A 121,896-nucleotide genomic window follows, 5' to 3' on the forward strand; every position below is an offset into this window, starting at 1 on the left:
TTGTTTCATCCAATTACAGGTTTCCAATCAAGGAAGTGAAAAGTAAAGCCAACATTAAGCCAATCGAGTGGTGTTCAAATGAAAAATGGGAAACCCGGGTAGAATAACTGGCCCGCACTAAATGGAACCAAATTAAAAGAAAGAAAATCCAACCCCTAACAGAACTCCATTGGGAACAAAAGAGTTTGGATTTTCCCATGCGCATTGTTTGGGGAAAAAAGCTAGATGCATGCAAGTTTGCGCACACCCTTGTGCACGAAGAAGACCTGCATGGCCAACTAGAAATTGATAAGGTACGTTTCAATGAGTGATGCGTTGAGGCGGGAGAGGAGAAATATTCACGAAGCCCTGTATTTTTTCATTGCTCAGGCTTGAGTTTCACAACCCTTCGTTCTGCCAATATAGAATCAATAAACAAAAGCTAAAAGATTTCATGTAAAGTTGTTGGACCCAAACCTGCCACAATCAGTTTTTTCACTGCTTAAGCTTTAGATTTCATGTAAGAAATTCAACACTAACTGAACATTATCATGCAAAATAAGACTACAAGTTAATTTGCCAATTGCAAACAAATTTATTGACCCATCCAGCATGTCTCCACAGCCCACGACCAGAACAAATCCACCACCGGAAGCCCTACTAGGTGACACCGTGAGAAACCAAAACCAAGCAACGCCCTTCACACGGTGAGCCTCTCCTCCATAAACGAGCAACCAACGACAAACCAGAGCAACCATAATGACGTAAGACATGCTCCACCATGTTCTCTGTTTTGGGAAGTAAAAAACAAAGCAAATTCTCTTGGCCTTTAGCCCAACTCCGCCTCGCACAGAAACTTCCGACCACCTTGTGGGTCAGCGTCTCAACAGACCAAGCCATTGCATACTCCTCCACAAACAACCTTGACTGCCCCAACCCTACTACGTTGCCAACCTGCACCATGACCCACGCTACCCAACCAGCACCCGAGGCCAAACAGCATAGAAACTGCCACAACCCTGCACCATGAGCCACCATGGAAACAACCGATGAAAAGGCCCTATTTTGCTACCCCAAAACAGAGCACCCCTACGCATAACCCAACCGCCATTACACCCTGGAACTGCCGCACGTAGAGGCCAACAACCATGGATGGAGAAGATTGGCCAGCCCCACTAACGCCCTACCCGAGTCCTTGTTGCACAACCACCCAACCTCGTGTACGTACAACTTGGCAACAAGAGGAAGAGAAGCCAACCACCGTGACCCTCACTCCCATGTTTCAAGATTTGAGAATGAAACATGGGTCGCGGAGGAATGAGGAAAGTGAAAATGGGGTGCGAAAATCAGTTTAGGGCTGACGAATGGAACCTAACCAGTTCTTCTAATTAGATCTGGGAATGGACACAGTGAACGAACCTATGTTGTATTCTTTGTCGTGTTTTTGTTATTTTGTTTGTTTGTTTTTTAAAACAGAACTAACATGATGGGTCATATGGGGCATGCACAATTTCGTGCACAAACTCGCATGTATGTAGTGGGATTGTTGGTTGAGACTATAGTCTACTTTCTAGACTGCTTGTTGAACTTCTGTCATGATTCCAAGATTTTCAAGTAGCCTTGGCATTCCCTATTCCAGTGTCATTGATGCTGTACCAGTTCTTGCAGCAAATAGGTCCTAAACTCCAAGGTGAGTTGATATGAGATGGATTAAAATGAAAGTTAAATAAAATATTGTTAAAATATTATTTTTTTAATATAATGATTGTTTTGAGATTTGAAAAACTTAAAATGATTAAATGAGATAAGATGAGTTAAGATCAACTTTAAATCCAAACGAAGTATAATATATATATATATATATTATAATTACATATTAAGTTACATATGCATGTAATTCTAAACTGAAAATAATGTTTTAAGTTCTAAAACTGATATGATTAAAAAGATTATTCGTTTAGGTTAGAAAAACCGATAAATCCAAAACTGAATCACACCTAGAAATTCTCTTTTCCCTAGATAATCTGGCCCAAACCTCTTAGGGTTTGTTTGTTTTCAGAGATGAGATGAGTTGAGATTAAAGTTAAAAAATTGAACAAAATATTGTTAAAATATATTTTTTAATATTATTTTTGTTTTGAAATTTGAAAAAGTTAAATTATTTATTTTATTTTATATAAAAATTTAAAAAAATTATAATAATAAAGTGAGATAAGATGTTTCTTAAAAATAAACGGACCTTAAATTCAAGAGGAAGTCCATAATTAAACCGAACTCAACTCCCCTAGTCTAAGGGTAAGTAGTGCCTTTTTAAGCTGCTATGTTTTCAAATTCTCTCCACGTGGGTTTCCTTTTTAAACAAATGATCAATTATTAGAAGTAGGGTGCAATTATTACTGAAATTGGGCCACATCTATTTCTCATTGACTTTAAACCCGCGCGCCTCCCCTAACTTTATCCTTCATGTTATCCATGTTCATTACACAGCAACTAATTACTAATTATTTATACAATATATATGCATATATAGAAAATACTATTTATAATTTTTATTTATATAAAAATACATACTTACATATAAGTTATTAATATGCAGAAAATTATAAAATTTAAAATTAAACTTTTAAAAAATAGATAAAATAATCTTATAAATAAAATTATAAATACATATAACATCTTTCTTTTTATTTATTTTGAATTCACATAAAAGTAAGCATAGCCAAACTAGTAAATTAAAACAAACATTGACTTTAGTTATGTGATGGAATGGAGCCACGTCAACAAAACAATATAAATGTCTTTTTCAAAAGAATAAAAGCGCCGACAAAGTCAATTTGTAATGCCGTAGCATTGACATGTATAAAGGTTAGACAGCTGCGTGTACTTCCGTGCTGTGTTTTTACCGTTGGTTTACCAAGGAATAAAGTCATCTTCGTTATCGGATCTCTCCACTGAGTTTCCATAGACAAACATGGATTTCTTGAGCAGTATCGTGTATCTTTGCCTCGCCTGGACACTGATCCAAACCTTCCGAATGTTTACAAGAAGCAAAGCAATTCCCAGAAAGCTTCCACCTGGTCCTAAGCCTTTTCCAGTAATAGGAAACCTCTTCGATCTCGCTGCTGAAAAACCCCACAACTCCATTATCGAGCTTGCCCAGATTTATGGCCCCATAATGAGCTTAAGCTAGGCCAAGTAACCACAGTGATCATTTCCTCAATGCACACGGCTCAGCAAGTTCTTCAAACACACGACCAACTCTTGTCCAACCGAACCGTCCCGGATGCGCTCCGAGTCCACAAACATGAAGAGTACGACTTGCCCTGGATGCCCATTTCGACCCAGTGGAGAAATCTTCGGAAAATATGTAATGGCAAACTGTTTCCAACAAAATACTCGACGCCAACCAAGCTGTCCGGTACGACAAAGTGCAAGCGCTTCTCGCAGAAACTCGTCAAAGCAGTTTAATCGGTGAGGCGGGTTGATAATGGCACAGCGGCTTCCAAGACTGCACTTAGTCTGTTGTCGAACACGATTTTTTCGCGGTGGATTTGGCCGATCCGAATTCTGACACGGCTAGGCAGTTCAAGGAGACCACGCGAAATATCTCTACCGTGGTAGGAAAACCAAACTTGGCAGATCTTTTTCCTCTGCTTAGGAAGATCGATCCCCAAGGCATAAGGCATCTCATGACGGTTCACTTTGGAAAGCTAATAGACATCTTTGACCGAATGATTAGCGAACGTCTGCAGTTGAGAAAAGTGTCTGGTTATATCACGAATAATGACATGTTAGATGTCCTTCTCAACATTAGTGAAGAGAACAATGAGGTACTGGACAAACCTAAGATGGAAAGTTTGTTCATGGTAACTACTGTTACTCTGTTCTTCTTGAACTTTCTCCCCGCTTGGAATCATTTGTTTACTTCAGTTTTGATGACAGTTTCTGATGTACAAAAAATAATCTTAACTTTTTTGTTTTTGGGTTAGGACCTATTCGTCGGGGGCACTAATACAACTTCATCTATGCTAGAATGGGCAATGGCAGAGCTACTCCACAACCCAGACGTGGTATCAAAAGCCAAAGCAGAGTTGGAGCAGGTAATTGGCAAGGGAAACTCAGTAGAGGAATCGGATGTTACCTGATTACCTTACTTGCAAGCAATAATCAAAGAAACATTCCGGTTGCACCCGGCACTTCCTTGTTGGTTTTTAGAATTCAGATTGCAGAAAAATAGTGAAACCAGAGGAGAAAACAGGGAGAACTTCAAACAATTGTTTGATTGATTCTATAGGTCTGCAGCTTACAATTCACCAAAATACATCTTATAAGCCATCTTGAGAATAACAACAATTAATAACGTATTGTTCCAAAGCAAAGTAATAAAACAGATGACTATAATAGTAGAAAAATAAATATAGCTTGTATAGAAAACTGCATCAGTCTTCAATACTCCTCCTTGATGCATTTTCTTCAACTCCAAGCATCAAATGCAGCTTCTGAAATTTGTCTCTAGGAAGTGCCTTCGTAAAGATATCAGCCAATTGTTCTTCTGACTTGCAATACTTCAACTCAACATCTCCATTAGCAATTACTTCTCTAATATAATGATACTTAATAGCAATGTGTTTGGTTCAGCTATGATAAACTGGATTTTTTCCCTTTGCAATTACTGATTTATTATCACAAAAAATCTCAACTAGAAGTTGTTGCTTTGCTCTCATATCTTCAAGTATTCTGGTCAGCCATATACCTTGATTTACAGCATTTGCAGCAACAACATACTCTGCTTCTGCTGTAGATTGAGTCACAGAACCTTATTTTTTTAACCCCATGAGAAAATTCCAGATCCCAAATTAAAACAATAGCCTGATGTACTCTTCATATCATCAATAGAGCCAACCAAATCACTGTCAGTGTACCCAATTAATTTTGAATAAGAACATGGTTTGAAAGAAATACCATATTTCAAAGTTCCTTAAACATATCTCAACACTCTTTTTGCAGCACCAAAATGCACTTGACTGGGATTTTGCATGAACCTTGACAACATGCTTGTAGCAAACATGAGATCAGGTTGAGTAGAAGTGAGGTATAGCAAGCTACCAATCAAGCTTCTATAAGTAGCCCCATCAGTTAATTTTTCCCCATCTTCTTTCTTAAGTTTTTCATTTGCAATTGGAGGAGCTGCCACTGGTTTGCAATCAGCCATATTGAACTTCTTAAGTAAATCTTCAGCATACTTCTTTTGACAAATGAAGATGCCATCATCTTGACATACTTCCATACCAAGAAAATAATGCATTAAACCCAAGTCACTCATTTCAAAAGCCTTCATCATCTCTTGCTTGAATTCTTCAATCATCTTTGAGTCATTTCCAGTTATGATTAAATCATCAACATATAAGGAGACTATGAGTAGATTTTTACCTTTGATTTGAACATAAAGTGTAGGTTCACTCACACTTTTCTTGAATCCTTGCTCACCAAAGTAACCATCGATCTTGCTATACCATGCTCTAGGTGCTTGTTTAAGCCCATATAGAGCCTTTTTTAATTTAAGCACCCTGCCATCTTCCTTGTTAAAACCCTCGGATTGCTCCACATATACTTCCTCTTCAAGTTCTCCATTGAGGAAAGCTGATTTAACATCAAGTTGAAAGATCTTCCAACTTCTTTGAGCTGCAAGTGCACAAACAGTTCTTATAGTATCTAATCTTGCCACAGGAGCATAAGTTTCATTGAAATCAATTCCAGCCTGCTGTGAATACCCTTTAGCAACTAATCTTACTTTGCATTTCTTTAATGAACCATCAGGATTAAGCTTCCTTTTGTAAATCAATTTAACCCCAATAATTTCTTTGCTGTCAGGACAAGGAACAAGCTCCCAAGTATTGTTCTTTTCAATCATCTTAATCTCCTCCTTCATTGCATCAACCCAAACTGATTCTTTTACAACTGCTGCAAAGCTTTCAGGCTCTAAAGACATATAGTTGCAAGATTCATAGATTTCACTCAAAGGTCTCAACCTTCTTGGAGTCGTTTCAGGAGTAAACTGATCTGAGATCTCAAGGTTACTGTCAACCCTTTGTTCTAAAGTTGGAGTTGCTGGTTGACTGTCATCATCATTTTCCATTCTTGTCTCGGGTTCTTCAATTACTGGTATGGTAAGTGGCTGAGTTAATTCTTCATCTTTCTCCCAATTCCAAGTTGAATACTCATCAAATACCATATCCCTACTTGTAACCAGCTGTTGTGATTTTAAGTTGAAAATCCAATATCCTTTGGATTGAGAGCTATATCCAAGGAAGACTCCCTTTGCTGACTTTTCTTCCAACTTGTACTTTTTTTGTTCAGGAATATGCATATAACAAATGCATCCAAAAACTTTCAGATGCTCAGGAGATACACAGATGTGTTAACAGCCTCAGTCCAAAACTTTTTCGGAAGTCCTTTTGCCATTAGCATAGACTTGGCCATCTCCGTGACAATCCTATTTTTCCTCTCCGAGACTCCATTTTGTTGTGGAGTATAGGCAACAGTCAACTGGTGTTCCAACCCTTCATTTTTGCAAAACTCATCAAACTTTTTAGAGTTAAACTCAGTGCCTCTATCACTTTTCAAAGTTTTGAGTTTTCTACCACTTTGGTTCTCAACAAGCAATTTAAATTTCTTAAAATTTCAAATGCTTCTGATTTTTCTTTGAGAAAGTACACCCAAGTCATTCTAGAAAAATCATCAATAAACAAGATGAAGTACCCGTTTTGACTTTGTGAAGGAGTTCTCATAGGACCACATAAATCTGTATGCACAAGTTCCAAAACTGTTTTGGCTCTCCATGCTTCTCCTTTTGGAAAGGATTCTCTATGTTGTTTCCCCAACATGCAACCTTCACACACGGCCATATTCTGATCCAGAAGAGGTAAGTTTCTAATCATGTTTTTTTTATTTAACAACCTTAGTGCATTAAGGTTATAATGTCCAAACCTTTGATGCCATAAGGTAGTTTCATCATTTTTAACCATAAGTGCCTTCAGGTATTGCCAATAAATAGAAAAATTTCTCCCATTTCCCATCTTCACTTCAGCCACCACATGATTGTTGTTCTTTATATCATAAATAGTGCACTGATCATCTTCAAAGTGAAGGGAGTATCCATTTTGCATCATCTGTCCAACACTTAACAAACTTTGATCAAGGCTTGGAACTAGCAACACATCATTTATAAATCTGGTTCCCCTTTTGGTTTCCAAAACCATTGTGCCTTTCCCTCTTGCCTCCAAAAGATCACCATTTCCGAGTTTGATTTTTACCTTAACAGAATCATCAATCCGAGAAAATAGACTTGAATCTGGTGTCATGTGGTTGCTACAGCCACTATCGAGAAACCATTCCCTTTAGAAACCATTCCCTTTTTTGTTCAGCAGCCACTTGACAAGCATAAAACAACTGCTCTTCCTTATCCTCTGTGAAATTTGCTTGTTGATTCTTGTCTTTAAACCTACAATCCTTTTCTTCATGGCCAAACTTTTTGCAATTTGTACACTGAGGTTTACCACGATGAAAGGAATTTTTCTCCAAGTGATTAGTTTTCTTGTAAATACCACAAGGTTGAAAATTACCTTTTGTAGCATATTTTTTCTGATGACTCTCTCCAGCTTTTGTCTTGCCCTTATACCCCTTTTTTGAAATCCTTTTGCTTCTAATTTTTGAGATTGACTTTCAACTGAGATGCATTTTCAAGAGTAGTTTCATTCCTCCTGTCAAGCCTTTGTTCATGTGCTTGCAGAGAACCCATCAGTTCAGTAACTGAAAGTATAGAGAGATCCCGAGATTCTTCAATGGCAGTAACCATCGAGTCATATTTCTCAGTTAAACTAATGAGGATCTTTTGTACGATTCTCTCATCAGTTATGTCCTCTCCATAAGCCCTCATTTGATTAACTACTTCAATGAGTTCTGAGCAATACTCTTTGGCAGTTTCAGAATCTTTCATTTTGAGATTCTCAATCTCCCTTCTCAACCCTTGAAGCTTAATAGTTTTAACTTTGTTATTTCCTTGAAACTCAAGTTGTAAAATTTCCCATGCTTGTTTAGAAGTTGTAGCTCTCATTAGTCTTGGAAATATAGATTCACTTATAGCTTGTTGCAGAGTGAATAATGCATTTGCATCCTTCTGTTTTTCCAGCTTGACTTGACTTGAATTTGAACTACCATCACTTAAGCTTTCACTGACTGTTGGAACTCCAGACTCGATGACATCCCATAGATCAAGAGACAAGAACAAAGTCTTCATTTTTATGCTCCAGTAGTCATAATTTTCACTAGAAAAAATAGGAATTGATGTGGGTGAACCAAGGGCAGCCACTTTTCCCAAGAAGATCGAAACGTGCTCTGATACCAATTGTTGGTTTTTAGAATTCAGATTGCAGAAAAATAGTGAAACCAGAGGAGAAAACAGGGGAGAACTTCAACCAACAATTGTTTGATTGATTCTATAGTTCTGCAGTTTACAATTCACCAAAATACATCTTATAAGCCATCTTGAGAATAACAACAATTAATAACATATTGTTCCAAAGCAAAGTAATAAAATAGATGACTAATAATAGCAGAAAAATAAATATAGTTTGTATAGAAAACTGCATCAGTCTTCAATATTCCTTTCTTGCTACCCAGGAAAGCCGAAGCAGATGTGGAAGTCGATGGCTACGTTATCCCGAAGGGTGCTCAAGTGCTAGTGAATGTGTGGGGTATAGGTCGAGATCCAAGCACATGGGAAAATGCAAACTCATTTATGCTGAAGAGGTTCTTGAGATCAGAAATTGATGTTAAAGGAAGGCACTTTGAGCTTATACCGTTTGGTGGCGGAAGAAGAATATGTCCTGGGATGCCATTGGCGATGCGAATGTTGTACTTGATGTTGGGTTCACTTATCCACAACTTTGATTGGAAGCTTGATGACGGTGTTAAACTTGAGGATATTAGTTTGGAAGGTAAGTTTGGCTTAACATATCAGATTGGTAATCCAGTGAGAGTTGTCCCTATTCCAATCTAAAATTTGTTTAAGAAGAAGTATTGCCATGAAGTGTGAATTGTCCCCTCTATCCAATAAATTTATTATTTGGAAACAATGTTTTGTATGATTTAAGAAGTATGTTTATACTCCAATGTGAAGTTGGATGCCTCAATATATTGATAAATAAAACTCTCTCCCTCCTCGTGTGGGCATCGCAAGGGGTGGTGGAAGGCATTGGAAGGATTCCTCTACCAATTTTCTTATATATATATATATATATTGTTATCTTCTACTTTTAGATCTTCTTGTATATTTTTAAACTTCTTTTACTTTTAAATTTAAAGTTTTAAAATTATGCTATATAATGTAGCATTTGATGTGACATTTGAATTCGAAATAGTTTCATTTTATGTGAAACTCGCTCTGCTAGGGTTTCACCACTTGTTCTCGTAAGCTGCTCACGTACGCTGCATGGCGGCCATTGATGGCCAGCCTTCCAAGGCTGGTCCTCCTCGTTCTTTCACTAACCTTGTGTTATCTGTGCCCCAACCACTGCCAGAGGTGGTTATTCCGTTTAGGCAACCGAAATATATGGAGGGGAAGTGTTTTTCTCTTTTTCATCTGAGGAAATGTTAGATCTGCAGAACCATTTAGGTTTTCAATGGTTGTGAAATTCCTACGACAAAGACCCTCCCTCGACAGTATCCATGCCTTCATCCGCAGCCGCTGAGGTCTCTCATCTATGCCCGTCATTTCGGCCATGCAACATCCCAAGAATATTTTCATACACATGACCAATGAATCATATTTTCATAAGGCCTTGTCAAGGGAATCGTGTGATATAGAGGGTGTCCCCTACCGGCCCTTTGTATGGTCACTGGAATTTTATGAAGATTTTGAGCAGCCGTCTGTTCCTGTTTGGGTTTTTTTACCCGGTCTTCTGCCTAACTTCTATCATTCTTCCCTCCTAGAGATGCTCACGGCTTCAATAGAGAGATATATACGCCGTGAGAATCCGACGACGCGTGCCACTCGCATAGATGGGGCTCAGGTTTGTGATATGAACTCGCAGGAATGCAATCCCTTGAACCCACAATTAATTTGAAAACTCTCCAAGAAAGCCAAAATCAAGTCAATGGATGGAAAACCTAGACCCGATGAGAACTCGTTTCAAGAACCTAGATTATATTAAAATCTAGACCCATTGAAGAACCCGTCTCAGGAACCCAGATTACAAAGGAGGAACGCCACAAAGGTTGTGATTTACGTTTGATAAGTTCAAAAGTTCTATCAAGAACAAGAGGAGTAAAACTCAACTCACAATGAATAAATTCATCAAATTTCATAAACTTCTTAACATGAGGCAACAAAGAGTATTTAAAGCAAAACCTAATCAAACCCTAGCCAAAATAAATCCCCATCTTCCATAAATACCCCTGGATGAACAGTGTCGCGTCTACAGTAACGCGGCTACAGTACTCGCTACAGTAAAACCCTAACCCTAGTTCAATAAAATAATAACTTTCCAAATAAGCTCTTGGCCAAAATACAAGGCCTTCCCAAAAAATCATAGTTCATAAGAAATAAGATATATGTGGGCAAAGCATCCTCAAACCCAATTATTCTAGACTAATTCCTATAATTAATAAAATAAGCCCCATTAATGAAATAAACAAATCCATGGCCTTCAATCACATAATCATAATAATAAGCCCTAATTTATGTTGTACTGATCCATTGCTTCTACCACGTGCATGATCACTAGATCTCCTTCTCTCAAGCCCATATTAAATATTCGGCTCTTGCTAGACTCGCCTTAAGTGGATTGTACTAATCCTTGCATTGCTTCCTTGATCTTCTTAGCTCTTGATCTTGAAATTGGTTTATCTGAAATTTGCAAAGAATCTTTAAGTCTAGGCCCACTTTGGTTCCCATCATTCCCCCTCTCCTCAAAATGATTTGACCTCGAATCTCCACCTGGATCAAAGGGAAAAATGTTAATAATATTGAAAATAGTAAAAACATGATACTTACCTGGAAGATCCACTTTGTATGCATTTTCTTTAATTTTCTCTAGTATTTGAAAAGGTTCATCCAAGCTAATCCTGTCATCAACAAGCAAAACCTTCAAATCTGAAAGAGTAAGTGGATTAAAACCATAAACAATGTCAAACAGAGAATAAGAAATAGTTGTATGCAAGGTTTTATTATATGCACACTCTAATAAGAGCAAATGATACTCCCGCAAACATCCATGTAACCATTCAATGAATGGCAAATGATAATTCCACAAATGTACGTGAAACACACCTAAAGCTTTCGTTACCCCAAAATGATCACTCCAGTTATATGCAAACTCAATGAATGACAAGCAATACTCCCACAAATGTTCATGCAACATGTTAATCAATGACAAATTATACTTCCACAAACGTTTATGTAACACGTCAATGAATGGCAAATGATACTCCCACAAACGTTCATTCAACACATCAATGAATGACAATTGATACTTTCACAAATGTTCATGCAACACGTCATTGAATGGCAAATGATATTTCCACAAAGGTTCATGCAACACAACATAAGTTTTCCTTACCCCAAGGTTACCCAACAAACCACCATGTCTATCACACACAAGCAACTTATGCATAAAACTAGTAGGCATACAAAATCTATTCTCTCTAAACAAGTACCAATCTAGTTTATAAAACTTACCAAACGATGCTTTCTCACATGTTCCATACATACTAGCAAAGTCATCATCATTAGCATACAATTCTTTATCATATTAAAGTCTTAACAATTTTACATCTAAAATGAAGATAAGGACATACCTTCTTGTTAAAGCATCAACCACAAAATTTTCCATACCTTGTGTGTATTTAAATATAGGAGGAAAGGTATCAATGAATTCCTCCTACTTAGCATGTCTTCTGTTCAACTTACCTTGTCCCTTCAAGTATTTCAAGGACTCATGTTCGTCAAGGAAAGGTCGGTTATGAATTGTCGCACCTGGCACAAAATTAATGTAGCGCTCTATCTCCCTAATAGGTGGCAATCCACTAAACACACCGCTAAGAAACACAACATCATATCCCTGCAATAAAGAGACAACAATATTAGGCAAAGATACGTCAAGTTCGTTAGTATTAAGACTCACCTTAGCATAAAAACTTACTTTTCTCTTTGTTTTTATCTTACTTTCTTCACTCTCTCTTTTCTTTCCACTCTCTTTTAGTTTTTCACTCTCTTTTTCCCTTTCACACTCTTTTTTCCTTTCATTCTCTTTATTTCTGTCACTCTCTTTTTCTTCATCTTTTTTTGTACTCTCGATCTCACAATTATTTTTCAACTCATTCTCTCTTTTTCTTGCGATCTCAGCCTCACCCTCATATTTTTTCTCTTTCATTTTTCTCTCTCTCCTTTTCGGCTTCACTATTTCTTTTTTTCTCAATCTCGCATTCACTCTTTAGCTCAATCTCACTTTTACTCTTACTTTTTAACTCAATCTCTTTTTTACTTTTTCTTTTTTGATCACTCTCACTTTCATTCTTTCTTTTTTTATCACTCTCATTTTCACTTTTTCTTTTTTGATCACTCTTACTTTCACTTTTTCTTTTTTTATCACTCTCACTCTCAATTTCAAAGTAGGTAAATTCAATTTCTCAACTAAAGTAGTGCTAGCTAAATTAATACAACTCCTCAAATCAATAATCATACTACATACCTTGTTGTTGATGTGGCATCTAGTATGAAAAATGTTCTCGCTCTGCTGCTCGGTATCATCCATCTTAATTTGTGTAGTAATAAGAGAATCATCATACTCTTCTTTCTCATACCCATTTTCAACACTAGACTCACTTTGCCTCATATCTCTCCTGCCTTGTAGATTTCTAATTACCGCATCTTGATGATCTATCATATCCCTCACTTCACCCAACACCAAGTTCAACCGCTCAAACTGTTGTTGCATGGATTGCAACACAAAGGATGAGTTACCTACCATCCCCTTTGATGAAGAGCCACTCCGATGAGACATTGTAAAGTGCTGCACAAAAGAATGTTAGTGGAAAACCTCACACACTCCCTTACGTGTTTACACTCGAATAATGGCACTCCACTCGTGTTTCACTCTTAATTGGCTTTTTCCCGATAATAGTCTTACACTTTCTTGCCTTTTACCTCAATAGTTTTCTCGCTCAAGTTCTTTAAGAACTAGTTGAACTAAATCAAGACGATAAAACCTTGAATTATTCCAACCAGTAATATAGATCCAAGAAACAAAAAAAAATGAATGAATAAAATGACACGAGATTCAAGGAATTTATACGAGGGAAAGAGTAATTATAAAACAAGATACCAACTAGAAAGATATACTCAAGGAATTTATGAACCCGCGAGAATGCAATCCCCTGAACACACAATCAATTTGAAAACTCTCCAAGAAAGCCAAAATCAAGTCAATGGATGGAGAACTTAGACCCGATGAGAACTCGTTTCAAGAACCTAGATTATATTAAAATCTAGACCCATTGAAGAACCCGTCTCAGGAACCCAGATTACAAAGGAGGAATGCCATAAAGGTTGTGATTTACCTTTTATAAGTTTAAAAGTTCTATCAAGAACAAGAGGAGTAAAACTCAACTCACAATGAATAAATTCATCAAATTTTATAAACTTCTTAACATGAGGTAACAAAGAGTATTTAAAGCAAAATCTAATCAAACCCTAGCCAAAATAAATCCCCATCTTCCATAAATACCCCTGGATGAACAGTGCCGCGGCTACAGTACTCACTACAGTAAAACCCTAACCCTAGTTCATAATAAATAATATATATGTGGGTCAAGCATCCTCAAACTCAATTATTCTAGACTAATTCCTATAACTAATAAAATAAGCCTTATTAATGAAATAAACAAGTCCATGGCCTTCAATCACATAATCATAATAATAGGCCCTAATTTATGTTGCACCGATCCATTGCTTCTACAACGTACATGATCACTGGATCTCCTTCTCTCAAGCCCATATTGAATATTCAGCTCTTGCTAGACTCGTCTTAAGTGGATTGCACTAATCCTTGTATTACTTCCTTGGTCTTCTTAGCTATTGATCTTGAAATTGGTTTATCTGGAATTTGTAAATGATCTTTAAGTCTAGATTGGAGATTGACGCCTCACAGGAGCCCATTTCCCACTTCTGGATTGGAATCCCTGGGATGTCAAGAAGCCGTAGGCAAGAGATCATCTACGAGACTTTGTCGGCTTACTGTTTGACGTGTCGTTGCCAAGGTCATAATCTAAAGACCTGTCGACATGGAAGTGATCAGAAACAAAAGGAGAAAGGAAGGAAGATATGGGTGAAGAAAGCTGGAAAACCTAGTGCTAAGGGGGAGAACGTGGATGGAGGCTTACTGAATACAGCTGTAGTGTCTAATCCGGATAATATTGAGCAGAATCTAGTGCCTTTTGTTAGTGTGGTGATTGTTGAACAGGGAGAATCTAGTCAAGAAGCTCCTCAGGATGTTTCTAAGTCGGTGGTCCCTGAAAGTCTCCACGACTTAGGGGTTCTTGAGCAAGTGCATGTTGTTTCTGAGAATGAGCTTTTGATGGAGGTGGTTCCTGCTTTGGTTGATGAGACTCAAACTGTGACCATTCAAGAAGGTGTCCCGAAAGCTATGAATTTTGCTAATCTTCCATTCGACAGGGTTACTGATGAAGGTGTTGTGGGTCTAAGGCCTCTGTGTTTGCCTACGACTGGGTCGTGTGAGGAAGCTCTTGGCATTGGGGCTAGTGTTGGTCTTGTGGATGCTACCTTGGGGCATTGTGAAACTGGGCCCAGCACAAAGATCCAATTGGACCCGATCATCATTGAAAAGCTTGATGCTGAACGTAATGAAGAACTTGTCCATGATGGGAATGTATTTGTCCAAGACGGAGGGGACCCAGTTTGTGCGGATGTTGAACGTGAAAATGACTATCATGATGGGCACGTTTGCTCATCAGAAAGGGGTCTTGGAACATTTAGCCAAGAACACCCTTGTGGTCTCGAACTCGGATATTCAGTCGGAAAAGAAATGGCATGGGAAAGGTATTAAGTTAAGGGGTTCTACTAGGGTTGTAAGCAAGCCCTCCCGTCTTAATTTATGAAGATTTCTTACTTGTATTAGAATGCTCTGGGTGTTGGAACGTCGAGAAAGCAGCTTAAAAAATTGGTGTCGAAGTATCATCCTAAACTTCTTGTTATTGCAGAGCCAATGGTAAGTAACTCTCGTTTAGATATGTGGCGTGATAGATTGCGTTTTGATTGTTGTTGCTCTAATGTTGATGACGGCGGAAAGTTATGGATGTTTTGGTCTCAGGACTTCAATCTTGTGGTTGAGTGTATGGGAGATCAATTCTTGACTGTTCGAATCACTAATCTGAATGATTTCCAGATTACTTTTGTTTATGCGAAATGTTCCTAGTTGGAGCGTAGAAGACTGTGGGGTTCGTTGATGGGTGCTAATATTCATCATTTACCTTGGATGGTTATTGGCAATTTCAATATTATCAGAAATGACTCTGAGTGTAGAAGGGGTAGGCCAAGGTTGGTCTTGGCGATGGAGGAGTTTAATGGTTGGGTGGGTTCTTGTGGGCTTCTCAACATGCCTTTCTGTGGTAATTTTCTATCTTGGTGTAATGGTCATCCTGGTAGATCCAGGCACTGGGCACGACTTGATCATTGTTTATTTAATATAGTGGCTCTTGATGTTTTTCCTGATGCTAATATGGAATACTTGGTGCGCACTTCTTCTGATCATGCGCCGATGCTGGTTTCGTTGGAGAATTAGTTTGTCAGGTATGGCTATCCTTCTTTTAAATTTCAACAAATGTGGGTTTCTCATGCTTAGTTTTTCGATTGTGTTTTGCACTCTTGGAATGGTGATGTTGTCAGGGGATCTCGTTTGTATATGCTTGTTACTAAACTTAAAAAACTAAAAATTGTTTTGAGAGCTTGGAACAAGCAAATATTTGGTAGAACCGATACTCACATAGCTGCGCTTGAGGATCGGATAAAGGGCTTGGAGGCCAGCTTGCAATCTGAGTATAATGAAGACGTGGAGGATGGCCTCGTTTCTTCCGTGCTATGAGTCGTCGTAATCATAAAGAGGTGAAAGAGATGAAGCTAGAGGATGGTACTATTCTCTCCTCACCAGAGCAGATTCACAAATGGCCTATTTCTTATTTTTCTCAATTCTTGGAGGTTGGAAATTTCCACGATGAGCCGCGTCTGGGGGACCTAGTCCAACCAATTATCTCGCAGGATGACAACGATTTCATTTCTCGTGTTCTTTCACCTCAGGAAGCCTATGATGCTCTTTGCTCCATTCCGGAAGTCTATGATGATCTCATGTTCCTTCACCTCAGGAAGTGTATGATGCTCTTTGCTCCTTCACCTAGTCCAACCGATTATCTCGCAGGATGACAATGATTTCATTTCTCGTGTTCCTTCACCTCAGGAAGTCTATGATGCTCTTTGCTCCATTCCAGAAGATAGTAGCCCCAATCCTGACGGATTGGGATCGGGCTTCTATCGATCTTGTTGGCAAATAGTAGGTACTGATGTTGTTGATACTGTGGCAGAGTTTTTCCAAGGTATGGCTATTCCATGATTTTTCAATGCAACTTTCCTGGTTTTAATCCCGAAAGTGGATAATCCAACGAGTTTTGACAAGTTTAGGCCGATTAGCTTGTGCAGTGTGTTCTACAATATTTGCACTAAAATTATGGTTAATCACCTCTCCCCTCTACTTGCTCAAATTATTTCTCCTGAACAAGGAGCCTTTCTTCTGGGTCGCAGTATCTTTGAGAATATTAGTGTGATGCAAGAGATGATTCATTCTATTAATAAACCAGCTTATGGTGGGAATTTTGTTTTGAAGATTGACATGGCGAAGGCCTATGATAGCATCGACTGGTCATTTCTCTTGCATGTTCTTAAAGCTTTCGGGTTCTCTGAATATTTTTGTATGTTGATTCGTCAATGCATCACTAATCCTTGGTTCTCTGTGGTCATGAACGGTGTCCCCAAAGGTCTCTTCAAAAGAGGCCATGGGTTGGGTCAAGGTGACCCTATCTCTCCTTATTTATTCATCATTGTGGAGGAAATTTTCTTGATGATGATAAAAAGTCAGGTTCAAATGGGTAAGATCACTCTGTTTTTCTATCCAAGGGGTACTCCTATTATTTCTCATTTGCTTTATGCTGATGATATGGTGCTCTCTTGTAATGGGGGTAAGGCTTCCTTGAAAGCTATTACTGATGTGTTGAAGACGTATGAAAGAGGGTCGGGGCAAGTAGTGAGCAAAGCCAAATCCTCTATTTTTTTTCTCTTCTCAGATTTCTAATTCTAGACGTCGGGCTCTCCTTCGCTTCACTGGTTTTACGGAAGGAAATTTTCCTTTTAAATACTTGTGTGTTCCTATTATTTCAGGAAGACTGAAGATTGCTCATTTTGATGAATTGATTGCTAAAGTTCAATCCAAATTGGAGGGATGGCATGCCAGATTGTTATCCAGTGGTGCGAGATTGATTCTCATTAAGCATATGCTTCAAAGTATTCATGTGCATAGCCTTTCTATCTTAAGGACTCCTACAGCTGTGATTGAGAAACTTTAAAGAATCATTAGCACCTTTTTTTGGGGTGTTAAAGATGGTAAAGCTTAGAAAAAATGGTGTTCTTGGGTGGATATTTGCAAGCTTGTCTCGGAAGGTGGGCTGAGAATTCGCAGCCTTCAAGATGTGCAGTCTTCTCTTCACATGAAGTTAGCTTGGAACCTTTTGCAAGGTATATCTCTTTGGTCCAATTTTTTTCTTGGTAAATATGTTGGTGATAAACATATTTCTATGGTAGATCCAAAGAAATGGTCTCTTTTCTGGAAGATGATCTTACAAAGTATTCCTTTGGTGCAAACTAATTCTAAATGGAAAGCTCGGGAGGGTAAAATTCTTTTTTGGCATGATAATTGGGCTAATGATGGCCCTCTTTGCGATAAAATTCATATTTCTGATATGCCAAATCTTAAATTGGAAGATTGTAAAAATGGGTTGGGTTGGAACATCGATCTTTTTACTCGGTTGGTTGGTCATCATAAAGCTAAGGAACTTATTCTGAATCTGGGTCGGGTTAAAAATGGGAAGGATATGCTGATTTGGCTTCCTAATGCTGACGGGCATTTCTCTACTAAAAGCGCGTGGCATTGTATTTGTTTGAGGGGTCCGGATTTCCCTTGGGCAAAATGGGCCTGGCATCCTGCTCTTCCAAAAAAAAATGTCGATCACTATGTGGAAGGCCATACATGATTGTCTTCCTGTGGATGACAGAATCCGCAGAATTGGTATTTCTATTGTCTCCCGTTGCAATTGTTGCTCCAACTCTAAGTATGAAGATCTCAATCATAGTCTTGCGCGAGGTGATTTTGCCGAAAAAATTTGGCGTATATGTTCAGTGGCACTTGGAGTTCCTTGGATGGAAGGTGGTTCATGGAGTCAGCAGGTGGGGTGTTGGTATAGGCGGGCCAAAAATTCTAATCGCCCTGGTCAATTGCTGGGTCTTCTTCCGGCTATAATTACTTAGCGGTTATGGGGGCGTCGTTGTAAGGCCAGGATGGAAGGTTTGATAGAATTGGTCCAACAGGTTTGGTATTCCATAAAATATTGGGTTTCTTGGATGCGTTAAAACTCAAGGATGTTAATTTGCTTTCTAGGCGTGATGAAGGTGTCTTACAATGTTTCATTATGCCATTAAATTTCTTGAGGAAAGAGTTTATTATTCCGGTCAAGTGGAAGCTTCCTAAGCAAGGTAGGGTTAAATTGAATGTGGATGGTTGTTCTTTTGGTAATCCGAGTCCTTCGGGTGCGGGAGGGATCATTCGGGATGACAAAGGTAACTTGCTTTGCCAGTTTGCAGCAGCCATTGGGCACAATTCTAACAACCATGCAGAGTTGATGGGCTTACTTCACGGGCTTCGATACATTGGCTTGTTGGGTGTTTTTTCTATGGAGATTGAACTTGACTCCATGTCAGTGCTTAACTGGTTGAGGAATCAGAGATGTGGCCTGTGGTACATGGAAGATTATTGGGATGAAATTCTAAGTCAGCTAGTTGGGCTTAATGTTTCTCTTATTCACTACTATAGAGAATGTAACTCGGTTGCCGATGGGCTTGCTAAAATGGGTGCTAAAGGTCAATCTGGCTCTTGGTTTTCTTTATTTGAGCTGTCTGCTCCTATTAGAGGTAATATCCGGCTAGACAAAGGGGGTCTTCCCTATATTCGAAAAACTCAACGACGTTGCTAATGGGTTATATGTGCTGGTTTATGTCCAGGTATGTCTTTCTTTGCACTCAATCAATTTCTTTTCTTACTCTATGTTCGTGCAGGTTTTTTTTTTTTGCAGGTGTGGCTTTGAGTTCTTTTTATTTTATTTTGCTTTTTTTTAGTTCCAATTATACTGTGGTTGAGTTTATTTGGTTTTTTTGGAGGTCTGGGTTTTTTTGGTTCATTTCGATATTTGTATTTTCCATGCCTCAGGTTGTAACCACGGTATTCCTCCACCACAAGTGAGGGTTTATTAATAAAATTGGGACGTAGATGCTATGTGGGTGGCTTATGACTCTTCCTAAAAAATAAATAAATGTGACATTTGAATTCAACACCACACGACGAGTTTTTAAAGAGGTGGGAAATAAGTTATAACGCTTGATAAAAAGAAAAATGAAGTGTAAAATTGAAGAACTAGGTAGATTTAGGCACAGATTGGATAGTGAAAGTATTTCATCACATCGCATCTCAACTCATTTGATTTTATCATTACAATTTTTTAAATTCCCACATAAAATATGATAAATAATTCAAATTTTTTAAATCTCAAAATAATAATAATATTTTATTCAACTTTTAATTTTCATCCGAAACCATCTTATCTCTTCTCACTATCCAAACTGCACCTTACTCACAAAGTTTGTTGTTGGGAATATGGGGATAATGATTCTTTGGAGGATTAGCTTTTTAGATAGGTTGGTTGCTTTTATTGTCATAGGAGAACTGTTTTAATTGTAAAAAGATTCCTCAAAAATAAAACTCATAAACTGATGTGACTTGATGCGGTATATTAGATTGTATAACTATTTTTATTGTAAATGAGATTTAACCAGTGGCGGAACCAGAAATTCTACGTTGGGGGGCCATATTGATCTATTCAATGCCGGTGATGCTTGCATATTTGCTTATCATGTGTATGTGTGTGTATATATATATAAATATATATATATATTATACATTTTGTTGTTTATAATTATAAGAAAATACATTGTAGACATAATTTATTTTCATATTCATTCAATTTATAAGAAATATTTTTTGGATCGTATATGTTTTAACTCATATTTTCAAGTTTTTAAATTTTCGATGGTATATTTTTGATATTTTTTATGTATATATACTCATTTTTTATATTTTGGATGCAAAAAATATTCTTTTGATCAATAATCTTGTTTACTGATAACGAATTATGAACTTAACAAAATATAGAAACTACTTTACTCATACTTTTAAGAAGACTCAAGAATTTTAGATGGGATTAGGGTTATAAAAATAAATCAGAGAACTGGAGAATCGGCCCAAACCGTGGTTCGGGCCGGTTCCTCCATTTTAAAAACCGGTCAAAATCGATTCCGGTTTTAAGTTTTTTGGCACTAGATCAGATCGATTCGTGTGTCTATATATATATAATTAATTTTTAATATTATATATAATATTTTTTATATTATATATAATTTTATATAATTTAATATAATTATATATGAAATAATGTTACATTATAATTTATAACATAAAATTATAATCTTAAACATGAATATTTGTTTGATCATATGTTTTAAATATAAAATATATATATTAATTACATTTTATGGCCTAATAATTCTTAACATATTCCTTTTGATAGATACATTATAAAATACTAATATTAAAATCGGAAAACCGGACCGAATCGATAAAACCGGAAGTATCGATTTAGGAGGATAACCGGTGTGGTATCGGCTCTTGAAAATGTAAAGTTGGCGTATACCGGTTCGGTCCTAAAATTTATCCAAAACCAAACTAAACTAGACCAGTTACACCCCTAGATGGAATTAGAAGAAATTTTTCATAGTTTTAAAAGATTTTTAAGAAAATTTTTAATTTTTTAGATCAATATTATTTTTTATCAAAATTTTTTTAAATTTAAATAATAATAATGAATATTTTTTGAGAGGCTAGAGGGGCAGGGCCCCCTCTAACCTCAATGTGGTCTCACTACTGGATTTAACGTAGCATATAAAATTATGTTTATTTGTGAATTTATTTTTATGAGATCTCTTTATAGCTAGCACTTCTCGTCATAGAGTTTCACCAAATTCAGCAAATGCAGACTAGCAGAGCCGAATCCTAATTCATATCTTTCAGATAGTTAAGAAAACCAAATCAGTGTCTACAGTTCATCGTTCAACCCAGAATAATATCTCAGTCAAATGCATCTAAAAAATATCAGGAAGACTCCAACATGTCATTGACCCGAAGACATTTGAATTCAAGCGAGCTTTTTATGATTCCAGGGAAAGGCAACTGCAATGCTGCATCATAGCTGCATTTTCTGCACGGAAAGTCGCCATACATTTGAAGGCTTGAAGTCTCATTGATTACAAGGAGCCAAAACGGTAGAGAACCTTGAACTTAAAAACGGATACTCAATATCTGATAGTCTCCAAGAATACCACTTCATTCAAAAGGCACTTCTAATTATTTGATCATTAGTCCGCAAAGAACTAAATGGATGTGAATGGTACATGTGGGCCGAGCCAGCTGCAAATTGATCCTAAAGACTAAAGTCATCCATCCCCCTCTTATTTCATCCCATTTTTAGGCTTCCGATCAAGACTCATTCTTGTTTCATCCAATTTATAGGCTTCCAATCAGGGGGTGAAAAGTAAAGCCAACACTAGGCGAGTCGAGTCGCAATCAGATGGCAAATGGGAAACCAGGACAGAATCACTGGCCTGCGCTAAATGGAACCAACTCAAAAGAAAGAAAATCCAACCCCCGACAGAAACCCATTGGAAACAAAAGAGTTGGGGTTTTCCCATGCGCATTATTTGAGACTACATAGCCGCATTCATCTGCATTTGCTACAGTTCTAAAAGACAAAGGGCAATCGCCTCTCTGTCATGATTCCAGACCTCTTATTGAACTTCTGTCATGATTCCAGGATTTTCGAGTAGCCCTGGCATTCCCAATTCCAGTGTCATTGATGTTGTACCAGCTCCTGCAGCAAAAAGGTGCTATGACAGTCTTCAAGGTGAGACCCAAGTAACTAGATCACATAGTAAGAGAGGTCTGCGGACAAGAAATCAATTAGGTGAAAAGTCAATATCTCAGAGTCGTGCATTTAGTCTAGTCAGGCGTAATGAATCTGTACTCCGTGCAGAAGTCGTATTTACTCTTTCCATCCCTTCTACTTTTAGCTTGAGCACAAAGGTAAGACAATGACTGCAGCCATGAAACTAAACTGAGTTTGCGTGTGACATCGTCAGACTCTGCAACCTGTGAATATAGCTCACTGAGAACCATATTCTGGCCATCTTTGGATAGCTGGACCGCCAGCTGTGCCAACAACTTCATCAAGTGTGGTAGCACCTAGACAATTAAGTAAATGCAAACATTAAATAAGTGTTTTTTCTCTCAAACAATATCAATATTTGTATCTTTTCAACTTTCTAAACAAGAGTCTCTTGTATGCATCTTGCTTACTTGAATTGTGTCTTTTGGACTTTTGAATAAATTATTACTTTTTAATAGGTGCTTTTTAAACAAATTCATCACAATACATACAAGAACATGGAGAACAGAAATTCAGAAAAGATGGTGGCAGTTATTTTCTACATCTTCTACCTCAAGCACATTCAATAGATATTAAGTCAATTGATAACTTCAGCTGAAATATATAGAACCCATAATGGGGACACAAACAAAATTGAAGGGACCGACTTTTCACAGGATAGAAAGAAATGGAGGAAATTGACACAAGAAGTTAATAAGTGTCGTTAACTAAATAAATATAACCTGTATATCAACAAGGGAGATAAGCCGTAGAAGCAACTCTAGAATTTTCTTGCAAGGCTCCGACTCTCCATGCCAGTTCTTCCCCATACCAGCCTCCTGAGAGAAGATGTCACCGCATTGTTGTTGGCTTTTTCCACAAGGCTGGGGACGCAATAAAAAATGGCTGGACTTCCAGCAGGAAGATAATGAACCAAGGCTGCAACTCCTGAAGCCATACCCTCAAAAGGAGTGATGCTGGGATATCCCTACATTACATTAAAGTTAGTATCCAATCTTTTGCTGGCAAGTTCACGATATGCTTTCAATAGGTTTTGTTACCGATAAAGATCTCTACATGTAATAGAAAGCAAGCTGCTTCTTTAATGATACTCTTTCACCCTGATCAGAATCCTTCCCTGAAGATATGAATGCTGAAAACATGGAATGTGATGCTCTGGCTACTTTTCCATTTGGATGTCCCATATGTCTAATTGCATTGGAAGTAAAATGTTCACCATGATCTAGAATGCTGAGGTTCTCATAAAATTTGATTGTTTACTTCAAGGATACAGAAACATAGTCGGAGCTACCACCTTCCTAAGTACAAAAATAGGCACATGTTCAATGCAAGTTGGAATGACACGTAGGTAAAACAATATGCAAGCAGTTTGCACACCATCCTTGTACCATACATATTCCATCTTTTGAGAGGAGGAGAAATCTACAAAACAACAATTCAAATCTTAGCATGGACACCAACTAAAGGGAGAGAGACAAAAAAAAGGGTGGGGATCATTAGAGACCTTGAAATGGCAGATATAAAGTTAAACATGAAAATTACAGTTTAAATGGCATATAATCCATACCTGGTCCATTTGTCAAGTCCGTGTAAGAAGGCATAGATTCCACAAAAGAGACTATAGCAGATTCATTCTCCTGAACACTCCCTACAACCCCTCAAATTGTATCCATATACTCTGGTAAACGAATGCGGCAAAAGAACTCTAGACAAGAAAATGAAACTAATATGCTTACTGCTATGTCCTTGTGTGTTTCCTGGCTGAATTTTGTATTTAATTTGTATTTTGTGACAGACAACGCAAAAAGTACAACCATAAAGAAAGCAGATAAAGCAATTTTCTCCATATCCCGAAGTAGTTCATCCTCTCTACCTCTAAGCAACAACGCTGCCCGCCTATGTCCCAAGTAGATATCTTGATAGTAATCCCATAGGAGATTCTCCACCACACATTTGCTTTCTACATCTACTGAAGCATACAGATTGCAGAAAACACCAGTTATGGCCCCTGCTTCCTTAAAAGGAACACTATCCACATGTTTTTTTTTTAACTCATCATGCCCTAGTCTTACTGAGTTGGCATGTGGGAAGTCAAGTAATTTAGTATATAAACGTCTTAAGGGAAAGATTTCAGTCGACAATGCAGATGCAAGGCATATAAGCAGAGGGGCCGTTGCAGAAACCAAAACACTTCGAGCAAGTGCTAATGAAAAACACTGTAGTAGAAAACTGTTTGTGAGATCATTACCTAAATTAGTAACACCACTTCTAAAATGATATTTCTTGCAACAGATTCTATCCGATTCTCTGTAGAAATCCTTAGTCTGGTAATAGTCTCTAGAACCTCTTGTCCCAGACCACTCATTGTGGATTTATTGAGAGCCCTCAAGCTTCATGGGCAAAAACATTAATTTTATCAAAAGAACGGACACTGATCAAACCAGATAACACTCATTCAATCAAATGCAGAATCATTAGCCCATGAGACACATTTCCATGAGGCCCACCTTCTCTCCCCCAAATTCATTCCCATAGAGAAATCTAAAATTTTAACATAATGAACATTCACAGAAGAAGATAGAGCATACCCCATCCCCGCAAGGATATAAGAAATAAGATCTTCTGACGAACCAATCAACTGGAGTATGCCTACAGAGCATATCCAAGCAGACTATTTTAGAGCTTTCAGACACAGAAGGCACCAAAGATAATGCACCCAGAAGGAGAACACCCACAGATAAGAAGAGTGGACTCTTTATAGAATCAAACTGAGATTGAGAAGTTGATAAATGATGTCCACAGTGGAATCAATTAGAACCAGAGAGGTTTGAAGGATTTCCTGACCCAGATATAAAGAGCCTTAGAAAGAAAGGATATGATTCAGGTGGAAGAGAAGAGAGAGGTTTGCAGAGGAAACGATGGAAAGCATAATCTTTGCTTGCGGGTCAGCCACATGAAGAGACGTTTGGGAGTTGAGAAGGGTTTTCAAAGACCGGAGGTGATGGGGGCGAAATGAATGGTGTTGAAGGGAGTCTCTAAGCTCAGCCCAGGCTTGAATAATACCTCGGGCTGATGAGGGGGAGGAATATGAAGAGCCGACGTTGCTGCTACCGCCACTAATGCTTCTCAGCCATTCTTCAAGGAAAACGGTACTGGCTTGTTTTGCCATCTCACAATTCCCAACTGAAAAAAAAATACTACATTACTCATCCCCACAAAAGAAAAAAGGGCTACAAATATCAAATTTAAAGATGTAAAAATCCCGAATGTTCGCTGGTTGAAGTTTTACAGCCCAGTGATCGTATTACTGGATAGCATACAAATTCGATATATTCAACGAAGCACGGTACAAAAATAACTAAATTTGTACCTTGTCAATAAAATCACCCATAATAATGTCCTCGGAATCACTTTTATATAACAGTACTGACAATACAGATATTACTTATTGGGTTTTTTCGATTCATCTCTTACTGAAAGTTCTATGATGCTAAAAAAAAAAGGAAAAGTCTATTTTGTTTTCTTAATTTGACACTTCTATTTGATCTCTAGTTAAAATTTATTTTTTTATTTTTTATTTTTTTTACTTAGCGGTTAAAGAAGTGATTTTAAGTGTATTAGTATATTTTTTTATGTTTTAAATATATTTAAATATGTTAAAAAAATGTAAAAATAAAAAAAAAAATTATGCTGGTTGATATGCCCAGCGGTCAAAATGGGACGGCATGGTAACCGCCCCCAAAAAAAAAAACCTCTTCGGAAGTATATTAATTGACACTGTTCATAACTATTAAAATATTTACACATGCATAATTCAATATAATCAATTTAATTATAAAAATATGTGTTTGCATTTACATATACAACCAATGCTAAAGAGAAACCCAAGGCGGGTTAGTCGAGGATTTATGCAATCTGGTCCGAGTTCTAAACTCTACTCCAACATCTGGAGTTCTCAACGGCCTTTCCCTCCCCCTCTTGGTCGACTCAACTCGGACGAAGCCTACAAAGAACTAGAAGTTCACCCAGTATAATCTCAAAGGTCTCTCTCCCTCTCAATTTCCCCATTTTGCGGAGATTGTACACCTTCGTGTTGTTCTGACGGGTAATTCTTCCCAATTTCTATCTCTTATTGAGAGAGCGTAATTATTCTCTCGTATGCGATTCATGTATTTCTACTTTCAAATCGGTTTCTACAATGTTTGAGGAGCTATCGTTTTCTTTTGCCAATAGTCTTATATTTGAGAAGTGGTTCTATAAATATCAAGGTGTCGTGGTGTAGTTGGTTATCACGTCAGTCTAACACACTGAAGGTCTCCGGTTCGAACCCGGGCGACGCCAATATTTCTTATATTATGCTTTTTCTTTGAAGGGGTTAACACACTGAAGGTCTCCGGTTCGAACCCGAGCCACGCCAATCTTACTCATATTATGCTTTTTCTTTTTCTTTTGAGCAAATCCGGTTTGGATACAAGGCAAAAGAAATCCTTTAATGTGAACAAATCCGGTTGGGATATAAAAGTCCTCCCACTCATCTCAATTCATCTCATCTAAATATTATAATTTTTTAAAATTTTTACAAAAAATATAATAAATTTTTTAATTTTTTTCAAATCTTAAAATAATAATAATAAAAAAAATAATATTCTAACAATATTATGTTTAACTTTTAATTTTCGTCTCAAATCATCCCATCTCAACTCACTATCCAAACCTCATCTCAAGCGGTTCTGATTTTAATAAAAACATTCATCTTGACCAATAAAGTCTTTGAGACATGAATACGGTATAGAGAAATGATATTTTTAATTATAAAATGCATAAGTGTCTTATACTTTCTTTAAAAAAAATAAATAAATATAAAATTTACATAAAAAAAATTACTTTTTTAATAATAAATTCTACTATTTTTAAAAAATATATATCACTATACCTAACTTTACTCGTAATTATAACTTATCATATAGATTGCGAGTCTGGGCTGAAAGTTCAAACTGACACTTTTAAAACAGAAATCGGAAAACGAGTAATATTAATTAATATGAATTTTAATCTATCTTTTAAAATTATAAAAAACTTAAATATTTAAAACAAAAATTGATAGAGAATATCAACCATAACCCCAAATCATACTAGCCAAATCGCCCAATCAAAAATATTATAAAATCATAAAAAAAAAATAATTCATCATTCATATATCATACATTATATATATATTTATTTATTTATTTTATTAATAAATAATTTATGTATAAATGATAAAAAAAATTATTTTAATTTAAAAATGATGAAGTGTAGTGTGATGTATAAGAAAATAAAAGTAAAAGCAATTGGATTTGTTTGGAGACGTTGGACAAGTCTTTTCAATCATTTCATATCCTACCTAATCCAATAATTATCTTGGATCTTGGAATTAACCTAAAGCGGATAAGCATATTACACTTGTTTTGAGCTGCAAATTTCAAAAGGTTTCTTAAAATATATTACTATTGGATGATCGGGCACTCAACAGAAAACGGCTTTTCCCAAGAAAAAATTTGGTATAATTTTCAATGTTCTTTCTCTTTATGTCAATAACCTTCTAAGTTTTTAATCTAATTAACTTTTCTTAACTTAATTATTTAAAGAAAATTATTAAAAAAAATTGTCAATTAATTTATAAAATAATTTTTTCTTATAAATGGTTATCGATAAATAACGTATTACTCTCTTCATTTTTTGGTCAGCCTGCCATCCAATACATAACGTACCGACACTCGGACCCCCTTTCTCTCATTAAGCTCCCGCTGAGAATCTAATCACGACGTTTCTATTCCTCCCCATAATCCAACGCCTCTCACCAGTCCTACACTTCAAATCCGAATCCCCACCCTACTTCTTTTACACGCATACACTCTAATCCTCCATCCTTCTCGTTTTCGATGCTATCCCCACTTTCTCTCTCCTCCAGATCTGATCTCCTCTGAGCCACCATTTTCCTGCTCTCTCTCTCTTCCTCGAAATTCAACGCTGAAACGGGAACAAATACATATAATTTATTCATTCAGAGGAAGCAGCAGCGCTAGCTCTCACAGGCTTCCGATTTGGTGTTGCCCGTTTCATGCTTTTTGGCAATGGTGGAGGCACAGACATGGACGACGCGCCGCATGAGCAACCCCAGGCTGGACACCCCCGCCACCGACCTAGTTCTTGACGTTCCGGTCACCCCGCCTGGCGGCGTTCGCAATAACACTACCTCCACCTACTTCCCCTTCTCTCCCAACGTTTTGACTGCCCTCATCGTCGCCTCCTGGTACCTCTCCAATATCGGCGTTCTTCTTCTCAACAAGTACCTCCTCAGCTTCTATGGCTTCCGTTTCCCCATCTTCCTCACCATGCTCCACATGCTCTCCTGCACCGCCTACAGCTACGCCGCCATTAACTTCCTCGAGCTCGTCCCCTTCCAGCACATCCACTCCAAGCGCCAGTTCTTCAAGATCCTTGCCCTCAGTGCCATCTTCTGTTTCTCCGTCGTATGCGGCAACACTTCCCTCCGCTACCTCCCTGTCTCTTTCAACCAGGCCATTGGCGCCACGACGCCGTTCTTCACCGCCATCTTCGCCTTCGTCATCATTTGCAATAAGGAGTCTGCCGAGGTCTACCTCGCCCTCCTTCCCGTCGTCTTCGGCATCGTCTTGGCGAGCAACAGCGAGCCCTTGTTCCACTTATTCGGATTCCTCATCTGCGTGGGGTCCACCGCCGGACGAGCATTGAAGTCCGTTGTTCAGGGAATTCTCTTAACCTCGGAGGCCGAAAAGCTCCATTCAATGAACCTCCTCCTGTACATGGCCCCCATGGCCGCTCTGATTCTCTTACCGTTCACGCTTTACATCGAGGGCAATGTGGCGGCGATTACGGCCGAGAAGGCCAAAGGGGACCCCTTCATAGTCTTCTTGCTGATTGGGAATGCGACGGTGGCGTATTTGGTCAACTTGACAAATTTCTTGGTGACCAAATACACCAGCGCGCTGACCCTCCAGGTGTTGGGGAACGCCAAGGCGGCGGTAGCGGCGGTGGTGTCCGTCTTGATATTTAGAAACCCCGTTACGGTCATGGGGATGACGGGGTTCGCCGTTACTATCATGGGCGTGGGGCTCTACAGTGAGGCCAAGAAACGTTCCAAGATTACCACTCATTGATAGTGAAAACAAAGAACTGAAACTCGAAAGATTTTCACTTTTGATTTTGATTTGCCATAAACACGGGTGCGGCTTATTTCCTTCTTCTTTTCTTCAATTGTTTATCTGATTTTTGTGTTTCGTTTCAATTTTTGTTATTTAATGGAAGAAAAGGGGAAATTGGATGATCGAAGTGAAACTTGGAAATTGAACTGTAGAGGATGGTGGAGAGAAATGAAAACGGGGCCTTTTCTTTCTAATGTTTGTCTCCATTTTTTCATTTTATGTGGCTATAAATAGTGGGGGTAGTAGTCTTAAGAGAAGAATAGTAAGGAGTTTTTCTCTGTATATTTTCCTGTGTCTAACCTTACATGTCACTTTATTCTGGTTAAAAGAGACATTCTCTGCCGTTATACTTCCGCCTTTTGCTGTCATTACACCATTCCATTTCTTCTAATATAACTAGCATATATTTGTGTTTTTATTTATTTATTTTTTCTTTTCTTTTTCCTTGTTATCATCTAGGACCTAAATCGCCTCTGAGTTTTAGAAAAAAACCAGTTCGATTGATGGAAGAGTATAAGAATAAAGTGATAGTTTATTATCAAAAGGCATCTAAATGCTTTTCACTTTTGTATTTGTAGCATGATGGATGCTCTTTCCAGTACACATGTCAATTTATTTTTGTTAAAAATTGATTTTTGAAGCACAAAAAAAACTTGGATTTTGATAAACTACCAAATCAGCCTACACCAATCATATAGATTGATAAGAAGCAAAGTTTTTCCAATTTCTGCCATTTTACTCTGCTGATATTGAAGTTTCGGTTACCTCCCAACCAAATGTTTTGCAACTATTACTTCTTCCTCTGATCCCAATCTTATGTCATTCGAAGTAGGAGATAGTAATATATTTGATTAGACAAAATCTAATGATTTTTATCTATATTCAATTGGCACCGAACCAAAGGAATCTTTCTGTTCATCGATTTATAGCTCTTCTAGTAAAAGTTTCAGATTTTTTACTGTTGCTTTGATGGTGCAGTTAATGAATGGCCTCTTCTGATGAAAGCTTTCCTACCGAGGAATGGATTCAAGAGAGAAATATTAGTTTCATGGTAGCTTCGAGTCATGACTAAGCTTCTTGGCTCTTGTATTTGACTGGAGTGATGATGGCAAGGAGGGAGTCAAACTGTTGATTCACAAATCATATCGTAATTCAGTATTACTTCTTGCTGGAAAAATGAAATCCATAAAAACTCGAGGTATTCGTTCTTGTATGATTTTGAGAAACAGACTCATTGTAATGATTTGAAGAAGTAAAAGAAGCTCAGGTCATTTGATATGTGTGGATTAAACTAGTTCAAACGGGAACAACAGATTCACCCTGTTTTTTTTGTTTTTTGTTTTTTTTCCTCTACATAAATTGTAATCACCTGCACTAGTATACCATACGTACTGTAAATAACACTGTCTATGATTTGAGTACGTTATCACCTCTATCCTTACAGTTTTTGTTCATCTTCTTCCCCTTTCTTTGTGGGCTATGTTCTTTTTTTCATGTCAGCAAATGGTCTTCGATTTCACCTTTGGTTTAGACAGAATATGCGTGATCATGATCTACTGTAACAACTAACAAGGAATGCTGTTTTTCAATCAATGACAAGACTATTTAGTCGATTCCTATTCTGAACGAGTCTAAACATGGGGATTGTAATTATATCCCAAGTCTAAATATGTGTGCGCGAAATTTCTCTCGACGAGTTCAACACGTGAAATATTTAACTAAATAAAATACAGTGTATAGTTAGCATTTCTTTTGATATTATATGAAATTATTATTTGTTTTAAAAGTTTAAATTATTAAAAAATTTAGATTTAATTATTTATATTATATTTTTATCATGAATTCCTTGGTATAAGAAAAATTCCTCTCTCAAGTCCTGCAGTCCTTACCAAAAGTCCCTCGAGAATACTTGGATTGGTGGGCCTGGCCGTCGAATATTGTCCCGTATCATCCGGGTCCACTAATTGAAAGTGTATGAACTGGACTGGACTGGTGAAGAAAAATGCATTTATGCAACTACGTGTCTTGAGGGTTGTGGATATTTTAATACATAAGCTGGAATGGGACATGTTTTCAATCCATTGCTGAGGTCCCGGGCTTTTCTGATCCCTCCCCACTTTATTAATTTTTGCCAGTTGTTGGAGTTTCCTTCGCAGCTAACTTCAAATTCTACATAAATGATTTAGATGGAGATTAGGGCCGGATTGAACGATAAGATAAGATGAATAAAATATTTTTTAATATTATTATTATTTTTAAATTTGAAAAAGTTATATGTAAATTTGAAAAAATTGTAATACTGAAATTAAATGAGTTGAGAATATTTTTGCATCCAAACGGCCTAAGATAGTAATATATGTATTTGGTATTCTTTCATTTTTCTCAAAGGTTTAAATATTAAAAAATAAAAAATAAACACGATGGAGAAAAAGAGAAAAATCCAACCTCGAGGGTTTGAGAAGACCAACCTGGCTCGGAACAAAGCGGTGTTCTGTTGTGCCTTGGCCATATAGAACGTCAAGCTCAAGCTTTGAACATTAGTAAACTCAAGCTATATCCTGCCAATTGTCTTAATTACGCACTCTTTTTAGAAGAATGAACCTCTCTCTCTCTCTTTCTCTCTCTCTCGGGCTAAAGATATAAAGGATGTTGAGCAAACTTGATTGGCTGCTGCTTTAGCTTAGAGATTAATTACAAAGTAACAAGGATGTAGGCCCGATTTCTTTGACCTGGATAAACATGTCCCATGCATCCTTGTTACTTTCTTACTTTCCTCTCTCAAATCCGGTTCTTTTTCTCTTTTCCATATTGTTTTTTTATAATTTAAAGTGGTACGTAACCCTTTAATCTTTGAACCCCACTTTCATTGATAACTGATTAAACCCAATTTCAAGCTTTGTGAACAAGTGTTCCCTCATTGCAAAGTATTAAAATTATGTGAATAAGAGAGCCCAAAAGGTGTTCTGTGAAATGCCTCAATGGGCGAAATGTATTGAATAAAATCTGTCTCTTTTCACACACTACTTCCTTTACGTTTACATGTATTTTATATATAGAGCCATAACAAACTTTTCCTCTAGACTGATGACACGTGTGTGATGTAATACATTTCTGTTACAAGGGTATTCCATTTCTCTGCTCTGATGCGTTTGTTGAGTGCTCTTGAGGCCTTTGCCGTGTGCCATGTCCTTCATTGCAGAATATTTGGTGCCTCTGATTTGTTGAGTGCTTCTGGTCCTTTTGCCGTTGGCCGTGTCCTTTATTAATGAGAGGATTCTCTTCGTCATTTGAGTTGGTGCTTATGACAGTGGATATTCTTTCTTTAACACTAAGGATTTAATGCCATAAATCTAACAACAAGTACTCAAAGTGATCAATGGAATATATAATATTCCATGTGACATTGTCTTTATTTCCATTAAATATTCCATGTGACATAGTAACAATTGCAACATGAAAGAATTTGAATCGAAGCTCCCTCAGTCCCGACAATACCATCGGATCTTCTCGTTTATTTTTGCAGATGAGATAAGTTGAGATGAAAATTAAAAATTAAATAAAATATTGTTTGAATATATTTTTTTAATATTATTTTTATTTTGAGATTTGAAAAAGTTGAATTATTTATTTTATTTTGTATGGAAATTTGATAAAGTTGTAATGATGAGATGAGTTGAGAAATTTTGTCATCTATTCGGCATCATCGTCCTTATTAGCCAGCGCTTGGTTTGTAAGATTTTGTAACTTAATTGGAGACTGTCATCTATAGACGGTTGTCAGGTGAATATTATGGACTTTAACATGATAACTTTGGCGATCTTAAAAATAAAAAATAAAAAAAAGAATTGATATTTCTAATTTTAGAATGTGTAAGTCTCGCGCACTCCTTTTGAAAATTAAAGTGGATAAATCTATGACCCACATAAAAGAAATATATTTTTTAACAATGAGACTCCACTTTTTGTCAAAGATAGTACGTGAGACTTGCACATTTTAAAATTGTTATTAGTGGAAAAAAATACCTATCATGAACCTAATAAGTCAATTAAGCACAAAACCTACACGAAAATTCTTGCCATAGATGTGTGGTGCAAGAGCTATCGCTAATGATGAAAGCAAAACACCTATATGATAAGTTCGGGAAGTGAGATGAGATGAAAATTTTATAAACAATAATAAAATAGTTTAAGTTAATGTTTTATGAGATGTTGGGAAATGATTAGAGAGAAAAATCTGAATAAAAAATATTATAAAATTAAAATATTGTTAGAATATAGTTTTTTAATATTATTTTTGTTTCGAGATTTGAAAAAATTGAATTATTTTTTATTTTTTGTTTAAAAGTTTGAAAAAGTTGTAATGATTAATTTGAAAGTATTTATATTTGAGTGATGTTTGGGAAAGAGGTGAGATAAAATAGGAATTTTGGAATGGAAACTTTTTCCAAACAAGCCATCTCCTTAAGTCTTGTGTATTTTATTTTTTAAAGAAGATGACGGAATGTATAAATTTTAGTATCATATATAGCTGACTAATATATAAATTTTAGTATCATTACAATTAGTATATATAAATTTTACGAATTGGATGTATACGACTAATATATATTACTTTTCTTAGCTACGTTGTTATATTTACACACTCTCTTTCCTTTCTCATTTTGGTTACGCAAGGATAGATTTGGGAGGAGACTAGTCTTTACTCTAGATTTCGAATGTCGAGCATGTTGAAGATAATATCAAATCAAGAACTGAATTTGATATTATTTTGATTTGATTTTTATAATTATTATATTATTTTGATTTGATATTATCTCCAACCAAAGAATACGATTAACCTCATATGTAGGCATATAAATTTTAAGAGGAATTGAGCTTCTCTTTAATCGTAAAATCATTATTCAGAAGAACGTAGTATTATATATAAATCATTAAACCGGCCAGAAAGGTTAATACAAGAATGCAAACTTTGAATTGAATACACTCCAAAAACCATAATTAAAAACGAATTTGACTGAAATATTTCCAACATTTAATTAATTAAAACATGACCATCATTAAGACGCCAAAAATAGCAACGATCCACCCACGATATGCAGTTGCAGAACATCCCCAAGCTGCTGAAGTCGGAGACGGTGCAGATGCCGGAGATAATAGTGTCTGAGGCAACACTGTTATGAAAAGCTTCTGGTTTCCAACCTCACAATGCTTGGAAACACCACAGATGTACCATTTTCTTCCTGGGGTTGCTAGAGTTATAACATCGTTTCCACTTGTCAAGGCTTCAGTGCCAGCAGGTGCAACGCAATCTTGGAAGCCGGTGCCATTAACTTTAAGCACATTGTGGGAGTTCTCTGTGTACTTAAAAACTGCAACAACAAGTCAGATTTCTTCAATCACCAGTAATGAGACTAAAATACAGAAAATATTTTTAAGTATTATATATATATATATATATAGAAAAGAATATCTGAGATTATATATAGAGCTAGGGGAGATTTACCAAGTTTGTCACCGACATGGAACTCCTTTCCCTGAGCCCAAGTTTGGTAATCAAAGTTAATGGTCCAACCCTTGTCATCCCCGACGACGAATTCCGTGGCCAAACTTGAAGGGACAAGAATGGCTACAATGGCGAGGATGAAGATCATGATCCGATAATTGGAAGAAGCAGCCATTGATGAGAATCCGAAGCTTTCTTGTTCTCAAATGGAGTAATAATTCTATCTCTTTTGTTGGCCAATTGTCACTTGTGTACTGCTAGTGTTAAGTGCTTGCTTGCCTGCCTATCGAAGAGTTGCAAAATGTGCTTATTTATAAGCTACAAAATCTTTGGTATTGACCGTCTGTAGACGGCAATATTGCTGCATATGCCGAATGGCACATTAACATGTTCCAACAGATACGTACCTTATAAGAGTTCGCATGTTGTAAGATTAAATTAAATGATTTTGTCCTCTATATCATTGGTTGAGCTGTACGTATTTTTTGTTTGAAAAAAATTCCAAATATCTGAAAGTTTTCAGAGTATTAATTTAAGACTAATTAATATAGAATTTTTTTTGTTGAATAAATTAATTGTTCGCGTCGGCCATTTTTGTGACCTGTTCACTTACGCGTCTTGGTATTTTTTCCCCTATAATTTTTTTAGTATATAGTTGGTGAATATCGTCTTATTATTATTATTTGTTATATATAAATTATATGTAAATAATATTAGTTCTACAAAACAATCAATTATTATGATCCAACTAGTCGCGCGAGCCCAACGTATGATCATAATTATGGTATTTTTAAAAATAAATGATCAAATTTAGGGTAGTTTGATACATGAAACCATTTTTTACACGCCATATATTGATGGCTTTGAACACAGTAGGTTAAAATAAATCAACACTGTTGACTAGTGAAGTTACTGGAGATTGAACACAGTAGGTTGATGGCTTTGGCAACCATTTTTTACCCCATATATTGATATGTTGTCCATTCCCTACACCCCACATCAGTCCCTCTTTCATTAGATATTTTGCCATCCACACACTTCTCCATATTAATGATGGAGAAGTCCCTAGTTTGGCTAAATATACTGTCTTTGTTGAAATACTTTTATAAACCTTTGCTACTAAAGAAGAAGGATCATGTACGTAAGAACCTCTTACGTATGTTTTGCTAGCAATGTCAAATTAAAACTTTCTATATCTCTAAAACCCAGCCCTCCCTTATTCTTTGGCCCTCCCATGTAATTTCACATCTTCCAATGAATCCCCTTCCTTTCTTGCTTATTACCTCACCAGAACTTTGACAACATAGTTGAAATCTCATTGTAGAGTCTCTTAGGAAGTTTAAATACAGTCATGCTATAAGTGGGCACAACTTGTAAAACTGCCTTGATAAGGACTTCTTTTCCTACCTTAGACAACAAACAGTTTTTCCAACTATTAATCTTCCTCTATAATCTTTCTTTAATTCCTCTAAATGTATTATACTTAGATTTACCAACCATAGATGGCAAACCAAATATTTTTCATAATTCCCACACACAACTACACCTGTTGCATTATTGATCTGATCCTTTACCCCTGCCCCAGTATTTGTGCTGAAGAAAATGGAAGTCTTATTTCTATTTAATTTCTGAACTGAAGCTCTTTCATACTTCTCAAGTATTTTTTGCAAGTTATTCCAGTCGACTAGTCTAGCCCTACAAAAGATGACACAAATCATTTGCAAATAACAGATGATTTATTCTTGGACCATTTCTTGCTACTTTCACTCATTTTATCAACCTCTTCTGTTCTACTCTATTTATCAAAGAACTTAAACTTTCAGCACATAAAATAAATAGACAGGGAGATAGAGGATTTCCTTACCTCGAACCACAGCTAGGCACTATCACTTCACCAGGATCTCCATTTGCAATTATTGAGTATCTTACTAATTTAACACACAGCATGATCAAATAAATCAGTTTCTGCTTGAACCCTAGCTTCCTCATTAAAGTCTCAAGATAATCTCATTCCACATGATCATACGCCTTGGACATATCCAATTTCAAAGCCATACTACCCTGAGCACCCTTCTGTTTTGACTTCATAGTATGGAGAACCTAAAAAGCTAACCATAATATTATCTGAGATTAGCCTACTTGGTATAAATTCACTTTGATTGCATGCAATTATATCAGGTAGTATCTTCTTCAGTCTATTTGATAGTCTTTGAAGCTATTTTGTAAAATACGTTACAAAGACTTATGGATCTAAATTCCTACACTACTTCATGGCTATTAACCTTTGGAATTAGAACAATATATGTAAAATTCAGAGTTGGTGAAATAATTCCATTATTTAAGAGATCAAGAGCTGCAGAACACACCTCATCCTTCACAGTATTCCAATGTTGTTGATAAAATCCTACTCCAAACCCATCAGGCCAGGTGATTTAAGAGGGGACATTTGACTTATTGCTTGTTCTATCTCCTCTATTGTAAACACACAGCCCAGTTCATCATTCATCTAATCAGTGACTTTCATCTCAACAGCATCTAGTACAGCTTCAATATCCTCAGCCAAGGGTTCTGATGAAGAGAAAATGCCTTCAACGTAGTCCTTAAAAGCCTTTTATATTGCTTTCCTTTCTATTTGTACATTGTTTGAGACATCTTTGATCTATCTTATATAGCTTCTCTTTTTCCTTTCAGATGCACAAGCATGAAAGAATTTGGTATTCATTTCCCCCTGCTGGTACCAATGCATTTTTGCTCTTTGCCTCCATCTACTATCTTCATGCTCTAGTAAAATTCTCAACTCTCTTCTTAAAGCTCTTATTTCCTTTACATTTGTGGATTCTTCATTCAGTTGTAGCTATCTTAGTTGCTCAATTTTCTCCTTTATCACTTTTTCCCTGCCCTTAAAAGTCTGTCTACTCCATCTACTCAAGGCTGAGCTACAAAACTCTAATTTTTTTCTGAACACTGTCTACAGTATCTGAAGATTGCACCACTTTCTTCCATTCAGTCTCAATTACTGTACACCCTTCCTCAAGTCCCCAACTGTTCTCATACTTGAATTTTCTTCTTTGAGCAAAAACCTAGTTATACCCCTTACACGAGTGCAGTAAGATTGGTTTGTAATCAGAACTACATGCTGCCAGTACTTTTACCTTAGAATCTGTATAGAATTCTAACCAATTGGGATTGGCTACCACCCTTTCAAGCCTCTCTTTTGTAAATGTTTCATCACTGGGGTTGTTACTCCATGTAGATAAGCACCATTTCCATCCCAAATCAAACAATTTGCAATTCTCTAAAACTCTTCGAAACATTTCCATCTGATTCTCACTTTTTTGTCTGCCCCCTAACTTCTCTCTATGTGATAATATCTCATTGAAATCCCCTAGAACACACCACAATTGGTCACTAGGTGGTCTAAGAGATTCCAACAATCCTAGTTGCTTCTCCTCTTATTCACATCTAGTTGGCCATAGATACCAGTAATAATCCACCTACAGTTCTCTCATCAATCACCCAACCACTAATATGCCTTTGTGAATAACTAATAATGTTAATTTCCACTTCCCTTCTCCACAATAACACCAGACCTCCACTTCTCCCCACTGCATCTACTGTAAAATAACCATCAAATCCCAATTTGTTTTTTAGAAAAGCTACTCTTCCTGCATGAAGTTTGGTTTCCATCAAAAAAACCAAATTGGGCATCTTGTTCTTTATTATTAAGTAAAGTTCTTGAACCAAAGAAGACGATTAACCTCATATGTAGGCATATAAATTTTAAGAGGAATTGAGCTTCTCTTTAATCGTACAAGAACTATTGAAAAAGAAAGTTCTTTGTCGAAATGAGTTTTGCTTCTCTCTTTCAAAAGTCCTTAGCATTATTGTAACTCATGTGAGTTGAATGATTTGGCATTGGTATTATTATATATATAAGAACACAGATCGTAAAATCATTATTCAGAAGAACGTAGTATTATATATAAAATCATTAAACCGGCCAGAACCATTAATACAAGAATGCAAACTTTGAATTGAATACACTCCAAAAACCATAATTAAAAATGAATTTGACTGAATATTTCCAACATTTAATAATTAATTAAAACATGACCATCATTAAGATGCCAAAAATAGCAACGATCCACCCACGATATGCACTTGTAGAAAATCCCCAAGCTGCTGAAGTCGGAGACGGTGCAGATGCCGGAGATAATAGTGTCTGAGGCAACACTGTTATGAAAAGCTTCTGGTTTCCAACCTCACAATGCTTGGAAACACCACAGATGTACCATTTTCTTCCTGGGGTTGCAAGAGTTATAACGTCGTTTCCACTTGTCAAGGCTTCAGTGCCAGCAGGTGCAACGCAATCTTGGAAGCCGGTGCCATTAACTTTAAGCACATTGTGGGAGTTCTCTGTGTACTTGAAAACTGCACCAACAAGTCAGATTTCCTCAATCACCAGTAATGAGACTAAAATACAGAAAATATTTAAGTATTATATATATATATATATATATATATATATAGAAAAGAATATCTGAGATTATATATAGAGCTAGGGGAGATTTACCAAGTTTGTCACCGACATGGAACTCCTTTCCCTGAGCCCAAGCTTGGTAATCAAAGTTAATGGTCCAACCCTTGTCATCCCCGACGACGAATTCCGTGGCCAAACTTGAAGGGACAAGAATGGCTACAATGGCGAGGATGAAGATCATGATCCGATAATTGGAAGAAGCAGCCATTGATGAGAATCCGAAGCTCTCTTGTTCTCAAATGGAGTAATATTCTATCTCTTTTGTTAGCCAATTGTCACTTGTGTACTGCTAGTGTTAAGTGCTTGCTTGCTTGCTTATCGAAGAGTTGCGAAATGTGCCTATTTATAAGCTACAAAATCTTTGGTATTGACCGTCTGTAGACGGCAGTATTGCTGCATATGCCGAATGGCACATTTACATATTCCAACAGATACGTACCTAAGAGTTGGCATGTTTTAAGATTAAATTAAATGATTTTGTCCTCTATATCATTGGTTGAGCTGTACGTATTTTTTCTTTGAAAAAATTTCAAATATCTGAAAGTTTTCAGAGTATTAAATTAAGACTAATTAATATAGAATTTTTTTTGTTGAATAAATTGTCGCGTCGGCCATTTTTGTGACCAGTTCCAGGAAGATGTACAAACATTATTTTTTGTGACCTGTTCATGTACGCGTCTTGGTATTTTTTTTCCCTCTATACATTTTTTAGTAGTTGGTCATGAATATCGTTATTATTATTATTTATAAATTATATGTAAATATTAATTCTAAAAAACAATCAATTATTATGATCCAATTCTAGTCGCGCGAGCCCGTATGATAATATATAGTATTTTTAAAAATAAATGATCAAATTGATGGTAGTTTTTTTTTTTTTTTTTAAAAATTGATGGTAGTTTGATACATGAGAAAATGACGCACAAAATTAATAAAATTTTTATTTAAATGATTATATATACATGTTAAGAATATTGATAACAAAGTTATATATAGACTATATTGATCATAATTAATATTTGGTTGTGAATTTTGTACATAGATTTTGTGCGAATATATACTATTTAATTTCCTTACTTTTCCCGTGTGACAGAAATGAAATTCATGTACGTACGTGCGCACCACATGAATTGGCACGTGGAATCGTGTACGGCGTAACGATTGACGGTCGTTTAGGGTTTTTTTTTTTTTTTTTTTTTTTTTTTTTTTTTTTTTTTTTTGCTGAATGTCGTTTAGGATACTTGACAATGACTCAAGGAGTTACCCCGTTTCCAGTGTCACTTGGCCTTTTTTTCATCTGTTTCCACAGCATAACCCGTGAAGCATTGAAAGCTGCGTGCATGCATGGAAGTTGGAACATTTGGTTGTTCCAGTGATCGATCTTCTTCCAAGTTCGTCTGACGCTTTAATACGATGCTAACTACTAAGCTGATCCAGAGCCACAAAATTTGCGTATCCCTCTCACGGGATCTCTCTCCAAAGACTCTTTAACTTTTCTGAAAAAAAGCACCGGCTCCCATTTGATCATCTACCAAACAACCACCTTTAAGGTTATACCCTTTCTTTTGCCACTTCTCGTGAAGCATTCCCACGCATAGAAAACACAATCAAACTTGTAAAACTTTCCTGTCTATATTTAGTGCATAGTACTAATTAAGAAACCAAGCATGAAGAGTACTGGCTTTTGGACAGTTTTGCATTTTATTTGCTAGGTCTCGGAAGAAGCAGCAAAATGAATAGAAAGCCAACTTCTGGCGCTGGTTCTCTTGGGACCCATTTTTTAGATATCCCTGAAGTCTTGCCAGAAGAAGAAGACGACCAAGAAGAAGAGAAGGAAACCACCCAAAAGGCAGATAAAGCAGATAAGCGTCTAAACAGAATTACCAAAGTCAGAGAAACAAGGAGACCACCTAGGAGTTTAAACAGGCAAGTGTCGCTGGAGACGGGGTTTGCAGTACTAAATAGGGAGTCTAAGGAAAAAGATGAGAGGAGTGTTCTTCCAAGAAGTGGAAGGAGTTTCGGAGGATTTGATTCGGCCAACAGGGTTGGTTTGGAAGGCCGGAAAGGAGACTTCAGCATGTTCAAGACGAAAGCAAGTCTTAGTAAGCAGAATTCTATGTTGCCATCAAGAAAAGATCAAAGGGAGATGGAGCCTCATGAGAGGACTGATGGCTCTGCTGGGCTTGATGAATCAGTTAATAGAAGTGTTCCTGCTGGAAGATACTTCGCTGCTCTCACGGGACCTGAACTAGATCAAGTCAAGGTATTCACATTTGAACGCGATTAACCTGTAGATATTATTGTTATCTCTTGGAATTCTCTTCCTAATATACTGCTCTTCATTCACAGTTATATTCATTTTTTCCACTCACATTTGTGTTTGTGCAGGACTATGAGGACATTCTCCTCCCCAAAGATGAGAAATGGCCATTCCTCCTCCGGTTCCCAATCGGATGCTTTGGTATCTGTCTCGGTCTTAGCAGCCAAGCAGTCCTTTGGCGTGCCCTGGCAACAAGCCCTGCTACAAGATTCCTCCACATTACCCCATACATCAACCTTGGCCTCTGGCTATTAGCAGTTGCAGTCTTAATCTCTGTCTCCATCACGTACATACTCAAATGCATCTTCTACTTTGAAGCTGTCAAAAGAGAGTACTTCCACCCTGTACGTGTTAACTTCTTCTTTGCCCCCTGGGTCGTCTGCATGTTCCTGGCCATTGGTGCACCTCCTACGCTAGCCCCTAAAATCCTTCACCCAGCAATATGGTGCACCTTCATGGGTCCCTACTTTTTCCTGGAGCTCAAGATCTACGGCCAGTGGCTTTCTGGAGGGAAGAGACGTCTTTGTAAGGTGGCTAATCCCTCTTCTCATCTCTCAGTGGTTGGCAACTTCGTGGGTGCTATCTTAGCTTCTAAAGTTGGGTGGAATGAGGCGGCCAAGTTCTTGTGGGCCGTAGGATTTGCACATTATCTTGTGCTGTTTGTGACTTTGTACCAGAGATTGCCAACTAGTGAAGCCTTGCCCAAGGAACTACACCCTGTTTACTCCATGTTTATTGCTGCTCCATCTGCAGCAAGCCTTGCTTGGCAAACAATCTATGACGAGTTTGACGGGTTGTCAAGGACGTGCTACTTCATCGCATTGTTTCTTTATATCTCCCTGGTTGTAAGAATAAACTTTTTCACGGGTTTTAGGTAATTAAGCTATTTCTTGATAAATTCAACACATGAAAAGTTCCCACTCACTCACTGTTGAAGCTCCCTCTAGTTCTTGCCTGCCTAGACTGAAAGAGATGAGACACGGGAAATAGGTCGTACAATATTTATGAGACAACAACTGAAATCTTTTTTCCCAAACTCTAGGCCTAGGTTAAGAATTTGGATTAGATTTGATTTTAGATGAAAGATAAAAGTTATAAAAAATATTATTAAAATATTATTTTTTATTTGAATTTAGATGAGATAATTTTAGATAAAAAAATAAAAGTTGAAAAAATATTATTAGAATATTATTTTTTAATATTATTATTATTTTGAGATTTGAAAAAGTTAAATTGAAATTAGATAAAGTTGAATTACTTATTATATTTTGTGTGAAAATTTGAGAAAGTTCTAATAATAGATGAGATGAAAGACCTTAATCCAAACAGGCCTAATCTCTTATTGTTAATGGTGATCTCCCTAAATCGCAGGTTTTCCGTGGCATGGTGGTCTTACACCTTCCCCATGACAACTGCATCAGTGGCAACCATCAAGTACGCAGAGCACGTCCCTTCTGTTATAAGCAAGGTCCTTGCGCTTACCCTCTCTTTCATGTCATCAGCAATGGTGTTTGTGCTGTTCATTTCTACACTCCTCCATGCCTTTGTTTGGTGCACTTTGTTTCCAAATGATCTCGCCATCGCCATCACAAAGAGACGACTTATCAAAGAGAAGAAACCCTTCAAAAGAGGCTATGATATTAAGCGATGGACAAAGCAGGCCCTAACCAAGCACAACTCAGTTGACAAGGATTCTCATAATGTGTAGTACTGACAGTATATGGTCAGAAGCTCCAGTCGCCATTCCTGCATCGCATGGAGTTTCCGGACCATGAGAAGCCCTCCTATATGCCAAAAGCTTCTAGGATTTTATTTTTAGCTCTATTGCGAAATGAGCAAACATCCTACTCATACGTAGATTCAGCGAAAGGACTGATGCAGAAAATTAGTTTGGAATAAGATAATTGCTGTCTGTCTCTTTATAAGCTGTGCAACAGTTGCTTTTTAAGCCTAATCTGGACATTCGAGCAAATGGAAGACTCTACGAAATGGTAAAAATATACTTCTCCTAGCTTAAACTTAACAAACAAAATATACTTCTCCTAGCTTAAACTTAACAAACAAGTGATAATTTCACAGGATGATCTCAGACCAGGTCTTGAATTCGAACCACCGTGTCGCTTAAACTTATAAGACAAGTGACAATTTTATATACATTTACATTTTTCTTTGCAAGACCACTCTAATCTCATATGTTACATGTTGCAGCAAACCATGCAAGCAACATGCATTAATCGATCAAAATGTCAAGTACAAAAAAGAAGCTGCAATAATTCATCAGCATGAGCAATACGTTTCACTGGAACATAAATGTATTTCATATATTCCTTGACTTTAGTCATTACATGTGTTGATGCTACATAACAATGTAGAAGATGCTATCTGGGTGTGAGGTGGATTTAATACCTATACACAACACCCCGGCTTTTAACATTTTATTGGATTATGAACTGAAACCTAGAAAGTGTATGAAAAGCAAAAGGCTTGTGAGAACGACATCAGTTTCTTCAGAGGTGAGATCACTATAGACTTCGATGGGTTCCATATGCAGCAAGCGAGCTTGAATCTTTGAGGTGTAGTACATTTTTATGTACGAATGTCAATCTTCCATTCTCAACCGGAGAACCTCAAATTTGCTTCCCATGCCGAACGCCTTCTGTTGAAACTTTGCCCTTTTTTACTCTCAGCGAATGCCCAAGCTCCTGTGGCAATTTAAAAGCAAGATTATCCAATTCTGAATCTAAAAAAATTCAAGGCAATGAGTGAGAGAAGTACATTCTAGCATCATCTGTCGTTTATTCAATTGGCATACCTCGGACGCATCACACAGGCTTCAGAGATGCACCCATCACTCCCACATTGAAACTGCTTTCCACCAAAAATTGAAGGTTTTTCTTTCTGCAGTATCTACAGGCACATTTTTCAGCAGGGTTATTATCACTGGAATGGGAAAGAAATGAAACAAAAACAAAAAACAAATGCTCTTTTGGACCAAATGGCATCTTCTCCGTTAGAAAGTGCCGAAGGGTGAGGTAACAGGATTCTGTGTGGGTGCATGAGTGGTGTTTGCTTATAGACATAAAATAAACGAGCAAAAATAATAATAGAGTGGCATGCTCACCTCATGTTCTAGTTGAAAATGATTTGATCTGTTTTCTTTTGAGCCCTTGTACCAAAAATTGAAAAATAAATAACTCAATACAGTTCTAAACAGATGAAAACAAAAATCAATAGTAGGTATATTCATGTCAAAATAGAAAGTTGCCTTAGTGAGGATAACCTTTAGGGACAAAGAGTTAGGCTGAGGCAATTTAGGTTGAGAACCATTACTTGGCTGGAGTCCAGATGCCAGGGAGAGCTAGCATTTAAAAAGGAGACAGTAGAAAAAAGGAGATAAATCCATCACTACAATAACATTGCACAAATGTTGTGTTCAACAAACTTCTGAAATGAAGAAAAGGCAACTTTTTTTATTTCAAGGTTTACCTTACTGAAAAGCTCTGTTGGTGGATTGTTATTACTTCTCTTCTCCGTGTGGAAATTGAATTCCTGTATAGGAAGTAACAACATTATACTATCTCCAATAATTCAGTCAGCAAGAAATCTAATTGATACTAGGTCTAGGAAATATAAAAACATCCACAGACTACCATGGGTAATGTTGCTTGTCGCTTGCTATTTCGGAAAACACCAATATCTCCTTTACTTGAAAATATCTGCATTGGTATAAGATATAAGTCTAAAAATCGCTTGCACAACATTCAACCTAATGATCTATACTGAAAAACACTTACCTTCTTATTAAGAGGACGAGCTTTGAAGTGGTGCATTACATTACATTCATCCTGCTTTGGAGCATCCATGGTACTTGGTCTAAACAAAGCAGAAGTCAATCTGAAGTAATCACTCTTCTCTCAGTTGAATACACTGTCAAATGTAATTTGAGCATTTCATTTTTCTCTTAAGAAGAATTCTATTACCTTTTGTACTCCTTGTTTACATTTTCAGCAACACTAGAAGTGCCAGCTTCGTCCAACCCCTGGAAAGGAAGAGCTTTTATATTTAGAGGGATGATTAAACTGGCAATCACCAACTAGAAATGAGAATGCATAACATTAATCATGTACATCACTGGCTCAATTATAGTTCCAGTTCTCATTTCTTGGGTTTAAGGTTTGAACCAATGAAAAATTTTAATTTGGGTAAGGTTACGTCAATTCTTCAGATAAATTTACTGATAACCTTGTCAGAATCATTGCATCTAACCGAGGATGATGAAAGAGCAGATGTGTGTTGCATAGCCCTCTCCAATGTCTTCAGGTGAAATTCCTGAGAAGCAATAGGAAAGAATCAGGCTGCAAATAATCAAGAAACTTGTTCACAAATCAAGCACAGAAGTGTTGGTTTGCAACGACAATTGGCCCCTAAAAGTAGTTGTACTCTAGCAACAAGCAGGACGCATATATAAAAGCACTTACTTGAAACTCTGGTAACTTTGGAGTGCTCTTCTTTGGAAGTGGCAATGAAGGGGCCTCGAGAATCTGCACATCACAGACATAAACTTCAAGGGAGGAGGCAAAACGAAGCAATTTCTACCAAATTCCATCTTTACAGATTTCGAGTACCAACTTTTCTGTTCAATGGGCGTGCTTTGAATATTCTTGCAGCTGATTTCACTTGTTCCAGTTTTGTATTATCCTTGGGCCTGAAATATAAAAAAGTTATTTTACCCTGCAGTCTGTCATACAGCAGAAGGTATAGGGGAAGATTTGATAAAATAGCAATAAGAGAATAACCTTATCCTTTGGGCCCTAAGTGCTGTTTCAAGCTCGGGCTGTCTTGGAACGGTAAGCCTCATCGTGCAATGTCCAGAATTCTTATCAACGGTTTCGTCCTGCAAGCCCACCCAGACATGTTCATGATACTATCCTCCAGTTGAACTTCAGCTTTATTTCAAGTCTACCTTTCAAATAATCAACACTTTTTTTTTCTCGTATTAATCCAACCATAATGTGAGAACATTTTACAACTATCTAAAACAAAACATTTCCACCTAGAGTTTTAACTTTAAAACATATTTGCGTTTCCCAAAAAAACTAAAATCCCACAAACTTTTGATCCCATTGGTCAAAGTGCTCCATTAATTTAGGAGGGTCATTTATTCAGTTTAATGAAACAATAGTAGCAAGGGCCTTATTTTCGAAAAATTGCAAACTACAAACAGAGACTTATGAAACTGTTGTGAATTGGAGATTGGGATAAAATTCTAATATTGACAGGTGTTAACCACTACATAAAATGAGAGCTAGTTAACATGTAATAGATAAATCAAAGTTTAATTCGAGTCACAAACTCGAATATCCGATGTGAGTAATATACCTTCTTAGGCAGCTTGTGAACCAGACCGGTTTGTTGGTCTGAACCAGTAACCTGTTGCACAGAACAAACAGTGAGCCTGGGATATTCCTTTTGATGGTAAACTACATGAGAAAGTAATTTGGCACATTCCCCAAATTGGAAGCCCAGTCGGTAACTAGAAGCAAGAATGCACAACCTAGCCCACCAAAAGAGTTGGGCCATGTAGGCAGCTGCCTGAAACTCAGCCACCCTAACACTAAAAACCATTTGAACTGTTCTGAAAGGGCTCATATATATAAATTTCCATGAACATAATTATAAGAGTATTTCACATGCACTCATGCAATATTGGTTATGGTGAGACAGAAACTTCGTCCAATGAAAAATGAAGCTCTTAGCGACATTACTAAAACTTCCAATATGGTTAGCAACTCATCAGCAATTCGAAGGGACAGGGACATAGACTGAAACAAGTTCTGTACCTTTCCCAAGTGACCTCCCTCCAGCTTCTGCCTCTTGGAAGCTTGACTTTCAACCCCGGAAGAAATATGCAAGCTCCTCTCGCTCCGTTGAACCAGTTGTGTCTGAAATCTAACGAAAGGGTGGTAGAATGTTAAAAAAATATGACTAGTATATGAAAAGTCAATTGATTGACCTCCCATGTCTTGTCAGAAAGCACAGCGTTGGAATCAAGGGCATGGAACGTAGAGATTTAGGGGACATTCAAACCAGGATGCACACTAAAAGGGAGAGAGAACATGTTAAGGTGCATACAGGATTAACCCAGCAATAGATTCATCTTATAACAATGAACAATCATCAGCAACTTTAAAAGTGGATAAGGTCTATAGCTGTCAATCTAAGATTTATTCATTATGAAATGAATAGCACAAGTGACGGCATAAGTAAAGAACACAGCACTTCTGAAAATCACCTGGAAACAGCAACTTGGAGAGGCCGATTTTGTTTAGCCAACTGACTTGCTGTAGGTTTCATCAAGGTTGAGCTCCTAGAGAGAGAAGGCTTGACGGTAGACTTCATTTTAGTTTTGAGTTTGTCAGTGGATGTGTGATTGTAAAATGTCATTTCTGCCAAGAAACAGCATCACAAGCACAAATTCTTACTGAAGTAGCTTTATTGAGACGGAATCATGAGAAAAATCATTAAAATATGGGATTTAATATGTTAAGGCCCCATTTGGTCTAATTTTTAGCTGAGTCTAACATTCAAACACCTAACTCTCAAATCATTAAACTCATCTCAACTCAAAACCTCTTTACACGTGGGACACAACCTTTTTCAACTCAACACTTATTTACATACGGGACCCACAACCTTTTTCAACTTCCCATAAATATATCTAAACTCATCTTAACATCCAAACACATAAACTCATCTTAGATGGACTCCAAATAACTCACTCCACCATCTCAACTCACTACTATTCATAAAGAACTCAACTCAACTCAACATCCAAACGGGGGCCTAAAGGTGTTCGGTTTTAACTGTAGTAATCCACATCAAGAAACTAAACACGTTCCAGACCGCAAATAACCAATGCTCAACAGAACTTCAATTACAATAAATGACATTAAAAATTAGATGTTTCTATGAATTCAAGTAATCACTGTATTGTGATGATAAGTCTTTAACCTCTGGAAAGATCATTCATGCACATGCATCATTTGACAAAGTAGAAAACTATTCACCTGTGGTTAATTCCAATTGTTGGCTCGTAACTTTTTGTAGATTGCCACTCTGTAATTTGGTGAAGATACCTCTAACTATTCCTTCACAATCTGGAGGACCATGTAAGACGTCATATTATTATTATAAAGCCAAGAGTCTAGACGTGAATCAATTAAGATGACTGTCTTCAGAATCATGTTTCCTTGAACCATCCAAAAACACTAAACAGCATAGCTAAAAAGTTGTGAGGGCTAAAATGTTCATGATAAAGAGGAGCTTATCGAAAGCCTTATAAATAATCTTGCACTTCCATCATCCCACTAAATCAACTTAAACCACCCCACTAAAGTTCGAACTATTATTCCACCGGATTGCCTATTCCAATTCCTATACGTGCAACCTACAATAGTAGCAGCGGAAGCAGTGGAGTGACAGAATCAGAGGCAGCAGCTGTACGTGGTAGCGGCTTTCTGGTGAAGTTGGTATGTAGGGATATTACTCCGACACTGGAGGTAGTGATGATAACGGCGAAAGGTGGCAATGGGCCTGTCTATGCCAATAGCGAACATATTGGAATGATGAAAGTATTGACCAGATTAACAGCGGCGATATAGTCTTCTTGATAGGAATTTTAGCACTTGGATTAGATTATAATTATTAAAGAACTAGTTCGACGAAGCATAATGGACAAGAACAATACCTTTGTTATTCGTATCTAATGCACAAAAATCTCGGCTCACGCCTACATCAGCGTCCATAATAATACTCTCCATGTCCTTCGATTTTGGAGACGTATTAACATTTTCCATTAGGATATCCTCTCTCATTTCTAACTTTGCAACAAAAGCTGGACCGGGGAAGAAAAAAAAAAGTATATGAGCCTATGACTCGCAAAAATGGAAGGTTTTTTAGTTAGGAAAATGGGAAATTTTTACATGCACTAAGTACTAACACACTGAACATTTTATCAAAAAAAAAAAAAAAAAAAAAACATTGAACATTGCATTGGATAATGCAGAGTTTTCAAATAATCAAATAAATATTAAAAAAAAAAAAAGCACGTAAAAGGAAAAGAAACATTTTTTTAAAAATAAAAAAGAGGAAGAGAAACAGAAACAAAAATTAAAAAATCTCAGCCGCAAATATCACCAAATGAACACTCATATTGCAGGCGGAGAAAAAAAAAAAGAACACTCAGATTGCAGAGTTTTGATTTTATAAAAGAAGAAAGTAAAACAGTAAGCTTAAGTAAGGAGTATTGAACACCGGAGTTAACAATGCTGGAAAATCAGCTAAGCAAGTATGAATACACGCACACACGCAAAATATAAAATATATGTAAAAAAAAAAAATAGATATATTAAGTTGGAAGATTTAAAGAAAAATAGGGATGATTATGGAGCCTGGAGGTACTGACGAGAAGGAGGATATTCTTTGGCGGACTGGAACCAGAGCTCGGCCTGAAGAGTCTCCGCTTGAGTCTCCGGTCGGGTGAAATCGAAGCACATTGCCGCGTCAAACTCGTAGTCGAGGTCGACTTCATGGACCTCAAAGACTGGCTCAACCTCCATGCCCTTTTCTCTATCTCACTCTCTGTAGAACCTTATTTTTCTCTCTCTCTACAATGCCAGCCCGTGAATCTCTCCCACTCTGCTTTTCACGTGACTACCATTGAAAGCTCTTCTCCACTGAACTCTCTCTCTCTCTCTCTCTCTCTCTCTCTCCAAGGAAGCTTCCCCTCGTAGGTCCGGATCCGATCCGGCGAATCCCCCCCCGACTTTGGAAATCGTCGCTGGGCTTAGTAGCAGAGAACGGCGCAGATATCGCTACGTCTGCTGCAGCACTCAAGACTCCAAAGAAACGGCAATTTTTAGGGGCTTTTTAGATATTTTCGCTGATTCAGATTGTTGAAGCGACATTGAGGATTTTGATCCTAATTTTAAAAAACAAAAAAACATAGAGTTGTGTAATTTTGGGCACGGTCGTACGAAAAGCCCAGTGAGACTACCCCTCTATCTGATTTTTAATTACTTTAATATAAATAATTTACATAAAGTTTTAATATTTTTCATGATTTTTTAATAAATTTATATATTTGTTGTAAAAAAGTTCGTTCACGTTGTGTTTGATTGAGTAATCGGTTTAAATTGAGAGGTGAGAAGAGATAAATTAAAATTAATTTATAAATATTTATAATTTATAATTAAAATTTATGAATAATAATAAATAATAAAAAATGAGAAATCCAACCAGCTTGATTGAATTTTTATTTAAATTTTGTTGGATTTATAGGTTTTGATAAAAATTAAAAGATTTAGGGTTAGTTTGTTTTTAAAAATGAGATGAGATTAAAGTTAAAAAGTTGAATAAAATATTGTTAGAATATATTTTTTAATATTATTCTATTTTGAAATTTGAAAAAGTTAAATTATTTATTTTATTTTATGTAGAGATTTAAAAAAATTGTAATGATAAAGTGAGATGAGATGTTTCTTGAAAATAAACGAGGCCTTAAAATTAAGAGTATTATTAATATTTTTTTTATTTGTTGTTCCGATGTCTATAGGATCCATCCAAAATTTGAATCAATGGATCCGGAGGAAAAATATTATTCGCCGTAGTGCCGAATATACCCCTGTCTTTTGGGGGAAATGGCAGGGTTTTTGCAGGAAGGATATTGGGGCATTTGGACTGGAGTAATGGGTAATGCTGTATTTTAGGTTTTCTATTTTATTTTTTTGACTCGGTTTTTTAAATCTTGTGTTGGAAGTCAGTCGCAGTGCAGTGTTATCTCGTCGGGCTCTGTGCGTTGCGGACATCCTGTCGAGAGGTCTGAAATTTCGGCGTCTAGTGGATTTGCCCTTATGGTTTGCAAATAATTGCAAGACTGACCCTAACGGTTCTATTCGTTGGCAGGTAGGAAAAGAAAATGGATCGGGTACAGGTAGGGCCCATGTCAGCAGATTCAAATGAGGAGAGGATCAAGGATAAAAGGGGTACTTGATGACTATTTTTTATGAATATAATTAACGAGGTAAAAATTATATTTATAACTCGCTATTTATATAATAGCTATAACTCCAAATACGTGCAAATCTTTTATTAAAAAAATGAATTTTATTAATAAAAAATAATTTTTTTATAATTTTTTAAATAAAATTTAATTTTTTATAAAGACTTGCACGTAATTTATATATTTAAAATTTGTATAAATTATTTCTTTTTATAATATAATATGATTTAATTTTAAAGATAAATTTAAATCTTATAAATTAAATTCTTTTATTCAAATAATATAAATGATATATTTCCCACCGATTTAAAAATAAAATAACTCTTAATCAACAAATTTCTGAATAACTAATTTAAGCGGTCAACGACAATCACTGAAATTCAAATGGCCTTCCTACATTTGAAGAGGTCAATCGGGGGAGCATTTTGAGGCTTAATTACTTCCAGTTCTTTTGAACTCGGAAGGAGCAAATTATTGAATAAAATTTGTAAAGAGTTTTTTCATTATTATAAGTTAGTGAGTAGAATATGTCATTTACATTATTTATAAAATATGTCTGCATGCATTAATGATCCAAAATATAGATATCAAAATTCTAAAATGCAAGCGCAATCTTGTAATCTTCTTTTCCTAAAAATAGGAGAAAAGGCATACAATAAAGTATTGGATATTTAGAGTCACCTATATTGAAAAGGAAAATGATAGTGAAGCTCATCAAACCTACCCTCAAACTTATCGCTTGATTATTTTAAAATTTATTAATTTTGTATTTAATAATCGAAAAAGTGATTATTAATGAAGTTATGTATTTTTTTATGTTAAAAAAATTAAAATACCCTAGCAGGCACGCCAGCAGTAACTGTTGGACGGTCCGCTAGTAGTACCATATTGAAAACTCTTTTATGATAAATTAGAGAAGCAAATATCAAAATTAGGGGTTGAGAATTGAAAGAGTTCAAAATAGAAATATTAAACGAATAAGTTAAATGGATTCATCAACCACCTATGACGAAAGCGCCCCCTTTTTAGTTAGACAAAGAAGCTCTGCCTTCTTTCTAGAAAGAAAACCAATCATTCCAAGTGCCGTCGCCGGAGAGGACAGAGTGAGCCTCGGCTCCATCTTCCTATCCATTTCATTTTTCTTTTTCTCTTCATTTCTACTATCTATTTGTGAATATACTTTTATGGTAGTGTTTTTTTACTGGTGTGGATTTTCTCATATCTGCTGCACTCCGACTATGAACAGTTAACACGTGCCCCACCACAACATTCCCCTCGCACCGATCTACTGGGACAACGAGGAATCACACCCAAAATATCGGCGCGTGGCCCTCACACGCGGTTTGTTTCCGCCGCCGCACTTCGACAGCTCCATCGGCTACATGCGCCGCACTAGCAGACTCCCTACCCTCCTCCATTCAAATAAGCCAAACCCCTCCTCCATTCCACCGGCACATGGTCCTCACGCGCCACTCCAAAGCCGTGGGTTGATTGTTCATCCACTATAGATCTGCCCTTCCTCTGCCCATCTATCCAAATTATTGCTTTTCCTAACCGGTGATTTTGTGAGAGAGACTAAGGACCTCACCAACAAATACCTTAAGACTTTCAACTACAGTGCATCTGCTTGAACCACTTCCAGTGGTGACTTACCATCAAAACGTCTTTTAAGACAGTTCTCTCTTAGTAGAGGTTGGATAGAGACCAAGAAAATTTGTCTCATAACTTTTTTTTTCTTTTTTATTTTTTACCACATTTGTACTGTAGTTGTTGTTTTGGGGTATCTTGTTGGGAACCTCATTCTCTCTAACATGATTCATCTTTTATTTTAATAAGTTTGTTTAGAACAAATAAATAAATGGATTCATTTGTTTTTAATTTATTTTATTTAAATAATGGGTTCATTAGATTTGTTGGAGATACTAGAAATCTTTTATTTTTTATTTTTAAATAATAATAAAGAAATATTAGAAGAGTCAAATGAGTAATAATAATAATATTATTTTTTAATATTATTATTATTTTAAGATTTAAAAAAATTATATTATTTATTATATTTTATGTTAAAATTAAAAAAATTATAATGATAAGTTAAGATGAATTTATAATCTAAATGTATCCTAAATAATGGATTTTAGTATTTAAAATTTAAATATTCAAAATTATTAAATAAAGCCGATGACATAATTGAACAAGATAAAACTTTCTGCTTTCAAACTGAAACTTTGTCTTGTTTGGTTTGAGAGATAAGAAAATGGTAGCCGACAAATTTGCATTAAATGTGGTTTGGACTTTGGAGGTTATGGATAGGGATTCCTTCGTCGTTGCAGATAGGTTCATTCAATGCGTGGATTCACATAGGATTCCCGGCCTTCCTCTCTGTCTCCCCTGACTTATTAAGCTGACAACGTAAGCAATTTCATCATCATTTTTGTAGTCATGTCATAAAGAAAAAAAAAATGAAACAATTCTCTGTATATATATGAGAAAAATTACTAAAATCCAAGAAGAAAGTCAAGAAACATGACACAAGAATTTAGAGTAATGCTCCGGTCCCGAATTCGGACTCAAAAAGTGTCCTATCAATTTTTTTTTTTTTTAATATTTTTTTAATTATTATAAATAATTTTTTTTTTTTAAATTCACAACATTATTAAAAAATATTTTTTTAATCATTCAATAAAAAAAAAAAAAAATCTCATTCGAGACAATTCGAGACCCAAAGTATTTCTCAAGAATTTAATATGGTTAAGCAGAGTTGTCAATATGATGATCTATTCCTTTTTTATCAGCCACTGTTTATAATGCTCAACATCTTTCTCAATGTCTTTAGATTTACAATAGTTGGTTTGACCAATGTATCAATGAGAGTAAATACTCTCTCCATTTCAGTAAAAATACCACTCGGGTCTCCATTCAAGATATTTAAAACATTTTCAAATTCAGAATCTCCCTTTCAAATTCTAAATACCTGGGTTTACCCCTCTCGAATAGGCCTGATAGGAAGAACTTTCTGACTGTTTTAATGGAGAGAATACATACCAAGCTCCAAGGCTGGAAATCAAACATTCTTTTTCAAGCTGCAAAAGTTGTTCTCATTATAGCAGTAGCTAGCTCTATCCCTTTCTATGTCACGTCCTCATCACTGCTTCCAAAAAATACAACTAAAAAAATGGACACTCTTTTCCGTAAATTCTGGTGGGGATATGAGGATAATGAAAAAAAGAAATTTACTCACAAAACTTGGAAATCCATTTGTCTTCCCAAATCAATGGGAGACCTTGGATTGAAAAATATGTCTCTCTTCAATTCTGCTCTTGTCACTAAGCATGCTTGATCTCTCATCAATCGGTCATCCAGTCTCTGGAAATAGGCTATTTCAAAAAAATATTTAAGTTCCAAGTCCCTCCTGGAAATATCTCTCAAACAAACTAATTCATGGTTTTGGAAGAGTTTGTTAAAGTAAAGAGATTTTCTAAAGTCTAGAATTTGTTTCCAAATTAACAATGGCTCTTCCACCAAAGTCTGGCTAGACCCTTGGGTTCCTTCCATCTCTGGCCATATCCCCCATTAGAATCCTAACATTTCCTTTGTTCTTGATTATAGCATGACTGTCCCTGAACTTATCTTAGAAGACCCAAGATGATGGAATACCCTCATTCTGAATACACTTTTTTCAGAACACTCTTCAAGAGAAATCCAAAAAATCCTCTTGGCGAATTACAATTTTCATCATACTCAGGACAAAATCAAATGGATTCACCACTCCTCAGGGAATTTTTCTGTTAAGTCTGCATATGCTGCTCTAGTTAACGATGATAATCCTTCCTCTCCAATCAATCAGTCTTTGAACTGGAAAAGTCTCTGAAAATTAAAACTGCAAGACAGGTTGAAATTATTTATTTGGAAAGTTAGTCATAATATACTGTCCACCAAAGCTAAGATTAGTAATGTAATTCCTCTTGACGAAGATCAAATGGTCTGTCCCCTTTGTAGCACTGAAGCTGAAGATACTACTCATCTTTTCCTCAATTGTATTTATTCTAGAGTTCTTTGGAGACATTCAAAATGGCCGCTTGACATATCCTCCTTTGCAAGGCAGCCCTTTAACACTTGGATAAAAAACATCATCAATCCTTCAGAGTTCTTAAAAATTCCAGAGGAAGACATTCATCATTTTCAAATCTTTGCTACAATCGCAATTGATCATCTTTGGTTACTAAGAAACAAAAAAGTCCACAATCTGATCTTCATCCCCCATTCCCCCATTGATTTTGTTGTCTTTGTTAAAAATTCTCTTCATCATCATTTAGCAGCTTGGACAGATATTGATACTCAGAAGTCAAAGAAGGCTGAAGATCACCCATCTTGCTTTTTTCTCATTAAATTTGATGTGGCAGTTAGAGACCAAGGCAACAGTATTGCATATTTGTGTTGGAATGATTCTGGTGAAACCATTTTTGCACTCACAGACCACATTACCAATGTGAATCCAACTCTTGGCGAAGCAAGGGCGGCCTTGATGGCAGTATCAGAAGCAAAAAGATTGGGGATGAAAAAAATTATTCTGGAAGGCGATTCAAGCACCACAATAACAGCCATTACTAATTCCACAGATGAAGATAACTGGATCACAAGCCCTATCATTAAGGATATAAAGCATCATCTTCTCTCTTTCGAAGTTTGGAAAGTTAGGAAAATTCATCGGTCTGAGAACCGATGCGCGCATGATTTGGCGCAATGGGCAACGGCAACGCAAGCCTATGGCAATATTCCCCTAATCCAAATTCCCCCCTCTTTATTTTTTTTTATAGTGGGAAAGACCCTCCCCTTTTATCTGTATAATTATGACACTGAGCTCTAAACTCTTGATGATATATTATGGTTTCTTGGTTTAATAGAACTAGTAGTAACTTGCTCAAAAAAAAAAAAAAAAAAAAAGAAGTTTGCATCTACTTACACTTGTGATGCTAAGACGATTTAATAACGATAATTTCAAATGAATTGAATAAAATATTTTTTTAATATTATTATTATTTTAGAATTTAAAAAGGATTGAGTTGTTTATTATATTTTATGTAAGAATTTATGATAATTATAATGATGAGATGAGCTGGTTTTAGTACTCAAACTGAGCAATTCTTTATGAATAATTGTGAATAAACAATTCAACTTTTTCAAATCTCAAAATAATAATAATATTAAAAAATAATAGTATAATAATATTTTATTTAATTCATCTAAAATCATCTCATCTCATCTCATCTCATTATCCAAACAAGTCTTAATAATATAGCCTTCACCAAGAGTTTTTGACTAAATTTAAAGGTTTAGATTAAGGGAGAAATGAGATTTGTAATTTTAAGTTGTGTAAGTCTTATGCATTATTTAAAAAAAAAAAAATTGGATAAATTGATGACTTATATGAAAATCTTATTTTTTTTAATTATCCCATATTTTTTGGAAGAGAGTGGAGTTTATACAGTAAAATATTGTATCTAACAATATTCTAGTAGTATTAGTGATATAGAGATGTGGAGGGAATGTCCTTTTGTAACTCAAGCCGTTTGGTTTGATAAAAACAATCTCTTGTAAGGATTTGTTTATTATTTCAATGAATGGTTTGATTAAAAAAAACATTATTCTATTTATTGAATATTTAATATTGTTCGATAAATTCATTTATAAATATTGTTCGATAAATTAATTTATAAACATGAAAGCCTAGAGTTGGATAAAACACAAAACTATAGAAGATCGAAATCCACAAGAGTACTATAAAAGCAGAAAAATACTATGATTTTCAATCACATTAGTCTAAGCAGCCCACTTCCTTCTCCCTCATTCTTTTTAGTCTTTTATAATTACAAAACAAAGTTGATTAATACGACTGACTCTTCATTTTTTGAATTTATTATCTCAATTGCAATAACGGAGATGATATATTTTAAATAGTTTAATTAGTCAATTAATAATTTGAAAATTATTTTAAATATAATATATGAATTAATATAATTAAATATAACCATTCGATTGCTAGGAAAAGAGTCCGTTTGAAGTAAGAATTAACAGTAAAATGAAAGGTAATAATACCATTAGCCTCAGTGGGCCGAGAAATGGATGGTCCATCGGTGTGACAAATGGATATTGAATTAATTTTTTAATAGTAGACTTTACTATTTTTTAAAACGATTGCGCGACACTGCACAGCCGTCATGGAAATATTCTTGATCTAATGAGCATTACCAATATATTAATCCATACAAATAATAACGAAGAAAATGAGGAAATATTTTTGTGATCATCAAGAAATAAGGTTCATGCCCATTTTTAGCAGCAGCTCTCAAGAGAAAATTATAAGCTGGGAGAAATATTTCGATTCATTTAGTATTGAAAATTATAATCGAATGGTTTTATTGCCAAAACTTAGAACTGTCACAAACAAATTGATGATGGTAACTCAGAAACAACTAAGAAAGAATCAATTTTTCTACCTATATTTATCAAATGAGCAACTTCCTCTGCCGTCTTCACAACTATACCAAGTCTATTGTCTGCTGGCAGCTATACTAATTGCTTTGATCTTTGCTCCAAAGATGAATTGCTAATTCAATTTGTAGTTTGTCCAATAAACCCTTTAATATAATCCTAATCAGAATGACCCAATCCATTTCTGATAGAGTCAAGAACCTGGACACACTCTGCCATGCTTGGTCTTCTTGAAGGAACCTCGGATGTACAGATGAGCCCCAACTTCATTACCTGAATAAGCTCATTCTCTGCAAAACCACGCAAACTCAGATCAAAACAATCTGAAGGTGAGCCAATTTCCAGCAGTCCCCTAACATATTCACACAAAACGACAACCACATTTGCTCTTGGACTCTCCACCGGTTTTCTGCCTGTAACCAACTCCAAAAGAATAACCCCAAAGCTATAAACATCACACTTCTCACTCAGTCTCAAACTTTGAGCCAATTCTGGCGCGACATACCCAACTGCAGTGTGGAATTTAGTTAAACCATAGTTATCCAAAATGGGAAGCAATTTTCCCAACCCATAATCTGACATCTTAGCATGGTACTCCTCATCTAAGAGTATGTTAGTCGATTTGATGTTGAGATGAAGAATTGGAGGTCTACAATCATGGTGAAGGTAAGCTAGGGCTCTTGCCGTTTCAAGAGCAATGCAAAACCTCCTAGACCAATACAACGGAGTGTGGCCGCCAGCAGTACTGGTGCCTGCATGGTTAAGGCCGTGAAGGTTATCATACAGATTCCCGTTTGGGACAAATTCAGATAGAATCAACTGCATTGTCGAGGACCAGTAGTAACCCTGAAATGCAACTAGATTTGGGTGACGAAGGTTGCCTAGTTGTCCAATTTCTTGCTCAAATTCGTCTTGGTTTCTGATCCTTCCCAGAGTGTCAAGCTTCTTCACCGCAAGTGAGATCCCACCTTCAAAATTAGTCCGGTAGACTGTACCGATAGACCCACCACCAATCAGACACTCCTTGTCAAGCAAAGCTTTGGTGCCAGCCTCCCAATCTTCATACTTAGAGGGCAAACTTTTGCTAAAGAGAACCAGCTTCCCAATTATTACATTTGACTCGGTTGAACCCAGCGGTGTGCTCTCAACAACCATTGGTTCATCAACTTTTTTCTTTTTGCGAGCCCTGATGCTCATGATGGATACCGCACAAACCCCAGTGAGGATCAGTGCAGCAGCAACAATTGCAACAATGACAGAATTACTTATGACCTTTGTTTTCCTCGGTGAAGAACTTGATCCGTTGACCTTTGCTGAGCAAGATGTGTCCAAGGGGGGCCACAGAGCAGGGGATTGTTAAAAAATGCATATGGACCAAAACCCCGTAGAGCTGAAGGAATGGTGCCTGAGAGGTTGTTGTAGGATACATTAAAATGAGTTGACATTTTCAGATTTCCAAGAGGAGGGATTGACCCAGAAAGCAAATTATGCGACAGATCCAGAACTTGGATTTTTGTAATGCTTCCAAGGCTTAGAGGGATTCTCCCGTTGAGTTGGTTTTGATGTAGGTCAACGAATTCTAGGTTAGTCATGCTGGAAAGGGTATCGGGAATTTCTCCCTCTAAAGCATTACAAGAAACATCCCTGCAGAAACATATTAAAACTTTTTTTCAGGTTTGAATTAAAGCAGTTTGATGTGAATGCAGAATAATTTAAGAAGGTAATTGAACTCACAGCACAAGAAGAATCCTGCAATTGCTTATTTCAACAGGAATTTTGCCAACAAGGTTCAGATTATGCAAATCCAGAACCTGAAGCAGCTCAATGCTTCCAAACTCCTTTGGAATGGTCCCCCCATCAAATTGTTACCTAATCTAATCACGGAAAGCATCTCCATACCTCCAATTTCTACTGGGATAGTCCCATTCAGCTTGTTAAATCCCAAGTTCAAAACCCTAAGACTTCTACACTTTGTAATGCTCAACGGAATTTGCCCATCTAAATTATTCGCTGAAGCGTCCAGAAATTCCATTCTCCCACTGCAGGTTGTCATGTCAGGAATCTCCCCATAAAACCCATTATGGGATATATTAAATAAAGAAATATTTTTTGATCCGAGAATACCAAATGGAGCCGGCCCGGAAAACATATTGCTACCAAGGTCCAATATTTTCAAGCTCTGGCATGCTGAAAGCTGCTCTTGAACACTTCCCGATAGCCTATTGCTTCTTAAAATTATGTACTTTAACAATGGAATACTACAAACTCCCGAAGGAATGCCATCACTGAGATTATTGAAAGAGAGATCAAACCCCTCAAGGTTCATGCAGTTCAATATTGATGCAGGAATCGAACCCGAAAGCTTGTTATAGGACATAGAAACATACTTGGTTTTATAACAATATTTGAATAATGTAAATGGTACCTCCCCAGCAAAATCATTCCTTGACAAATCCAGAAACCGAATGCTTGGTAAATCACCAATAAACTCCGGGATTGACCCGGATAACGCATTGGAACTCAAGTTGATCTTCCACAACGTCTGAATGTCGGCATATTCTTGAGGGATAATGCCCGAAAATTGATTCCCAAACAACGTCAAAATCCTCAAAGATTTCAAACCCGATAAGGCTGGGGATAATACCCCAACAAGACTAGTGTTCCACAATACAATTCTTTCTACAAATCCAACCGAGTTACAGAACACCCCACTGTAATCCTGGCAAGGATCCCCACTCAAAACCCATGAACTTAACCTATTGTATGGGTCATTGGTGATGTTCCCCTTGAATTGAAGCAAAACCTCTTTCTCGCTTACTGGTGAAACTGAAACAATTCCAAGAAAGCAAGAGAGAGAGCACAAAAGAGCGTGTGAGAGACGGAATTGATAGAGTTTTCTCATGCTCGCAAAACTCGGAAGGTAATTAAAACGGTTTATCCATTGGCATTGTAGTAGTGTGATCCAGCTGAGATAAGATCAGGGTTTTCTAGCAACCGTTTACAACATCACGATCACGACCAAATAACAACATTCTCACTGAAATTTAAGAGAAACAGTACCCAATTTCTGAACCCACTTACTGAAGCAAAAATTAAAAAATTGCAAGTACCTATAGCATTATAGTCTTTTGCTTCTGGAATCTGGGTCCTTTCAGTGAAGGCTGAATATCAAAGATCTGGTCTTTCTCCTTTCTAAGGTTGAATCCAAGCACCAAAATCTGAGCTTGGAGAGAGAGAGAGAAGGAATGAAGAGCAGGCAAGCATGGGGGTGAAATGCAATGGAAATGGTGAAATTTAGTGACTGCTGTCATTGCCGGAAAGGAAGCGGGTGAGCCAAATCGAATACAAACTGCTTTTAAAAATCCATGTATTTAGAGATTGCCAACAACAAAGCTGAACCACGTGCATGTTCATCTCTCTCTCTCTCTCTCTCTCTCTCTCTCCCTTACACACGCCAAGGACTTCTTTTTTTAACCACTGATATGCACCAAACATGAAACTCAATCTGTCTTGCCCTGTGTCTCTCTCTCTTTCTCGTAGCTCATAAGCACCGTGTAGGACCTTTGTTCCACGAAACCTAGCATTTATTCTCTCCCACCAACCACGCCAGCGCTGCAAGAACCACCAGCATCACTATTACCACTACCAGGATACAAAGACGGACAAGTAAAAAAAAGAGAGAAGAGCTTTGCCTTTGCCTTCTTGTCTGTCTGTACCGTTTGACGACGACCTCTGCCTTTTTCTCTCTTTGGTTGCAATATTGAACTTTCTTTCTATCCGTTTCGATCGTGACTTTGAGAAGGCATTGGTTGACGACCACCAGTAGTTGTTTTATCATTTCTCTTTCTTTATTATTCTTATTGTTATTGTTTAATTTGATCATGCAGATGATACGTCCCCACCACCCCCCTTCCCTCGAAGGAACAGTAAAAAATTTTCTTACCAGTATTAATTAGGGTACTCTAGGGTGGTGAGCTGATATTAAATGTTTTGTAAATAATAGTAAAAAATTAATAATAAAATATTAAATAAGTAACCATAAAATATTGATACGAGACAAAGATTATGGCATAGCCATGAGCTCCAACCATGTTTTCTTTTTTTTTTTTTATAATTTAAGATCAATATCAATGTCACATATTCAATCACACAATTTATAGTGTGCTTATAAAAATTAGTCATAGAAAATGAATGAACGTAATTGGTCATTTGATTTTTATTTTAACCGTACAAGCTTATTAAAAAATTGCGAACATCTTGAGTTTGTTTGAAATTGTAATGAAAATTTCTATCGAATTAAAACCCAAGTTAATTGAAGTTATAGATGCTCTTTTCGTTTGATTGAGCTTTATCTATACCACCATTTCAATTTCTATTTCATGTTATGTCAATTTTAGTTCTATTTATTATAGGAAAAAACATGTAATAATAGCTCTCTTATTATGGTGCCCTATTTTTTTTTTAAGAGAAGTGTTGTAAATATAAATAGATTACATAAAATTAAATCTATAAATTAACGTGATTTCATATAATCTATTATATCTATTTTATGATAAAAATAATTTTACAATATAACATACCATATCAAGTTACGTCATTTTATAATTTTTTTTTATATAATTCATTTGTAACTAATTTTTTTTTTGATATTCTAATCCCTGTTGATTGATTATTAACATAAAAGAGTATTCAAATAGAGTTCCATCACAGATCATGCAAAAGCTCATCTGAGCTAAAGAGCCCTACTAGCCAATTTTGTCAAAGAGTTTTTATTATTTTTAATTTTTAGCTCTATATTGGTTTAAATTTGACCATTCTCTAATATTTTTGTTTGATATATGAATAATTTTATTTGAAAATTTTTACACTGCACGTTATTTATGTGACATAATTTTATTTAAAAAATAAATTTTAGAATTTAAATTTTATAAATTAAATTATGATTTAGATCAATCGTGCTACATCAACCAAAGGTGTAGTATGAGAATGGGTTCCGATAAGGCTATTTGATCTTTTAATTTTAATTTTTTTCATTCATTTACTTTTACCTTTATACAATTTAAAAAAAGTCACGATATCATTCAAAAATATCTCTTTAATTGCTAAGTAAGAAATAATAACAAGAATTGTGAAAACCCATATCGGGACCCATTTGTTAGGACATATAATATTATTTTTTAAAAAATAATATTTACAATTATGAAATATATAAATATCATATAATTTTTTAAAAAAAATAAATAAATATAAGATACATACAGAAAAAAAATTAATATTTTAATAATAAATATTACTCTTTTTAAAATAATTACTGTATTGTTCTTCAATATCAGAATTCTGCTGTACTTCGTTGAAGTTTACATAGAAAAACAGTACTACAAAAAGTAACGTAATTTGATTGATGTTCGATACTTTGCAGTTTGACCGTCTAAACGTGTCAGAAGTTCTTCCTTTCCTGTGTTCATATTTGCCTCTGTTTGGCTGGTCAATGAAACGCTTTAATTGCATGCGCCATACAACAGTCGCCATATTCCCTAGTCCCTGCGGGCCTCCGGCCACCAAACAAGGGACCACTTAGGCACATGCTGCATTGATCATGTATATATATATATATATATATCAACTCTGAATAAGCGTTAATGTTAGATACTAATTATAAATTATATAAATATTGCGTATTTATTTTTTAGAAAAAGTATAATTTATTATGATATAAATTTTATATATTTTATTTTAAAAAATCATAACATTTACGATTACAAATATATTGTACATATAATAAGCACGGAATCTCCCAAGTTTTTGACCAAAACTGAAGAAATAATATTGTTCCCAAAATGTACAGTTCTGTTTCTATGGACATTTAAGCACAAAATTAGCGTGTGTTACCTAATTATTTATAAATAATAATAATAATAATAATAATAATAATAATAATAATAATAATCAACCAGCACAGTTGATGTTGTTGTGAAAGTTGCATGTCATTGTTCACCTGCTAAAATCTCTTTTTATTTTAAAGAAATTACTTATATTAACCGCTGTAATCGCAACATACTGTATTGAAAAGAAAAAAAAAATATTATATATAATGTGCAGAGAATACTGCTCATATATAGCCGTACTCTTTATTTTACGAGACCGCAGATTCCTTGGCCGGCCATAAGCATAGATTTTGATGATAGGGCGCGCTGTATCCGAATCCTCTTTCCATATAAAAATTTCTGACACGAGACAATAAATATTATAGTGTATCCGTGTTTTTATCAATTTCAGCGATTTTAATTTGGGAGGCAGACAATGAGACAACAACTTGGAACAAAGTTCTATGCAGGCCAATTTGTGCACATGGCTTTGCTTCAACTTAAAAGGCCTTGGACTGTTGCTTATTCTGGCTGGCAAAAGCCTGTCTAGTTCTCTAAAAACAGGGATGTCTCAGCCTGCCACCAAAAGTGTTCTTGTACACACCATTAATCCAAGCCAATGCACTTTTATGACCCAAAGTGGTAAAACGCAATTAAATTTAGATTAATATTAGATATAATTATAGAGTATGTAAATTTTATTTATATGTATTTTTTAAAATAGATAAATTTAAAATTTATATAAAAAAATAATTTTCTTAATAGTAAATTTTACTCTTTTTAAAAAATTTAAAAAAAGTCCACGTACACTTACGACTATCTTTAACATTTTTTTAAATAAAAATAAAAAATTATATTTATAGTCTTGAGTGAAGAATTAGGTGAATAAGAATGAAAAAAAAAATTATTTTTAAAAATAATTTTATTATAATTTTGAATTTTATTTAAACATAACTGTGAATGAAACCGTTCCCATTTATATGTTGACTAACTCAAATAAAATTATGCTAATTAGATGAGGTATGGTGCAAGGCACCAGTACCACGACTTATTCACGACTCTGAACATACTAATGATTTCTCGATCCACAAACACCCTCTGCGTCACATTGGAGACGAAGGCTCGCCCGACGTCCACCCCCACAAAACCCATCCTCGGTCTCGCGATCGGATGGCCACGGCCTCAATTTCACGCAGTTACTATCATTACCGTCGCTCCCAATTCTCGGCTCCGGCACCACCTCATCACCATATTCCTTCCGATAAATCGTGATAAAAACCCTCAAATAATTTCGGGGGCAAGGAGAGCCTCCGGAGCAATCCGGGTTAAAGTCGGTCAATCTGATATCTGGACAGCAGAATCTGGTAAACACCTACCACTCGTTTTAGTACTCACCCCGGCAACCTAAACTGGAGTAATTGCCCAAGACTGCAATATAATAATACTTGCTCCGCTCGACTGCCATGGTACTATGACATAAGCAGAGCTATACTTGGTTCAGTTTATTTGAGAAACAAAGTGGACACAGATCAATTGATATGGACGTGCACAGATCAATAACATGAAAAGTTTGTGGTCGGGAACCATGCCTTCGTGTTAACGCCGTTCAATATGCAGTTTTCATTGTTCAAAGCATCAATTTTATCTTTAAGACTAAGCGGGTCTGGAATTCTTTCCTTGCAGTTGTAACCCTTGGATCTTGAAACAAGAACATGCAAGATACGCAAGATGGTGGGCGGAAAATGCCACCTTTGTTCACAGCGTCGAAAGTGTCGGTCATAGTTCCCAGTTGCTCCCCTTTCTGTACATCGATGGCTAAAACCCTGCCGAAAATTATCAAATGCTACATATCCAAAGGCAAATCCTTTTTTTATCCACCAAATGCGATGCCCCGAGTGCAATTACCTAAATTAGCGAACCAGATGATTAAGAAAGGAAGCGAATACCATTTACATCGACAAAAGTTTTCTTTTTATTCTTTCTCCACATAAGCTAGGATGATTTGAGATTTTGAATTCCCAAACAGTTAAAATTCACACAAGTTCATGTCGCCGGTCTGGTCTGAACGGAGACAACCCGCACCACTTTATCATCCTCTGCGTGTAGAAACGCATGAACATAGACATATATAAAGTGTCCAAACTTTCATTATTTCATATCTTACAATATTTCACCAAATTTAAACAAGATATGAGCCCAGGAAATTACTAATTTCCTTCTGTACTAAAAAACAGAGAATATGTCTCTCATCTTCTGTTATCAGTGTTTGTAAAGAAGAACAAAGGTAGAGAATCGAAGAAAATGTCCGAATCGGGGAATTTGTTCTGAAACTCGGACATTAAGGCTGAGTTCTCTTGGTGAAGAACACTGGCCTTTTTCCTCAGCTTCTCATTCTCTTCAATTATACTTTGGTTCTCCAAAAATAACTTCAGGTTCTTTAGTTCCATATCTTTCTCTGCCTTTTCTTCGCACTTTTTCCTGCTGAAAAACATCCGCACGTTACATCCATCTAAAATATTGACGATCATAATAGAAGGGAGCCGTTAAGACATTAAAGAGAAGAGAGTTTTCTCATAGGAGATACATGGGTTTCATGTGATGAAACACACATACAACATACCTGACTCGCCTGGGAACTTGAACTTTAGATCGCTTCGATCGTTGTTTTCTTTCAGAAGAATGGACCAGACCAGATGGAAGCTTTTTAGTGTTGCTGGTACACATCTTCTTGGGTTATTGTCGGCCTTCCTATTAAAATTGGGAGGAGCAGAAGATTTATGGTGTGAGGTGAAAGAGTGGAAATTGAGAGAAGAATGGGTTGCATGTTCATATAAATATAGATGCATGGGTCGCCTTTGTGTATGTACCATGTGGTTGGCATGTAGAGAGAGAGATTTCTCTGCTGGTAATGATGGCAAGTGGATTCATGATTGTAGAGGGCATAGAACCCAGTATCAAAAAATGAGGAGGAAAAAGCTATCCCTTGAAGCAGAAAAGGTTTTAGCGATGCAAGGGGTTTAGACGTCCATACGAAACAGAGGATCTGAGTAAATATGTAGAAAATTCGATTACAGACTTAACGGTTTCAAAGAATAGTGTCAAAAATAGTGTGTAAACTCTTGTTGGGATGATTTAAAGTTTAAACCACGCGGTCGATACTATTATTACGACGCAGTTATTATCTGTCACGTAGAAATGCATGCCATGGGAAGGTCTATACATGCAGCAGCTATTTTTGACTAGGCCTTGTGATTCCAGTTCTTCATTTGGTACAATTATCACTCTCTCCCAAATCGCTCTCAGTTTTTTTTTTTTCCTTCCTTTCTTCTTCTTTTTTATTTAGGAAATCGCTCTCTGTTTTCTCAAACTTAAGCATCAAGCATGTCTAGCGTTGTCATGGTGCATTTGGAATGGCATCCTAGTTACGGTCAGCATAAATGGATGGGTAGGCTTTTCCTATTTGCTCAGTGCTCATCACCTTAGCTTAGGGCCCCATATTGGCAATGCTGTAGGTGTCCATCTTCTCTCTCCCTCTCTCTCTTTCTCTCTCATTTTAAGCTTTGTGACTTGGTGGACCATTAGAAGGGAAGGTTGGCATCTTAGCTCGATCCACCCTTCTTTGCTCCACCCTTTATTTCTCTCATTATACTTAGTTTGAACACAGATATCTAAGAGTCAAATGCTATATTGAGGGCCTGCAAACACCAATATCCCCTTTAATAATCCCCACCTACATTTGATTACAGTCTACAGAGAGATGGTTATGATGACGATGTGATGATTGTGTGACCGTGTCCAATTCTTCATCATGATCGTAGTTCAGAAGCATCTAGCTGATTAGCTATTCTTGATTTTCTTATCTTTCAAAACAAAAAACATGGGTACGTCGGGAAAGTTTCTAAAAAGGCATGCACCAGTACTAGACCATACTTACTTTCATTTTTCTTTTCTCTAGAATTAAATCAATTCCCTTACATGCACTTGGAACCTAATGAATTTATTTTGATGGCGAAGAGCCATTTTCAGAAGGACTACGAACCACTCAGACCTTGACAGCTTATACATATCTTCTTTTACTACTACTACGACTCCTAAACATGGGGGATGAGTTTAGATGCAATAGTTGTTTAGGAATGGTCGGAGAAAAAGTAAAGCAAAGACAAAATCAGTCATAATCACAAAATTTATACGGTTCGACAAGGTGTTTATGTCCACAGAACTTCAGATAAAAGTTGAATATATGCATAATGCGACCAAATAATACAATATATATATATATATTAGTGTAGTGCTATATAGCATCCATTCTAGTAGTGCACACAATACACACACTATATGGATGCTTCTGCATTTTTATTCTTTTTGTTTTTTGGCGAACTCACTAGACGGCTTCTCTCTTTCAGCTCTTTCTCTCTCTCCTCGACTCTTTCTCTCATCACGGCTCTCTCTCTCTCTCCTCGACCCTCTCTCTCATCAGATCGACTCTCTCACTCATCCCGAGCTCTCTCTCTCATCTCGAGCTCTCTCACTCATCTTGGTCTCTCTCACATCTCGGGCTCTCTCACTCATCTCTGTCTCTCTCTCATCAGATCGACTCTCTCTCTCTCATCTCAAGCTCTCTCACTCATCTTGGTCTCTCTCATCGGCTCTCTCTCGTCTCGAGCTCTCTCTCTCTCTCAAAAGGAAATGAATTCAAAATGTAAAGGATCCGTAGACGTCACTCAACGAAATGCACCATTTCGGACACATCAGGTGTGCACTGGATGCAGCTGCACAGTGGCTGCTCTCAAGATTTATTCTATATATATTATATATATAACGAAAATGTAATTAGCGAGTCGGGTCGGTTGAATGCTAAATCGGGTTCAAATATTGGCCCAAGCTTGTATTTCATGACGCAACTAGTTGAAAATCTAAAAAAAAAAAATAGTAACTAATTCTTATTGAGTCAGATCATTAATGATGTTTGGATAGTAAGTTGAGATGAGATGAGTTGAGATGAAAGTTAAAAGTTGAATAAAATATTATTAGAATATTATTTTTTAATATTATTATTATTTTGAGATTTGAAAAAATTGAATTGTTTATTATATTTTGTGTGAAAATTTAATAAAATTGTAATAATGAGATGATATGAGTTGAAATTACTTCTCAACCCAAATGGAACATCGCCACAAAATAAAACTAGGCTCCGCACAAAAAGCCCAACAATAATCAACAAAAAAAAAAAAAAAAAATGAAACGCGTATATCTCCTCCCTCCAAGTGTTCCTTACCGCTTTGTCCGAAATTACAGAACATATGACATACATAACATGCATCAATCATGGTGGCTATGCGTGTATACATTATAGGCATTATTATGGGACCAGGTTCGCATCATCCATCGCATTTACGTATCGACTCCATCGGATGAGCAAGTTGCCCGCCTGCAATCAATTACATTCCATCGATTTTGGTATGCTCCTTCATTATCAAGCTGTATCCTATTCACCACATAATGGCGATTTTGATTTTTGAAATCACAAGTATATATAGTTTTCAACTTGTACATAATTATATGTAGTTGTGGAGTTTATTTTATGCATACACATTTACAACATCATAGTCATATTGAGGTGGTGGCACAGAATCGATCATATTTTTGAGAGGGAAGTCAACCAATACTTAAATATTTGACAAATGATATTTGAAATCTATAATGTGTAAGTTTCGCGTATTTATTTTAAAATATATATGATTTACATAAAAAAATTTGTATCATGTAAATCTATGACGTACATAAAAAAATTATTTTTTTAATAATAGAATCAATTTTTTTTTTTTTTTCAAAACGAATACACGAAACTATATCTAAATTTACTCTAAATATTTGATTTCACGGATAATTGATGCATCTCAGTGGATAGGATGATCAGGATCTTCAGTTCAGAACGTTGGGCCCTGGGCCTATCTGAGTATCATCAGTTTCCTATCCTTAGTTCTCGGCACCTCTGGTCTGGGCCATTAGTTTGGGCTTTCCTAGCTATATTGTCAATTTGTCCATACACCCTATTATTGCTCCCACCGTTCCAAGCACTCGTTTAGACCCGACGACAAACGTGGAGAAGAGCCCAAACCTCAAATTGAAAAAACGAAAAGAAAAAGTAATAATTCATACTATTATGAGTTAAATAAGTATTGCATATTTTTTTTAAAAAAGAATGAGGTATGCAATTAAAAAATTAATTTTTTTATATAATCTTTTACTCTTTTTTTTAAAAGGAGTGAGCCGTTTGTATACTCAAAGAATGCAAATATTATTTCTAAAAAAAAAGGGTTCTAATATTTTAGAAGAATAAATATTCTATTTTAAAGGGAGTTTTAGGGCAATTATTGGGTATGGATGTTCAGAATTGTGCTCAATTCAGTGGCGACCTTCCCTTCTTCCTTCCTTAGCACATTCTTTAACAAATAAATGAATTTAGAAATCAACTAAATTTAATCTAATTTTAAATTGAATCTAATATCAAAACACTCAACTCTCAAATTACTAAACTTGTCTTAACTCAAAACTTCTTTATACGTGGGATTCACAGTCTTTTTCAACTTAACACCTCTTTACACTCGGAACCCACAACTTTTTTTCAACTTCTCATAAATACTTATAAACTCATCTTAATATTCAAACACATCTAAACTCATTTTAGGTAGATCTCACAAAATTAACTTTACCATCTCAACTCATACTATTCATAAAAAATTCAATTTATCTCAAATTAGTTCAACATCTAAACGTGGCTAAGAGCACTCTCAATGATTTTTGTATTATGTAAAAAATATAAATTATTTGAAGAATTGTTCTAAAAAGGAGTTCCATCCGATTATGTAAAAGGAATTATAAATACAATTAGTTACAGTAACCCACTACATGTAGCCGGTACTATTCATTCTGTAAGTTTTTTTTTTTATTGAGATTTCATTTACTTTCTCATTTTCTTTTACTTTAATTTTTATCATGTAAGCAAATTTTTTTTTATTGTTCATCATTTAAAACACATATATTTCATTTTCTTCTAAAAAATATCTTCGAAATATTTTTAAACCAATTTTTTCATATTTTTATTTTATTTTTAATATTATTTGGATTATGTATTTTTGTTTTATGTGTTTATGACTGAATTATTTTACACTATATATAAAAAAAATTGTAAATATAAAAAAATATATGGATATTATAAATTTATTGGTAGAAATGAAATATTTTTAAAAAATAAAAAAAAATGATATTTAAATGATATAGAAAATAAATAAATAAGCTGAAGATGATAATCCATTTGAGACTTGAGGGGCTGAATAGCAGCACCTTTGGACTATTGTATTCAAAATCAACCGGAGCCATAATTCTCTATACAATATTAAAATATTATTTTTATTTTTATTTATTTTATCTACTTTTCTAATGTATATTTAACTTCATTGAATCAATTCCATTTTCCTTTTTATACTTTTCAAAAACAGCAACCCATACAATCAAAATACATCAAATCAAGTCGAATTGCAAATTACATAAAACATAAAAAATACATCAACTAACATGAAAACACAAAGCAACAATGCATATTTTTATTAAAATATTTTAATTAATTGCCTAGAGCTACATTAAGATTTTTTATAGTGATAAAATAATTGGAATGGAGTTTTTGTATCCATCCGAGTAGCTAACAAGAACGGTCGCATTAAATACGACATCATACCAACTGAAACAGGAGGTGATCATTAGAGTGATGAAAAAGCTAGAGATCCTTTTCAAGGGACATAAATATAAATAAAGAGTAGATAAAGGAGACACAATAATTATTCTGAACAAACTCTTAGCTCTTACTATTTCTCTATGATGCAAGTGCATTTTGATTTTGGTATAATAGATGTCACGGACAGATCTTACCCCCCCCCCCCCCCCCCCCCTTTTCTTTATTTTGCAAGTGTTATGAAATACTATACAAAGTACATACATCAATAATGACAAATAAAGCAAAAGTAAGACAATCAAGAACACGACACACAATATACGTGGTTCGGCAAATTACTTACGTCTACAGGAGTTGCAGAAATCTTATTAACCAGAAGAGATTACAATCACTCAATCTCAATGTATACTCTCTAGGACTTTTTGCTCTCTCACACAATATGCACTCACTAGACAATTGTTCTCTCTCAAAATATGCTTGAGGCCGTCTAACACAAGTCTAATATGATGAATATATAGTGAGTGGCGCTGGAAACATAATCTGGTAAAATCTGCGTAATTCGCTCGAGCGCAACTCGAGCGAACAGCCAAATGAACATTGGCTCGAGCGGAGTGTCGGGCGATGGTCAAGCGAACACTAGGGTTTGCGTCTCACTCGAGCGGAGTGTCAAGCGCGACTCGAGCGAACTTCTCTGACTTGCCTTTGCTCAAGCGATCTGTCGAGCGACGTTGAGCGAACTTGGCTCGAGCCAACTGTCGAGCCAACTTTCAGCAAATACTTTTTCAGCTCCAAAACCAGTCTCCACATATACCCCAACAATCTCCCACTTGGAGACTGGGTCTCCACATGCCAGCCACTATTTCCAGCCAAGCCCTATCATCTCTGCAGCTCACAGCTCCCATCTTCAAGTTAGAAAACGCACTGAAGTCAAGCCCGACTTCAGTCTTCCACATACATCGTCCTTAGGGCGACTCACAACTCCCACTGCACTAGGAGTATCCGTCTCAAACTGATCTTGGAAACCTTAGCCAACTTTCCCAGGCTTTCATGAGGAACGACAAAGCTTACTCATTTTGGCTTCCTCGCATGTTTCGTGCGATCAAGCCTGCCTTTTTGCACTCTTGTATTTCCTTGCACATCACTGGATCCTGATGTCAAATACAAAGAATTAGATCTCTTACCATGCGCTAAGACCAGCGCACCCTTAGTGATCTTCCAAGCTCCTCCAGAGAACGCTACTGCAAAACCGTTGTCATCAAGCTGTCCCACAGAGATCAGATTTTTCTTCAGATTTGGAACATGTCTTACTTGCTGTAAAATCCACACGCTCCTATTTGGAAGTGTTATATGCACATCCCCACTCCTACTACATCCAATGCCTCTCTATCAGCCACATACATCTTCCCAAAATTACCAACAACATAATTCTGCATGATTTCTCGATGTGAAGTGCTATGGAACGAAGACCCTGAATCCAACACCCAATCATCAATCGGACTGTGCACTGCAAGAAGTAAGGCATCATGAATTTCTTCTGCCACTACATTCACAGCATCATCATCAGAACTTTCTTGATTCCTGCAGTTTCTCTTGATGTGGCCCAGCTTGCCACAACTCCAACACGTGATCTGCTGCCCAGATCTCATCTTGCTATTTCCCCTACTCTTGGAGCTTGACCTGCCATGTCCTCTGCCTCTATTGTCAACAATCAGGGCAGATCCTGAACCCGATGACTAACCAAAGTCTCTCCTACGTACTTCTTCAGCAAGTACCATGTCACGTATGTCATCATAGTTCAGTTTTGACTTGTCGACTGAACTACTCACAGCCATCCTCATGGCCTTCCAACTATTTGGCAACGATGCCAACAAAATCAATACTCTGATCTCATCATCAAACTCAATCTCTGCAGAAGACAGTTGATTTGTGATCGTATTGAATTTATTCAAGTGTTGGGCTACAGACATACCTTCAGACATCTTCAAATTGAACAATTTCTTCATCAAGTGCACCTTATTGTTCGCAGACGGCTTTTCATACATACCTGACAAAGTCGCCATGAGATCCATCGTGGTTCTCTCCTTACTGACATTGTGTGCCACTGTTCTGGACAAGGTTAGCCGAACAAGACCTAGAACTTGTCGATCTAACAGGGTCCACTCAACATCAGTCATGCTCTCCGACTTCTTTCCCAACAGTGGAAGGTGGAGCCACTTCCCATAGAGATAATCCTCAATCTGCATTTTCCAGTATCCAAAATCAGTGCCGTCAAACTTCTCGATCTCGGTTGCGTTCACTTGATCTCCAGCCATCATTCTCCTTCAGATCCGACCTTGGCTCTTGATACCAATTGTTATGAAATACTATACAAAGCACACACACCAACGATGGCAAATAAAGTAAAAGCAACACAATCAAGAACACGACACACAATATACGTGGTTCGGCAAATTGCCTACGTCCACAGGAGCTGCAGAAATCTTATTAACCAGAAGAGATTACAATCACTCAATCTCAACTCACACTGTCTATGACTTTTTGCTCTCTCACATAATATGCACTCACTAGACAATTGTTCTCTCTCAAAATATGCTTGAGGCCGTCCAACACAAGTCTAATATGATGAATATATAGTGAGTGGCGCTGGAAACCTAATTTGGTAAAATCTGCGTACTTCGCTCGAGCGGAGTGTCGAGCAAGACTCGAGCAAACAACCAAATGAACATTAGCTCGAGCAGAGTGTCGACCGATGGTCAAGTGAACACTAGGATTTAAGTCTCGCTCGAGCGGAGTGTCGAGCACGACTTGAGCAAACTTCTCTGGCTTGCCTTTGCTCGAGCGGTCTGTCAAGCGACGTCGAGCGAACTTGGTTCGAGCCAACTGTCGAGCTAACTTTTAATAAATACTTTTTCAGCTCCAAAACTAGTCTTTACATATACTCCAATAGTGAGCACTCACACGGCTTGACAATAATGTGTTTTTTTAACTAATTTATCTATACCCAGTAGCTCAATACAAACATGGCTAATTAACGGTAGATAAAAGTCATTTTTACTTACTTTTGTCTATTTTAATAGAAGGTAGAAAGACGGACGTGATGATAGCCAAAAGTTTGAATAAAAGTGTAAGATACACAGTAACATATGATGCTCTAACGAGGTAGTCGAACCGGTCCCTGGGGTCCCACCAGCTTTGTCATTCCCCCGTGGATGTGCCTCGGGAACAGGCGTGTTTATCAAAGCGTTCGGGCACAGGCACAGGCACAGTCAAAGCCCCAGAGAGAGGGGGTTTCATTCGGCCGGTTGGCTCCCTCAATTTCCTTATTCTTCAAGAGTACTCTCGCTCTTCTTGATCCTGGTATTGCTCAGAATTTCTTTTCCTTGCTATTCGAAGTGAAGGCGCACGGGATAGACTTGGAGAAAGAAAACATCGGAGCTAACCAAGGTACGAGATCTCCCACATATCTGTTGCGTTTCGAGTTTTGAATTCAATTGATTTTTCGTAGTGCTTCTCTCACCTTCTCTCTCGATGTGTGCGATTAAGAACCAGATCCATTTGTTTTTATGAAAAAGTTTAAAAGTTTACCCTGTTAATTCCTGTGTATCCTTTGGGTTTCCTTTGATTCATCGACGACCAAAATTTCTGGTTGTTCATCGATGTCGGAAACTATTATGTAGCGTACTCCATCGTAGCCGCGTGATTCCTCCCGTCAAAATTGAATGATTTTGGACGGTCAGATCAAGTTGTCTTAAGTTACGGCTGCTGACAGGCCTCACTCGGTGAGCTCGGTCCGCTTTGTCCGAAATTACCCTCTACTGCGTGAACTAAAAAACCAAGTCTCTTGAGGACAACAGCGTCTTCTCGGATTTTAACGCGGACTTGTCCAAAAATCCCACGAGTTTTGAACGGACACGGTAGTTTTCATTGTCTATTGTGAATAAATCCCTACAGAGAGGAACAATATTACCTTAACTCGCAAGTGAAAGTCTCTCGAAACATCCAGCTACTACATGCCTTTTTTTGTAGGGGTATACTAGTCAATTCGTTTAATGGCCTCCGGTCGATACTTGGACTTTTGACAAACGAAACCCCTATATAATACCCAAGAGACATTGAACCCCACACAACATCAACTGCAACGTCGTCTCTCTTTGACGAACAAACGCAGAATTTCGGAAAACTTCATAGCCCTTGTGCCTAATTCTTTGCCTGTGTAATTTTTGTTCCTAATCTCAAGGTAGTCGAACCGAGGAGAGAGAGATGAGTTCTGAACAGAACGACGGGACGAGCTACCAGCCGTCGGAGCCGAAGCTCTGCGTCAACAACTGCGGCTTCTTCGGCAACGCGGCCACCATGAATCTCTGCTCCAAGTGCTACAGAGACTGCCGGATGAAAGAAGAACACGCGGCTTCGGCGAAAGTCGCTATGGAGAAATCCTTCAACCCCACGCCTACGCGGCCAGACAATGATCAGCCGGCCCTACCTTCTGCTTCTTCCACGGAGAGCCTCGGCGTGGGACCCTCTTCGTCGTCTTCGTCAACTTCTTCGGTGTTCAGTGCTGCCGGTGATCGTGAAGCGCAGCCGCCAAAGGTGGCGAGCCGGTGCCTTACCTGTAACAAGAAGGTTGGTTTGACCGGGTTCCGTTGCAAATGCGAGAGTACCTTCTGTGGGCTCCACCGGTACCCGGAGAAGCACGATTGTACGTTCGACTTCAAAGCCTGCGGTCGTGACGCCATTGCCAAGGCTAATCCAGTAATCAAGGCCGATAAGGTGGATAGGATCTGAAATCCGAATCCTTGTTCTGATCTGATCGTGGGTTGCCTTATTTATTTCGTTGGTTTTTCGGTTGATTGGGTTGATAGTTGTATTTGTTTAGGAGGTTTGTGGGGAAGGTGGTTTGCTTTGGTGCTGTTGATGGATAGTGTTTTTGGTGGTGGGTGGGATGGACGATTCCATAATAAAGGAAGGACCAAGGTGGATCACTGGCTTGTTTATTTGCACTTTGCTTTATTTTGTTTGGCTTTCTTCTTTTGTACTGGCTAAGATTCTTCACCTCTTTCATGTGTCCGTCTTTCATGCTATTTATTTCTCTGCATACATCTTATTTTATTTTAGACCAGTCTCATTTTATCACAGTTATTACGATTTTTTTAAATTTTTACGTAAAATATAAAAATAATTCAATATTTTTTAATCTTAAAACAATAATAATATTAAAAATAAATATTTTAATAATATTTTATTCAATTCATTTAAAATTATTTCATTTCATCTTGTTTCGTTATCTAAATAATAATAATAATATTAAAAATAAATATTTTAATAATATTTTATTCAATTTATTTAAAATTATTTAATCTAATCTCACTAGCTTTGAAGTGACTTATTCATCTTGTTTATACTGTTGTGTATTGTAGTGTTAGGTGCTCCTAACACCTTATGATATAAATGTGTCACCTTACGGAACAATTGTTCTTTATATAGGTGGATATAGGTTAATGTTTATAGGTTTCTTTTCTGCTGAAGGGGTTTAATTTGTGCATTATTGAAGTAGGTTCAACTCTTCACTTTTCTTTTTGATCGTGAGATCTTCTCGAAGGAGGGATTAATTACCCCACTTACCTATACAACTTTGATCTGTGTCTTTCTTGGATGCCTTTGCTCTACCATTTTACTACTGTGATCGATTCGATACATGATGAATGATATTGTGGCTTGTCATGAACTGCTATTATTTCATAGCTGGATTTGATTTTGAGAAATATTTTAGTCGTAAAAGGATTTCGCAGAAGTAAATTCACAATTTGACGTAATTTGATATAATATATTATATTATAAAATATTTTATCGTAAAGTATTTCTAAAATATCATATGAAATCATGTTAATTTATATTTATTTTTATAAAATTCTGTTGTGACTATAACACTTCTTTAATTTTATGTCTTGGTCCTTAATTGGAAGCTTTTGAATGTCACCATGTCGTTCTATTGATCCCATGGAGCACTAAAATCTCACTTTGATGGAGGTCTTTGAGAATGATAAGGAAAGCCATTTAGAAATCTTTCGGTACGTTTTGTTCAAGAAATAGGACATCTTGGTTCTTTCTTTCTTGTCTATTGCCCGCCTAAAGTTATTCTAGGGTGGGGCGAGGGTGAAAGAGCGAGAAGTGCACTTCTTGAATATGACCCGATTTAGATATACAAAATTCTTTTATCTCATCGTTATAATTTTTTTAAATTTTTACACAAAATATAATAAAAAATTTAATTTTTTCAAATTTTAAAATAAAAATTATATTCTAATAATATTTTATTTAACTTTTAATAAAATATTTCATTTCATTTCATCTTAACTGATTAACTAGATGAGGCCTAATATGCAGACACTTGTACATTCATCTTATTATGAAATGTCATCTCGTATAACTTCTCCCTTAATTGACTTTATCCCTACTGCATGCAATAGCCATTGAATTAAACAGCGGAACATTTATTCCTTGATTGCACCCTGTCCAATTGTCCTCGTTATTTTGGCATGAATGGACTCGACAGTCGACACTAATCAATTCAAGCAAGCTAATTTTCCCTTCTCTATCTCTCTTTTCTCAAAAAAAAAAAATCGTGTGGGATAGTTCAGCTGGTTCGGTCTTAGTTTTGCTCCACAATAGTCACAGTTCGAGTCTTTTTATGACTACTGGAGGTTTACTTGATCGTTAATTTTAAAGTTTTGTGAGATTAGTCGAGATGCTCACAAGCTAACTTAGACCACCTCGATAGTCTTGATTATTAAAAAAAAAAAACTATAAAAAAGGAAAAGAAAAATTAAAAAGAAAAGAGCATCTCCCAGTTTCTTTTGGGCTTGCCCTGCATGCAGGCATGTTTGAATTAGAAGTAGGTGTTGTTGGATGTAATTTGTATAACGATGGAGGAGAGAGTGCATTTAATTGTTTACGTGTAGGAAGTATCTCCTGCCCAAAAGTAACAGATAAGATAGGATAGACAACACGGTAGGTCCATTCCCATCTTCTAAAACGTAAAAAAGCATTTTTCTCATTCCCCAGGCCTCACGCACTAAAGTGTTCAAATCCCTACTATGTTCAAGAATTAAGAGAAGAGGAATTGCTATAACGATAAAGTGATTACATAAAAAAATAACTTCTTAAATTGATTCACTTCACGTGATTGGTCGAATTTATTTTATAATAAAAATAATTTAATCACAAATCACATTAACTTATAAATTTCATTTTATTTAATTATTTTATAGCTACATTATTTCTAGAATGCATGGTACACAGGAGTGGTCATAAATCAAGAGAATAGTATATTGATTGGAAGGGTTTTGTATCTATTTCCCATAATCCGATGGCAAAAGGATATCGGACGAAGAGTAACGATAGTTGTATAACCATTTTTATCATATTTTATATAATTATAATTTAAAATGAGAATATATATGTAAAATAATGTTATTTTTATAAATTAGTTTATAAAAAGATATATTATTTAATTAAAACATAATTATATTAAAAATTATAAAAATAATTATATGTCTATCATTTTTTATTGGACAAATCATGCATGTGAGAACTGGCAGAGATCGTCCCTCAATAGTCAATAGCAACACACTCCAACTGCAGTTTTGTTTCGCCTCGTATCATCTTGTTTATTTGCTAAAGAAAAATAATTTTGATACTAAATGATTACATAAAAGTAAAATTATAGAGTGATATGATTTGATATAGTATGCCGGATCGTAAAAATTATAAAGTGATATAGTTTGATATAATATGTCATATTGTAAAATTATTTTTATCGTAAGATAGATTTAATGAATCCACATCACTTGATAGATATATTTATATATAATCTTTTTGTGTCTGTAATACTTAAATTTTCTTTAAATAGTTCTTTTAGTGATTTAGTACTAAGTTACTAACTCAGCCTCTCTAAATTCATATTTTATCCTATTTAATATTTTACGTCATCTTATTTAAAAATCTCCCTTGCGTGAGAGGGGTGTTAGCTCAAAGACAATAATAGACTCACTAACTCCTACCAATCATTTACTACTCTCTTTATTTTTTAAAATATTTTTTTTACTTAATGTTTAAAAAAGTGACAATTATTTAAGTTGTATTTTTTTAAAAAAATAAAAGATGTTAAAAAAATACTTAAAATAATAATAAAATTTATATTTAAATATGCTATAAAATAGTAAATAAGTGGTAGAAAATAGTAAACCTCTAATTATCCTTGATCCCAAAGATGCAGGTCATTTTGCCTGTTTCTTTCATCTTGCTTTTGCAAGGCTTTTGTTATAGAACATGTCGTTTTGCACGGAAGTACGTACATATGAAAGAAGCATTGACGGTACAGCAATGTTTTTACAAATTTTTTTAATTTATTTCATCTAATCATTATAATTTTTTTAAAATTTTTATATAAAATAAAATAATCAATTCAAAATTTTTTAAATTTTAAGATAAAAATAATATTAAAAAATATATTCTAACAATATTTTATTCAATTTTTAATTTTTCATCTTAACTCATTTCATCTCATATGTGAAAACAAATGAGGCCTAATCAACAATTTTTGTCGCAGGAACTAGGAGTGGCAATTTGTTCGCAGGATGTTTGTGTAATATCGAATCATTTTTCACTATATGGCTCAATCAATATTCGATCCACTAAGTTAGACGTGTCAGATCTTTAAATTATAACACGATCTATTTAAATAATAAGTTTTGTTACGTCACTCGTTTTAATCTGTTAAATAATTAATTAGAAATGTATAAACAAGACATTACTCATTTCAATTCGTTTCATGTAAATGAATCTAACTAATTTGCATAATCTATTTGACCTGATTAACATGATTTTCATAAAAAAAAAAAAAATCTATATTTATTAGTTGTCACAAGATCTAAAAAACCAACTAGATTGCCCACTATAAAAAAAATATCAATAGTTTTCAGATTAACTTATAATAAAACCAATATTACAATCTCGATATTAATAAATTGAGTATAGGTTCAAAATTATAATATCAACAATAAAAACATAAACATATTGAGAAATACCAATATTATAATCTAACAATAATAAATTTGTGATTGTAAGTAAAACTCTAAACGGATCATAACGGATAAGTTTCGCATTAAGTAAGCTAACTCGTTATTGATTTGTTTATAAATGGTGTCCTAACATGTCAATCTATTTTTATTCAACCTCATTGACAGCGTTGATTTACATGTTACATTTTGTCCCACATAATAAGAACTATCTTGGTAGTTGTTGAAGCGAGCATTCCGTTAGAAATCAAATGTCGCTTCAACAAATTTGTCGAAGTTATCTACGAGAAAAAAGCATAAAGCCGACAGCATGTCGCCTTTAGGAATCAAATGTCGCTTCAATAAATTTGTAGCAGTTATCTATGAGAAAAAAGCCTAAAGGCGACAGCATGTCGATTGTCGCCTTTACAAGTACAATCGGGAAAAATAATTGTCTTTGGACGGACTGAATGCGACTTTCAACCTACTCCGGGGAAATTTCGTACAAATAAAAATCCCTAAAACGCTTTTTTTTTTCCGGATAAGTAAATCCTAGCTAATACTTCAGTACTAATTCAGTTTTAAACATTGTATTTGACAAAATATTTCATTAGTTGAGATTGTATAAGTTGAAATCAAAGTTAAAAATTAAATAAAATATTATTAAAATATTATTTTTAATATTATTATTTTAAAAATTAAATTATTTATTATATTTCATTTTACAGCTCAAGTTATGTGACCAAACATCTTGGTTAATAGGCATAATAAATAAAAAAATAATTTGTACGAGTTTTAAATAGATAAACTCCATACAAATTGTTATAAAAAAAGTAAACTCTACTTAAAAAAATGAAAAAAAAAATTTATTAATGAGATCTATTTTTTTATAAATAATTTATATAAAATTTATCTATAATTTGATATTTGTACTTTGCATTATTCTAATAAATACAATGAAGAATCCGAATTCCTATGAGTCACTGTTCACGAATGCATTATGCATATATGGTACTGGTGTAGCTGTAGACTGGCCCCTGCCATCATGTCCAAGTGGGCAACAAAAGAAAAAGAGCAACACCCACCTTTGCAGAAAGAAGGTCTGCGGCTTACTGCTCGATCGCACGCAACTCCCCCAGTTCGAGTGACAATCTGGTGAACAAGATAAACACACTGATCATTCACTGCTCACATACAGTTCATGTTTATGCCAAGGAGAAAAATGATATGACGTTGCTGAGGTATCTGCCATGTACTGCATTGCAAGCAGGTAGCCATGAGTAGTCTATGGCAACTTGCTGATCTGAACTCGAAACTTTAAAAACTGATTGGTCTTTGTCGAACAAAGTTAAAGGAGGATAAATAATGATGATAATATAAAAGCCAGCCTCGTTGGAATCCTTTCTCCTTTTTTCTCAGGCTAGCTGCCAGGCTTTAGCTAGAACTAAAAGTATACTTAAGTACTACGTGCTTTAGGTAAGGAACCGTGATGTGAAAATTTGAGCGCTCAATCGGCACTCACTTCATGCCAGCCCATCTCTTTGGACCATATACGGACACTAAGCATGCGTGCACTCAGAAAATTCAGGCTCATTTTCCTCTTATAATTTCTTATTTGGATATCACATAAATTTCTTCATTCACTAATCCTTTTTTAGAGCTGGGGCTTCCTAGTTTTTCCATTTTAATGGGCCTGATCACATAAATTCGATCCGTTTCAAGGGGATTCAGTCTTCATATTTCTTTCACAGAAGACCCTTTTGGCATTTCCTTTTATGTTAAGTACTAATGTCACAGTCTTGATAGAACGATGGATTTGAGTTGATTTAAACAGCGGACTAACAAATATTTAGGCGTAGGTGGGTGGGAGAATACTTTTATAAACATTGTGCCATTTGGTGGGTGTATCATTATTAGATTTGAATGAAAGAAAATATATATGTAGACATGAATTAATAAAGATAAGTGTTACGGTTAGAAAAAGATTTTATAAAATTAAACTTATAAGCTGACGTTATTTTATATGATATGTATGTTAGATGTACTTTATAATAAAATAATTTTATAATCTAACGTATTATATCAAGAGATGTTAATTTATAATTTTTTTTTTTTTATGATTCAAGTATTTATCTTAGTAAAATTGTTACTTAGTCAAAAGATATGCATGATTCTAAAGGAAAATTATACTTATAAATAGAAGTTAATTTCTTCCTTAGTGGGTATTTTTTTTCCCTAAGCCTTGGATGGATACTTTTGTTGCGTGATCGATTTGATATAACCATGTCCGCGTGCAGGGCAGACCTACATTGATGCTTGGGGTTATCGCCCCCCGCCTCCAAAAAATTTTAAAAACTTATTTTAGTATATGGTTTTTTAAACATGTCTTAATATAAAGATAATTTACCCCTCAAAATATTTTCAAAAATCTTAGTACTTAGTTGTCTATATTTCTTTTAGTTTTTCAATAATTTTTCATACTCATACCTATTTTTTGTCATTAATAAAATCTCACATTCTCATTTTTTTTTATAAAAAAAAAATCTTGGTCTCTTTTTATAAACTATTTGATAAATCTATGACCTCATTTTTCTTATTTATTTATACTTTTATTTTCAAGTCTTCCACTAGCTAATATATTAATTTGGAGTAGTTTTGTTAATAAGTATATATATACTACCATCGAATTAACAATTAGGAGTGAAGGCAAAGATAAAACCACATAATTTTTATTGTTTGTTTACTTAATTTTTATCGTTTGTTTCAACAAATCTTACATAACTATTTCAATATTCATTTTTATCGTTCACTTAAATCCGATGAAGCGCAAGTGAGAGGTTCAGATTAGCGACTTGAATAATTTAGTTATCTATAGATAACTATCTTATATAATTAATGTTAAATATTGATGATACACTTTGCTACCTTAAATATTAATTATTGTTCACTCATACATACGTTACACTTCGTTAATCGCTCCCCTTGCACTAAATCCTAATTCCGCCTCGACCTTCTTGGATAACTGATCATTGTGGACACAAAAGTACGTTTATAATTAATTAAAAATAATATTATATACAATTTTATAATACACAAATCTCTTACATTTTTTGTTTTTAAAAAAGTTGGATTTATTATTAAAAGGATAACTTTTTTTTAACGTAGATTTGCTTATTTTAAGACTCCAAATATCATTTTACGAATCTCTAATCTCCTTCTCTCCTCGTTCTCTTTCCTGTTCCAGGCTTCATCTGATAAATATTCGCTTGAAATGGTTCGGCCTCTCCTTCGCTCCATATTTGAATTCAAATATTTGGCTGTCCGTAATAGTGTAGATTCGGTGGATTCCATCTCTGTTCACTTTAGTTCCTCTTTATTGCAAAAAGAGAAAGAGCTCTCTCTCTCTCTCTCTCTAGATATAGTTTAATGCTCATATATATGGGGAGCCGGCGTCGAGAAGGGAGCAGACGGAAGTAGCGTTTCTGAATTAATCTCGATGCCTTGTCTGAACGAGTCAAGGATACTGTCCTTCTACGTTGTATTGTGTTTTGCAGTCTTGGCTTTGAGATACAGATCAATGGACAGTTTTCCTAAACATGAAATGATTTATTAATTAATATTCAGAAAGCTAGAAACTTTATTTTTTTCTTTTCCCTACAGAGGAAAATTTTAAATTGCATTGTTTTCACTTGTAATCTCGGGCAATATCTTGGCTATGGGCTTCTTTATTTTCTGCTGTGTTCAAAACTCGGTTGATTCTCGATTCCCTCGAATCAAGTTTTGAATTATTCATTAACAATGGAGGAGTTTTTATTCCGATAACACAGCATGAGGAGCATGTGACATCATGTAAATCTATCCAGACATGTCCTGTACACTACCATGCCTTGAACAGGTTCAAATGTTTACCCAACAAATTCAGCGGTTGGAAGTTGGAAATTGAATGCAAAGCCCACCTACGGTTATTTTGGCTGTGTTTAGAAGATAAAATCATTTTAATCTATTTTAAATTAATTATTGATCAGATTTATTATTTTTTAAATTTTTCATAAAAAATTAAAATCTTATTAATTTATTTATATTAAAACACATCTCAATAGAACTCATAAAATGCTATTACTTATAATTAATTCAGATCATCTCACCATTCAAATGTAATGGAATATATTTGGATCCTAAATATATCTCAATTTATTTTATCTCATCATTACAATTTTATTAAATTTTAACATAAAATATAATAAAAAATTTAACATTTTTAAATTTTTAAATAATAATAATATTAAAAAATAATATTTTTATAATATTTTATTTAATTTTTAATTTTTATTTCAATTCAATTAAGTTAAACATTACACAGCCAAAAAATACAATCGTGGTGAGGTTGTCAGGGGCAGATCCGTCAATCGATACATGCTAACTCCCGTTTTGCCCCTTCACGTGTCACGACGAGCCTTCATAAAACCCTGTGATTCGCTACTGTTGATCTTAAACCATAACAGGCTCGAATTTCCAGCTCTACCCTAAAGGAAGGAAACGGATTTTCAAATCTGCAAGGGTCACTAAGTACTTTCATCTAAAAAATAGAAAGGAGAAAAAAGTCAAATACTCTCTTTCTCAGTTTCTCTTCCTCTACTCTTCAACTGAGGAAAAGAACTCGAAGCAAATCCCGGGTTTCTCTGAGTCACATCCTACACGATTTAGGTCCAGTTCACAGTTCCACTAAATATTACCTCTGCCAACTTCAGTTTCACACTTGGTCTTGCTGGGTGTCTCTCATCTTCTGCATTTTCCCAATAAATTTTGCCTTTTGCGCTTCATTTTTTCCCCTTGTACAAGCAAGCAGAAGCCATTCTGACAATGGTCTCAGCAGGAAGAACCACATTGAAGCTACACTAGTTGTTGTTAACAATGGCCACTTCGGGTGGTGGTAGTAGTTACCGAAATGGGACTCCCAGGGGCTCTCTTAAGGTGGATAGGCCTCTCTCTGTGAATTCAAACCCCAAGACCTCCGTCAAGTCCAAGCCTTTTTCGTCTTCCGGGCCCCGCCGGAGCAGCACCGGCTCTATTGTTTCCTCCACCGGAGCCGCCAACGACGATGCCGGAGGTGAGCTTGTGTGTTTTTTCTTTGTCTTTGCATGTTTCCGGTTGAAGAATTTGAAATTCTTGTACTTGGTTAATGAGATCTTTTGCTACCCATTTTCTTCTTTGGGTTGGTATGGGTTGACTTGTCTATTTAAGGAATGTGAATTTTGTCATATTCCGATGATTGGTACTGGCGTATCGGGTTTTGCATTTTGAGCTACTTTTGCTATTGTAAGCGAAACTGCATCGGGTTAGCGCTTACGAGGAAGAGAAGTACTTCCAATATACTAAGCAACTGGGACTATAGGAGATTGAATTCTTTTGTAATTACTTTTCTGGGGGTTGATTACCTTATTGTTGGGCTTTTCTAAGTGTGGAGCCTGGTTGTGTCCGCGATGGTTCGGTTTGATGACCACAAGGATTTTTTTGTGAATTTTCAATGTGGGGGCTTGGGGTAGAGCCGGGAAACTTTTTTGACCTGTGGGTCTTAATCCGATTCCGCTAATTGGGGTTTACTATATATTGTATTAAATTCTTGTACGGCTGCCATACTGTATATTTGATTATCATTTGAATAAAATCTTCTGCAGCTCCGCGGGCATAGACATGTAGCTGAACCATGTGTTGCGTGTGTCTGATTCCACTTTTTACGTTACTTTTTCTCTTATTGCTCCTCCTCACACTTATAAGCCGCTATGGTCCTTTTGAACCGAAGTTCGTTCAAGTCGTTAATTAATTTTTTATGGGATGGCATAAAAATATCGTAAAGATTTGGCATCAAGCTTATTGGGTGTTGTTTTTAAAAATAAATTTTACGACTCCTTCATAGCTTATTTATACCCTCAGATTCCTCTTAAAGCTATGAAGTTAGTTGAGTAACAGGTTAGTTCTGATAATTAAAGCAGATTATGTTTTTTTATGATGTTATTTACCTGTAGCGACTTGGTCGACATTTTCTTCAATAAATTTCTGCAACATCGTGTATTTGTTAATCAGAAAGTTCCTTATCCAACGAAATTCAGAAACACCAGCTTCTTTAAATAGGAAATCTTACTTGTGCATTATGTTTTTCTATTTGAGAGTAGTTCCTGGAAGAGTTCGTGTAGCCGTGAGATTGCGACCACGTAGTGCAGAGGAAATGATGGCAGATGCTGATTTTGCTGATTGTGTAGAATTACAGCCAGAGGTACTCTTCTATTGATACTGATATGTAATTCTAGATGTTTACATTAACTTTTCAAAGCATGGTAATTTGTACCTTCTGTGAACCATTTCAGCTGAAAAGGTTAAGACTTCGAAGAAACAATTGGGACTCGGACACTTATGAGTTTGACGAAGTGCTCACTGAGTTTGCATCACAAAAACGTGTTTACGAAGTCGTGGCAAAGCCCGTTGTTGAGGTGTACATACATGTGATGGACTGTATGCATTTGAATTATGGTTTTGTATATTGAAGAAATGGTGATGCATGGATCAATCTTTGATTGTGCCATTCTACTTGGTATTCCATTGGGGATGTATAATAAGGAGACTTAATCATATCACTCGGATGTTCAAGATTCAAACATGGGTCTAATCAATAAGTTTACAATACCTGTGAGAAAAGCATACTGCATATTACGAATTTGGAAAACCTAGCTGTGAAAAAAAATTGAAAAACTTGGTATTCAAGATATTGTAGAGACAAAAAGAAAAGAAATTGGATCATGTAGGCTTCCAAATCATCAATAAAAATGTGAATATATAGCTCTTTTATTTTCACTGAATTTGTAACATGGTCCAAGTAGAAGTGCCTGAAGGTATTATTTTGAGTGAGTTTTATTTTTATTTATTAAAATAAATTTCTTTTCTTTTCTTTGGTACCTACATTTCATGTTTGTTATTCATCGCATCTAAAACTATAATTCACTTATTTGAATTATGCCTATGAAACTGGCTCAGATAATCACCAACTGCTTATTATGGACTGCTGCTTATTTTAAAGTACTTTTGTTTTCACCTTCACATACCTCATAGCAGTGAATGGTTTTATATCTCTATCATATAAATTGAATATGTTTGGTTTTTTATTTTTCACTTTTAAATGGAACTACCTCCAACTGACATGCCTTTTTATAATTTGCTTTTTCCAGAGTGTTCTGGATGGTTACAATGGGACCATCATGGCATATGGGCAGACTGGTACTGGTAAAACATATACTCTTGGATGCCTTGGAGAGGAAGACACAGCTGCTCGTGGAATAATGGTGCGTGCTATGGAGGATATTCTGGCAGATGTTTCTTTGGAGACCGATTCTGTCTGCGTCTCATATCTGCAGGTTTGTTTAATCTTTTATTAGATGGTTTATGGATATATGACGTTGTTATCATTTTAAATTTGTCTCATATGCTGAATTATACACTAAACTTTCAGCCCATGCTGTTCCAAGTTATGTTTAACAGTTCAGTTCCATGCATAAATGCAGCTTTATATGGAGAGTATTCAAGACCTTCTTGATCCTTCTAATGATAACATTTCTATCGTGGAAGACCCCAAAACTGGCGATGTTTCACTACCTGGGGCTAACATAGTGGAAATCAGGAACCAGCGGAGTTTTGTGGAACTACTACGCTTAGGGGAAGCTCATCGCTTTGCTGCAAACACGAAATTGAATGCAGAATCTTCTCGTAGTCACGCTATACTGATGGTGGATTAATGCATATTTCTTGCTTTGTGATGCTTGTGCTTTTGAAATTTCTTGGAGCTTATTAACGGCAATGAGAAAGACATTAACAGATATCCCTAATGGGACAGGTACACGTGGAGAGGTCTGTCAAGGGAAAACATTCGGCCCTTTCAGGTGAAAATGGTAACAATGCTCACATTAAGACATTAAAGCCTGCCATTATTCGGAAGGGCAAGTTAGTCGTGGTTGATCTTGCTGGTTCAGAGCGTATTGATAAGTCAGGTGTGCGAGAAAAACTATAGGACTTGATTAGTGCTCTTTCCTCATAATGACTTGGTACTTTTTCTATTGTTGTTTGTTTATGTACCTACTCTTTATTCATGTTAATATCTTCCTTACCGATTTCAATTCTTTCTAGATTATGTTACAATATTCCTCGCTGATATAAAGATAGTTTTATCATACCCTCTAGTGTTGTTTTGGTACTCAAAATCAGACTTGTTTGAAGGCTGACAGGGTAAGAGCATGAAATATTTGTTCAGGTCAAACATTATTACTGGGGTTCAGTGAGCATAGGTTTTCTAGAAAAATGCTTGAGCAAAATATTCACTATGCCGTGTGGAAGTCGAGCCATGTAAGTGAAACAACATGAGGGAGGAGAAGAACAAATGGCGGGTTTTAAGCCACAGAAGTCCCAAGGATTATTGAGGATGGTTCTGAATATGGATTGGATTCCCATAATGTAGAGGTCTGTGTTGAACAAGGATACTAGTCTCCAGCTAGAAGGATAGACTGAGGGAGGAGAATAGATAGAGGGCTTCTGTTAGGGAGGTCTGAAGATGATTGCAGAAGTTCGTGATAGAATTAATTGTTTCTCCAGTAGCAAGTTACCTGCCATCAGTGGGATAGTAGCTATATCTCAATCACACTAACCATGGAGGCAGTGGACATTAGGGTGTACTCGATCAGTTGCTGCAAGGCTGGTGGTATTAATCACTTACGGCTGATGTGTCAACAAAGACAGCTAAGCAAATCCAGCATTTGAGATACCGGGCTTGCGAACTTAGATTCTTCCTCTCTTAGGTTTGGCTGAAGCTTTAGGTGGCACTTCGTGCATTGCATTGTTTTAATAGACCTATGCAACAGGCACACAGGCAATGCCCGTATTTATATCCATTGAGGCTGCCCTGACCCCTGTCAACAGTTTTCATACTTATCCAAAGCTTTCTATGGGAATCATCTTATATGAGGATTAACTTGAATGAAATTACACTTTGTCATTCGTAAAAATCATATACATGCCTAGTGATCTATTCAAACTATGGAATTTTAAATTTATCACTTGTAGCGAGGATTGGTGTGGAACAAACTGGGAGCACTAGCATAATATGGGAGTTGTTCCAACTTTCTGAATTTGAATAGTATTTTCTGAGCTTGCACCAGTGCTGTTAAACTATCCATCAAATGTTGAAGTTTTTTGCTTTAATATAAAGTATTTTCTTTGGCAGGAAGTGAAGGACACACACTAGAGGAAGCTAAATCTATTAATCTCTCCTTGAGTGCATTGGGGAAGTGCATTAATGCATTGGCAGAGAATAGTGTACATGTTCCCATTCGTGATTCAAAGCTTACAAGACTGCTTAGGGATTCATTTGGAGGTATGCTTCACATGTGTGTGAATTCTTTTTGTCATTTGTGTTTTGGATTGAACTCAATTTTGACCCAGGGATTTTGGGACCTGTTTCCTTAAGTTATATAAATCAAATAGCTGAATGAGAGGGTTTTGAGTTTGAGTCCAATTACTCTCTTGAGTTTATCATATGGTGAGATGTGTCTTAACTCTCGGAGTTCAGAATGTTGTAAGAAATGCTGGGATGTAGACCTCTGAGTCACTTAGATGGGTTTCACCAGCTTCGTATATAATCATTATATTAAGAAACCTTGTTTAGTGCCTGAGATTTTAAACAAAAGACGATTTGATTTTATTTCTATGATTGCACATACAGTTTCAGGGAGCCCTTTTCTTTTGGCATATTATTCCTTCTTTGGAAGTGCCTTGTACAATGCAAATGTTCATTTTTATTTAAATTTATTTGTTTATCTATGAAGTACCCTGCAGTACATATTTTGTTATTGCTGTGTATGTTACCTGACATTGAATAATTTTGACAGGCACAGCAAGAACTTCACTGGTTATTACTATTGGTCCATCCCCACGTCATCGAGGAGAGACGGCAAGTACCATAATGTTTGGACAAAGGGTGGGTTCCAAAATCAGTGCCTTATTTTCTCACATTCTGAAGTATCTCTTACTTGTTACTTTATTCCACATACTGGAGGTCTGCCACTTCTCTTTCGAGTCAGTTTTGACATCATTATAGCAGCCACAGGTCGTATTCTTCAAAATATCTTTCTTGTGTGCTGGGATCTCAACTCTGTCATTCCTAGCAGCAATGAATATTTTTCATGGCCATGGGGGACTTTAAACTGCATAATATTTTGCGATCTTTTTTTTTTTTTCTAAACTTTTTTAATGTTTTTGAAGGTGCTGATGTTTCATTATTTCATAGGCGATGAAGGTTGAAAATATGTTGAAACTAAAAGAGGAATTTGACTACAAAGGTCTATCTAGAAGGCTGGATGTACAATTAGACAAGCTTATTGCAGAACATGAGAGGCAGCAGAAATCATTTGAGGATGAAATCAAACGAATAACTGCAGACGCAAAAAATCGTATTTCTGAGGTTGAAAGAAGCTATGCAGATGCACTGGAGGTAATCACTTATGTTTACATATCCATCTATAACTTCAATTAAGTATGTGCTTACGTCTGCACGTGCATATGTTTGTGGATACACAAGTGTGTGTTGGTGAGAGAGAGAAACAGAGAATTATATAACATTATAGCTTATGGTGCTAATATATACATACTGTTTGTGAGATATGAATTGGAGTAGATGTTCTTTCCTCCATGAGATATCTTGTGATGCATAAGCTTGCCATAGTGACTTGGCTTGTGTCTTAAGCATGATGCAATAACTGTAGGCATCATAATTGATACTTTGGGTGTTTGTCTAAAGGAAAAAAGCAATAATGCTCAAATTGACGTCTTTAAAAGTTACATTGTTTTGACCATGTTCTACATGTGCATTGTATTCTATCCCTTCCTTAAGAAAGCTGTTTGACATTGATATAAGTGTTTAGCGTGGAGCAAGATGAACAATTGATTTTGAGTGACTTTTAACTCCTTAAGCTGGAATCCACCTTGTTTTGACCATGTTCTACATGTGCATTGTATTCTATCCCCTCCTTAAGAAAGCTGTTTGACATTGATATAAGTGTTTAGCTTGGAGCAAGATGAACAATTGATTTTGAGCAACTTTAAGCTGGAATCCACCTTTGAAAAAGGCTGTTATAAAAATCACTACATCACCTGACTATGGACCAATATTTTTTATAAAATACCATTGTCATATGAATTGGGATATTGCCACTTGAACTTCATTTAGAAACTATCATGCTAATCCAACTCGTTTTTTGTTTCTGAAGAAGGATAGATTAAAATATCAAAAAGACTATATGGAATCAATAAAGAAACTTGAAGAGCAATTGGTGAATAATCAGCAAAAACATGGCATTGAAAAAGTTTCCGTTGGACACAAAGATGGTGGCTCTGCTTTGACATCTAACATAGAGGTAATCTTGTTATACACTGCATATCTTGTCATCATTATTGTCCACACTGTAGGTATATCATGGCATATATCATGCGGCTCATGGATGTTGAATGCTCAATATCATTGTCACAAAGGCCAATAATAGAGGCCATATGTAACACATCTTAGCTATCTTTTTCGGTCATAAATATCATTTTATCTTTTTAAATACTCGAAAAAATAAAGAATTTACTAGATGTTCCGACTGCACTGTGCTATTGTGTCTGTTACAGTTGCCACCTTTCAATAGCTGCAATTTACCCCAAGTTTCCTTTCCCACGACCAAGAAAATAATTTTGGCTTCAATTTAAGTTCAAAAATTTGAAAAATAACAGAATTGATATTTGATCTGAATTGACAGCAAAGATTAAACACTACATGGCTCTTGAAAATCTTGAATATGTGTGCTTCGTATAATCTAGTTGTTAATCAAGCGAAACAAAAGCCCTATAATGAAATTGATAGTGTTTTGCTCAAGCAACTATATTATGTGCTTAGTTTATAGTATACTTCCTTGGGGGTGATGCAGACCCATCAAGTTCAGCATCATATAATAATATGATGATAGGATTTGTACGGTAGCAGTATGGAATGGTTGAGGGGACAGTAGCTTAAGTGCTGGCGTGTCTTTGGGGGAAAGATGCCTTTCTTGGCTATATCATCCATTGCATCAGTAAGAACTAAAAACATTATTATGCAGTTTATATAATGACTGGGAGAGTGAAGTCATTAATATCAAAGGTTTCGGAAAGTTGTCTGTATGATCAAGGTTGCCTACTCTTTTAACCTATAGTAAACACGGAAGTCAAATTGTCTATTTTCGTGTGCTCTTCAAATTGTGTTAAATCTGTTAGTGGAAAATATGAGAAGTTTGATATTCTTGTTCCTCTCCCTCCTCCCTCTCTCTCTCATTTTATTTATTTTTTCTTCCGACCATAAGCGGCTCACATTTGAAACCTTCTCTTGGCATGTTCCACCGTTTCAATTTGATTCACAGAGTCCCATGATCTCTACAATCAAGGAAGTTTCTGAGCTTAAAAAACTGCTTCAAAAAGAAAGTCTTTTAAGGAAGGCTGCTGAAGAGGAAGTTAATAGTCTTAAAAGTCAACTAGCTCAATGGAAAATGTCAGAGGTACGTTTTATGTCTCTCTAAGCAATTCTTTTTTCAGATTTTTCTATGGTCCGTCTGCTTTCCTCTTTCCCCAGTATACGCTATCTTAATCTCACATAGAACGATAATTTTAATATGCTAGACATCAGAAAATTCGAAGATCTCAAAACTTCGGGAGATGCTGGAAGATGAGGCACGTCAGAAAGAGAAACTTGAAGGAGAAATAGCAATCCTACACAGTCAATTGTTGCAAATAAGTTTTGAAGCTGATGAGGTCTGTCCCCATAATCCTTTCCTTGTTCTCTCATCTGATTGTACGCTTCTGCATCTACTAGAATAGCATTTAAAATCTGATTTCTAAATTAATATATTATCTGCAGACAAGAAGAAGACTTGATAGAGGTGGATTTGGTAAAGTTCCCGGAGATCTAGATTCTCTCTTGTCTCAAGTTAAACATCAGCAGCAAGAGTCGGGAAATGGGGAAAAGGCCTCAATAGCCAAACTCTTTGAACAAGGTGAAGCCAGTGACTTTTCTGACATTTATTATTATGTGATACTAATGATTTATTGTTCCTTCTGTCTACTTTCTTGGTGTTTCTTCCTAATAGAGTTCAATGTTCTTATAGTGGGATTGCAAAAGATCTTGTCATTGCTTGAATCAGAAGATGCTGACTTGCAAATTCATGCTGTGAAAGTGGTTGCAAATCTTGCTGCTGAAGGTGTCTGCATTTCCTTCTGCATGTTTGACTTTGTTTATGATGCTGCACTGAAATTGAAGTAGAATATTGTTCTTTCTCATCATGATATATGTCTGATATTGTATATGATTTTGTTCTGTATTGAACCAAGCTTTCTCTGTACATATGGTTATGACTTAAATAGCACTTATTTTCAACTCAATTCTTTGTCAGCAATGATACAAACATTCCCCATTCCATGTGCAGAAACAAATCAGGGGAAGATTGTAGAAGCTGGTGGTCTTACTTCCTTGCTGATGCTTCTTAGGAGCTCAGAAAATGAGACAATACATAGAGTTTCTGCAGGCGCAATTGCCAATCTTGCAATGAATGGTAAATGTTTTAAGTACATTTAATCGTAAAATATTTCCACTTTTGGCTGGTAATTTTTCTTGTTTGGCTATAATTTTCCTTATATGTGCAATCTTGTGTCCTATCAGAAACCAATCAGGAGCTTATCATGGATCAAAGGGGCATTAGTTTGTTGTCAATGACAGCAGCCAATGCCGAGGATCCTCAAACCCTTCGGATGGTTGCTGGAGCCATTGCAAATCTTTGTGGGAATGGTAAACTATCTGACCTCTTCCAATGTTGATTTCTAGAAAAATTTGTTAGTTGTTTGTGCTACAGTATGAACAAGATTTCACAACTTCAAACTTGCATTGGATTAAGTTATAACTCCCTAGTCCTACATTTGGTGGGTGAATTATGACAGAGATTCATAGACTTTTGTTCTTTTTATTCTTCTTGCTGGTTAGTTGATCCTTTTGTATACTTTCTATGACTATCAGTTTTTTTTTACCACTTAAGGTTGGATGAAAAGACAAGTTCATAAGAAAATCAGTAGAAATATAGAAGATGAGTGCTTTCTGTAACAAATTTCGGCGTACAAATTATTCTTTGTTTCCTCTTTCTTCTCATTGTTATGGATAAAATTGGTATTTTCCCCTTAAATATGGTCTTCAAAGATGGGCCAGATATTTAGAGAATCAGCTTTGCCTGACCGTTAAAAGTTATCTGGTTTATGTTGTCGTCTATTTGCCTAATGCAGCCGCCAAACAGTCTGACTAGAATAGTCGTGTATGAAGTTCATCTATCTTGGTATTATTCTCCTGAGGTTCTTCTCTAGTATACCACTTATGTGATGGAATTGGGATATCTAGTCTAATAAATTTATAATACTTTCAGAAAAAGAGAATGAAAATCAAATTGGGTTTTTCATGTTGGAACTGTAGAGCCATCTTTCTGTGAGGTATATGATGGGTTTGTGGAATGTACGCAAGGGCATTTGTTCCTTTAGGATGTGATAATAGCAATTATCCAATATAAAGTTCATTTCGGCTAGTCATTTAACATTTGTAACTTACTGGCATTAACAATCATATGCTACTTCCAGATAAGTTACAGATGAAACTGAGGGGTGAAGGAGGTATCAAAGCATTGTTAGGAATGGTCAGATGCAGAAATCCTGATGTTCTTGCACAAGTTGCTCGTGGGATAGCAAATTTTGCTAAATGCGAGTCAAGAGCATCCACGCAAGGTGAAAATCTTGTAAAGAGCCCTCATGTTCTTATAGCCAATCTGCTTGTTATGTGATACATAAGAATTATCATCTTTATTTGTCATAAGTTTTCTTGTTCCCCTTTTTATGAATTCATCTGTGTAGAAAGTTCAAACAATACCTGCTATTATTATAAACTATTTGTAGTTAATTCATCCGCTTTCTATGGTTTAACTTGTTCCTTTATGGTATAGGAACTAAGATTGGAAGGTCTCTTCTGATTGAGGATGGTGCACTTCCATGGATTGTGCAGAATGCTAACAATGAGGCCTCACCAATCAGGCGTCATATTGAGCTTGCACTCTGTCATCTAGCCCAACATGGTACGTTTTCCTTCTATTGACTTTTAACAAGATTTGAGTTCCCATAGAATGTTTCCTGAGATGGTTTGAATTACTACGTACACTACAGAAGCAAATGCCAAAGACATGATTAGTGGAGGTGCCTTGTGGGAGCTGGTACGAATCTCGCGAGACTGTTCTCGGGAAGACATAAGGACTCTTGCACATCGGACATTAACTTCCAGCTCTGCTTTCCTATCAGAAATGAGACGTTTAAGGATAGATTATTGATAGAATCGTGAAATACTTGAAGCAGATGAAGGTGTGTAGCAAAGTACATATTAACCGATCCCAGCTTGAAGGATTGATCTTTCTCAAGGTAGACAAGCAGGATGCGTCGAGTTTGATACTGTCTGCTATCTTTCCCGAAGTCTTGTTATAAGTGGGGCCTGCTTGGGTTGTAGTCTTATGAAGTTGATTACACACGACAACCCCGATTCATTAATCCCATAAACTCAACATCTGCACCCAAGCAGGACTATCCTGATTTGTATATCAAATAAATTAGGAAAACTTAAAAGGGAAAAGAAAGAGAGAAATGATCTTTTTGTATCTATTAAGGTATGATAAAAAATACATTCATGTAGCTCATATTAATTTCTTCCGGTTATGCTTGTTTCTTCTGTCAACATCAACATTCTATCTACCACTGTTCCATTGGTTGTCTGATATTTTAGCTTCTATGAGATGCCAATGTATAATTCTGCAGCCACCAGTTCTCTGGGGGGAATTGGAACTGGTTCAATTCTGAGAACGATATTCTTTAATTTGCTGTTATTGAAGAATTGTGATCTTTTTTTTCTCTCTCGTTTTTCAATCATTTTGCTTTCTTGAATTGTTGATGCACAAGACCGCTCAGGTTGAAAGTTTCTCATCCTATTCAATAGGCAAAGGGCTGCGAGTAGTACTGTTGGCATTGGGGCAGTCGTGTCGTATCATTTCGTATTGTACGTACGAAAGGATAGTTGTGTTGTTGCATCTTTCGTCTACATGATGAATAATACATGCAGCAGAATCTCTTGGAAAAAGTTGTAGGAAGGGCTGACGTGGCAAGTGAATTTCTAGCTCTGCCAGGGTTTGGCTTTTGTTCTACGATGACTATCGCTGAGGGTTCCTCTGGTCCCTTGGCATTGGCTGTTAGAGGAAAATCTTTTTCTGATTTTATATCTCAATATCCGCACCACTGCCTGAGGTGGAAGCGTTGTTTAGGCTGCCGAAACAAATCAATGAGGAAATTTGTGTACTTTTTACGAAGGAAGAAATTGATGGATTGGCTTTGCCATTCAAATATTCCATTGTTTTGAAGTTATTGCGACAAATACCAACACTAGATCAGATAAGGGTTTATATATGTAATCGGTGGGGTCTTCTTAACCAACTTGTGGTTTCTGCTATGAGAAAACCTAGGAATATATTTATAGGTATGGCTTTAGAGGAGGATTTTTTGAAGGCATTGTCAAGAGAAAATTGTGATATAAAATGAGTTCTCTATAGAGCATTGCATTGGACACCAGAGGTCAATGAAGATCAGGAACTGCCAATTGTGCTAGTATGGATCATGCTTCCAAGATTATCTCCAAATTTTTATCATGATTCTTTTTTGAAGAGTATTTCTGCACCGATAGAGAGGTACATTAAATGAGATAAACGATAAAGTGTTTGACGCAGACCGATGGTGCTCGAGTGTGTGTTGAAATAGATGTTTTAAAGGACCCAACCACGGGTTTCTGGATTGGTAACCCGTGTAAGCCGACGAGCTAGTATCAAGAGGTTACGTATGAAACTTGACTGGCCTATTGTAGGAATTGTTATGTGCAAGAACACAATGAGAAAACTTGTTAGGGAAAGAATAAACAACCTAGTAGTAAGGAGAATAAGTTAGAGAAGGTATGGGTTCGAAATGAGGCACAATTGAAGAAGGGAGAAAACGTTGCTAATGTTGAGAATATGGGAGATGATGGTAAGGATCATGAAGATGCCGTAGTTTTTGAAATATAGGACACTGATGTCAAGTCTTCTGAGGTTCAGGTTCAAGAGGGAGAATTGGTGGAAACGAAACATGACAATGATAGTTACTTAATTTCCTGCAAATAATTAAACTTTATTGTAATTTGTCAATCATATGCATGCATCTAGCTAGCCATGCATAGGAGCCTCCCAAAAGAAATCGCGACTTATAATACGTGCAATTTATGTGTTCTCACTTGAGATGAGAAAGATCAAAGATAAGATCACGAGAGTGATCGATATTGCCTGTGTATAAAAGAGCTTGCACTCTTCGTGGAATTTGTTAAGATATAAATATAAATAATAAAATCTTTATTTTTTCATTAACTTAAACTTTTGAGATAAATACTGATCATTTTCAAGATAGTGAACATATATTCTAAGTTCAAACTCTAATTCTACACTTCACCCGATTAATTAAATATTGCAATTGTTGGATAAGTAAGCTGGTATTTATCAATCTATCCTATTAATAAATGACAAATGGTGGAAATAAGACCTTCAACAAACACCTCAAAATCATAGCGAGTCCCCTATCAAAAAATAAAAATAAAAATCATAGCGAGTCTTTAATCCACACATTTCTATTGTAAAATGTTCTAGCGATAGGCGTTTTAAGCAATTTGATAGGGGAATTGCTCCAATAAGAGTCTTAATTCATTAAGATAAATCATTAAATTATATTAATTATTTGGTATCATTCTCCTATATATTATAAGGGTCTAGTATCAGTATTTTTATTTTTCCACGTATTTTTATTTCTTTAATCATGAAATTATCTTTTTTAAAAAAATTGTAAGGCTGTAGGCCGGGCTACTTTTGGGGAAAAAGCAAAGGAATTTCAATACAGAGAATCTCATGAACTTGGTTCCGAGTAATCTTGGCTAGAACTTCGAAGGGTTATCCAGTCCCCTATTCCCTGAACCCGAGAGAGAGAGAGAGAGAGAGAGAGAGAGAGAGTATAACGCGAGGGCACATTCTCGTCTTGGTTATCTTTGCCGTTTAACTGAAGTACTGTTGCTGTTGTTGTAATTTTGCCTCGAAAAGGAGCTTGATCAGAACCGTGCACGTGTACATCAGCAGTACCGTAAATATTTTCATGTCCCCATATATCGTAAATCTCTCATTAATCACAACTCTACATGTAGAAATAAACTTTCATGTGCAAGCTCTAAAGCCCATACCTCAAATATTCGTTCACAGCTTGATCACGAGCTTGGCGCGAGCGCGGTGTAGCCCCCATTGTTGAAACAGATGGTTCAATCAACACTCCTTGAGTTAATCTTTGTTCGTATCAGCATCTTAACAGCCAGCAGAAATAAGATTCATAATAATTAAGGAGGCTACCAACGCATATAATACGTTTCCCTTTCTCGCTGATCAATGCTGCATAAAATAGTAGTCCTAGAGCATTGGTTTATATATATATATGGTCCGACAAGTGAACAATTTAAGGACCTTTTAACTAGCTAGCGGAAGGGAGTTCTGTAATTGAGTGGCTACTGAATCAGTGAAGGAACAATAATTACTGAAGCGATCGAGCGGCAAGAAAGCAGTTGAATGATAAAGTCTCATTCTTATTAGCTACTTCCATTTTTTTTTTCTGGTTGCTCATGTGTTCTTGTGCTTCTAGGTTCTAGTAGTACTACAACACGGAAGAAACACTAGTACTTTGTTACGACTTCACTAACATCAAAATCACTCCAAGAATCCATGAATTTACAGTCCTTCATGTCAACATGTAAACACATAATCTAATGATCATCAACTGCGAGACAGAAAAAAAAAAAAAAAAAAACTAATTAATAAAAGAAACAGTAGTAAAAGCCTGCAATGCTCAAGAAACAAACTTTCGTAGCTACAATGTTGGTGATCATGTCTTGGGAAAGGTGAAGAGCTGGTGAATGTGAAAGTGAAAAACCTGGTATGCCCTTCAATGATAATGTTGTGATCAGTATGGAGGGCGGCCAGTAGCCCAATATGCCTCGTTTGGCAATTGAATGGAGTTGAGAAGATTAGGCGGTAAGCCATGAAAAAGAGGTGCATTTGCATCTCCCAAAAGCTGTTGCTGCTGTTGCTGCTGCTGCTGCTGCTGAGAAACGGCATCTGGAGACTCAATAGCATTCCCTTGCATTGGCAGCGGAGTCTCCTCCTCTTCTAGAGGAAGTCTTTCATATGCAGCGTTGCTAAACGAGGCTGCCATGATCACAACCGGTCCGGATGCAATTAGCGTCCCGACAACACTACCTCCTACCACCTGTCCTTGTCCTCCTGCTAAATATATAGTCAAACCTGTCGCCGCAGGTGGTGCTGGTGGTGGTAAGAATGAGCCGGCTAGAGATAAGATCTCGAACCGACCGTGTAAAGTCACGATTGCACCTGGGGAGGCCGGCTGCCTGAGAGTCACATTAGTGACCGTGCCAGTCCCGCTCATTATGCAGACACCTCTCTGGCGTCTCCTGGCAAAGGTAGCAACACTCTCAACAATATCACACCCATCACCTATTTCCATTACATGGGTGCGTAGAGCATTGGCGCTGTCGCGGGTGATGATGATCGGAGGCTTTGGCTTGTTCTTGGATCCGGCCGGTCTTCCACGGGCTCTCCTTGTGATCTCTCCATCTCCGGAACCCACAACGAGTTCGTTGCCTTCACAGGTATTGATGTTGTTGATGCTGTTGTTTTCATCACGCTCTCGTTTTGTGGGCCGGTTTAGGCCGCTGCTGCCGGTTTGCTCATCTTCTGAATTTTGCAGTTGGTGGTGAAATTGCTGCTGTTGATGGTGATGTAGATGAAGATCTCTCGTGTGGAAAGGAGGGGGAAGAGAATGGCCATGCGCTGTAACTGGATCCATTCGATATTTGACTTTGTAGCTTCAATTCTTATCTCAAGATCCTCACTAGCTTCCTTAGACAGACGCTAAGCACAAAAATGGAAAGACAAAGGAGTAATATTGGTTCTACAATTCAAAAGCAAAGGAAAGAAAGTGGGAGCAGAAGAGGGAATAAATAATAAGACGACGTTCAGATGTTTCCCTTTTCTAGCTTTGTTGCTTTCTTTCTTCTTCCTTTATCTAGTTTAATGAACTAAGTAGTACGAGCCTTCAACATAAAGGAGAGAATGAGTGGACCCTTGATGTCATCCACCAAATTCATAGCTGAACCTGCCATCTTTTAGGGGAGCTAGCTTTCCCTGGTGGTGTTGTTGAGAGTTTGGGAGAGATGAAGAGGGAAGGGAATTAGGATAGGTTTGGGGTTCTCTTCTTGATCTAGGGGATGGTGTTGGGTTAGGGTTAGATTGACAAAATAGATCAGAGATGGGTTTGGTTTCGGTAAGACTGCGTGCTTATGGGCGGTGGATGGGTCCCCACATCTCTCTTTGATCTCTCCTTTCCCCCTTTGTTTCACCCAGCACTCCACGTTCTCTCTCTAATTTCTTTCTTTCTTTTTTTATACGTTCTTTTTTTTTTTCTCTCATGTATATCGGTCGTTACTAATGTTTTGAATACTGTACCGAACGTCGTACTGGTCAAGACACTGAAACAAAATATTTGGATACCAATACCGTTTCGGAATAACGTTTCGGGATAGTCGATATATAAATAAATTATATATATAAATATATATAAAAATTATATTTCAAAATAATAGTCTATATATAAATAAATTATATATAATTATAAATAGTTTAGTTTGAATTGAGGGTTAAAAAATAAGTTTGTAGTTTTAAAAAACGAAAAAAAAATACACAGGTCGAAATTTCCAGCCGGTACCGGCTGAAATATAGGCCGGTATAAGCCGAAATTGAAACCGGTACGGTCGGTATTTTAGCCGGTACGAAACAGATATAGTACCTGCACTGGCCGGACGGCCGGTACGATACGAAATTTAAAACACTGGTCGTCACGGTCGGGTGTGGAAACTGCGCTATAAGTTATCTAAACTTGGCATAGTTCTAAATCTTGGAGCATCAAGTCCGATTGATCTCAATCAAATCCTCACTACCAGAAAAATGAGTTTTTGTGATCAATTAATTCCAGCGAAATAACTATTTGCAACTAAAATTGATTGTGAATAATCTTTTGGTTGTAATAAATTAATCACAAAAGCCTATTTTTCTTGTGGCCTCTCTCTCTCTCTCTCAAAATAAATAAAAGACTTAAGACTTGAAATTAGCTTCCATTCAAATTTTGTTTAATTTCATGTATCTTAGTTCTTTTCTTTTCTTTTCTTTTCTCTCTTTAATTCAGATGTACGTACGTAAAAATCTCATATGCGAACCATATAATTAGCATGTTTGGATCGGAGCAAGTACTGTTGTAATTGTCTTCAAAGTTTGTAAGAGTGAAATTTTCGCAATTTATAATCTTAGAAGTGAAAACACTGACTATATGCAAACTCAGGACCAGTACTGATCTTTATATATTAATGTTCTTGGTCATCACTTAGTTTACCAGGGATTTATTAATGAAGAAGCAAAATACAGTGAATCGAAATAGTTTTTAATTTCTTGGGGTTGTCTTCGTGCTTGGAACTGTAGCAGAACACCATGAAAAACATAGTAGTCGTTGGGTAATTTAACCGAAATAATCACTGGCACATTAAATTGGAGTACTGCCGTGTATTAACACGATCGAGAGAGAGAGAGAGAGAGAGAGAGAGAGAAATAGGGTTTTACTTCAATTTTCTATGACCCACATGCAGTATTAAACCACTTGGGGTCTACACATTCCATCTTTATCTCTTAAAGTCTAATTAAAAACCTCAACGTCCAACGATAAGGTCCACAAATGCTCTTGTATGAATTACACGTGTCTGTTTCTCCGCTCTTTGCGGGTCTATTCCACTGAAATTCGTCTTACTTTCCACGATTCTTCAAGGTTTTCCTTCGTTAGAGATTAGTCATGACCAAGGAAACTCTCGTTTGTCATTGGTCTCTAGGGCAAGTTGCCCTAGATCGGTCACCTTTCATTTTGATACGTACAACACACACATACACACACACACACACACACACACACATATATATATATATATATATAATATGGGTCACAACGGCTGGTTCAGATCAACGGGTGTCATAAGAGGCCGAAATTGCATTCTTTGAATTAGTCCAAAAAACAGCGTTTACCAAAACTGTTAGTAGCTTATGTTTAAAAGCTGTTGCCTTTAAATACGCGTACACAATTAATTATATATGTTCCCGGCCCCAAGTGTGTTGTTAAGGCAGTGATTTAAAAAAGCATCTATGATCCTGCCATGGGAATTAATTATTATTATTATTATTATTATTAGTTTGCTGCGAAAAAATATATATTGTTTATAAGTTTTATTTTAACAAATTCGATCAGCTGTATGGTATTGTCCTTATGAAAGGTTTTTCCAACAAAGACGCTTTTTTTAATGTGTCAACTGAAATCGTACGGTGGTGAAGATATATTTAAGCATATATACCTTATAAATTACATGCATGCTGATTGAGAAAGCTTCTTTCTTCCTAGATCTTACTGGAACCATATATGCAGTGCAACTCATGATCAAGAGGTGCATGCTATCATCAGTTATTGTAATAATATTCTTGGATCATATTTTAGATTTCTTCTGTACCATATTATAAACACTAGCAATTTTATTTCCAGAACGCCTGGAAAATTTAAGCAATATGTGTATGCTTTAATGAGTACCTTAAAATTACTTGAGAACTGAAGGCAGGAAAGTTCGATTGACCAATATTTAAGTTCGAGCCCGGCCAATATTATACGTAAAACCTGTCTCAATTTTAATTAACACCGAATGCAGCTTACAGATTTAACCATGAGCCAAACCACAGGGGAGAGAGAGAGAGAGAGAGAGAGAGAGAGAGCATAAATACATATACAGGGGCAGGGTGTATGGTTGGTGGTGGGCATGGTTTGACTGGATATATCCAGAGTGTCGGGAGCGTGCATGCATGGGAGTGAGAGTAAAAGAGGCGTGAGTGGCGCTGACACGCACACACAAACACACTAAGAGCCACTGCATGCACGAGCGCCGGAGAGTTTAGTACTGAAACCGAAAGAAAGAAGCTCTCGCATGACCGCCGGGCGCAAATCCATGCATTAAAAGATGCTCTTTGTCAGTCGTCGTCTCTCCCATGGAGGGCCCCATCTACTGATCATACATCTCCTTTTTACCCAAGCTTCAACCTCCAAGTCTTTGTCCTAAAATTTAAGGAGATAGCTCGTAATATCAGCTAAGAACTCATAAGAACCCAGTCCCATATACATACAGCCCTTCCATTAAGGCAAATAAGACGTACAACGGGAAGGGATACGTCCACATTTATGTTAAGTTAGGCATTCTATTTTTTGGTACCACTCCGTCATTTTAATGCAACATAATTTAGGGGTAGAAATATGTGAATCTAAGATGAACCTAACAAAAAATTAGCAAAGTTGAATTTGATATAAATGGGTTTGGGTCAAAACAAGTTGACCCTTTTAAGACACTATTAATAATTAATAGACATGTCAACCTGCTTAATCTGAAATCAACCAGTTTATATTTTATTTCAAAATTAAAATTTTATTATTATTGAGTTGTAATATTAATATTACAATATGCTGGACTATGTTGGACTATGTTGGTATTTCTCAATTTGTTGGACTATGCTCATATTTGTTACTATTTGGTTTGTAATATTGGTTTTATCATAAGTTAAAATTTGAAAAATATTGATATTTCTTTATTAGTAGGTAGTCCTATTATTATTTTTAGATATTGTGGCTACTAATAAATATAGATTTTAATTTTTATATATGTAAAATTATGTTAATTAGGTCAAATGAGTTATGCAGGTTAATTCAAGCCATTTACATGAAGCAGATTGAAATAAGTCGTGTCATGTTGACCAATTTCTAACTAATTATTAAACGAGTCAAAATGGATGAGCCATTATTTAAATGGGCCATGTTTGGATTTGAATGTCTAATCTACTTAACTTAACATGTGATGTTCGAGTTGACCCATACAAGCAAATGTCCATGACTTGAAAATATATACGAACAGGACATGGGAACATGAATTTCCATCCCTAACATAATTGTTAATTTATTTATTGTCGATGTAAACAAGTGGTCATGAATAAACATTTTTCATACAATGTATATTAATAAAAAAAAAAAAACTTAATTGCCCTGAATGATAAATTAGATTTGATTGTAATAATAAAAGTGAATTTAGAAAAGGTTGGGAAACTAGTACTGTCACAAAGTAAAGAAGTTTTTATTTCTAATCTATAAGCTCTTAAAATTTTTTTCCCTAAATGATAGCATGCTCGGTCGATAATTTTGTGAAGGGAAAGCTTGTTGCTGAATGGGTGCCAAAATAATTTTCACACAGGCCAATAAGAAATAGCCACGTAGGTACTCTAGAAAAATCATAGATGAGCCCACATGCATAGAACAAACGCTCTCACTTTCCTTCTTTCCTTCCAAAACTGCTGCAGCGAACATCTCACAGTCGGACTGGTTTCTTTGATTGATCGGAGAAGAAGAAATATCTGTCATCAAGACAAAATGTGCAGTAAAGCTCCATCTATGAAACATCCCAAACTTCAATAGAGGCTCCTTTCCATTTGAGAGAGACTGCGCTTACCAACCATTTATTTTTTAGCTAATTTGAGGCTTCAAAAAGTGCAAAAAATGTCTCTCTTCTAGAAAGTTTTTGGTCTCTGTAAAGAGTCTACGGTCACTTATCTTTGATTTTAATGCTCAGAAAAGAAGGTGAAAAAGTGGACTTTTATTTTCATAGAACCATAGCCCTCACTCGGCGGTGTGAATTTAATGAAGCGGTTCACTTCTTAGCATGCTTAACTTGTTTTTTTTTTTTTATATAAATATATATATATATATATATATATATATATATTATTTCGGTTGCTCACAACATTTACTGAGTTATAGACTGGAGCTCCTTCAAGCGTTGTGGAGTAGAAGCCTTTATTTCCTTGAAAAAACTCCAGTATAACAATCATAAAAGAGACTGCTTTTATCACTGATTTTCAACTCTCAAAATTCACATTCTAAGAATGAAGGGAGAGAAGTGCTTGGATTCTCAGCTATGGCACACCTGAGCCGGAGGTATGGTCCAGATGCCTTCGGTTAACTCCAAGGTCTTCTACTTCCCTCAAGGCCATGCTGAGCACGCCCAGGCCCACGTCAATTTCACCGCCTTACCAAGAGTCCCTGCTTTCATTCCTTACCGAGTTGGGGCCGTGAAGTTTTGGGAAGAAAGAAGGAGAGGGAGAGCATTTGTTTTGTATATGCGGACCCATCTCTGATTTTTTTGAAGTGCTTACATGGTTGTTTCTTATTGACTTGTGTGAAAATTATTTTGACATCCATCCGGCTCCAAAATTTTCTCTTTTGTGAAAGCAACAAACTAAATTCTAACACTTCTATTTGAGTGCTGTGTTGGGAATGAACTTAGGATTCAAAGGATTAATTTATAATACACATGACTTCTCTTGTTCCCCTACTTAATCATGACTTCAGCCTAAAAGAAACAAAAAAATGTTAAGCTGATCTACCTTGACACACCATCTGGTATATTTTTCCAAAATGATGGGACATTTCAAAAGGTTCATCGCACGATGTTGGCACTTGGCATATATACGGTGACCTCTTCATATATACAGAAACTAGCTAGCTAGCTACCTAGCTACGTCGCTGAGACTAAATTATGTATATATATATATATATATATATATATATATATATATATATATATATATTATGATAATACTCCATGCTGAGTAATAATTAGGATAAATAGTGTATAAAATTCTTGAAAATTATATGTCCATATGTGACTTGAGCCTCCCCTGGAGGCATTGCACATGCTAAACATAAGATCAGACTCCTAGCTTATGACCCATAGCCTTGATCAATTGAGTTGACGGCCGCCTCACACATTGAGCGAGCTTAATTACCTAGCTACTATATATATATATATATATATATATATATATATGTTATATATTATTAAAACTTAAATCTGAGCAAGGAAAATGATGTTCCACCAAAAATCTTATGCATTATAATTAATAAGGAGGTCATGTGGAAACAAATGATTGATTATAAAGTACAAGTACTAATTCGTGCGAAGAACATATATACTTCAATATCTCACTTTGCTGGCGGAAGAGAGTTTTGAGGTGTGTGTGTGTGTGTGTCTCATGTGTGTTTATATATATGTATGTACGTATAAGATTAATTTTGTTTTAGGCCAATATAAACATATCAAATTATATCAAGGGATTGTAGCGCCCTCAGTACGCATATGTTTCTTTCGCAATATATGATCAATGTCTCGGCCTTTTGATTGGAATATTTAAAAAAAAAACCTGAAAGATATAATCTGTAAAAGTTATATATTCTATTAATTCACCATCTACATTAGTACTTAAATAAAAAAATTTGATTTGTAAGATTCAAATTATAAAATTTTTTTATCAAATCAAATTATGTCGTGTAAATTACACTTTACTGAATGTATTATCCTCACCGACTTATAAATTTTCAATCTGTAAAATGAATGCGCGCATGACTAATTATTACTTGTTGGAGTAAGGTGGCGTAACAAGCCAAATGGAGCGCGAATTCAGCAGCTTGCTAGTACCATAATATATACTTACATGATCATGTTGAGATCTTTAATTAATCATGTACCAGCAGGCTAATTAGGTTTAAATGAAGGTGTGTGTAATGTGTATACATATTCTAGGCGCTAAACCCTGTACTTGTTATCCTGTAGTGATCAAAACCTAGCTAGCTGCTGGCTAGTTTATGTACTGGATAAAGACACGTATTAATAATATTATTGTTTCACCTAAAACTTGATTTATTTCACGTTTTGAGTTTTCTCAGTCTAATAATATTTTTGATCTTCGTATGCACGCCACAAATCTTAACATTTTTATTGATAAGTCAAACCATATATAGGTCTTGAATTAATTAAGCTACAACCACACATTTCATGATCTCGTCTCGAAAAGAACAAGACAGCATTGAAATTAAAATTCATTGACCTTTGATCTGGCCCTATCTTATCAGAAGGAAATTAATTGATATATAGATATCCTGCCGGTCACAAAATTTTTAAATCATGAAACATATAATATATATATATATATATAATTAATAACAAGTAACATTAATTAGGCTGCTGGCATCTTTTCCACAATATATATATATATATATATATATATATATATTAATTAACTATAAATGAAGACTTTCAAGTTAATTCCCAGAAACAGCGTACTTTAATTGAGAGCTTTCAAATACACGTACGTACAGATAGACTTGTAAGTTAAAGCAGCTAGCTTCCGATCGATCGATCGAGCACCAATTATATATATATTGTCCTAGCTACGAGTTCACGGGTTCCTAAAAGGCCAGTAAGCAGTGCTATGCTGTCCTTACTGGATTCAAAGTCGTGGTTAATTAAGACCTCGAAATCATAAGATCAACATGAGCAGATTATTTGCGTTGAATATTAATATTAACGACGAGTTTGGTTTACATGATCTCATTAAAATTTCACTGAATACATACATACTGTTTAAAATTAACGAAAGTGGTTGAGTTCTTCTGAGCCAGATTCTCTTAACTTGAAAGAGGTCATGCGAGCGGTATTTCTAGATAATGATATTGATGATGAGGCCGATGAAAGATAACTAATATATTGGAAAGTGTCAATGCTAGCTAGCTATATACTGATTTAATCATAGTTTAAAACACATGATATCTTAATCTAATTAGTGTAATTTCAATAAACAAATCAAGTACTCGATCGTCGACACCATCTCCTTATAATATATATATATATATATATAAACAATTCATAATGAATGAATTAGTAAGTCCATGGACTAGGGCTAAATAAAATAAGACGGGATTATCATGAGCAGAGAAATTATGGTGGGAAAATATAATTAAATCCAAGTCCCCATGTGAAAGCAAGCACATCATGTGACCTTTATAAATCTGGCATTGTGTTAATGTTGTTGCATCATGTGTCTGTCTGCTTTCTCGTCAGCCCTATATTTCCGGTACTGTACAGTACTCGCGCGCATAGATAGCATCAGCCAAATTAAAGGGATCGGAGGAAGACCAAATCCTTTCACATGTGAGTTAATTAATTGATCATGTAATGCAGAGTTAATTTTGAATTGTTGTTCAGAGACTAAGGATACGACAAAACGGAAGATGACCAGCCTGGCTAGCTAATTAATTGGCAGTTTATCATTTGGAATCTTTCTGCAGGAAGTCCTTGCATGGAATATATACAAGCATTATCCCATATATGAAGTTTCCAGCATTAATTAATTGTATGTATGAAAGTTTTCCCATTCACATTGAAGCTTTTTTTTTTTTTTTTTAGATCAACCATTCACATTGAAGCTAGGTTAGATGCATGCATGCCATGCCATGCCATGCCAGGTTTATGTTATTATTATAATGACCATATGATTAATTAGTTAATTAGCTATTTCTCATTACTTTTGATCACTACTTTTTATGCCGTTATAGCTAGGGCCTTCTATATGTAAGTGTTTTTGTTTGCAAGATGGTCAATAATTTGTTTTAATAATGTTAAATACAATCTTATAAGCGTGTATTAGTCTGCACACTTCCTTTTAAAAAAGTAGATCTACTATTAAAAAACTAATCTTTCATGTGATTAGTCCCAGATTTAACCATTTTTTTCAAAGGAACTGTACAATATTTACACATTCTATGACTGTAAATATTATTATTATTTTTTTCTGCTTGATATATGGTGTTCAAATCATAGCACCTTTTGATCTACATCGAAGTGGAATTCTAAATATGGAACTGATCACATTAGGCGCCTTAGAAAAATAAATTTAAATTGCACACATACATCCTAGCTAGCTAGTAAACAGATCTTTCTAGAGCATGATGGTTGGGCGAAAACCCAACATGTTAATTATATAATGAACATACATACAAAAAATATGGGTGTTAATTTGAGGTAATCTAGCTACTAGAATTCAATTCCTAAGTGATCCAACATTAATGTATCGATGATCATGAGTAGCGCCCTAGCTTATACAAGTGTACGTTGTACTTGTAAATTATTTCATAATAAAGAACAATTAAACAACATTGTTGAAAGTTGTAGATCGAACTAAAGTATGTTTCATTAATTATGATTTATAGTACTTGATTTAATCCAAGTTGTACCCTGTTAGAGACATGAATATTTGTATTCATCATTAGCATATAGCTAGAGGGATTAATTTATTGAGGGAAAGAAGCTGATGATAACGGATAAATATTGTATTCAAAATGAACTTTTATGTTTTTATGCCTTGTCCCAAACTAAAAGTGGAATTTTAGTGATATTTAAAATATAATATTTACTTGAATATATATATATATATATATATATATATATATATATAGCCTAAAAGATCATGATATCTAGGGGTTGCTATTTGTTAATATTTTAACTAGAGATCAATCTATAGGAACCAAAAACAATAAGATCAGAATGAAAACAATAATATATGTGTGTTTGTTTGTGTGTTAATTTTTCCAACATGTTATGAGGTAAATACATGTTTAAAGACAAAACATTCTTTTGTAAATAATGATATCCATATATATAGTCTGATTTAAAAGAGATAAATACATTATATAAATCCTACAACACACAATACACACATCATATCATGAGCAGAATGGTCACATATATTGAGCTTATATATAGAAATTTGTTTCTTTTTTTTTTTTAAAAAAAAGGAAAAGAAAAAGAAGACTGAAAGACATAGTAAGAGGGAAAAAATAGCCCAACCCAGCATGGTTTCCTCTCTTTGATCTCTCTCTGGACCTGGATTAAACTATATAGCTCCAAACGAACCAAGGCCCATTAGTGTCATTACTTCCCTCCCAGCACACGGAAATTATGGTAGAAAGCAGGCCCAACCCGAAGTGCCTACCCAAAAGAATAAATGAAGCTTATGGTTCGATTTGTGTCTATGTCACTAGGCCCACAATCTACGTGTATTCGAGTCTTACGGGAATGAATGTCTTCCAGGAGCGAGTATTATATTGATTAGACTAGTCATTCTCATTCGCATATCTATTATACTTTGGCTTGGTTTAGTTTCACAAATTTTTTAAATCATCTCATTTAAAACTATGCATTCGGATATGGATTTGAATATTTAAAAATATCCGAATATGTATCCAGATTTTTAAAATCGTACTGATGCCTGTTCGAGTAAAACCGGTTACAACCCGGGTAAGTATGGATTGTAATGGTATCTATTTTAACTCCACCTTTTTTTTTTTAATTCTATTTTTTAAAACAAAAGTTCTATTTAAAAAAAAAAAACCTGGTTATGGATAACTAGTTAAATAATCGGATCCATAATTGGATCCGAACAGATAACCGCCCGGATTTTTGGATTCCAAACCGAACTAGAAAAAAATCTAGGCCTGATGCACACCCCTAATCTCTTCTCATCTCATCTCAACATCTAAACACTATTCAAACACAAATATTTTTCAATTTCAAATTTTTAACTTTTTCATCTAATCATTATCTAATAATTACAATTTTTCCAAACTTTCAAACAAAATAATAAAACAAAAAATCAATTTTTTCAAATCACAAAATAAAAATAATATTAAAAAATTATACTCTAACGTTTTTTTAACTTTATAATATTTTTATTTAGAACAAAATCTTGGAAGAGAGAGAGAGAAAAAAAAACCCTAGCATAGCTCTCGCTCTCTCCTTTTTCTCTCTAGCGCAGCCCCCTAAAAAAACCCAGACCGGATGAGGGGGAGGGGGGGGGGGGGCTTCGGCTCCTCCCTCCCTCATCCCTCCACTCTTTTCTCTAGTTTTTTTTTCTTTTATTTTTTCTGGTCTTGTGGGTTTTCCTTTCAAAGTATGACAAAATGTCGATATGTTGTTCTTCGGAGCCTGACGACCACCATGCACTCCACTGTAAGATTCCCAAGGCATCGATCCTTCAGAGGGGCAAAGAGTCCCGTTGAATGGAGCGGCGCATGAGCCACATGCGCGGTTTGAAGTGCATGTGTGACATCTACGCGCCACTACAAAGGGAGCTCTATTGCCGCCACGCACAACATTTCTAGGACCAGGGTCATCGGTTTCTTCAGACTCGAATGTCCGTTGTACTTCTAGGGTGGCACGTGTCCCTCACGCGCCACCATAGTCCTTGTGTTTGCTTTTTTGATTTCCTCTAAGGTTGAAAATGCGAATCTACAACTTTGCAAACTATGTTTCACTATTTTCCCATGTATCATTTACATTTTCTGTTATTTTCTTTGTTTTAGGTTAATAATAAAAAAGAAATAGTCTATTAGACATTTTGTTCATAGAGTGAAAGTCATCTCCTCATCTGGAGGGTGGGGTTTAAAATCTTTGCTTTAGGCAGAGTGTGGTCTCTCAAACGTTTATCTGTAGACAATTATAGAAGTTAAGATCATACCAGTCACAAAAGAATTTATGTACTAGTAGAACCCTAACCGTGAGTAGTTATGAATCAGTCATAGCTGTAAATTCACTTTCATAAATGAATGAAGTCTATTTTCCATAAAAAAAAATTTATAATATTTTTATTCAACTTTTTATCTCTCATTTTCAAAACTTCATAAAAATCTTAACTCAAACTATTTCATTACTATTCTCAAATTATTTCACTATTATTTATAGATTTTTCATATCATCTCATCTGTGTAATCAAATGAGATCATCTTAATTTGTTCAATTAGTATTGATAAAAAAGAATATCCTCATCGTTTCTACACATTCGGGTATGTATCCGGTTGGAGTGTGGATCACAAAGATTATAAAAGTGTTTGTGACGCCCCAATCCCCCTTATATAAATACACAGGGATCGAGACACCAAGATGCTGACAACACGGTCACACATCCCAACGAAGTGCCAGTGTGTGTACATGCAACAGTGTACAAATAAAATAACGCAGCAGATAATCAACTAAGTACCAGAATTTATTTACAATCAAACATTAGTAAAAATTTAAATAGCAGTTATACAGTCATCCATAAAAATATATTACAATAGTTTTCAAATAAACAAACGAGTGATCCCAGATCATTCCTCGGGCGGAGCCGTCTCCTCAGGCTCGCCCTCCTCCTCCTCATCTGCATCAAAATCTGCGTTACCACAAAATGGTATCGCAGGTAAGTATAACCCAAAACAACAACGTAATATAAAATGCATTAAATGCAACTAACATGCATGCACATGAAAAATATGCATTTTTCCACAAAACATCATTTTTCCCGTAAATGATAATTTTTCAACACACGCCAAAATCCCATTTTGGCCCAAAATATCCGTAAAACATTTTCCCAGAAAATGATTTACCCAAAAACCAACTCGCACTATTTTCCCAGAAAATAGTGCATTAATTCCAAATGCACCATGCATTATTTCCATATGCACCATGGCCTCCCCTATGGACCATCCGCACGTCCTGGCTTCGTAGCGGTGCTCAGTTCCGCGCCCAGCGCGTACATGGCCAAGCACCCACACTACGCAACGAGCGATGCCCAGTTCCGCGCCCAGCGCGTACGTGGCCAGACATCCTCTAGTCCCCGCCAGCAGAAGGACCACGGAGTCGGCACAAGACCATCTCGTCCGATCCCATTGTCGCCCGGCGACAATCCAGGGGACGTTACTCAGTATATTCCGCTCCCGAGTAACCAGAGGAGCTCCACCGAGTTAATGCCCCATCTCAGCTTGGGGTCGTGATACACACGCACCAAAAATCCATTCTCACATGAAAACCCAGTTTTCATAAACACATGAACATGAATGCAATACACGAAAACCCAGTTTTCTTTTACAAACATGATCATGCATGAAATAATGAAATGCACATGTACCAACACAATATCCAAACCAACAATTACCAATCCAATCAAATCCAACCAAACAACTCCAATCACAAATTCATCCGACTCCCGAACTCCTCGGACTCAGTCCGGCATGCCAAAAAAATACAGTGAAATGGGTTAGTGCAAAAATACATTTAAATTACGAAAGTTCTTTGGAGAAATACTTACAATGCTATAAAGTAATTTCCGAAGGATCACGAAGCTGCAAGAAGTGGAAAAACAGCTACAGAACAGTGTAAAATACACTGTGGCCGTGGGTCACAGATACCCACTTTTCAACGGAGATAAACGAAGACCCAAAAATGATAGGGTAGGGCCTAGGGAGGTCGATGAAGCTAGTGGTGGTGAAGGTTGGCCGTGGGTGGTGGCATGGGCAGCGGTAGAAGACCAAAAAGCCCAAAACGGAAATGGAGTTGGATGTGCTTCACCGGTGACAGATCGGAAGTGGGGTTGGGTCCAATGGGTTGCCAAGAGGTCGATGATGAAGTGGTAGGAAGATGGTGGCCGGAGGTGGCGCGACGGCGGCGCAGTGGTGCATGGAACGCCGTGGCTTCAATGGGTTCGTGGTGGCTAACGGCAGCGATGGAGGAGCTGGAAATGGAGTGGTAGCGTCGCCGGTGGCTGGGGAAACTGGGGAGCCGGGCGGTGTCGACCACCGCCGGCGCACGGCAGTGGGCTGGGGGAGAGGAAGAACGGACGGAGAGAGAGAGAGGAAACTGGGCGTGCGCACGGGAAGAAAACCAGGAAAAGAAAAAGAAAAGAAAGAAGAAAAAGAAAAAGGAAGAAAAAGAAAAGAGGAAAGAGAAAATGCAGAGAAAGAAATGAGGTCTAATTCTCATAACTTGGGTCACAAAAATTATCCAACGGAAATGATTTCAAACCCTCAAGTTAAATAAAATAATTTAAACGTAATGGTAAAGTCAAATTGAAATAATTAAATTTCACAGTAATTAAATAAATATTAAAAGCAATTTAAATGCATAACAATAAATAAATATTAAGAAAGCACATAAAAATAATTTTCACCAAATTAAAATCATAGAAATAAACTCATTAAAAATCCAACTAATTTTAAAATACGAGAATAAAATTTAAATAAATAAAAATAATCTTTTAGTAAAAATACACTAAAATACGGGATATTACAGTGTTACATTTCTAAATTCAATTGGTTGTATATTACGTGGAAACTAGATTCTATATCGAGTCTTAAAGCATTTAAATTGCAAGTATTATTAGTCTTTTGGATAGATAACTGCTACAACTATAAAGAAATTTTATAAAAATAAATTCATAAACAAACCTTACTATATGAGTTTAACCAAGCATTGTACAAACCCAATGATAAAGTGCAGATCTTAAAGCAATTTAGGAGGTTAACTTTCCAGTTTGTCGTATGCAATGAATGATATATGCAAGACTCGTATTCTTTGGAAGGGTAACATTAATATTGATCAAGAGAGGGGGGCGGGAAAATGAGAGTACTCCTGAAATATGAGAGTACAAACTGCAAAATGTCGTTTTTGTATGTTCCAATCCTGATTTTGAGAGTCGTGTTAAATATTCTAAAGAAGACATCTCAGTCTTTTATACTTACTTTCGCCTGATTGCTATGGAAAGATGTCCTGTCTACTGTCATCAAGCACCCATCTTTATTGGCCGGACAAAGTAAAGAGGAACACTGCGATATTCCACTAAAAGTATTTTATAATATCAACAAGTATTTGCCAAAAAAAAGACTCGAAAGGTTGTGGGTGGGATCGATGCTAGGGATGGTGTCGATTACGTTATACCGAAACTTGTACCGATCAGAAGATGATTTTTGTCAGGAAAGGAAGATTGAAACGAGTACGAGTGCATATTTATGGTGGGAGAAGTGCTATAATCAGTCACATAAAAATAAATTATATAAGTTGATATGATATATTAAATTTATTTTATAATAAAAATAATTTTATAATTTAATATATTACATCAATCTATGCCACATCGGTTTATAAATTTATTTTTATGAAATCTCTTTGTGATTAAAATATTTTCATGAGAGACATGTTCTATGCAAGCTCACTTCTAGAACTTTAGCTTAGCCAAACAAAGCATGCATGTTTCATGACAGCACCAAAGTTTAAATTGATAAATTGTTCGAGATTTCTATTTTGGTATTATATTAAACTATCACTTGTCTTAATTTTAAAGTGATGGAGCAACATTCATCTTTTGCATATAAGCGGTACTTCGATGGGTAATCATGATAACTAATCAACAATTCCTCATAAGTGGATATTGATTGGTGGGTGGACCACTCGATAATATTTAGCAAGATAAAGCTCCTCCACTGTATTTGGACTGATCATGATCTGTCACCCAACCTTTGTCACTGAGTGCCAACTTACACTTCACACAGATCGGTGCATTGATCTTTTATTGGAGAGTACTCGAATGTTTAAAAAAGAAAAAAGAAACTTGGTGCCTCTCTCCTTTTGATTTAGTGCCTATGATTGACGAAGATTATACCAAGTTTTATGGTGGTACCAAGAGTGTCGCCCTTCCAGCTAGTTTTTTTTTTTATGTACACTAAGATTACTAAACTGATCATTAAATCACTATATATATCTTGTTTAACATTGTGGTTATGTTAAAGTCCAACATTCTAATTGGTACGTTCCATATATATAAATATTAATTTTAGATACAATCTTATGGTACGTAGGCTCTGCTAACTCATTTTAGAAAAAAATAAGATTTTCTATTTAAAAATGATTTTTTTAGGTAGTTTCTACTTTAAAAAAAAAAAAAAAAAAAAAGTCATGTACGAAACTTCCACGCCATAACTAAAACTGCACAAATATCATTTCTCACATAGACAGTCACACACACAATATATATATTTATATATTCTAACATTTATACGCATACATTCCAGCTTAATTATAAAGTCATAAGAAAGTTGCATTAATTAGAATATTAATTATCGTGTTCTATTGGATATACACTAAAATTCCCTCCTCTCCAAATTTAGATCCTTGTGAATTCAGAGTACTCCAGATCACTAAACTGACTTCAGTGACTTGGGATATACATTTCGTAGTCATCAACCTAACATCGCAAATCTGCATAGAGAATATTACTGCATGCAAAATTATAGAATCTCGTGAAACTTGATCAACTGCATAAAGAATACCGTATTTGTTGTTGACGTGTTTCGTGGATTTAGGCAACTTCAATGTGGTAGTATTCGGGCCAGTTCTACCTCGACCTCATTTTTAAGTTGTAACCTGTGCCATGCTCTTGACCCAATATAAGGGATTTTCTCCCTTCACAACATCGTAGAATATATATATATATATATGTATGTATGTATCTCATGGAACTTGATCAACACATACGAGGGACTAAAAATTCACTAAGAGCTAGTTTGGATTTAAAGATGAGATGAGATGGTTTTGAGATGAAAAATAGAAAGTTAAAAAAAATATTGTTAAAATATTATTTTTTTAATATTATTATTGTTTTGAGATTTAAAAAAAATTTAATTATTTATTATATTTTGTGTAAAAGATTAATAAAATTATAATAATGAGATGAGATACTTTTTAAATACAAATGGGTCTGAGCCTGAGAATTAGCGTAGAGGTGCAGTCAAAAGATCACGTTGATATATGCTTCAACACTACTTGTATTTTTAAGAGCATTAGCATTAGATTCATCATTTACATCTTTAAAATTTGATGAAAAGTGCAAATTTTTCATAAACTCAAAACCTCCCTATCCATAACCCTACATTAGATTAACTATTGAATTCATCAAAATAATAATATAATATTACTTTTTTAATAATAATATTTTTCATATTTTACAATTACACTAACCATATGTTAATTAATAATTTAATTTGATACTTAAATTATTGTTTCCTAACTTAAATATATTGTGTCTGAAAATTAAGAAACAATAATTTAAGTAAATAAAATAATAGTAATAGAGTGTGAATAGTGAGTCTTCAAATTTGAAGATGAATTGAAATGCATTTTAACTCAAAGTTTCAGAATTTAGTATTTAGTAAATTTAATGTAATAATTTTAAATATAAATTCATCAAATTTTAAAGATTAAACTCATTTAAGGAGTCCAATACTAATGCTCTAAACCTCGAAAGAGTTGAACCTAAAATCCAAGTAAGTAAGGTGGTACGTGTCACAACCTTGACCCCTCAAATCTCTCTCTCCGGCGATGTATATGGGCAGGAGAGAGAGAGAAAGATCCAATATTGTTTAACAAATTGCCGGGGAACAAGTGGAAAACCCAAGTGAATTGCACTCATTATAAATGGAGAGGAGCCCCGCGAGTCGTTTTCTAGTACTTTAATTCAAGTTCATTTTCTTGGATTTTTGTTGATCTAGTGCGCTATATAATATAGTCCAAGGGACCAAAAGTAGAAAAAATAATGTCTGTTGCGCATACTACGTACTACTTTTTCTCTCTATCCACATATATAGTTTGATAATTAATCTCAATGATCGATCTTATGGTAATTATATTTTTTTTTTAAATTCCTGATTATATATACTGTTATATATATATATATATATTTAAAAAAAATGCTGGAAATTCATTGGTGTGCTAGTGAGTACATTAGTGGTGCTTTAATAGATTGTACGAGCTGCTCTGCTAGTTTGTGAAAGAGCTACAAAAAATATTGGAGCCACCGTACGTTGATGCAAAAATGGAGTGGGCTACTCTTTGATGCAAAGTGTTGCGGGTGTCTAAGATAATTATACTATTTTTTTCTAGAGTTGATTATCAGGTAATAATTAAGAACTTAAAGTTATTCTTCTTTTTATAATTAGTCTTTCAAAAGATTTTTTTCTCGTGACCGTATATTCATTGTTTATGCTACTTTCTTAAATTCTAGTTTTGATATATATATATATATATATATATATGACTACTGGTTATAAGAGGTATTAATCTATTGAATATTTTTAAATTTTGCTGCCTTTTTATTTTTTATTCAAATATCTATTTCACCCCATTACAAACGTTCAGGATCCATATCATGATCTGAAATTTCAGCGTGCCAAAATCTAACAAGATCTGATTCAGGAGGGGATTTTTAAGCATGATATGGCCCTTGCGTTCTCATCACGCACTACGAGAATCCACCCACAACTCTCTGTTTCTTAATTGGCCGTTACAAAAGCCAGTCAATCTGGCTCCTTTATTGGAAGAACTAACTTCTCACGAAACCCATGCACTCAAACCGCTGCCAAACATAACTAAACTTGTCAAAAAAAAAAAAAAGAGGCCAAAGTTCTCGTCTTTCAGCAAAGAAAAAATATATATGTAGCTAGCAAACCCACCAAGTCATCGTGCCAAGCAATAATGTCTGCATCCCCGAAATTGGACGAGAAGTACCCGAGTGAGAAAATCTTTCACCCACCTTCATCTCCACCACCTCCAACTAAAAAATGGCCTGCCAACCTTTCAGAAGTTATGCTTTTGGAGCTAAAAGTGCAGAGGGGAATTGCTCTTCCCTTGATAGCCATGAATTTCGCATGGTTTGCAAAACAAGCAATCACGACAGCATTTTTAGGCCGGCTTGGGGAGCTCAAGTTGGCAGGTGGAGCACTTGGGTTCACATTCGCTAATGTCACCGGTTTCTCTGTCTTGAACGGGCTCTGTGGCGCCATGGAACCCATGTGTGGTCAAGCTTTCGGAGCCAAAAACTTTAAACTGCTTCGCAAGACCCTTCTCATGTCAATCATCTTGTTACTATTCGCAACACTACCTATAACGTTCTTGTGGCTTAATGTTGACAAGATTCTTATCTATTTTGGCCAACAAAAAGACATTTCAATTGTCGCAAAGAGCTATCTTCTCTATCTCCTCCCTGATTTGGTAGTCACTTCATTCCTATGTCCACTCAAAGCCTACCTAAGCTCACAGAGCATAACGGTTCCTATAATGTTTAGCTCCGCTCTGGCGTTAGCTTTTCACGTACCCATCAACATATTACTTGCAAAAGCCAAGGGTCTTGAAGGAGTTTCAATGGCAGTTTGGATCACCGATCTTATGGTGGTGATTCTACTTGCCTTGTATGTGTTTCTGATGGAAAATAGTAAGGAGATAAGGTGGAAGGATGGAGGGTGGTGGGATCAAGGCATTAGTGACTTCCTCAGGTTGCTCAAGCTCTGCGGGCCATGCTGCCTCACTACCTGCCTTGAATGGTGGTGCTATGAGATTTTAATGTTGCTCACAGGACGGCTAGCAAATGCCAAGCAGGCAGTTGGAGTGTTGGCAATAGTGCTGAACTTCGACTATCTGCTCTACTCCGTGATGCTATCACTAGCCACGTGTGCATCAACACGTGTGTCGAATGAGCTTGGCGCAAACCGAGCTGGCCCTGCTTATCGGTCAGCTTATTGGACTCTGGCAGTGAGCATCGTCTCGGGCTGCATAGGTGGCTCGGTGATGGTCGCAGCCAAAGGAATATGGGGACCCCTGTTTAGCCATGATAAGGGGATCATAAGAGGTGTGAAGAAGACGATGTTGCTAATGGCTTTGGTGGAAGTGGTGAATTTCCCGTTAGCAGTGTGTGGAGGAATTGTCCGTGGAACAGCAAGGCCATGTTTGGGCATGTATGCCAATCTTGCTGGGTTCTACCTTCTGGCTCTGCCTCTGGGTGTGGTTCTAGCCTTCAAGGCCGCACTTGGACTCAGCGGGCTGTTGATAGGGTTCTTGGTCGGGATGGTTGCCTGTTTGATTTTGCTGTTGATCTTTGTCACAAGAATTGACTGGGATGAAGAAGCGGGCAAGGCACAATTACTTGCCTGTGAAGAAGACACCGTCAAGGTAGATGGAAAGCACAGTAGTGTGGAACCAGTTAGTTATGCCAAAATATGAGAATAACTTGAAAAAGTATTTGTAATATGAACGCCTCTACCATCAAACACAAACGAAAAGAAAATTAATTGAATGAGTTCAACTAAAAACATAAACCCATTTAGAAATGACAAGCAAGAAAGGAAAGATCACAAACGAAAATGGGTGGTTGTTATAACGCTAATCTAGTTGGCATATGAGCTCCACAACATGCTCTAATCAACGACGTCTCACATAGCTCGGTATCTTACAAATTGGGACATTGGAAACAACCATTCAATTAGAATCGTGTCCATGGGGAGAACACCTTATATACGCATGCATGAAAGGGAAGCCGTCCGTGAAGTCCTAGACTCCTAATTAATGTGTTCATAACGTACAGAACTTGAAACTTTAAAGGAAAGCACAACCATTATCATTGATGCACCACTAAAAAATAGAATTACACCGATGCTCAATGGTAAGAAACAACGTCGAATAAGGCTGTATTTGGTTTCCAAACTCAACTGAATTCAACTTAACTTTAAGTTGAGTCTAATATCCAAACACTTAATTCTCAAATTATTAAATTTATCCAAACCAAAACCTTCTTACACGTGATACTCACAACATT

General features: G+C 36.0%; 10 protein-coding genes, 1 non-coding gene and 1 pseudogene across 16 annotated transcripts; 7 read left to right on the forward strand and 5 right to left on the reverse strand.

The window, feature by feature from the left end:
* The first annotated feature begins 2,950 nt into the window (after positions 1-2,950).
* On the forward strand, positions 2,951-9,037 carry LOC121237648 (annotated as a pseudogene).
* A 17,652-nt stretch (positions 9,038-26,689) lies between these two features.
* Positions 26,690-26,763, forward strand: TRNAV-AAC. Its single transcript has one exon. It is a non-coding gene; the product is annotated as a tRNA-Val (tRNA).
* Positions 26,764-28,249: 1,486 nt separating this feature from the next.
* On the forward strand, positions 28,250-31,080 carry LOC121237586 (probable sugar phosphate/phosphate translocator At1g12500). The gene is made up of 2 exons (XM_041134402.1): positions 28,250-29,666; positions 30,624-31,080. The coding sequence occupies exon 1, from the start codon at positions 28,536-28,538 to the stop codon at positions 29,598-29,600; it is 1,065 nt and encodes a 354-aa protein (XP_040990336.1). The 5' UTR covers positions 28,250-28,535; the 3' UTR covers positions 29,601-29,666; positions 30,624-31,080.
* A 3,500-nt stretch (positions 31,081-34,580) lies between these two features.
* Positions 34,581-39,916, reverse strand: LOC121237651 (blue copper protein 1a-like). Its single transcript, XM_041134490.1, has 5 exons — positions 39,721-39,916; positions 39,344-39,578; positions 38,844-38,855; positions 35,148-35,251; positions 34,581-35,013 (listed from the first exon to the last, which is right to left on the reverse strand). Exons 1-5 carry the CDS (start codon positions 39,893-39,895, stop codon positions 34,685-34,687), a joined length of 855 nt encoding a protein of 284 aa, XP_040990424.1. The 5' UTR covers positions 39,896-39,916; the 3' UTR covers positions 34,581-34,684.
* A 1,299-nt stretch (positions 39,917-41,215) lies between these two features.
* LOC121237547 (guard cell S-type anion channel SLAC1) lies at positions 41,216-44,030 on the forward strand. Its single transcript, XM_041134334.1, has 3 exons — positions 41,216-41,950; positions 42,076-42,881; positions 43,379-44,030. Exons 1-3 carry the CDS (start codon positions 41,420-41,422, stop codon positions 43,713-43,715), a joined length of 1,674 nt encoding a protein of 557 aa, XP_040990268.1. The 5' UTR covers positions 41,216-41,419; the 3' UTR covers positions 43,716-44,030.
* A 247-nt stretch (positions 44,031-44,277) lies between these two features.
* LOC121237557 (protein TPX2-like) lies at positions 44,278-50,987 on the reverse strand. 3 transcript variants are annotated; one of them, XM_041134347.1, is made up of 18 exons: positions 50,472-50,987; positions 49,755-49,901; positions 49,075-49,164; positions 48,300-48,453; positions 47,848-47,956; positions 47,387-47,437; positions 46,804-46,901; positions 46,637-46,712; positions 46,486-46,548; positions 46,250-46,336; positions 45,988-46,046; positions 45,802-45,880; positions 45,658-45,723; positions 45,494-45,556; positions 45,288-45,365; positions 45,129-45,173; positions 44,820-44,905; positions 44,278-44,709 (listed from the first exon to the last, which is right to left on the reverse strand). In XM_041134347.1, the coding sequence occupies exons 1-18, from the start codon at positions 50,623-50,625 to the stop codon at positions 44,691-44,693; spliced, it is 1,524 nt and encodes a 507-aa protein (XP_040990281.1). In that variant the 5' UTR covers positions 50,626-50,987; the 3' UTR covers positions 44,278-44,690. The 3 variants fall into 3 exon arrangements, with proteins under 3 accessions (XP_040990281.1, XP_040990282.1, XP_040990280.1); XM_041134348.1 differs by having other exon boundaries at positions 44,820-44,914; positions 46,274-46,336; positions 50,472-50,986; XM_041134346.1 differs by having other exon boundaries at positions 44,820-44,914; positions 50,472-50,984.
* A 7,474-nt stretch (positions 50,988-58,461) lies between these two features.
* LOC121237521 (probable LRR receptor-like serine/threonine-protein kinase At1g12460) lies at positions 58,462-62,318 on the reverse strand. The gene is given in 4 exon segments (XM_041134281.1): positions 58,462-59,893; positions 59,896-60,200; positions 60,291-60,411; positions 60,414-62,318. Coding segments are annotated over 4 exon segments (2,649 nt in total). The 5' UTR covers positions 61,459-62,318; the 3' UTR covers positions 58,462-58,715.
* A 4,056-nt stretch (positions 62,319-66,374) lies between these two features.
* On the reverse strand, positions 66,375-67,484 carry LOC121237644 (protein LITTLE ZIPPER 1-like). Of its 2 annotated transcripts, none has more exons than XM_041134485.1 (2): positions 67,041-67,484; positions 66,375-66,901 (listed from the first exon to the last, which is right to left on the reverse strand). In XM_041134485.1, the coding sequence occupies exons 1-2, from the start codon at positions 67,142-67,144 to the stop codon at positions 66,667-66,669; spliced, it is 339 nt and encodes a 112-aa protein (XP_040990419.1). In that variant the 5' UTR covers positions 67,145-67,484; the 3' UTR covers positions 66,375-66,666. The 2 variants fall into 2 exon arrangements, with proteins under 2 accessions (XP_040990419.1, XP_040990420.1); XM_041134486.1 differs by having other exon boundaries at positions 66,375-66,898; positions 67,041-67,478.
* A 7,752-nt stretch (positions 67,485-75,236) lies between these two features.
* LOC121237614 (zinc finger A20 and AN1 domain-containing stress-associated protein 1) lies at positions 75,237-77,143 on the forward strand. Its single transcript, XM_041134445.1, has 2 exons — positions 75,237-75,593; positions 76,387-77,143. The coding sequence occupies exons 1-2, from the start codon at positions 75,359-75,361 to the stop codon at positions 76,932-76,934; spliced, it is 783 nt and encodes a 260-aa protein (XP_040990379.1). The 5' UTR covers positions 75,237-75,358; the 3' UTR covers positions 76,935-77,143.
* An 8,652-nt stretch (positions 77,144-85,795) lies between these two features.
* LOC121237518 (kinesin-like protein KIN-UA) lies at positions 85,796-97,445 on the forward strand. Of its 3 annotated transcripts, XM_041134277.1 has the most exons (19): positions 85,799-86,312; positions 87,376-87,476; positions 87,568-87,690; positions 88,423-88,608; positions 88,756-88,977; positions 89,085-89,238; positions 90,465-90,614; positions 91,129-91,217; positions 91,527-91,730; positions 92,506-92,652; positions 93,670-93,804; positions 93,926-94,057; positions 94,164-94,299; positions 94,411-94,503; positions 94,729-94,854; positions 94,962-95,087; positions 95,918-96,061; positions 96,277-96,405; positions 96,494-97,445. In XM_041134277.1, exons 1-19 carry the CDS (start codon positions 86,117-86,119, stop codon positions 96,652-96,654), a joined length of 2,754 nt encoding a protein of 917 aa, XP_040990211.1. In that variant the 5' UTR covers positions 85,799-86,116; the 3' UTR covers positions 96,655-97,445. The 3 variants fall into 3 exon arrangements, with proteins under 3 accessions (XP_040990213.1, XP_040990212.1, XP_040990211.1); XM_041134279.1 differs by lacking the exon at positions 94,729-94,854 and having other exon boundaries at positions 85,796-86,312; XM_041134278.1 differs by lacking the exon at positions 87,568-87,690 and having other exon boundaries at positions 85,797-86,312.
* Positions 97,446-100,101: 2,656 nt separating this feature from the next.
* On the reverse strand, positions 100,102-101,860 carry LOC121237604 (AT-hook motif nuclear-localized protein 24-like). The gene has a single exon (XM_041134432.1). It carries the CDS (start codon positions 101,282-101,284, stop codon positions 100,382-100,384), a length of 903 nt encoding a protein of 300 aa, XP_040990366.1. The 5' UTR covers positions 101,285-101,860; the 3' UTR covers positions 100,102-100,381.
* Positions 101,861-119,657: 17,797 nt separating this feature from the next.
* On the forward strand, positions 119,658-121,372 carry LOC121237559 (protein DETOXIFICATION 56-like). The gene has a single exon (XM_041134350.1). The coding sequence runs from the start codon at positions 119,784-119,786 to the stop codon at positions 121,302-121,304; it is 1,521 nt and encodes a 506-aa protein (XP_040990284.1). The 5' UTR covers positions 119,658-119,783; the 3' UTR covers positions 121,305-121,372.
* Positions 121,373-121,896: the final 524 nt, after the last annotated feature.

Source organism: Juglans microcarpa x Juglans regia, chromosome 6S (assembly GCF_004785595.1).
Source record: "Juglans microcarpa x Juglans regia isolate MS1-56 chromosome 6S, Jm3101_v1.0, whole genome shotgun sequence".
Taxonomy (NCBI): Eukaryota; Viridiplantae; Streptophyta; class Magnoliopsida; order Fagales; family Juglandaceae; genus Juglans; species Juglans microcarpa x Juglans regia.

Bases quoted from the DNA above. Each gene is read 5' to 3' on its own strand.
- LOC121237586 (XM_041134402.1), top strand. From the start codon at position 28,536: ATGGTGGAGGCACAGACATGGACGACGCGCCGCATGAGCAACCCCAGG.
- LOC121237651 (XM_041134490.1), bottom strand. From the start codon at position 39,895: ATGGCTGCTTCTTCCAATTATCGGATCATGATCTTCATCCTCGCCATT. The intron at 39,579-39,720 runs GTAAATCTCCCC...TTGTTGGTGCAG, and splicing joins CCATGTCGGTGACAAACTTG to TTTTCAAGTACACAGAGAAC. The intron at 35,014-35,147 runs GTAAATCTCCCC...TTGTTGTTGCAG, and splicing joins CCATGTCGGTGACAAACTTG to TTTTTAAGTACACAGAGAAC.
- LOC121237547 (XM_041134334.1), top strand. From the start codon at position 41,420: ATGAATAGAAAGCCAACTTCTGGCGCTGGTTCTCTTGGGACCCATTTT. The intron at 41,951-42,075 runs GTATTCACATTT...GTGTTTGTGCAG, and splicing joins CTGAACTAGATCAAGTCAAG to GACTATGAGGACATTCTCCT. The intron at 42,882-43,378 runs GTAATTAAGCTA...CCTAAATCGCAG, and splicing joins AACTTTTTCACGGGTTTTAG to GTTTTCCGTGGCATGGTGGT.
- LOC121237557 (XM_041134346.1), bottom strand. From the start codon at position 50,625: ATGGAGGTTGAGCCAGTCTTTGAGGTCCATGAAGTCGACCTCGACTAC. The intron at 46,337-46,485 runs GTAAGTGCTTTT...ATTGCTTCTCAG, and splicing joins CAAAGTTACCAGAGTTTCAA to GAATTTCACCTGAAGACATT. The intron at 45,366-45,493 runs GTAAACCTTGAA...TTTAAATGCTAG, and splicing joins CAACAGAGCTTTTCAGTAAG to CTCTCCCTGGCATCTGGACT.
- LOC121237644 (XM_041134485.1), bottom strand. From the start codon at position 67,144: ATGTGTACCAGCAACACTAAAAAGCTTCCATCTGGTCTGGTCCATTCT. The intron at 66,902-67,040 runs GTATGTTGTATG...GATGTTTTTCAG, and splicing joins CAAGTTCCCAGGCGAGTCAG to CAGGAAAAAGTGCGAAGAAA.
- LOC121237614 (XM_041134445.1), top strand. From the start codon at position 75,359: ATGTGCCTCGGGAACAGGCGTGTTTATCAAAGCGTTCGGGCACAGGCA. The intron at 75,594-76,386 runs GTACGAGATCTC...CCTAATCTCAAG, and splicing joins AAACATCGGAGCTAACCAAG to GTAGTCGAACCGAGGAGAGA.
- LOC121237518 (XM_041134277.1), top strand. From the start codon at position 86,117: ATGGCCACTTCGGGTGGTGGTAGTAGTTACCGAAATGGGACTCCCAGG. The intron at 87,691-88,422 runs GTGTACATACAT...TGCTTTTTCCAG, and splicing joins TGGCAAAGCCCGTTGTTGAG to AGTGTTCTGGATGGTTACAA. The intron at 96,062-96,276 runs GTGAAAATCTTG...TTTATGGTATAG, and splicing joins GTCAAGAGCATCCACGCAAG to GAACTAAGATTGGAAGGTCT.
- LOC121237604 (XM_041134432.1), bottom strand. From the start codon at position 101,284: ATGGATCCAGTTACAGCGCATGGCCATTCTCTTCCCCCTCCTTTCCAC.
- LOC121237559 (XM_041134350.1), top strand. From the start codon at position 119,784: ATGTCTGCATCCCCGAAATTGGACGAGAAGTACCCGAGTGAGAAAATC.